Here is a 144,179-nt window from a genome sequence, read left to right as displayed (position 1 = left end):
GGAGGGAGTGTGAGTGAGTGAGGGAGTGAGTGTGTGAGGGTGAGGGATCTTGGAGGTGAAGCCCTCCACCATCTCCTCTCTTCTTCTTCTCCTCTTCTCTTCTCTCATCTCGCGTATGGCTATGGAGGATGAAGCTTGAAGGAAGAGGCTTGAGGATGCTTGAACATGCATCACAAATCATGGAGCTATGAGAGTGCTTGAGAGAGGAAGCAACTCAATAGAGTAAACTCAGTACGCTCATAGAGAGGGATAGCGCGTTGGCTATGTGAGAGGTATCCATTAGTGCTCGCTTGAAACACTTGACCAATAAGTGGTCCCTGGGTCTTGGCAGTTAAGCTTGAGCTTGCCTCTACATTTTGGTTCCATCAGTGAAGGAACATCAATTCTTGTATTCTTCATTAGAACCATCCTCCTAGGTCCATCGTCACACTTAAGTTCGTCTAAGAGAACTTGAAGAGGTTTAAGGTTAGCAACTAGATTGCCTTCTAGCTTACTTGTCAGATATTCTAGGATCTCTAGGAGTTCTCGCTTGTTACTTAGGATGTGGAGTTCGATGGGGTTGGATCGTCTGTTCGAGCTTTTGGCCATCATGAAGATTGGCACTGAGGGTGGGTTTCTGGGGTTATTAGCTATCCTAGTAGCTTTCTCATACTCCTCACTGTCAAAGAATTGCAAATCGATCATGGCTAGCACATGCATCCAATCTCGTTCATCCTCAAGTCAAGGGATGTACTAGGTGAGTGGCCCGTATTATTTCCTAATTTGTGCATCACCCTTTAGTATGGTGGAGATGGCATCTAGGTCAACTAGTGTGGTCTTTCATGTATCCATCTCTACTTTTACTACCTCCATTAGAATGCCTAACAAGATCATACCGTTATCCCAGTCTTCTATGACATGTGCGTTATGCATCTCTAGAGCCGACCTAACAGGATGTCATAGTCCACTCCCTTCATGACTATGAAGGCAACAGAGAATTGGATCCTTGCGATCTTCAATAGCTATTTCTTTAAACTCTAAATGACCACACTTTCATTCCATTGGCTAGGGTGACATTGAACCTAGCATTCTCAACAGGTGGGTTACCTCAGTCCTGGAGAACTGCGTGGCTCAGCACACTAACTCCTACTCCCGTGTCTACAATTCCCTTTGTCGTGGCGTCTCCTAGAGCTAGGGCTGGTAAAACTGCATGCATTTTGGTGCCTTCTCAAAAAACATTGACGTGCAAGGACTTGGGTACCGAGTGCAGCATTAGACTAGGTATCTGAGTTACTACGTCATGATTGCATAGATCAGCTATCCCTTGCTCCGTTGGTCCTTCAAACCATTGCTTTAATTCTTGCCATAGTGTCAGATGCTACTTAAGTAGGTCTCCTAGGCTTAGAGTCACCGAGGTGTTCACTAGCATGTTGAGGAGGTTGTTAGCTACTTGCCTCTCTCCTAACTCTATCTTTCTTGGCCAATGGCTCCGACTGGTTTGCTGGCACGTAGCATGTAGGCTCTGTTTAAGCGGCACTGCTTGTGGTACAACTGCGTCCCTCAACTTTGGTCGTGGAGGTGAGGCTGGTGTGCTTACACTTGAGAGATCATCGATCTCATCTTCCAATATGGGCTCAACATCCTTCAGATGCTCCTATGCTTCTTTTACCCACTCCTTCACCTTTTTGATGGCCTCCAGTTGGCACTTCAGGTTGGGTTATGACTTGACCTTTTTGCACTCCCCCTCTCGGTCGTCTTTGGAGCTGACATTTCTGTTGTTGCATTCGTCACCTTTTTTTGGCAAGTAGCATCGTGGCACTTTGGTTTTTAGCATGACCTTAGCATCAACTTACTTTCTCCTTCGCCTATGGTTCTTCTTTTCGATTGAGATTGCATCTAAGTTGCTCGGTCCAGGTAGTGATATGCCACCTTGCTTTGTCTGAGTGTGTGTCATGACATGCAACGAGATGGGTGTGTCCTCTCTGTTAAATGTCATGACTCCAAACAGTCCTAATGGTACAGATGGATCTTTTGTCGCACTAGAGGGTGGCCTTCATCTAGCGCATTTGACAAATAGATGAGTGATTCTACACTTTGGGTATCTAAGATCGGGTCTTTTCCCGATTAGCATGCTCCCGTTTGGGGCAACATGAGGAGATGTGTCCTGAGTGATCACAATTCCAATAATAAATTGATTCTTGGGTTTGCCCTTCTAGGCCTTTGCATCTACCCCTTCCTAACTCCATCATCGGTATAGGTTGATAATCCATAAGGATTGCATTGCCCTCTTTGTCATACGATACATAGGGTTGCACATAAGGCTCTTCATTGTTTGGCTCCTCCACGTAGTGGACTGGAGTCGGTGGATGGGTTACGTAGGGTCCAAGTGGTCTAGATATGCCTATGGGGTTTATTTCCATTGTACGAATGGCTAGTTTGGCATCATTAAGTGCTGGGAGAGCCAATGGGGCTCCCCTTTTGAAGAAGTTTTGTGGCCTATTCGCTATAGGTAAGGTTGTTCGTATGGTTGTGAGTACGGGAGTCTCCTTGGTAGCCTGCAATGCAGGGTATCATGATCGAATCTATTGCAATTGGCACAAGGTCGAGACCTCAGGTCTTGACATGCGGGTGGCAAGTGGTTTTCACCACAATACACACATTGGACATGAGGACGTGTTGGCCGTCTCATCATTTCTTGTAATTTGGCTAGCTCCAACTTCATCTCCGTTAGCTCCTGACTTGGATTTGTGCCCTTTTCTTTATCCTGAGTACTTGGGCCTAGTTTTTCCCTTGATGTTGAAACTCTCAAAGTTTCTAGCATTAGTCTCCTCTTGTGTAAAGCTCTTGGAGATTCTCTCTTTTAACTGATTGTCCACTCTGATTGCCTCGTCAAAGACCCTAGCTAGTGCATCTCGCTGCAAGCTTGAATTGCTTGACAAGACCTTGAAGAGTTCCTCGCTTCGTATCCTGTTGATGAAGACTATGGAGACTGCTCTTTTGGTGGGTCACTCACTAGTTGGGATTCTCTTGAAGAGACTCCGCACATGGGTGACGTAGTCTATGATGTCCTCCTTGTCTTTGTGCTTGATGTTCATTAGTCGTACTAGAAGGTTATTGAAGTACCTAGACTCAGAGAATCTCTTAATGAAGAGACTCTTGAGGTTGTTAAAGTCAATCCACGCAGTAGAGTCTAGACTTGCATATCAGGTCCTACTCTTATCTCCTAAGCATAGATCAAAAGCTTGCAAGCGTAGAGTAAGATCGGTGAGGCCATTGGCCTCGCAGACTTTCTTGAACTTCTCTACAAAGCTATTGTAAAAATTACACGGAGCAGCGAACAGAATCTGAGAAAGAGATAGAGATAGAGAGTACACAATAGATAAGAGGAGAATTAGAAAATTTCTTTAGCTCCAGTACACAATAGATAAGAGGAGAATTAGAAATTTTCTTTAGCTCCAAACAACTGATACAAAGATGGCTCTATCCACCTGTGCACTTCCACTGTGAAGCTTAGATGGTGATCTAGACAAAAGATAGGTGAAGAGCTTAAGGCTAGCTGGAAGAACTTTGACTGGGTGAAAGATAGATGATTGATGGTTGTGAAGGGGTTTAGCTTTTATAGTGCATGAAGGCGGTTAGGTTGGCATGATCGACCTACCATATGAGCCTCCACTAGTCGGTTAGGGAATATTCTAGGGAATATTCCCTTTACCGTCGGGTCGGGGGTGCTGCTCTCGGACGCCCACAACCAGGGGCCACTTCCACGGCCCCCAGACCCCAAAATAGAGGCCCCTTTTAACTCCCTTACCCCGCAACTTGATGCAATGTGCCTCGAGTTGCTACCAGCTTAACTACTCAGTCCAACCCAAAGATTAGATCCACAATGGTCACCTTTTTGCCATCCGATCACATAGACCTCATCTGATATACAAATCAAGACTCAACCAATGCCTGGGCTCAAATTTGGCTTCTCCTCATAATGGGGGTCTTACAACTTTAAGCACCATGGATCATTAGTGGCACCTTATGAGGGTGGGGCATTGAGAATATCTAACACCCCCCCTCGATGTCCACCCATGGGTGAACTATCTCCTCGGCCCAATGTCGAGTCTCTAAAGATGAACTTGAAGCAGATCCTTCGTAAGTGCTTTGGTGAATATATCTGCTTCATTCTCCTCTATTGGACAACAGACCAGTTCCACTATCCCATCCTCCATCAAATCACGCACATAGTGATACTGGATCTCTATATATTTGGTGCATGCATGAAACACTGGATTTTTGGCAATGGTGATGCAACTCTAATTGTCACATCTCAGCATAATTGGTTCTTCATCATGCACTCCCATATGCTATAGGATCCTTCTCAACCATACTACTTCACATGCAACAAAACAAGCTGCCTTGTACTCTACTTCAGTAGAAGACAATGCCACTGTTGGCTACTTCTTACTAATCCAAGATAAAATTCCTAAATCCAAAGAGAAATAATAACCAGAAACTGACTTCCTAGAATCAATGTCTTCTGCCCAATTTGGGTCACAATTCCCCACAAGAAGTTCCGGAACTGTATGTAATACCATAGTCAAGAGTTTCCTTCAAGTATCTGAGCACCCGCATCCCAGCCTTCCAATGACTCTCATGAGGTTTTTTTGAGAACCTGCTCAAAATACCAACATCAAAATTGATATTTGGTCTGGTATTACACAAGTAGATTAGACTACCGACCATCCTCCTGTACCTCCCAATGTCTACTAGTGCTAATGTATCCTCAACGGATAACTTTGCATTCACCTCGTGTAGCTATCTCCTTGCACTCGGTCATGCCAAATGCCTTCAAGATCTCCCATGCATACTTCTTTTGAGAGATTAAGATTTTTCCTAGCTCTTGCTAGACTTCAATTCCCAAACAATAGTGCAGCAAACTATCATTTCAAACTCAAAACTCAAAGCCTTTCAAGTTTGGTTGATCATATCTTCATAGTCACCTATAATAAGAAGGTCGTCCACATATAGGACAATCACTACAGACTTTCCACCATCCCTGTAAACATACAAGTTAGTATCTGAGGCACATCTTTTGAAGTTTAAGCTTAAAAGAACTTATCTATCTATTGGCACCATGCTCTAGGGGCTTGTTTCAACCCATACAATGCCTTCATCAGCTTACACACTTTGTTCTTAGAATGGGGGGCCCTCAAACCCTGGTGGCTGAGCCACGTACACCTCCTCCTTGAGGTCACCATTTAAGAATGCTGACTTAACATCCATTTGGTAAACTGGCCACTGCTTGTGGGTGGCCACTGCAAGTACTGTGTGAATAGTGGTCATTTTGGCAGTTGGGGCAAATGACTCTTGAAAATCAAACCCTTCAACCTGTGAAAATCCTTGTGCAACCAATCTAGCTTTGTACTTTTCTAAAGTACCATTAGCCTTGTACTTTACCTTCCAGATCCACTTGGTGCCAATAACCTTCCGCTTTATTGGCCGATCCACTAGCTCCCAAGTGTCATTCTTCATTATGCTATCATACTCGGCTTGCATAGCTGACTTCCATGCTAGATCTGCAAGTGCTTCTTCTAAGTCAGTTGGCTCCTTTACTTCTCTCATAATCTCAGCCATCAAGGCCATATTGACTATGTGAGCAGAAGCCCTCCTTTGCTCCTCTATTCTCTGAGACCTCCTTAGTCAGTCTGCCTTCTCCTCAATAGATGTGGGCATAGGATTATTGTGGCCATAGAGCTGCTTCACCCAACATGGCAATGGCTTTTCTGGTGGGGTGATGTCAAGTTGGTGAACTTTTTCCTCATCATCTGAAGATGATGCTTCCTCCTCCTTAAGGATATGGATAGCTCTCGGGACAAGTTCATAGTGGACTACTTCTTCGCCTTCTCCTCCTCCACTATATGTAGCTACTCCTTGAACACCACATCACGGCTCGGGATGATCTTCTTTGCCTCTTGTAATTTGTAAGCCTTCTGCTCATCATTGTAACCCAAGAAGATACATTTACTTTTTGGCTGTAACTTGTTTCTCTTCTCATCTGGAATATGTACATAACATTCACATCCAAAAATTTTGAAGTGTAAGATAGATGGTTTTGTACCAATGTAAGCCTCATGAGGTGTTTTTCCCTTAAGAGCCTTTATGTAGCTCCGATTTAAAATATAGACTGCAGTATTAATAGCTTCAGTCCAAAAATGGTTAGGCAATCCCTTGCCTTTTAGCATGCATCTGGCCATCTCCACAATGGTGCGATTCTTGCGTTCCACAATACTGTTCTGTTGAGGTGTGTGAGGCGTCTTCAATTGACGCTTGATCCCTTTGCTCTTGCAAAAGTCTTCAAAATCCTTTGAGTTGAACTCACCACCACCATCTGTTCTAAATTTCTTCACACTTTTCCCTATTTCATTCTCAACAAGTGTTAGCCATTCTTTAAACTTACTAAATTGAGCCTTATCACGAAGGAAGTACACCCACATCTTTCTACTATAGTCGCTGACAATCAACATAAAATAAGAAGATTCCCCCCAAGGCCCGTGTAGGCATCTTTCCGCACAAGACAGCATGCACCAACTCTAGAGAAGCTTGTGCTCTATTCTTGCTTTCTTGTGGAAATGCCTTTCTTTGTTGCTTGCCTATCATACAAGCTTCACATGGTTCCTTCAATTCAGTCATTGCAAGTAGGTGAGAAACCATACCTTGCTTGTGTATCTCCTTCAACACTGCAAATCCAATGTGTCCAAACCTTTCATGCCAAAGCTTACTTGTGCCCACTCCAACGGTGGCTGTAAGAGCACTTAGCTCATATAGGTTGTTCCTTCTTTCTCCTTTGCCAACAACTTTACCATCACTATCAAGAATTTCTGCACAACTTTGAGCACCATGGATCATTGGTGGCACCTTATGAGGGTGGGGCATTGAGCATATCTAACATCTATATGGGTTATTGTTTGGCTGGTACTTGTCTAGTTGCTTAGCCACGATAGGGATTCTTGATTGGCTCTGAAAGCCCTGGTTGACTCCTAAACCTACAAATAACAAGGTTGACATTGTAGCAACGCTTTGCTCTACTAATGATGAGTTGTCAAGTGGTCACTTCATAGGAAGCTCACTCAACGTGAGATCACCTTCTAGTGCTCTTTTCCTCTCTACGTCTGGCCTTGTCCTATTTCTGCTTCCTAGGGGTAGCACTTGTTGAATCTCCTACATTTCTATGTTATATCACAAGCTTTTGGCTTGCTATTCTTGATTGTAGGCCACTATGCCTTGCAAAGCTTCTCGTACTAGTCTCCTCTCCTCTTCGAGGTCTATTATGATATCCTTGAACGTCCTACCATGGTAGTCTATATGGGTCTATAGATCGTAATTGGCGAATAGACACTAGATTTCTATCGGAAAACTGCCTAGGTCAAGCTCTTCATCACGTCCGTGGTTACTGCATGACTCTGCATGTTTGTGGCCTCGTGCTCCACTAGGTTGTCAATGAGATTGATCAAGTTGGGTAGATCCACTCCTCCAATGGTGTTGGTCCTATGCTTGAGGTTCTCAATCACCCGACTACGTTTCAAGGTCTTCTCATGTTTGTGGGTTCATTATGATTGTTAGGTCTGAGCGAGTTCCTTATTATTTATAAACAATCCTCAATTTATGCTCACTTGGTGTGTGAGTATGTGCATACTCTCTTCTATGCAAGTGCAAAATCAGGCTTTTAGCTTTTCTTAAGTGCACTTCAAGTGATGGAAAACAATGTGGGTGAGAATATAAAATGACAATTGCAACTCTCGCACTCTCGTCTACACACTCAGCCTAATGGGGCTCTATGCTCGATTCCTAACTGGTTCCTTTGGTCTCTAGGGTCCGTGCTTAGTCATTCACTTGCTTAGGGTCGAATGGGGTCTGTTGGTTAGCCTACGGCTCTAAGTGTGTCGAATATGCTGATGTGAGTGTCAACACTGTGCTTGGCCATTCGACTGCAGTTTCTAGGGTTAGATTTGCTTGTAAGGCTTGCGGTGAATTATCTTGTTGCAATTGTACTCTTTCTCATTTCGAAAATGCTAAATTTGTCAATTTTGATTTGTCAAAATCTAGTCTGATTCTACAGTGTCCAATTCCAAGAATCGGACGTTCGATTTGACAGGTGTTCCATTCTAAATGGTTCTATTATGGGATGTCCGATTCTCGAAATTGGACAGGGTATGTCCAATCGGATAGGATGGGTTGGTTCGATTTGAGTGTGTCTGATTGCCAAAATCGGACAAGGTGGTCCAAGAGTTAGATTTTCAAAATTGAACAAGGTCAGGTTTGAGTGTGCGATCCTCATGATCGGACACATGGTAGTGGTCTGATTATTGGGATGTCTAAGTCTAGTGTGTCTGAGTCTGATTTTTGTGATCAAGTTGGGGTCAAGTGTTGGCCATCTGATTCTTAGAATCAGACGGGTGTAGGACATCCAAGCGTTCGATTATGCATATCGAATGCCTACAGATTGTGTCCGATTCCATCGGCACCTAAACAATAGCAAGATTCTCTAAGATCCAAGGTTAGATGTACAAAAAGGTTTCTACACTCCTCATCCAAGCCAAAAACTCTTGTGGCCTTTGATTAATTTGCTGGAAGCACCAAGTCTTACACAAGCTCTCTCTCTCTCTCTCTCTCTCTCTCTCTCTCTCTCTCTCTCTCTCTCTCTCTCTCTCTCTCTCTCTCTCTCTCTCTCTCTCTCTCTCTCTCTCTCTCTCTCTCTCTCTCTCTCTCTCTCTCTCTCTCTCTCTCTATTGCAGAACCTGAAAATGAGGTCTCTCTTTGCCTCTCCTAGGATCTTAAACCCTTGATGGACTTAGCCTTAATCTACCCGATGACTCCTCGTGCGATTCTAACACCTCGAAGCACTCTTTTTTTCCATTTTTCTCCCTGTTTATGCCCTATTTAGGCTTGTTTAACAACAGAAACCCTAAAGTTTTTTCCTTCAATTTCTTGGTCCTAACCTACTCTAATTGCAAAAGCAAATTACTAAAATGCTTCCTTCTACTTGCCTAATCATCGAAAAATTAAAATACTTACTTGTTGCCAAGATTAAAAACCCAAAACCTCCTACTTATCTCAAGCTTCGGTTCGGGGATGAAACCCTTACCTTGTCACTTGATTTGAGGCATGCAAGTGTTCAAGCTTGAATCTGTTGGTCATCCTAACAATGGAACCAAAATGTAGAGGCCAAGCTCACGCTCAACCGCTAAGACCCACATATCGCTTATTGTTCAAGTGTTTCAAGAGAACACCTATGGCTATCTCTCACCTTAGCCGATGCACCTTCGATCCTATCGGCGTGTAGTGAGTTTACCTTGATGCCCAAACAAGTTGCCTCCTCCTTCCTGCTAGTATAATGATACTAGTACTATTGGTTTTTGTCATTCTTATTATTGTGTGTTATTATGAAACTAATATTTCATAACTAATTTTTTATTATTTATATTTATTTTGAAAGGTTGATAATTAATATTTTTTATTTTTCCTTCACTTTTCTTTTGTTTTTAGAAAATATTTTTATACTCTCTCACCTTACATTTGTGATTTGCTTTAAATACCATTACTACTCTTTTACATTTGCATCAATTCATTAGCTTCATCTATGTGGATTTATGCTTTTGCATCTCCCTTTTGATATTAAGAACATATGATTTTAGTATTTCTTTCTCATTTATTACTTTGAAGCTCATTTGTCTGTGTTTAATGCCATTCTCGAATGTCAAATTCAATTAACATAATTAGTTCAGTTATGTTTAATATTATCATTGACTATAGAATTGACTTAACCTTATTATTTTGGTTATTTTTAATGTTAATATTTTAGTTAAATTTTATATTTTTAATTATAAAATATTTACAAATCTAATCTTTTTTTATAAATCGGTTAATGATAATGTTTATGTTAACACACACACACACACACACACTCTCTCTCTCTCTCTCTCTCTCTCTCTCTCTCTCATGCTGCCATGCCCCCCACTACTTTTTTTTGAGTATTATATAAATATCATGTGTTATTATTATTATTATTTTATACTTTTCTTAATATATCATGTGTTTGATTATTATCATTTAACATTTTTCAATTGGAATTTTTGTTTTTCTATTGTGTTTAGTGCATAGATCAGTTGTTGTACGCGTGCATAGTGAATGCGGGAAGGTGCCCAAGAACAAAGAACTCTATAAACCTTCATAATTTAAAGTACAAAGCAAAAGCAATTTTGCACAACAATATGCCTCCTAGCATCAATGTTAAATTTTCACCATATATACCTATATTTTCTTCAACCTTTTATTTTTTACTATCTTATTATTATCTTTTATCTATGTCTTATTGTAAATTTAGTTAGCATCTAATATCTTATTGATGTGTTAGACATTTATTTATGTTTTCTTATTTATTTATTTTTGTTATTTTTATTTTTTATAATTAAGTTTATGTGTTTATTTTTCTTTGTTAAAAAATGTAGCATTAAATGGTTGAATATTGTTAGAATGTGTATACAAATATCAATTATTGTTTATGCCTCTAGGGTTTGAGTCCCTATAAAAATAGACCTCCCTCTTGCATCAACCCCTTTCTCCACAAACTAAGCATAGTTTCTTAGGTGTGTTATGACTTATGAAAGGGATGTATTTTCAATCTATTTTGTTATACATCCTCCTTTGGCCCTCACATTGGATACTCTACCTAAAGTGCACATGCTCTCTCTCTCTCTCTCTCTCTCTCTCTCTCTCTCTCTCTCTCTCTCTCTCTCTCTCTCTCTCTCTCTCTCTCTCTCTCTCTCTCTCTCTCTCTCTCTCTCTCTCTCTCTCTCTCTCTCTTTGTGAAGGAATTTTGATTAGATAGTTTTTGAAGCATTAATATGTCAACTCATTACTTGGTCTTTTTCTTTTGCTTGCAAATACACACCCTATGTCTTCCTATGTATGCATTTAGTGTGTTGTATCTCTACCATGTTTTAGTGGTTCTAGTCATCTCTTTACTTTGTTTAGTAGAGCATTTAGTTTTAAGTTGACCTACTAAAAAAAGCAGATAGCTTGATTGTGTAGGTATCGCACAAATGTCTTCAATGTATTTTCTTCGTCTCCTCACTCTTTCAAGGTGTGCTCTCAACTTTCTTATATGTTAATAATTATATAAATAATAATCTTTATATACCTTGAAAATTATTTTGCATTGGGCATTAGTTTGCAAATAAGTGTATGGGCATTACAAGCGATTTATTTCTTTTTAGTAGTTAAATAGGCTCATGTTGCAAGGGCTACATGGTTTGTCTCACTTACCCCCCCCACCTTGCATTATATACACAATGAATTTGCTTGCCATATACTAGAAAAATAGGGTGTTACAAGCTAGTTCTTTTTTTTCTAAGTAGTTAAATAGGCTTATATTCCAATGGCTATATGGTTGGCCTCACTTACCCCCCATCCCCAACATATGCACAATATCAACCATCGCCATATTTTGGATATATTTTGATTATGTTTTCAATCAGAGTTGTCATTTTTTAATCAGATTCTAAAAATCTTAAAAGTTAATTACATATTTTCATTATCATTTTTCATTTTCATGAGATTTATTGAGTTCAATTAAATTATTTTCATTATACTAAATGGTTTACCAGTTCGTTCCCTTCAAGCACAAAATTAACAAGTTTAAAAGGCTTACTTTTATCATTATAGGGCCTTCATTCCAATTGGTACATAAAGTGTGTAGATGCATGTTCTCTCTCTCTCCCTCTCTCTCTCTCTCTCTCTCTCTCTCTCTCTCTCTCTCTCTCTCTCTCTCTCTCTCTCTCTCTCTCTCTCTCTCTCTCTCTCTCTCTCTCTCTCTCTCTCTCTCTCTCTCTCTCTCTCTCTCTCTCTCTCTCTCTCTCTCTCTCTCTCTCTCTCAAATTCAAGGTGATTGAGTAACACTTAGAAGGACTTTTGATTAGATAGTCCTCTAGAGCATTAATATTTCAACTTTTTTTCTTAGTCTTTTTCTTTTTCTTGCAAATACACATGGTACATCTCTCTAGTAAGCATTTAGTATGCTATATATCTGCCATATTTCTATGGCCATGCTAATATATTTACTTTGTTTAGTAGACAATTTAGTTTTTTTAGTTGCCCATAGAAATAACCAATGTAAATCATTGTAACTTTCTTCTATGAATATTGACCATGTTTATAAGTGTTCCGATATTAATGTTGCAAATGAAAAACTTAGAACCAAGCCTAATAGAAGCTAAGTATTATTTGGATAGTGCATGTGGCAAATTATCTATCATTTTTTTAATTGCGCAACAGAGAACATGGTGAGCCATTCGATGTCAGGGACCATGCATTTAATCATGATATTATACTCTACACTCCTAATGCTTGAATGACTATGCGTAGAATGAAGAATATGGCAAGGAAGACATCAAGTAGTTGTACCCTTAAATGTGTTTAAGAATATCACGATAACATTGGATCCTTGAGGATCTTATGCTGCTTGGATGCCATTGAGAAAGGAGTAAAGATTTTGTCCAAAAATCAAAGTGACTTAATCTCTTTCCCTAAAAAATTTAATCATCCTTGATGGCAAGTTAATTGATGTAACATGTTTACAAAGTGAGATGGAAGAAATAAGGGGATACACAGGAGAAATATGTGAGCACATTTAAAAAATGTGGCCAACAAAAACCTCTAGAGATCATGAGGAGAAGTTGTTTTAGCTAGCTAAAAGTAGTAGCCATATCGAGGATGGAGTACATGAGTTGCTTGCTTGCACATATGTTAACTTACATGGGCCAGAGAGTGTTTCCCTCGATGCACAAGTTGCCTTATTTAAAGTTTATCTCAACATATTTTCACCCATGTTAGCCCAAATGAATCATAACATGGCTTCATCCTCAAAGCCATAGTTCCATGACCGTTTTTATTCATCCTCTTCATTTTGATGAACAATCAAGTAAAAGGATTTGAAACTTTAATTGAGTTTCCAAAATTGCTAATATGTTCAACTTCTTTTATCTTTGGAAATATCTTCATATATTGTGAGATTAATATCATATATATATATATTCTTTGTGTTTTCTCTTGGATTTGTTGTAATATATGATGCTCCCAGTATGCTATGTTTTACTTTATATATTTCCTTAGGCCTCTGTTCATATATGCTTTTATATTTAAGTCATATTTTTGGTTTGTAAATTCATACCTAGATCAATTATAACATGGCTGCCATTTATACAATCTCATATTATTTAGATCATATTTATTGTTTGCACTTTCTTTGGTTTTTTATTAAGGTGAGGTAATAATGATCACATTAATTTGATTTGCACTATATTTTCTCTTAGGTTTCCTTTCACAATGGTGCTCCCGGTACATGCTTTACATAGAGATCATACCTTCAATGCATGTAGACATATTTTTATTGTTACCAGATGTAAAGATAGAAAGAATGCAAGATTTAGAACAAAATTGTGCTACCTCATGTAGCTAGTTCTTAAGTGCAAAATATATACATATATATGTCTGCAAGTGATAGACATGAATATAATGTCATTCCTAAGCAACAAGGTCATTTTGTGTCTTTATTTCCTTTGGATATGAGCATGCCCTTGGTTGATGATCAAGGGCATGGTAGTTGCACAAGAAATTTCCTTTGGATATGAGCATGCCCTTGGTTAATGGTCAAGGGCATGGTAGTTGCACAAGCAATTTCAACTTGCAAGTTGCAATTAGGACTATGAATCAAACTTATGAGTATGATGCAAATTATCATATATTGTAGCTAGTTCTTATGTACAGAATATATACATATCTATGTCTGCAAGTGATAGACATGCATACAATGTCATTCTTAAGCAACAAGGTCATTTTGTGTCTTTATTTCCTTTGGATATGAGTGGAATATAAGCATGCCCTTGGTTGATGGTCAAGGGCATGGTAGTTGCACAAGCAATTTCAACTTGCAAGTCGCGATTAGGACTATGAATTAAACTTATGAGTATGATGCAAATTATCATGGATTGTCAACTATCAATGGTGAAATGCAATCTTTAGAAGCACACCTGATTGTCAATGAACACAACCCACTTGACATTGGTCAAAGGACTAATATGCATATAAGTAATACTAATGTTGTGGTGGATGGGTAATGCAGGAATAACCACCCTACATTTCTTCTTGAAAATGGTGGACTTTGTTTTATTCTTCACAAAATGCCAACCTTGGATGTTCATCCATCAACAACCATTCTTCTATATCAAGAACCACTTATATACAATGTTGAAACATTATGCAAGGTTTGTGAGCTTTGCATGGCCAAGTTATGGTGTTTTGAAACAAAGAGTATGCACTCTGATTGGATAGAGAAACATTGTTGTAGGGGTGGAAATTTGGTTTTACCATCTTTACAGCTACCACTAGAACCTCTATGTAATTTGTTAGGTGGATCAAAACCACATAGTAGAGAATTAAAAAAGAACATATATGCTTACAATAATGCTCTCACATTTGTTTCAATGGGTGCAAGAATAGATATGCTTTTATCTTAGTATGGAATTGATTATGTTTTTCGAGTTCATGGATCAATATATAATCACATTGGTTCTCTCTTAGCAAATGTGAATAAAAATCAGAGGTCAAATTTTGCATATATTTATAGTTACAATATTGAACATGAGCTATCAAATCATGTAGGGATTATGTTTGGGCTTCTACCTAATTTGTTGGAGGAGCTTCAATGTATGATGCATGATCACAATGTTTATGCAAGAGTATTTAGATCAGTGGGTGCATGCTGCAAGCCAATCCATCTGTGGATGTAAGAATGACTATTTTTTAGAGTCGGCAGACCACTTCCAAATAATATTTTGTTCTAACTATAAGTGATTTCGCTACAATCATACATGGGCAAGGTGATGAGAACACAATTGATCATTGTAATATTCATGTTTACACTTTCCAAGGATGTTGTTGTTGAGATTTATGCAATCACACTCCTAAGACAACCTCTTTATATGGAGCAACAAGGCAAGGGACATGCAATAGCAAGCTAGGAGAAGCTGCCTAAATCCCACTAAGCACAATTAGAAAAGGGAACTATCCTACAACTATAAAAGCATGTACTTGACATAGAGTTAAATTATGAATGTTATTGTACTTTGTGGTTTCAAAATTGTCACTCTACTCAAGATTGTGTTTATGAGGTCCAAACTAATCTATCTTGGAACCTAATTCACTTGAGTAATAGTCAGTGTTTAGTCTCAATCATCATGCTTCTTATCAATGACTTCTATCCTCCATAGCTAGACCTTGCTTAAGGATTTGTGTTTCTCAACATAGTATCAAGGCCATGGTGAGCTTGATTTAGCTCAACTCACTACTCCTCCATCTCCCCACAACCTCTAGTCAGGTCAGCTCTAGCTCATGACTACATCTCCTCACTCCATCATCACTATACTCTCTTGACTACCATAGCCATCAATACCTACCTTTGTTGGAGCTCCTAGATCTCTCCATCTAGGGAATATTTTCACAAGCTTTCATTTCCAAATCTTTCCTCTACTTAGGACACAACTGCCCAACACCCTAACCCATCATATTGAGCCATCCTTGCTTTGGCATTGCATAAATTCATTGTCACTGGCCCTGATCCACATTGTCAGCCTATCATATGTTTAATACACAAGTAGTCCACGGTTCATCCTATGACCATAAGACAACCAAAGCCAACTATGTACGCTACCTTCCACTTAAATCTCATGCCGAATGATCCACTCCTTGAGATGCTGTGAAGAAAAAACTAGTCACCTATCCAGAAACCCTAAAGTGGCCATAATCATTTTCAGTCAAGCTCATTTTTCACTTCACTTACTCATTCCCATGGGCTCAAGCAAGTCATTGATTCTTTGATCTACTGAACCATTCAGTTTCCAGCAAAGTCTCCACTTCAAATCAGCAAGGACTTTGAAGATTCAACATCAAGCTCAGCATCAAACTCAACAAGCATAGTATATTTTCATACTACAAAGTGTTATCTAACACAGCTATGTCTTGTGTCCTTTGACACAATTGCTTTCAACTCTTTTTCAGGTTAAAAATCAAATATTTGAGGTTGATCCTTAGTCATGGGAATGAAGTTTTTCATATGGATTTTCTATGAAGAGTAACACAACTACTCTTTCTCACTTGTGCTACATAGAAGATGTTTTTACTCTACTTGTAGGAAGAAATGGAGGTGCTTGTATTCAAGTTCTACTAAGGAGTTTATCAAAAGAATATGAATATGTTTCAGCCACCTTGATCATCATGCAAAACCCGAAGCTTGTGACCTCTTTTCTTGAGGGAGACCAAAAAATCAAAGCTTGAAAAGTGGAGAAGAAGAACAATGGAAAGAATATCAAAGTAGTCAAAGGAAAAAAAGACCATGAAAAAGAAAACCAAAAGATCAAAGTCAAAAAAGATTCAAGCAAAGCATTGAGCATTAAAGTAAAGAAGGACAAGGAAAAGAAGATCTCTTGCTGAAAGAAAATCACAAAAAGCTTGCAATGTTATATTTGAAGATAAATACCTTGTAATCCTCATGTAACAAGTGCACTATAGCCTTTGCATACTTAGTGAGGCTTATGATAGCATCTGTCTTTATGGTTGGTTTTTCCATGTCTACACTTAGCACAGTTCTACTCATGATAGCCTCTATATGCTCAGTGATTTTTATGGTTGTGATTGAGGAGGGGTGTTGAGATTTATGTAATCACACTCCTAAGATAGTCTCTTTGTATGGAGCAATAGGGAAATGGACATGTAATAGCCTAGGAGAAGCTACCTAAATCCCATAGACACAGTGAGAAAAGGGGAACCATCCTACAACTATAAAAGCATGTACTTGACATTAAGTTAAATTATGAATGCTATTGTACTTTGCACTTTCAATCTTGTCTCTCTACTCAAGATTGTGTATATGAGTCCAAGCTAATCTATATTGGAACCTAAGTCAGTTGAGTAACAGTCAGTGTCTAGTCTTAGTCGTCGTGCTTCTTATCATTGATTTACATCCTCCATAGCTAGACCTTACTCAAGGATCTGCATTTCTCAACACTTGTGTTACCATATCTAACTTACTTTAAGCATATATACCATATATTATATGTTCTTCTCTTTCCAAATGGAGATTATCAATGGCATATTAGAATTCCTTATAGAGATGTAGGTTCACATATATATTCCATTGTCCTTCATAACAAGGATTGTGTTAATTACAATTCTACACTTTTTGACTTAAAGTATGTGATGATAATAATGCATGCCTCTTGCGTGGTGGTCTTTTCCTACAACAATACATTGTTGATGCTTATTGTAGAATCACCTGAGGATGTCAATCATAAATATATGTATGTACCATGTGGGTTCAACATAAGGGATTTTTAAAATACCATTTTTACACATTTTTTTACTTACAAAAGGGTCCCATATAAAGGGGTTACTTATAGATTGAATAGAAAAGGGTTATATTTTATTAAGGAAAATTTCACAAATAAGGATATTTATAAATAGGCCTTGATGAACGCACGTGATATAGAGGGTATACATATAGTGAACTAGCCGACTAGCGTCAAGTAATGTAGATTAGCCTGGTATCATCATAATAAAGCGGCTTTGAGAACAAAAGTATACAAAGGATTGAAAAATATGGTCAATCCAATGGATGCAACTGAGAATCATGTTAGTGGATCTGTTGTAGGCAAAATAAAAGTATTGCTATCTTTCTTTACACATGGATCAAGGTTCATGCACTAGTTATATCAAGCTTTTATAGCCATTGTATGGAGCAAGGGAAAATTAGATCTATTTATAACCATGACATGTAATCCTAAGTGGATAGAAATCACAAATGCTTTGTTGCTTAGCAAGACTGCATATGATCACCTAGATCTTACTACTCAAGTTTTTCATAAGAATCATAAGGATGTGATACAATCAATCATTTAAAAATAACTCTTTGATCAAGTTGCTAGATTTGTTTTTGTGATAGAATTCTAAAAGAGAGAATTACCTCGTTCTCACACACTATTGATATTAGAGTCACGGTTTAAACCCATTGAACCAAAACACTATGATAGATTAGTGTATGCTGAACTTTCAGATAAATATAACTTCTCATTTTTACATCAAAGTATCACGAAATGCAATGTACATGGTCTGTGTGGGATGTTAAATGAAAAAATTCATTGCATGAGGGATGGTCAATGTTCAAAGGGATAAACAAAAAAATACGTCCATTCAAGTACAATTGATAATACTGGTTATCCTATGTACAAACAATGAGATGATGGAAATAAGCTTAATGTGAAAGGTTATATCCTCGATAATCAATAGATTGTACCATACAATCCTCACTTGAGTCCAAAATACTACACGTAAATGTAGAGTTATGCTCCATAATTGCTACAGTTAAATATTTGTACAATCATATTTATAAGGGCCATGATCATGCGATCATTAGATTGACAACTACACACGGTTCCATATCAAATGAAATGGGCAGGCAAGATATAAATGAAATTGAGAGCTACTTGGATACACTGTATATTTTGCTTCTAAACCATATTGGTGAATATTTGAGTATCAACTTCACAATGAGAAGCCAAATATTCAACGCTTGCAAGTGCACTTACTTGGTGAAAATAGTGTTGCTTTTTGTGACTTAAATAATATTCATGAGGTGATAAAAAGTGAAAATTCTTGAAAAATAACTCTCACAAAGTAGTTTACTTGCAATTGTATGCATCCTAAGGCTAACACACTTCTGTATCAAGAGTTTTCGATATGTTTGGTTTGGAATGCATAAAGAAAAATATGGACAAAGAGAAAGTAGGAAAATACATGTGGTTGGATCTATTTTGTTGCTCTTACATGTAGGGAGAGGTACTGCTTGCATCTACTCCTTATTGTTTGTAAGGGGTGCACTTCATTTGAGGCACTATGTACAATTGATAATGTCATATATTCTAGTTTTAAGGAAGTTTGCATAGCAAAAGATATGTTGAAAACTCTTGAAGAATGGCATATGTGCTTGCAAGAATGCAAACCAGTATGCAATTGAGACTTGTATTTGTCTCTATTTTGATATTTTGTGAGTTGACATGACCTGGTCAACTTTGGGAAGACTTTTTAGTACCACTCACTGAGGCACTCACTGAGGATATAGTGCATCAATTATCTTTGCAAAATAGACCAAATGTTTCTTTGCAAGATGAGGCTACTAATGAAGCATTGTTGCATATGCAAGAACTTTTGCATCAACATGGTCGCACCTTAGCTGAGTATCCAAGATTACTTGAGGTGAGGATGTATCACTATGCAAACCCTTTCCTACAAGATGAATTGATTTACGACAGAATTGAAGAAGTGAAATTTTTCTTTGCTTTGGAAGCTATGCTTAACCGATGGACAAAGGAATGCTTTTCTAGATGATCCACGTGATTTAGGAAAAATATTTCTCTATAAATGCTTACTAGCAAAGTTGTGTGGTCAAGGTTACATTGCCTTGACCACACCATCTTTTGCTATTTTCACATTACTTTTGCCAAATGGCCATAAAACCCTTCAAAATACCCTTACAATTGAATAACCATTCTACTTACAATATACCTATTCAAAGTAATCTTGCCGGATTGTTGAAAGAAACTAGTCCTATTTTATGGGATGAAGCTCCCATGATGCATTGATACACTTTTGAGGTGCTTGATAGGACTCTAAAGGACATAACTGGTGCACAGATCGCGTGCTATATGTGCATGTAGTGAATGTCGGAAGGTCCCCAAGAACAAAGAACTCTACAAAAGCTTCATAAAGGCAAAAAGAGATTTTGCAAGACAAGACACAAGAAAACCAATTGGTGGTGCAATCTCCCCCCATGCCTTGTGTAAGCGCTTCACAATGTTGAGATGACAAGCTCAACACATGCGGACATTGATGATGGACCGCCTGGTTAGATGGGTCCACACATCTACATTTAGCACGTCGGTGGTCATTATGACTCTCACATGGCCACTGACTCATTACTTATTATATTCAGGTTGTTACACCTATTTACAGCTAGCATAGTTATAGCGCTAGTCGACTAGTGTAGTCGGTTATGCATTGTTTGACTTAGTAGGCCACTTTCCTTTATGTTGTATTTTATCTATACTTTGTGTACATTGTAAAGTGTGTGGAAGAAGAAGAAGAAATCAGCAAGAAAACGTTTTGGCTTCCATCTCTCTTCTTGTCTCTTGAGTGAGCTTCTCCTTGTGCATTCTGTGTGTGTTCGGTGCAGCATCTTGAGCAAGTCCCCCCACCACGCGATTCTTGACATGGTATCAGAGCCGTGCCACTGAGAGAGGCTGATTTCGAAGGCTAAAGTGAAGGAGAAGAAGCAAGGTTCAAGCAAGCAAGCCACGGGTAAGAAGCTCTCCCATTCTTCCACTCTCTCTCTTGGATAGTGCCTGTGGAGGCACCGGAAGCAGGGTCGAGCAAAAATCTCAGATTGCAATGAGATTTGGTGTGCGCGAAGAGCGCTCTGTGAGATTTGGGCATCTGAGGCCGTTTCAGGCCCCGTTTTAGAGTCACAAGGTTGCGGGCAGCAGTTTCAAGGTACATTGTGACTTTGGCTGTTTTGACCAAAAGTGGGTGCACAGGTTACAGATTGCGAATTTGTAATTCTTGAGATGTTTGCAAGAAACAAACATAAGGTTTATCTACAAACAGGTTGCAGATTGCATGTATTGTTGAGCAGACAGTGAAAAAGACTGTCTGGTGTATTGCTGTGCACTACAGGTCGAGGGTTGCAGAAGATTTGCTTGCTGTTTAGTATTAGTTTTGTGATAATTGCAGAGAACTGTGGAAGCCCCATCATTGAGAAGCTCGACAAGAACAACTATCCATCATGAAAGTTCCATGTCACGAACTTCCTTATTGAAAAATGCCTCTATGAGTTTGTTTCAGGTGAAGAAAAGGAGCCGAAGGTGAGTGATCCTCCAACTGCAGAAGAGACAAAAGCACGGAAGGAATGGAATGCAAAAGATAAAAAGGTCATGTATTGGTTGTCTGTAGTAATTGACAATAATATGCTGGGACATATTAGAAATGTACAGAATTTATATGCAGCTTGGACCATACTTGAAAGTATGTTTTCCGTAAATACAAAGGCACGAAAGATTCAACTCAAGCAAGAGTTGAATACATTGAAGAAAGGAAAGATGTCTATCAATGAGTATGCACTGAAGGTAAGGAGCATTGTAGATGCCTTGGCAGCGATTGATGCAATGCCCAATGATGATGATTTGGTATCGTCTACCTTGGGTGGACTTAACAATGAAAAGGCTTGGAAGTCATTTGTAACTTCTGTATATATTAGAAAGCCATTTCCAGATTTCAATGAGTTGGTTTCTCTTATGATCACTGAAGAGATCAACATGCAGAGTGAGACATCTAAAAAAAGTGGTGAACAGGTCCAAGCTTTCTACTCCAATTTAGGAAGAGGACGTGGCAGTTTCTCTTCAAGAGGCCGTGGTACAGGACGTGGTAGTGACAACCAGCAAAATAGATTGAATCAGCAATTTGGCGATATGCAGGTTTCAGGATGTCGTGGTAACTTTAGAGGCAGGGGGAGCTTTAGAGGAAGAGGTGGATGGCAGAACAGAGGTTCTAACAACTCTGGTATTGTGTGTCACTACTGTGGCAAAACAGATCATATTGCAACCCAATGTTATGCTAAGAAAGATGATATCCACAGTGGTAAGTTGTAGCAAGGAAACTATGCATCGTCTTCATGACAGAATGAAGATAAAAATGAACGTCTGTTTGTTATGCAGCATATGCTGAATGCTGTTACAGGAAAGGGAACACATGATGATGTTTGGTATGTTGATTCAGGTGCATCCAATCATATGACCAGCCATGCAAAATGGTTTGGATAGATGCAAGATTTGCAAAATGCAGATTATGTGCAGACGGGTGATAATTCATGCCACCCAATTTCACACATTGGAAAAGTTTCCTTGTCCTTGCATGATGGTAAGACAAAGAGTCTTTCAGATGTATTACATGTGCCATCTATTACAAAGAACTTGGTGTCAGTCGGTCAAATGGTAGAGCAAGGGCTGCAAGTCAGATTTAATGCAAAGGGCTGCTTTGTAGAAGACTTCAATGACAAGTGCAGGTTAGTTGCAAAGGAAGGTAGAGTTGGACGTATGTTTACTCTGGATGCTGGAATTCCTACTATGAATGCTGCTATTATGCTAAAGGAAAAGGTGTTGTTGCAAATATTGAAATTTGGCACAAACGCATTGGACATGCAAATGTACAAAGGTTGAAATTAATGCAGTCCAAAGGGTTGATTACAGGTTTGCCTACATTTAGAGTTGTAGAATTTCATAAGGTATACGAAGCATGTCAGTTTGGTAAGCAGGCAAGACAACCCTTTTCACATGACAGAGATGTAAGTAGAAATATCCTTGATGTTGTGCATATAGACATTTGGGGGCCTACACAAAATGTATCTCTTGGAGGCAGTTCATACTTTGTCACATTCATTGATGATTGTTTTAGAAAGCCGTGGGTATATTTTATGAAGGAAAAGAGTGAAGCTTTTGAGCACTTTAGAACTTTCAAGGCTGCAGTTGAAAGAGAAACAAGCTTGAAAGTAAAGTGCTTGAGGTCAGATGGAGGGGGAGAGTACCTCTCAAATGAGTTCAATGATTTTTTGAGGTCTCATGGGATAAAGAGACAGTTCACATGCAGGTATACAAAAAAAGGCATATTGCAGAAGTTGCACGTGCCTTGATGGCTAAAAAGAATATGCCTAAGCATTTTTTATCTGAGGCTGTTCATACTGCTGTTTATATTATGAACAGAACTCCCATAGCTGCAGTTCATGGTATGACCCCCGAAGAATGTTTTACAGGTAAGAAGCCTAATGTCTCACACTTGAAAGTGTTTGGATGCATTGCGTATGTTCATGTGCCAAATGAGTTGAGGAAGAAACTGGATCCAAAGGCTGAAAAGTGTGTCTTTATTGGATACTCTTTAGAGCAGAAAGGGTATCGTTGTTATAACCCTGTCACATGTAAGTTCAAAGTGAGCAGGGATGTCAACTTTGATTAAATGAGCAGTTGGTATGTATCTAGTGGTGATACATTGGATGATGATGATGATCATGACACTTGTGTGCAGGCTGAAAAGCAAGAATCACCGGACTCTTAGTGGACCAGAGACATCATCTGGTAGTCCTTGGTTTGGGAGACTAAGGAGTACCTCTACATCTTCAGGTGCATCTAGTAGCACTACAGGTAAAGACAAAGGAAAGAATAAAGTGTCGGATGGCATTGATGCAGTTCTTGATGGAGACTCCAGTGGCTCAGAGAGCTTAGATGATGAGCTTGGTATTCCTTCTGTCAAGATACCAGGTGTACAGAGAGTTCATAATAATGTAAAGGCTCCATTGAGTGATCCGGTGATACGCAAATCTAGCAGGGTCAGATACCCTATTAAAAGATTTGGTTTTGAAGGTTATGCAGCTCACCATTATGCTTATATGGTGAAACTAGTTGAGGATGTTGAGCCCACATGTTTTGAGGAGGCTGTTGGTCATGCTCATTGGGATGCAGCAATGGATGAGGAGATGGCTGCATTAGAGGCCAATAAGACTTGGGATCTAGTATCATTGCCGAAGGGAAAGAAAGCTATTGGATGTAAATGGGTTTATAAGATTAAGCACAATGCAGATGGTTCTATTAGTAGGTATAAAGCTAGGCTGGTTGCAAAAGGCTATGCCCAGACATATGGCATATATTATGATGAAACCTTCAGTCCAGTTGCTAGGATGGCAACTGTCAGATGTGTGATTGCTTTGGCAACAACCAAAGGTTGGAGGTTGCAGCAAATGGATGTGAATAATTCCTTCTTGCATGGTGATTTGCAGGAAGAAGTGTATATGGATCAACCAGCAGGTTATGAAGCTTTAGAGCATCCCACGTATGTGTGTAGGTTGAAGAAGGCGCTTTATGGACTCAAGGAAGCACCTAGAGCATGGTCTAACAAGATCAAAGAGTATCTTGTCAATATTGGCTTTTATGTTTCTGATGCTGATCACTCACTTTATGTGAGAAAGAGAGATGCAGGTTTGGTCATCATAGTCATCTATGAGGATGACTTGATTATTACAGGTGATAGTGATAGTGGGATTGCTGAAGTCAAGGATTTTTTGAAGAAGAAGTTTGAGATGAAGGATTTAGGTGAGCTAAGGTACTTCCTTGGCATTGAGGTGATCAGATGTGATGATGGTATATGGCTGTCCCAAAGACAGTATGGCTTGGATATGTTGTCCAAGTATGGTATGACAGCATGCAAACCACTTTCAATCCCATTGGAGCAGAATGTAAAGTTGAGTGCTGATGTTGGGGATGAGATAGAAGACCCTCCTATGTTTAGGAGGATAGTGGGGAGTTTGATCTACAAGGCCAGACTTGAGCTACGATGTTGGTCTTGTGAGTCAGTTAATGCAAGTACCTAGAGAGCCACATTTGGATGCAGTCAGACGCATATTGAGATATGTGAAGTCCACATTACATTATGGACTTTTCTATGAGGCAGGTACAGATGTACAGGTGTTTGGATACATAGATGCAGATTGGGCTGGTAGTATGTCTGATAGAAGATCTACTAGCGGATACATGTTCTCTCTTGGTAGTGCAGCAGTTGCTTGGAGCAACAAAAAGCAATCTACAGTTGCTTTGTCGAGTACAGAGGCTGAGTATAGAGGTGCTGTTGTTGCAGCATGTGAGGTAGTATGGCTACAAAAGTTAATGGATGATTTGGATGTGCAGGTGGAAGGTCTAGTTGTCATTTATTGTGACAACATGAGCAGTATACAGTTGGCTAGGAACCTTGTGTTCTATGCCAGGACAAAACATATTGAGGTACACTAGCAACTTTGTGAGAGAGAAGGTACTAACAGGTGAGATTGACTTGGCGTATGTCAGCACACAGGATCAGATAGCTGACATCTTCACGAAGGCATTGGATACAGAGAAGCTTCAAAAGTTTCAAAGCTTACTTGGAGTTGCAGAGATGCAGTTAAGCTTGAGGGGGAGCGTTGAGATGACAAGCTCAACACATGCAGACATTGATGATGGACCGTCTGGTTAGATGGGTCCACACGTCTACACTTAGCACGTCGGTGGTCATTATGACTCTCACATGGCCACTGACTCATTACTTATTATATTCAGGTTGTTATACCTATTTACAGCTGACATAGTTATAGCGCCAGTCGACTAGTGTAGTCGGTTATGCATTGTTTGACTTAGTAGGCCACTTTTCTTTATGTTGTATTTTATCTATACTTTGTGTACAATGTAAAGTGTGTGGAATAAGAAGAAGAAATCAGCAAGAAAACGTTTTGGCCTCCATCTCTCTTCTTGTCTCTTGAGTGAGCTTCTCCTTGTGCATTCTGTGTGTGTTCGGCGCAGCATCTTGAGCAAGTCCCCCCACCACGCGATTCTTGACACACAAGGCATGTATTTATAAATTTATTAATATACAAGCTCAAAAATAGCCCACTTTACAATTAGCATGCTTTTGGCTTTTGTGTTTGCTTTTGCCCAAATAAAGAGTAAAGTATTTGGGCGTCCAAAAATCGGGATGTGTCCAAATACAATGTCTAATAATGGAATATTAAACCGAGCACCTATGCGTATACAAAAATAATAAATATTTATCAAGTGCTTTAATAAATAAGCGTACCTAAATAAATATTGACACGATGCCTTTAGTGATAAGACACGCGCCCGCCAGAAATAAGAATTTTTCTAGGTAATCTAAATGCACGCCATCGCCTAGTGCTTCCCAACGCCACCGCTACCTGCTCTACACATCAACTGAAGCATTCACAATTGTTAAAAAATAATAAAATAAAACCCACAAAAGTGAATACCTAGCAATCTTCAACTACAAAATAATTAAATAGGTTGGAACTCTATCCTAACCTTAATTTAATTTGAGTGCACTCTAAACTCATAAATATCCATTAATTTAATATGTATTCTGCAAAATCACCCATGTGCACATTTAATTAACTTGACGCTTGAAAAGGACAAGTGTTCACGTTAACTTCTCACACAAGGAATCCACCTTGTGTAAGAGCCCCGACAAATAAATATAGTTTTACAAAACCCATAAAAAAACCTCACGGAATCCACCGTGGAATAAAAATCTCATGGAATTCACTGTGGAATATGCCTCATGGCATCATACCCCATGGGTGTGATAGCAAATGTTCTCAATTTCTATTAGCTCAATGTGGAGTGAGCAGTGAGGGGTAAGCACTTAAGTCGCGGGCCTGCATCCATTGGGCCTCTTCAACATGATGATTCTTAAACTTAACCAAATATCTAGAGTATCTATGGCCAAATATAGTGGTCATAAAGTCTGTGTCTAGAATAGTTTCAAGTTCAAGGATTTCAGTTTCTTCTTCTAACAAAGGAGGGTTTTCATAGACAGGGTGGACATGTAATTGGCCTCTAAAAGGTCGTAACAAACTGATATGAAAAGTATTATGTATCTTCCAGTGCTGGGTTAGTTCTAATTTAAATGCATTGCCATTGATCTTGTGAATTATTTTGAAAGATCCATAAAATCTATGTACTAACTTAACAACAGGGTCCTTCTCAGCACTTTGCAATCTTCTCTTTTCAATGTGTAACCAAACATAATCATCAACATTGAAACTTGTGGCTTTTATTTTCTTATTAGCTTGTTTAGTGTATGATTATTGGGCTTTTGCAATCATGTCTTTAACTTGACAAAAAATAGTAGCATGTGTATTGACAATATCATCAATAGCTTTACCTTTGTTCAACAATGATGTAGCAGGTGTAGGTAATCTATGTCCATAAATGATTTCAAAATGTGCTTTATGAGTAGTTGTGTGCGGTGTATTATTATATGCAAATTGAAGTAGACGTAAATGTGTATCCCATGTTTGTGGTTTTGAAATTGTGTATGTACGCAAAAGATCTAGAATTGTACTATTAGTAGCTTATATTTGCCCATTGGTTTCAGGATGGAATGCAGATGAGAAATCAATCTTAGTACCTAAATTAGCAAACAAATTAGTCCAAAAATTGTTACAAAATCTAGAATCACGATCAGAAGTAATAACTTTTGGCAAACCACGATTAGTGAAAACAGTCTTCAAAAACAATTATGCAACTTGACATCTAGTTAATGTTTTCTTGCATGGTAGGAAATATGCTTGTTTCCTAAATCGATCTACTATAGTCAAAATCATATCATGATTAGCTTGTAAGTTAGGCAAACCAATTATAAAATCCATTGAAATATGTTCCCATGGATGTTCAGGAATTGGTAAAGGTATTAACAAACCATATTGCTTACCATGGTGTCGCTTGACTCTTTGAAAAATAAAACACTCAGAAACAAAGTTAGAAACATCATATTCAATTTGTGGCCAATAAAAATCTTCAACCAATGTTCTTAAAGTGAAATTAATGCCTCTATGGCCTTGATATGGAGGACAATGAATTTTGTGCAACACAAATTATCTAAATTGAATAGTGACACACAATATTTTCTCATAAAACATAAATCCATCAAAATAAGACAAAGAATCAATTGGAATCTAGTTATTAGTAACTAATTTTTTCTCATCAGCTTGAAAACTGGGGTCATGGTCATAGGTATCCTTCATAGGAATAAGGGAATCAAAAGATAGAACGAAAATATTATGGATACTTGGTCTTCTACTCAATGCATCAGCAATAACATTCTCTCTTCTGGGTTAATATTGGATAAGTGGATGAAAACTTTGAATGAAAGCAACCCATTTAATATGACAGTCAGAAATTTGTGGCTGACTCAAGAGATGTTTGGTACCTTGCTGGGTAGTTTTGATCATAAATTCGGATTCCATTAGATAATGTTTTCATTGACATAAGGCTTGAACTACGCTTACAATTCTTTATCATAGGTGAAATACTTCAATTCAGAGGGTTTAAGTTTCCAACCAGAATATGCTATGGGATGTGAATCTTGCATGAGGACAGCTCCTATTCTTGATCCGCTAGCATCACTGATGACTACTAGAAAGAATGGTCGATTAAAATTAGGTAATTGCAAAACAGGTGCATGTGTTAAAGCATGTTTCCATAAATCAAAAGGCTTTTGCTGATTGTTAGACCAATGATACACAACACCTTTCTTTAACAATTTCATCAAAAGGCAATGCAGGTAATGAAAAATTTCTCAAATTTTTTTTATAAAAGTTGGCAAGACCTAAGAAAGAACATAGCTCATGCACATTTTTAGGGATTGGCCAATTCAAAATTGCATCTATCTTTTTAGGATCAACACGAATACCATCAGAAGAAACAATGTGACCTAAGTATTAAATTTGGGTTTGAAAATGTTCACTCTTGTCAAGGTTAGCATATAATTGATTCTCTTTCAACAATTTAAAAATCAAAGATAGATGTTCACAATGCCCATTCTCATTCTTACTGAAAACCAATATATCATCAAAGAAAACAATCACACAATTTTGATACTTCAAAAATATACGATTCATCATACGACTGAATATAGCTGGTGCATTGGTCAAATCGAAAGGCATAACAAGAAATTCATAATGACCAAACTGAGTTCTAAATGTAGTCTTGAAAATGTCAAGTGTGTCCAATCGTACTTGATGATATCTAGATTTGAGATCTATCTTGCTAAAAATAGTGGCCCCTTGTAGTTTATCCATAAGGTCGTCTATCCTAGGGATCAGATATCTATTCTTAACAATGATCTTGTTTAGGGCACGATAGTCAATGCACATCCTATAGGTATTATTTTTCTTCTTAACTAATAGGACATATACACCAAAAGGAAAACTACTAGACTTAATGAGTCCTCGGTTCAACAATTTTTCAACTTATGCTTGATTTCTTTTTGTTCAATCTAATTGTGTCTATAAGGTGCTTTACATGGTGATTGAGAACCCGCAATTAAGTCTATTTTATGATCTTCAGGATGTGTAGATGGTAAACTAGGTGGTAGATCAATAGCAAAACAATCTTTAAATTGTGAAAGAAATTGTGCATGCCTAGGATACATTTGATTTTTTTTTAGCTTCAATTTCATTCACCCATACTAAGTATGATTTGTTACATTTTCTTAATGCACATTTAGCTTGTGTGTGACTAAGAAGGGAAAAATTATCAAAGGTATGCGATCCATGTAATGTGATTTGTTTTTCGTTAGAATGAATTTTCATGGAATGTGTGGAATAATCTATGCCGGGATTATATTTATGACCCCAAGGCATTCCTAAAATAATATCACTAGCTTGCAAAGGCACAAGCAATAAATTTTTGCGCTCGATATAATCACCAATTTTAATCTCTAAATCATGAACTTATTGTGTACCATTGTATCTAGTACTTAAGAATGCAGGTTTTATGGCATAATGAGTTGGAACAGTAGGTAAATTTAATTCTTTTACCAACTTTGCAAAAATAAAATCATATGTGCTTCCATCATCATGCAAAACAATCTTTTCTTAACCATGCACAAAACATTTCATTGTTAATAATGAATGAGGATTTGGTATACTTGGTAAAATATCTGAAGCATCGTCGATATAATCATCATCTTCAGTGAAGTCTAGCATATCTTCATGGTCTTCGTCTTCAGTCACTCCCAAGTGATTGATTTTAACATCTTGCTTCTTAGATTGGCAGTTCACTGTTAAGTGTCCAAGTTGATGACATTTGTAGAAAACTATAGGCTTTGGTTTGGAGACATTATTGGTAATGGCTAAAAATTTGGGTATGTTGGGATTTGGCTGAAGAGAAGGCTTAGGGTTTGAATTTGTGTTTGATGGTAAAGCAGGAGGTCGAGTCCAAGGTTTACGGAAAGAAAAAGGAACAAAGCAATTTTGATTGAATTTTCGGAAGTTAGAATTGAATTGGTTTGTACCAAAGTTACCATTATAACTGAAGATTGTTACGGTCACTTTTCTCGTCTACGAATTTTATCCTCTGCATCATGCGCTAAAGAAATCACATCCCCCAAAGTCTTTGGCTTGAAACATATTCACTTCCGCATAGAAGTGACCAAGCAAATTGGACATGTACTTGCGCTTGTGGGTCACCTTAGAAACATCTTCAAGCTGTTTACCGCAGCACAGAGGAGTGGGAAAATGGAGTAGAGGAGCGGGAAAATGGAAAAATGAGATAACCGAAAGGGCACAGGACAAAGGAAGGAAAAGGTGCCCTGGATGGAAGTCAGACCCTGAAAATTTTGAATGACAACCTCTCCAGAAGGCCTCAATATCTCCTCGAGAAAAGAAAAGAGTAAAAGCGCACCATTAATTGTGAAAGCGCTCCCAAATCCTTGTAAAAGAGTGCCAAGCTCACTCCTGTGCAAATTATATGCACTATTTGGGAATGTGACAAGTTAGAATAGTGGGAAATAGAAAAAGAGGGCCTAGGCTAATGGTCGGCCATGTAAAAAGTGGGATTGCCCAAAAAGTAGGGCATGCATATAAAGTTCAAAAGTAAATGAGAAGATCATTCTTGTGTGTGGCCAAAGCTTCTTCTTCTTCTTCTCTTGTTTCTTGCCTTCTTGCTTGTGCTTGAGTGAGGGATTGAGGGAGTGTGAGGGAGTGACTGTGTGAGAGTGAGGAATCATGGAGAAGAAGCTCCCCATCTTATCTCTTCATCTTCTCTTCTTCTCCTCTTCTCTTTTCTCGCGCGGCTATGGAGGATGGAGCTTGACGGAGAGGGCTTGAGGTTGCTTGATCTTGCCGCAAGGATCGTGGAGCTACTGGAGTGCAATAGAGAGGAGGGAACTCGATCGAGCATCAAGGTAAGCTCACTACACCTGTAAGGTAGGCATTGCGCATCAGCTATGTGAGAGGTAGCCATGGCCGCTCGACTTCAAACGCTTGATCAATAGCGGTCTGTAGGTCTCGGGGTAGAGCTCCGTAGCTCCCCTTCATTTTGGTTCCATTGCCGGGACCGACGGAATCGAGCCTCGAGTGCCGTGCACATCGAATCGAGCATAGAAGTAGGGTTTGCAGCCCGAACCGATGCTCGAGATAGTTAGGAGATTTAGGAGGTTTTAATCCTTAAAGCAAGTAAGTATTTTGATTTGTTGTTGAATATTAGAGTAGAACCATCCATCTCCATCTCTGTTTTTTATTTTTGTTGCATTAGATTAAGATTAGGATAGGAAAAAGAAGAAAAACAAAAAGGGTTCTGCTACTGCTGCTGGAAATAAGGAAATAGGGACACAAATTCAAATTTCTAGTTGGAAGAGTGTGAGAGATTAGCTTCTAAGGTTACAACAGGCTAGGATGGGGCAATAAGAGGCCAAAGGAACTAGGAAAGACCACATTTGACATTATGCTTTGCGAGAGAGAGAGATTCGAGCACCACAGTGATTCTAGGTATGTCTGGCATTTCCTTGTAGTGTTTTGCACCTATATGGAAGGCACTGGATGATTCCATGAGTAAGCGCTGAGCTTGAGTCATCGCGAGCAACCTGCAGGCTGTCGTCTGCGCAATTGGACCAGCCCGGTCCGATTCCCAAAATCGGACCACCCGATTTCTGGAGTCGGACCGTCCGACTGTGAGAATTGGACTGTCCAACTGCGAGAATCGGACCATTTTTCCTAGTGTGAGAATCAAACCATTGGTCCTAGCATCACTATCGGACCACCCTATCCGATTTTCACAATCGAACCACCCTGTCCGAGTCTCAAAATCCCACCAGCCCGTCCGATTTTCAGAATCGGACGATACCACTTCACTAGAATAGAGGGTTTTTGAACCTGCCTGACAGTCCTGGCCACCCTGTTTACATCTCTGACCCCCCTGGAAACCCAATTTAGCCCTTAGAATCCAGAGATTAGACAAGATAACCGAGGATTCACCCCAAATAACTAGACATTGAGCGGACCGAATTTAGAACTTGACTTGACTTTCGGTAACCAACCAACCAACCCTAAAGCAGAATAGAGAACGCAGCATGGACTTCCAGTAAGAACTTAGATCAGCTAGAACTGCAGTTAGATCCATATCAGGTTACGAACATGAGGGGAAGAGTGGAGTTTGCATTGAGCATTTCCTACATTCGCACCTCACTTTTGATTTTATCACCAAAGGTGCACTACAAGAAAAGAAAATACCTATTTTCGCACTGAGCACTAGAAAGCACGAAGCACAACTTGTGAATAAGATTGACAACTGCTTTCAATAACAAGGAACTCATCAGGAGATATAATAACATCAAGGAATCCACTATTAGGAGAAGATCCCAAAACATAGTTGGGTGCATGAGAGCCCCATCAGTAGGACCTTAAGAGGACACGAAGATCCAGAAGGCGACAACATAGAGGATCGGACGCTGCTAGAGCTACTCAAATTGATCGACGACCTTGTGGAGCTAGAAATGGGAGCAATGTCAGGATCACAAGGCAGACAAGGAGAGGACCGATTGGACTTGGGAGAATTCCCAGTCTTAGTGCAGGAGTTAGTCAATGAGTACGACTTGTTGACTAGGACAGTAGTTCAGGGTAGACCAATAGAGGAAGTGGTAGCAAGCCTAGAAGAGGAAAGAAATGCGATTAGAAAGGTGCTAGAGAGCATAATTGCCTATAACCATGAGTAGAAGGCTAGGAAACTTCAACAAGATGTAGACATGTACGAGGCCCAGCTGGTGCAGCCAAAGTAGGGCCAAATATAGAGAGAGAATGAGTAGCAGAGGTTGACTTATCGTTGAGTGAACTCGTAGCCAAGCGGCTCATGGACAATACGTCCAGTGAGGAGAGTGCAACAGCCTTAGCCACCATATTACTCTCGGGATTAGGGGTCACACAAGGGGCAATCTAGAATCCCTATTGTAGAAAAGCAACTAGACAAGTATGAACCTAGCAATGACCCATATAGCTTTGTGCAGTAATTTGAACAAGTTTGCGAAGCAAACAGTCTCATAGACCTTGCACAACGCTCTCAAGCTTTCGGTATGTGCTTAGGTGATAAGGGGAGAATTTGGTACACTAGTCTAGATGCAGCAGCTAAGCACACGAACTTTGCCCATCTTAAGGATCTATTTATCAAGAGATTCTCTGAGGCATGGTACTCTGAAAATCTCATTGTCCAGTTGACGAATGTCAGTCAGAGGGAAAAGAAAGACGTAAGGGACTATGTCACTCACGTGCATAGCCTCTTCAAGAGGATCTTTGCAAATGAGCGACTTAACGAGAAGGCTGTGTCCACCATATTTATAAATGAAATTCAAAGCGAAGAGCTCTACAAGGCTTTGGCTAGTAACTCCACTCTACACCAAGACGTGTTAGCTAGAGTCTTTGAAGAGGCAATAAGGGTGGATGATTAGCTTAGGGAGTGAAGCATGAGGAACACCAGTCGGGATAGTACAAGTCAGAGAGCTCTAGAGCAGTCAATAGTTTCAGGAGAGAGAGAGAACTCTAGCATACAAGATAAGGGAAAGAGTGTTGACCAAGGCCAGGAGCTAGCTGAGGTGAGAATGGAGCTTGTACGATTGCAATACCAAATGAGGAAACCTGTGCGATTGCATGTGCAGTGTATACACTGTGGTGGTAACCATCTCCCAGTTGAGTGCCAAGATCCTAGATCTAGGCCGTGCTCGAACTGCGGTAGGTTCGATCATGATGCATTACATTGCAGACTGCCAAGGAGATTCCCATATGCGCAGTAATACAACCCTCCATACTTAGGCAACAGGCCACCTAACCTCTTTGACAAGGGAGCCCAGTTGGCGCTTCTAGCACCAAATGATGCAAGACCGGCCATTCCTAGGCTAGAGATAAACCCAACAGGCATACCCAGACCACCAGGGCCCTATGTAACCCATCCACCAAGTGACGCTCGTGTTCACTATGTGGAAGAATCTAGTGAAGAATAGACCTACGTGAACCCGTACATATCCTATGATGAGGAAGGCAATCCAGTCCTGATGGACTATTGACCAGTACTGGTGATGGCACTAGGTAGAGGAAGAGGCAGAGGCTTTGGAGGACCAAGCCAAGATCCAATCTCATGTTGGGCTTGCGGTCATCCAATCTCATATTCTTGGGGAATCGAACAGAAGTGGTAAGGTTGAGATGGATACCTGGAAGACTACCCCAGCCGACCTTGATGCTATCTCAACTATGCTAAAAGGTGATGCACATGCAAGCAAACCCTATGGGTCATTGACCAAGTACATCCCTTGCCCTGAGGACGAGCGGGATTGGATGCACGTCTTGGCAACCATTGACCTACCGTTCTCAGATGAGGAAGAGCTATATAAGCAAGCTACTAAATCCCCAAGCATGCCAGCAAGGGAGCCCATCGTGCCACTCTGCATGATGGCAGGAAGCTCACGTAACCCAGGGAAACTGGTCTTGTTCCATATCCCCACCAACAAGCTCGAGCTTTAGGAAATCATAGAGTACCTGACCGATAAACTGAAGGGCAACATGGCTGCCAATCTAAAATCCCTAAGTGATCTTTTGGCTAAGCCTGAGTGGAAATGGACCAAAATTCATGATCTTAACCTATTATACAATTGGGCTTTAGTCCTTGATGAAAAGGAGATTGGAGAGGAAAGTCTGGGGGATGACGAGCAGTCAGAGGGGCAAGACTCTGATGATGAGGAGTACGAGGATTGCCGCTCTATTGGAGACGAGAGTGAAGAAGAGTTAGACACGATAGAATATGACACTGAAGGGAGAACGATCAAACAGAACAAGGCAAACTCTAGGCCTAGAAGGGAAAGGGCAGGCTGGAATGAAAGAGAAGTCATGCAAATGGAGTGCAATAGATCGTAGTTGGAGCGCATAGGAGCCATGGATTACGAGCAAGCAAGAGTGGCGCAACCATTGGTAGTTCCAGTGCTTAAGAGGGATACATCTACTGAATTACAACCCCCTGGCGAAACTCCTTCCTCAAGTGAGGGATGTGAGTTTAACTCGGAGTCAGAAGTCAATACGAAGAGTGATCCCGAAATACCCCAACCCTCTAAGATCAGACGCACCAAAGGGGGCTTGCCAGTCCACCTAAGGTGCAGATGGCTAAAGGAGGAGGCCAAGAAGCGAACTAAGCACTCAGAAGCAGAGAGGCAAAAGAAGCCGCACGATCTCCCCAAACGCTTCACAAAGTTTAAGAAGGGTGATAGAGTGGTGATTTTGCTATGAGCAAAGAGGCAAGGGTAAACCAGTGAGCCAATTGAGGGACCCACCAAGGTCAAGGAAGTCAACTTGGCAAGGGAAGGCGAGAAGCCTTGACCTGTGTTCATTGCTGAAGACTTGACCAAGGATGAGGAGGCTAAACTTGTTGCTCTCCTACGAGAGTATATCGACGTGTTTGCCTGGTCCTTGGAGGAACTTAAAGGACTCGATCCTAGGGTTGTGACCCATAATATCCCAATGGTTCCAGATGCGGTGCCAACAAAGCAACGACCTTACCCTATGAATCCCAAACACGCCTATACAGTGAAGGAGGAAATCAATAAGCTCATGAAGGCAGGATTTATATATGAGATTGAGTACACAGATTGGGTATCACCTATAGTGATCGTTATAAAAAAGAATGGTAAAATTCGAGTGTGTGTGAATTACACTTAGAAAAGTTGAGAGCTGTCTTTGAACGGTGTCGGTTATACAATCTCTCGTTGAACCCCTTAAAGTGCCAGTTCTGGGTGAAACACAAATGTATCCTAGGGCACGTAGTGTTAAGGAACGGAATTGTCGACCTACCACCACCCATTAACTACAAGGGCGTTCAGTGTTTCTTAGGCCATACGGGATACTATCGTCAACGCTTTGTACTAAATTACACACTAATTGCTAGACCGTTGTACAAGATGCTGATCGTATTCGAGTGGACTGAGGAATGCCATCGTGCATATGAAGAGTTGAAGAAGACTCTCACCACTGCACCAATTTTACGAGCCCCAGATTGGAGCATAACGTTTCATGTACACATAGATGCCTCTAAGTTTGCTATTGGAGCTGTTTTATGCTAGCCTGGTGAGCATAACCTAGATTACCCTGTGAGTTTTGCCAACAGGAAGCTCACTGAAACGGAGATGAACTATTCCACTACAGAAAGGGAAGGGTTAGCCATGGTGTTTGCTGTAAAGAAATTTAGGCATTATCTGTTGGCCACCCCCTTCGTCTTTTTTGTTGACCACATCAAGCCTTGCTTTATCTCGTGAACAAGCCATGCGCTACAGGTCGCATAGCTAGATGGTTACTTCTCTTGTTGGAATTCGATTTCTCTGTGGTTGTACGTAAGGGAAAGCAGCACTACATGGCTGATCACATGTCCCGCATACCCATAGGAGAAGCTGTTGGACAAGGCAAACCTAATGACCTACCGGACGCTCATCTCTTTGGCCTGTCTAGCGAAAGAGACTTGTTTAGAGCCGATTTGATGTCATATTGGGCCAATAATGTAGTTCAAGTGCTAGAGAACGGTCTACCTGAGAGACCTATTGAGAAAGACAAGCCAAGGAGACTTATCTTAAAGATCTAGCCATACCAACTGATCGTCGCCGACCAACTCTATAGGCTAGGACAAGACAGTTTGTTGAGTAGATGTGTGTGTGAGCATGAGATGCACAATGTATTGAGAGAAGCGCATGGTAGAATAGCTGGAGGACACTTTAGTGGGGATACAATAGCCCGTAAGGTGCTACAATCCCAACTATGGTGGCCCACCCTATTCCGTGATGTTGCTAAATTTGTAAAACACTGCGATGAGTGCCAGAGGACTAAGGTGCATGTGCACAAGGATAAGATGGAGTTGACCCCCGTAATAGCACGACAGCCCTTCGAAAAACAGGGCATTGACTTCATTGGACCTATCAGTCCTGCGGCACAATACTCCTAGGCACGCTACATCATTGTGGGCACGCTACATCAATGGGGCATTACCTGACAAAGTGGGCAGAGGCAAGAGCCACTAGGAAGAACAACGCTAGTACCACTGCGAAGTTCTTGTGGGAGCAAGTCCTTTCACGTTTTGGTTGTCCAATTGAACTAATAAGTGATCAGGGCACGCACTTTATTAATGAAGTGATATCCCACCTACTCTCGACCTTCCTAATCATTCATAGAAGGTCCTTGCCCTATTACCCTAAAGCAAATGACCAAGCAGAATCCACAAATAAAATCCTAGTCAACGTGCTTACGAAGCTGGTATCCACATCACGAAGTGACTGGGATGACAAATTAATGGTGGTCTTGTGGGCCTCTCGTACAGCTTATAAGACGGCTGTAGGACAGACGCCCTTTAGGCTGACTTCTGGAATGGAGGCCATTCTATTATTAGAGTTCTTTGTCCCTAGCTTAAGGATAGCAGCCCAAGAGAATTGGGAGGGAAGAGAGGCTTGGACCAACCGCTTAGTGGAGTTAGAGCGTCTCACGAAGACTCGACCCTTAGCCACCCACGCTCTAATTTGTTAGAAGGCACAAAGAAAGATGTGGTTTGACAAGCATGTCAAACAGCGCAACTTTGATCAAGGGGTTCTACTATACTCTGTGAAGGGTCACAAACAGAAAATGAAATTTCAAGGACTAGGACCTTTCCGAGTACGTACAATTAGTAGAACAGGCAATGTTGAATTGGAGATGCTCGAAGGTGAAGGAATAGGCTTTTTCAATGGCAATTGCATGAAAAAGTACTATCATCCTTCCCATCCGTTGCACGAGCCACCTATGCTTGAAGCCCCTATCAACGTTTGCGTGGCCACTATTACTGAACTGACAGATCAAGATGAAGAAGCAGTGGCACCCGCCTACCTACGAATCACGGTCACTGCAAAATGGATGTATTCTTTTGATGCCTTGATCGACGAAGGTGCCGACTATAATATCTTGACGCATGACCATTGGACATGCATTGATCAACCTAAATTACAGCCCACAAATGCTAAACTCAACCCATTTGGGGGCAACACTTACTCACTCTTAGAAAAATGCAAAGTGGCTGTCTCTATCAAGTCTGAAAGTATACCAGTCTTCTTTTATGTGTTGCCAAACAATAAAGAGGCCGGTAATAAGTCACTACTAGGTCGCACTTTTAAAAGGAAAACGAACTGTAATGTTGACTATAACCTAGATTGCATCCATTTTGCTATAGGCAATGTGCGCATAGTGGCTACTTTCAGCAAGGGTTATCTTGATCCTTCTACAATTGCAAAGCCACCGATAGAGACCCCTACGACCACGCCTATGACCAAGCCTAGGGAGAAGGGTTGTGATATCTCACCCCATGCTCAAACTACTAGAACCAAGCCCACCAAGGCCATTCACAAGGCCAAGGAGTCCACGCTCATATGGGTGCCAAAACGACAAGGGCCACCTCCTTGTAAACCGTAGAAACGTGCTTCTAAATGCAAAAACTATTAGTCACAGCCTAAGAGGCAACTCATACGCTATCAACGTAGGCGCACGACCATACTGCGATGGATCCCCAAAGATCTCTTGCGAGCATAAGGATACTATGAGGGCAACCCCTGGATATGGGTGCCTAAGAGTGGACATTCAAGAGGCTCAACTCTAAGCAACCTCACTCCAACTAGAGAGGCTTGCACATACGGAGCCGAGGCTACAAAGCAAGCTGGACCAGGACCGGTTGTGATTAATGAATCCCAACACATTTATTGTGCAAAGCTAGATGCCCCAGAATTATCCAAGTCAGAGGAGTTGAGCACCCCCATGCCGGCTCAGATAGAATGCAGCACATCCCCTATGCCACTAGAGCCCCCTGCAACATCTCAAAGTGCTTCTGAGTGCAAAGTCCCATCTGTGACGCCATCAATGGAGTCACCAATGTCTAGCCCAATTACACCATCACCACCAGCAGGTCTTAGTCCTTCGTATGAAAGACGATCTTTCCTTTCAGTGGCCAAGGATCTTGCTGAGACCTCGGGAGATAATGTAGTGACATGCATCAAGGCGTTAGATAACACCTTCACCACATTTGCTAGGAGCTATGAGAGGCTTGACCTAGGGCTTCTCGATGAACCCCTTGCTTCTGATGTTCGTGCGTTGCCATGCACTTGGGAAGACTACGAATTTATGACCGTCAAATTCCCCAAAATTGCCGCCGAATTAATCGCTAATGGAGAAATCTTAAAGGAGCAAGCCATTCTTAGAAGACTAATTACCTCGTACCACAAGCCTGCTCGCTCTGCACACACCTGAACAAGAACTGGAGGAGCTCACACAGCTTGCCAGCTTTGATTCTTCATTCTTACAACTGTGGTATGCCTTGCGACTCCAATGGGAGAAAAAAGGCTGCCGCATCATGACCAATGCCGAGCAAAGAAGGGCAATCAAAACAATTGAGCATGACTCTACTTATGTGGCACCTCTTTAGTTTAGGATTTTGGCCATTACACGCAATATACACTTAGATGAGCCCACCCTTGCATTGAGCAATTCCTTACGGAAGAGGAACTGCACGTTGCTAGCCGCCTCAACTCCGGGGACATCTTTCATGATGTCTTGACCTATATCACCCAAGCTTCCATACGACCATGTGAACTTGATCATCATGCCCAGCTTGAATATAACCCTAACCTCTATACTTGGTTGTTGGCCAAGTAACTGGCCCCACAAAGTCCATGTGAGTCCTCCTTCTTCCCTTGCTAATCCTAGGAAGGATTCCTTTAAAACTTAAGGAAGGGGGAGGGGAGCGGAGCAAAGTGAGAGCCAAGTGATGTAGCAAGGTGTAGTGATGGATCAAAATGATCAACTGAATTTAAATAGGAAAGAATGCAAGGAGGAAATAGATGATGTTTTTAAATTATTTCCAAGTTTCATACCTCTGAAGCAGCACGGAAAATTGTCACGCGTATTCTTTCTTGGGTTTTTGTTAGTGATGAGTCAATTCATAACGTTAATATTGGCATGGTGTAATGACAGGCACCTACCATGGCAGGACAAGAAAAGGGGGGTAAACTTCCATTCACTGAAGAGGAGCTGACAAAGTATGGGATCAGTGTTGAGACATGTGGATTTAGCCACCAGTTCATGTTCAAACATACCCTGAATTTAGACAATGCCATCCTGGAAGAGCCGGCAGTGAAGGAGTTGGTGGATAAATGCAACCTCCAAAAGTATGTGGAAATGGTCAGACAGGTTGTATATTACAGCATGTGCGCTGACTTTTTAAAGAGCTTTGATGAAGGTAGAAGCCATGGCATGGTCACAATAAGGACTAGTGACTAGGAAAGAAGGGTGCAAGTGCCCCTTAATGCAGCTATCGTCATGAAAGCCCTAGGGCTTGTGTCCAAGAAGGAGAGGCGCCCAAGAAGAGATGTATATACCATGATGGGAGTCAAAAAAGATGGCGTGCACACATTGGATGGAATCAGTTTGGCTGATATTCTAGACCCCACAACAAAGATGCAAGCTCAAATGGTCCACGCCCTTTTCTCAGGACAGAGATACAACGCTTTAATGAACAGAATCGGGGTGCCATTACTAGAGAGCATCGCTGCAGGAGTTCCAGAGGAGGTGGATTGGAACGGTTTTGTGCAGAAAAAAATCAAGAGTTCAACCGCGCTCCTGGCTCCAGCCGAAGCACTAGCTGGTGGGGAGTCTCCTGCTTCTACTGCACGATCCGCAAGGAAAAAGCCTGCTTGAAAGCCTCCATAATCAAATATGGCGGTGTCTTGATGGAAATCATCCATGAGGCTATCAAGGATGTAGTGTAGATGAAGAGCAAGCTGTGCATCAAAGCTCACCTCACCGCGAGGAAGAAGGCTCGAGTGAAAGGATAATAAGCGACAAAGGAGAGCCAGAGGTACCACCTACTCAAGCGGCTAAACCACGAGAGCAAAAGAAGAGTAACAAGAGCTAGAAGGAGAAGAAAGAAAGACTAAGCAAAGAAGAGTGAGCCGAGATGAAGAGGGCTCAAAGAGAGTCAAGAAGGGTGGAGGAGAAACGAAGGAAAAAAGAAGAGGAATAACTCAAAAAAATTAGAGAACAATCAAATAGGGTAGAAGAAGAGAGGCAAAGAAGGGCAGAGGAGGAAGCCGAAGAACTAAGAATGAAAGAACTTGCTGAGTTGGCAGAGGCCACTCATAGATTTGTCGAAGAAACCCATGGGGGAGGAGAGATCGATCCTTTGAGTCCCCACCATGAAGCTGAAGCAAGTGGCAGTGTGAAAACGGCCCCAGTAGTTGTAGGCAAGGGCAAGTCCCTGCTGCACCCCTTGCCTTCCTCCTTTGTGCCAGCACCAACCGACACCACAACCACAACCACCCTGCAACCCACGCCCTCTCTAGACACGACCCAATTGATGAACATGATGCAGCTACTTGTCAGTAAAGTGGCTGAAATTGTACTAGAAGCCGGAGCAAAAAGGCCCGCCTGCCGCGCAGATACCGAGTCTAGGCAAGATCCAAAATGGCAGAAGCTAGAGGCATCAACCACTACAGCCCCTACTCCCATGCCATTTGGTGCCGACTATGACACTTATGTGGCTGAGCTTCTAGCACTACAGCCCCTACTCCCATGCCATCTGGTGCCGACTATGACGCTTATGTGGTTGAGCTTCTAGCACAATTGGACAAGGCAAAAGAAGAAAAGAAGATACCCCTGGTGGAGTTAGAGAAAGAAAAGGAAACTTTGGCAGCCTTAAGGCTAGAAGTTTCAAAGCAAGGAGCCGACCGAAGAAGGGAAGTGAAAACTCTACAAGATCAGCTGGAAGCAAAGACCAAGGAAGCCTAGGACAATGAGAGCTGCCTAAGACAAAAGGCTAGAAGATGAAGAGCAAAACCTGGTGGCAGAACAACGAAGCTTGAGGTTACTAGTGCAGCAGTATGCTGACTTGCAACAGAGAACTGCCGAACTGGAAAGGTACAGACAGATAGAAGCTCAGGAGGGCGAGCCAAGTGAGCAACAAGAAGATGCCATAGCTTTTCGGCTATGGTATGAACTTGAAGAACAAGACAGATTGGAGAGGGAAATAGAGTTCCTAGAACAGGAAAGCCTGGGATTTCCCGCAACAGAAGTGCAAAGGCTGCAGAATGAGGCACAACGACTGCAAGATGCATTGGAGATTACCAAGGGAGACATAGAGGGCCTCATGGCCATGGCCTTCAACCAAGGAAGATTGCACTTCGCAGAGATCCAAAGTCACGAGCAGCTTGTGCAAGAAAAGTCAGAGCTATTTGTTGAGGCAGAAAAAATATTCACCATTGTAAATCAGGCAAAAGAAATTGCTGAAGAACAGCTAGCTCGAAAATCTAGGGAAAGGAACTAACTCTGGTTCTTAACAAATGAGCAGTAATAGGTTGTGACAACCTTGGCAAGTGAGCTAGAGGGAAGTAAGAAGATGGACAAGAGAGCCAGTGAGTGGAAAAGAAACAATTTTGAAAGAGTTAGGGATTTAACAGAACGCTTGGCGATGGCTGAGTGCGAGAGAGTGCTTGCGGAGCCTAGGGCAGAAGTTGCTGATGTATGTGCCAACACACAAAGGCAAGCCTTCCTCAGCACAGTACTACATGTCATCCATGCAGAGGGCAATGATTCAGTGAAGAAGGTAAGAAGGAAGCTAGAACTGACCACTCGAGCACTAAAGTATGGCCTTCAAGAACGGGAGCTTCCAACAGGCACAGGAATCACAAAAGAGCAGTAATTTCACTACCTACGCCGTGCCGGCCTCTCCACTCTTGAGCTTAAGGAACTTGGGTTTGAAGAGCATGAGCAGCCACCACCACCACCACAACCTGTTCCATCAGTTGTCGAGCAGAATGTCGAAGAGGGCCCGAACTTTGAGCAGGATGCTGAAGAAGAGCAACAAAGAATTCCCAATCCGCCTCTACCAAACCTCCCGCCTGAAGAGCCCGAAGATGCCCATATGCCCGAGCACATTGTGGCAGCCAGAAGAAGAAGACAAGAACTAGCAGAGGAAGCCCAACGCAGAGCACAATCACTGCCAAGACAATTCCCTGAAGAGCCTGTGCCACTACGAGGGGATCCCCATCCTATCAATTGGCCTCACGAATTGGTCATATGGCATCAACAGGAGTTCCAAATGAGGCCGTTTGAACTTTCATTTTCTTATCCACGCTCTCTGGACAGTGCTTTGCCTCTAGGTATTCTGGCCAAGATCAAGGATCTGGCTAATGATCTTGCAAACAGGTGGATAGAGGAAAGAAGTCTCATAATAACCAAATGGAGGCAAGAGCCTGAAGACTACTGGCAAGACAAGGTAAACAGGGTTCCCAAAACCCTCCAAGGCTACGAGGCATAGTCGAAGTGGCGGAGGAGGATTTGGGATACCAATTTTGATGCCTAGACCGCCTTCTGTAGCTCACTCCCTTAAGAACGCAACCCCATCTACATGCCCTACCCCCGTAGGCATGGAGTTAACTATGATCGAAATATTCATGGGGATTTTGACTTTTCTAAGATATATAATGTTAATTCTTGGAGCCCCGAGGAATGCCTGGTCTTTAGGTTAGAGAATCTCCTCCCATCTATCAACCGCTTCCTCGCAAATTTTTCTTCTTGCCCAAATCCAACCTTCTTAACTACATGTAATTATCTTAGGCTTATCAATTTTCTACTAATGTAGAGACCCATAGCCGAGGAAGCCCACCTCCCTCCACTCTTTTTTGACATCAACCTAGGGATAGATAGTAGAGCCATGACTAAATAATGATGAGGGCAACCCTGCTTCCCTCCTTTTGCCTAGAAATCTTAGAGGATATATGTGATACCCACTTCACAAGGTGCAATCATCCTTTCTTGTCATCCACACCTCTGAAGGCCCGGGACGGTATTAAAGAATATCTACAAAGTCACGCATTCCTATCCCAATGCTTGCGACCGCCTCGTAATCCAGCTGAAGGTGATAGGCATTAGCCAAGACATATTCCTTGTATGCAATTCTTCCAAAAAAAAAGAGAAGAAAAAGAAAAAAAAGAAAAGGAAAAAGCACGAGAGCTCACTTCGCTCACTACACCTAGGGTTTACACCTAGCCCCTCCCCCACTTCACACTTAGGGCACATCAAGGGCAAGACTTCCAGACCTGTCACCCTAAGTTTTGCATTGCACCTCCAACAACACACGAACTGGGTCCTCAAGTGTGGGACATTACCAAGGGCTTACCCAAGGTTAGACCCATCTCCCAGTTCCACTACACATGCACTTATACCACACCGTGAGACAGACACACCCCTTAGGGAGTGCACAACTTTCTCTTGCAGGCTATGATCGTGACTCAGTGAATGGCTACCCAGCTAAAGAAGACCATCCACGACGTCTGCCAATGACCAAGAATTTATCCATGAGTCGGATAGGACACCACTACAACAGCTTCAGGAGCTTTTGCATACTCCGATGGTTGGATGGACCAACATGCTTGATGTAGCCGACCATCTGCCTATTGATGGCTACCATGACTGAACCAAATCAAGCAAAAGGAAAACTCAGTGATGGACCCACCATTGGTATAGATTTTGCAACCTCATATTCTCCAAATGTATATTTAAACCCCTAGACTTGCGGATTGCTTATTGATTAAGTGCTTTCGGATCAGCATGGGATGCATGGCTACATCGTTCTCAATAGCCACCTGGCAATGAATAGGATTAGAGATGCCCATGCAAAACCTTTATCAGCCCATCACAGAATGGGAGCTACAACTGTGTGAGAAATGCCGAGCATCTTCATGAAGTCTAAAGCACGCCAAAATCTCTCCCGATCATCGTTAATCAAACTCCATCACCTCTCATTCACAACAGCACCTTTTGATTGTGCTCATCTACCCACCAGTTCCACTTAGCAACAACCCCAACTACCCCACTACTCCCCACCACAGCGCCATGGGACTGATACTCAGCTAGAAGGGGGTAATGTTTACCACAGCACAGAGGAGCGAGAAAATTTAAAAAGGAGATAACCAAAAGGGCACATGACAAAGGAAGGAAAAGGTGCCTCAGTTAGAAGTCAGACCCTGAAAATTTTGAATGACGACCTCTCCAGAAGGCCTCAATGTCGCCTCGAGAAAAGAAAAGAGTAAAAGCGCACCATTAATTGTGAAAGCGCTCCCGAATCCTTATGAAAGAGTGCCAGGCTCACTCCTGTGCAAATTATATGTACTAGTTGGGAATGGGATAAGTTAGAATGGTGGGAAATAGGAAAAGAGGGCCTAGGCTGATGGCCGGCTATGTAAAAAGTGGGGATGACCGCCCAAAAAGTAGGGCATGTATATAAAGTTCAAAAGTGAATGAGAAGATCATTCTTGTGTGTGGCCAAAGCTTCTTCTTCTTCTTCTCTTATTTCTTGCCTTCTTGCTTGTGCTTGAGTGAGGGATTGAGGGAGTGTGAGTGAGTGAGGGAGTGAGTGTGTGAGAGTGAGGGATCATGGAGAAGAAGCTCCCCATCTTCTCTCTTCATCTTCTCTTCTCTTCTCTTTTCTCATGTGGCTATGGAGGATGAAGCTTAACGAAGAGGGATTGAGGTTGCTTGATCTTGCCGCAATATGGAGCTACCGAAGTGCAAGAGAGAGGAGGGAACTCGATCGAGCATCAAGGTAAGCTCACTACATCCCTAAGGTAGGCATTGCGCGTCGCTATGTGAGAGGTAGCCATGGCTGCTCGGCTTGAAATGCTTGATCAATAAGCGGTCCGTAGGTCTCGGAGTAGAGCTTTGTAGCTCCCCTTCACAAGCATTCAAAGTTGAAGTAAGGCACTCCAGAAATGCTCAGTGTATTGCAAGATGGATTCACGATCTCTTTGTTTTAGGAAATCCCACTGTTTGATGGCTTTCCCATGGAATTGAGATGGAAGGAAATTCTGCAATAATTTCTTTTGAAAGGCTCCCAGGTAGAAGGACAATCAACACCCTTGTGGATAATAATCCACCATAATGATGCTTTGTCTACTAGATGGTTAGTGATGCCTTTAAGTTTATCTTTTTTAGCATATTACTCTTCATGAAAATAGTCGTCAAACTGGCTAATGAAAACAAGAAAATTTTTTCTATCACGTTGCCCATTAAAAGTACCGAATTTAATTTCTTTTACTTATCTTAGCCTCTTTTCTAAGAGTCTGTGCATCGAGTGTCGCATCAATAGTACGTCGAATGACATCTTTAGGTTGCGCTTCGTCTTGATCAATAGTGGCTCATTGAAGTATAGCCAATTGTGCTTGCAAATTTTGACGTGCTTTTTGCTCTTCTTGAAGTTGCATCATGATTAGGTCCAATTTTTGCTCCAAAGTCGACTCTGGCAAATCACCTTCGCCCATAAAATCTTCCATGTTTTGATCGAACATCTTGTAAAAATCTCAAACAACCTCACACACTCGAAATCTCATTAGAAGGATGAGCATAGCTCAAATTTGGGTTTACAAGGCTTGCTTTTTTTTTTCCGATACGACAATTGATGACGGTCTTCTTCCAAGGGAAAATTTCTTCCGCATAGACTATGTGTGACAGCTTGCTTGCTGTGAATCAACTCTACCAAATTGCAGGTGTGAACAGAGGCTTGTTGGAGTTTCGAAACTGGTTTGGGAATAACACAATGCGAACACCCGCTACGGAGGAGATTTAAAATTGAATTTGAAGTCTTAGTAAAGCTTAAAACTTTAAGATTTAAAGAAAAAGATTAATAATTTTAAGCTGGTATTGGCGGTTCGCCACGAAACAGCGTGAGATAGTCTATAGAGCCCGTTTGTTCCAAGAGCTTTGCCTTCGCACAAGATGATAAGCGATTGGAAGCCCTTGATCTTAGCTTCGCTTTGATACCATTTGTGTGCTATCGTGATACTATACGGACAATGTGAAAAAGTATGAAATGCATCATCATTCGACTTTCTTATTAATTAAGAGAGTCAATGTGATCTAAGTCATTAATGCTAGAGTCTATGGCATAGATGGTCCAAAAATACTAGATTTTTGGACAATTTTAGCCTATTTTAGATATTTTGGATATTATTTATTTTTAAAAAATCTAAAGAGTCAGAAAATATTTTAGATTAGGATGGCATGCAAAAAGCAAGTTGCTTTTTTAGCTAGTTATGGGATTTTTCATAAAAAAGAGAGATTGATGAAATTGCAGGCGTCGCGATCGCTATTGATAGACTGAAAACTGCACTTGGAACTGGAGGAAGAAGAAGAAGAAGTGATCTGGGAGATCCCTGACTAGGTGTCTTGCGGTTTTACCCCCCTTCTGAAGCCAACAAACCCATCAAATTTGGGTTCTGAGTAGTAGAGAAGGAGTTGTTATTTTGATCCACGTTTTTTGTCTACGAAGGAGCTCCAGGAGATCTAATGCCTGGAGATTACTTCTGAGTAGTACCAGACAAAGGATTTCAAGTTCAATCAATACATATTGATTCAATTCATTGTGCTTTGTCTTTGTCATATTTATCTCTTGTCTATTCTTTTTCATATCTTCCATCTCCTATCTTCCACTTCCTTCTACCTCGGATCCCCGGTGGATACAACCTTTCAACAAAAACCCCTCCGACAGTGCAGATCAGGTGATGTATACACATATAGTGAACGTCAAAAGGTCTCCAAGAACAAAGAACTCTACAAAATCTTCATAAAGGAAAGAGAAAGGAAAAAAGAGATTTTGCACAACAAGAGACAAGAATACCAATTGGTGGTGCAATCTCCCCCCATGTCTTGTGTAAGCACTTCACAAGGCATGTCTTTATAAATTTATTAATTTTCAAGCTCAAAAATAGTCCACTTTACAATTAGCATGCTTTTGGCTTTTGTGTTTGCTTTTACCCAAATAAAGAGTAAAGCATTTGGACGTCCAAAAATCAGGTTGTGTCCAAATGCAATGTCTAATAATGAAATATTAAGCCGAGTACCTATGTGTATACAAAAATAATTAATATTTATCAAGTGTTTTGATAAATAAGTGCATCTAAATAAACATTGACACCACACCTTTAGTGATAAGACGCGCGTCCATCAAAAATAATAATTCTTCTAGGTAATCTAAATACATGTCATCGCTCGCTGCTTCCCAACGCCACCGCTGTTTGCTCTACACATCAATTGAAGCATTCACAATTGTTAGAAAATAATAAAATAAAATCCACAAAAGTGAATACCTAACAGTATTCAGCTACAAAATAATTAAATAGGTTGAAACTCTATTTTAACCTTAATTCAATTGGAGTGCACTCTAAACTCATAAACGTCCATTAATTTAATATGTATTTTATGGAATCACGCACACACACATTAAATTAACCTGACGCCTGAAAAGGCCAGGCGTCCCCATCAACTTCTCGCACAAGGAATCCACCTTATGTACAAGCCCTGCCAAATAAATGTAGTTTTACGGAATCCATCGAAAAACCTCACAGAATCCACCGTGGAATATGCTTCCTGGCATCAATAATGCATAGTGATAAGCCATTTGGTGGTAAGGTTGTTTTTCTTCGTGGAGATTTTAGGCAAATCTTACATACTATACCAAAGGGTAGTTGTGAGGAATTGCGAGTGCAACTCTTTGTTGTTCCAATTTGTGGTAGCACATCAAGGTTTTGAAACTAACACAGAGCATGCGAGTAACAGTGAATAGGCATCAGTTTATTGAATGGCTATAAAACATTGGAGATTGAAAATGTTTTTCAAATAATGATGGTATGCTATAAATTCTAGCCATAATGGTATTGAATGGGGATCAATGCAGGACTTGGTTAAATGTATCTATCAAGATGTGGATAGCATAAACGATCATAGGTCATTTTTTAGTGAGTGTTGTCATGCCGCTACGCACACACCGTGTAAAAAAAATTAGAGTGTGGCTTTCTTATTGATTTAGAGAGCCAATGCCATTTTAGACATTAGTGTTAATGTCCATGGTTCAAAAATATTAGATTTTTGGATAAGTTTTAGCCAATTTTTGATATTTTAAATATTATCTGTTGTAAAAAATCCATAAAAATTGTAGACAACTTCTATATTATGATAACATGTAAAAGAAAGCATGTAGTTTCAGCTAATTTGAGAGGATTTTATGTAAAAAGAGAGATTTGCAAAAGTGCGCAACGGGCGATCGCTGTTTTCAAACATTGAATAGCACTCCAAAGTGGGAGATGGAGTGATCTGGCAGAATTCTAGCCAGGTATCCTGGTATTTTACCCCCCCTTTCGGAGCCAATGGAAGCATCAGATTGGTGATCTGAGCAGCGTAGAGGAAGATATTATTTTATACATATTTTTTCCTATTAGAGTTTTATCTTCTCATAATGCAGGAATAAACTGACAAGCTTCATCTCTGTTAGTATGCTTCTACATTTTCTAATTCTTTTTGGGAGTATTCTTCTACCTCTTCAATTTCTTCAAACTCCTTCTCTTCCGTCTACTCCTCTCCCTAAATCTACATTCACCCTGCTGTCTCTTACCCCCATGGTGGACTCGACACCAAATGCACCAACACCGTGTTAGGGAAAGTTTATGTTATCATCATAGGTGAATTCCAGAAGATATTTGGGCTGATATCTTCAGCCATATTCAGAGAATTATCTATAGCATTGTTCTTTTAATTCATTTCTTACTCTACAGAATACATCTTGTCAAAATATGCAAGTATTATGTGCCCCTATGGTAGGCCAATGCTTGTAGATCGTTCATAGATGCTTTGAGTTGAATTAAGAGGAGCTTTTTCTCTTATTTCTTGGTTGTGGTACCTTATCCTTATCAGGAACTCAATTTGAAGCTTTCTTGAAGCAAGTCTCTTTGCCCTATAAGCCTTGCAATTGACTCCTAAGCTTTTGTCCCTAACAGTCTACATTGAATGTAATCATGCAAAGTTGGTTCATGCTATGGCATCATGTATGAATGATGGGATGCAAAGTTGTTTATGATACATGACAGCATATTGTACTTAATTTTATAATTTGTGATTGCTCTTACAATCAAAAAAATAAGCTTGATTTGAGTTAGAACTTATGAGATAATACTCTTGTGATCTTTGCTAAGAACATGCAGTTGGAAGCGCTATTAACATCTTCAAGAACTTGGCTTGAAACCTTCAACCCTTCGTTTATCTCTCCCATCTTTGGAGACTGCTCTTAAATCCCAATACATTCTTCCCTCTCAAACCCTTGTGATTGACCATGAAGTACCTCTTGAACCTTCAAACATTCATTTTAATGTACTTATCTCTTGAAGACACATCTCCATCTATCTTGTCCTATTTTCTTGCCAAACCCCTGCGGTGACCTTCAACCCTATACGCTTTGACAGCGTACCATTCTTGCATGTTGAAATAGTGGGGTGAAAATGCTAAATAATCATGCATTGCACTTGTTGCCAAGAGAGGTCGAACAATATTATAGTGTTGATTCTATTGTGGGGATTGATGAGAACTCCTTCCTGTACTCTATGGAATTTCTTAATTCTCCTAACCTTGGCGGAGGTATTCCTCCTCATGTCCTTCTATAAAAGATAAATGCTCCAATAATGTTGCTTAGAAATAGAAATCCTATGAAAGGTCTATGCAATTGCACTAGACTTATATGTAAGGCAATTAACAAAAATGACATTGAGGCTAAGATAATAACATGAACCAATGTTGGGAAAAGAGTATTTATCCCAGCTACATTGCAACTCCCTTTCTCAATGAAACATATGCAATTTCCTATCCATTTAGCATTTGTAACAACAAATAATAATTTCAAGGATAGACACTATCATATTTGGAGCTATATTTAAAGACTCCAAACTTTACTCATGGGAAACTTTGTGTTGCATTCTCTTGAGTAAAATCACCACATGGATTGAAGGTCTTGCTTAGTGAAAATGAGAATATGGTAATTAGCACCATCAATATTGTATTTAAGAAAGTTCTACAAATAGTATCATAGTGTCTCATTTCCTCATTTGACAATTTTTCAATATTGATGTTCAAGCGTAACATATTTTGTTGCCTACTTTAAGACTTTAGTTCTTATTAGCTTCTTTAGAACATATTCATATATAGTTTCTCTCAAGTAAAATCACCACATGGATTGAAGGTCTTGTTTAGTGATAAAGAGTATATGATAAATACTATCATCCCCATTGTATACAAGGAAGTTCTACAAATATCTATCATTTCCTATTTTAACAATCTATCAATATTTGGTTTGGTTTGTATAAAGTATTTCATTGTCTACTTAAAGTATTTAGTTCTTATGACATTCAAAACATGCTCATATATAATTTCAAATGGTGCTTCATTGAAATTAGTTTTATTTGTTAAGTACTTATTTGTCTCTAATTTTATTCACATTTAAGTATTAATTTTGCCATTGACAAACTCGAAAGATTTAAACAATTAAAAATGACAATGTTTAATATTTTCTTTGATTTTGTATTTTTATCTTAAAAGTTATTTGAATTTAAATTCTCCACATCAAGTGTTATTTCAATTTCACTATCATTAAAGTTATTATCTTTGGTGTCTTTGCTTATTTGTTTTTATTTTATTCTTTCATCTTCAAGATAGTTTCCTTTTGAAATGCTTAAAGCGACTCAAAAATAATAATCGATACTTATAACACATTCTGAGAGAGGACATGGCACATTACCCTTGCATGTTGTTCAACCCACTTTAACTTTCAATAATTCAAGGAGAAAGAGGAAGTTATCTTTCCAATGATTAATATAAAGTGATTTAGAACGATGGATATATAGGTCAAATTTATGTACGTAATGGACAATGTTATTCATTTCTTTCTAGATATTGAAGTTTTCAACAAGTAAAACTACACTTTGAAAAATGATGTTATATTTTCTATTTGATGTGAGACAATGAATCTATGTTACTAGAAAAATGTATGTAACTTTACTCGTTGAGATACATAAATTTATATTATGCACTAATCCTTTCTTTGCACTTTGATATTGCTTTAAGTAGGGATATTGCTTGCATTTTCGTATACAAGTAAGAATTTGAATAGCATTCTTAGTTTAATTTTAGATGCACCCTAAAATTACATTTAAAAAATATTTAAATATATTGCTACATTTATAGAGGAGTGCTAAATTGAGCTTCACTGCAAATCACCAAGATAACAATAGTGGTACTTCAATACAAAGCATTAGGAGGAGACCAAGCAGAGCACTTAGTACTAATGTAAATGCTCATTTGCCCTCAAAATTAGCCCCAATAATACAACAATTTCAATCTGCTTCATCGCATTTTGAAAACCTTGTCAATAAACAAGTGTTTCTAGATGCATACACCCCTAAATTAAATTCACAACATCATACTTCAAATTTTTACAATAGTTTATTATGTAAGTTTCCCCATGAGACCCATGGTTGAAATAAAATAATTGCTTTAAAATAGTGACCTAGATCCTAATGGCTTAAGTGCTCAATAAGCTTGTGACTTTAAGTATTTAATAAGTAGATACCTTCACTTGTTTCATCCAAATTTCTACTTCATCTCCTTGGCAATATACATTCTAAACACTTGGTAATCTATTTGCAATATTCTAGCTTTCAACTAGAGGTCAATCAATAAACAATTCAACATGCACTCAAAACACTTGGTAATCTATTTTCAATATTCTTGTTGCCTAGTATTAAATAAGCATGTGACTTAAGTTTAGCATTGGCATTTATGTTTTAACTTTTGTGTGCATTTATTTTTTAACAACTTACTAGTCAATTATTGTAGCATTCAATAACACTGGAAACAAGTAAATCATGTTGCACAACTATATGAAAATTTCATTCCTCACTATGTACATCCACTTCACATCCATCTTGCCATGTACACACATTGGTGGTTGTAGTCACTCAAACATTGCGTTAACATTTGTGAACCATGGCAATTTCATTCCTTACTATGTACATGCACTTCACATCCATCTTACCATGTACGCACATTGGTGGTTTTAGTCACTCAAAACATTATGTCACTCAAACATTATGTTAACATTCATGAACCATGGCATGAACCCCTCATGAGGGGGGACTAGGAAGTGTAAGTCTTTCATGAGTTCTACCAATGAAACGGAACATCCCATGCTTTCCATGGGTTTGTTCTATCAACAAGATAGAACATCTTGTACAAATCATGCATGAGGTGGGGATTATGTCTCGATGTGTTCCGTGGGTTCTATTGTACGTCCCTTCCGTTTACAAATCATGAAAACAAATTTGAATCATTCCCATGCAAACCATGATTGTGACACAAATTTGAATCATTCCGATGCAAACCATGAGTGTGACAAGGAAATGTTCATGTACTCCATGGAATATCACTCATGGTTTCATCCATGAGTTCTACCAATCATGCTAACCAAATTTAGGGACCAATGTCACGTACATTAGCATGCATTTATGAATCATCACACAAGAATATCCCATGCAAACCATGTGTGACTAGAAAGTGTTCATGTGTTCCATTGAATATCCCATGGAAACCATGGGTTCAAACAATCATGTTGGATGACACTTTCCACAAAGATTTATCACAAAGAATCAATATTACTTCAAATGTATGGTCTCATTGCAAAAATTATTCATGACAAGAGGATTTCTTGCAAACATTATCATTAAACAATACAACATTGCTCCATACATCAAACAATCAACATCACTCCATGTGTAACATCTCACTCCATGTATATGAACGACGTTACGTTAAATGCATGGTCCACTACTAAAACCATTTGTGAGTACAAGATTTCCTACAAAGTGATCATAAGAAATATTATTCATAACAACAACATTTCCTACATCAGTATATGGTCATTGTCATGACCAATGGGTCCATTCTCACCTAGGTGCTTTATAAATCTAGAGTGAGACTTTTTTGCACATGTTATTTCCGACTCTTGTCAAAACCTTTTTTACTTCAAATAAATAGAATTTGAGGATTTTTACCATCCCAAGTTATATAGTATCCCAAATGAATGTTTCAAGATATATATTACTAGAAATTTCCGCACTCATTTGAACATATCTTACGAAAAATGGGTGGTGGTATCATATATTCCGATCTTCCTCTTGTACTTTTAGAGGAGTATTCGAATTGCAAAATTAAAATGTTAGAGATATTGGGTGGTTAAAGATTTTTTTGGACATGTTATGATGTCCGATTTATTATTATAAATTTTAGTAGTAACACGTTACTTCAAAAAAAAAAAAGATTGTCATTCTCATCAAATATTGGGTGGTTAAGACTTTTTTGGGCATGTTAATGTCCGATTTATTATTATAAAATTTAGTAGTAACACGTTACTTCAAAAAAAAAAAAAAGATCTGTTTAGATAAGAACGATGCTATAAATCTTTCAAATGTGAGGATTTGAAACAAATTAATTTAGTAGTACCCACGTTACTTCAAATTAAAAAAAAGATTATTTGGATAAGAACGATGCTATAAATCTTTCAAACGTAAGGATTTGAAACAAATTGATTTTACTACACTCTTCATTGAAGGACAAAAAGGAGCATTTTTCAAAATCGAATTAAATAGTTCAAAGGACGGGATTTGATAGGAAACTTGGAACCAACAAAAAATGAAAAAGCAGTCGCCGCTACATAAAAATCGATGGGGAATACTTCTCTCTCTCTCTCTCTCTCTCTCTCTCTAAACAGTCTCCACATCTTTCAATACTTTCAAATCAAATTGATGGAGAATGCACATCCTCTCTGAAAAGGAATTGATCAGCACCCTTTGAAATCGGAGCTGATGAAGCGCATTCTGGGAAGAAATGTCGATGCTGTAATTAACAGAGATTGCCAATAAATCAGAACCATTATCTATAGATAAATGCAATTGGATGGGAACCTTATTTATAAATGACTGTAGCATCTTTGAAACATTAAACATCGATGGGAGAACATCTTGCTACTGTTGTGGCATCGCAACTTCGATGTTACAACCTTCTGAACTTCAGGAAAGTTTAATCCAATTTAAGATATCTTTAAAGTACTTAATATTCCAAGGTTCATTTCCATGTTACAAATTCCAACAGTTCGAAAAGATCGTTCCATCTATTTTCATGACTATTCAAGTTGGATTGCTATCATAATTTTTCAATGTATATTCTAAAGGCTCAGTAGTAATCTCGGTTGTATTTTCACAATTGGTTCTTGAAGATCACCAACTGCTCAATTTATCTACCGGTGCCATTACGAATGTATTTTCACAATCGGTTATTAAAGATCACCAACCGGTCAATGTCGCTACTGGTGGTTCCTTCGACGTCATAATATTACCTTCCAGATAATTATGAGACATTCTAGGGATGGTTCCATTCCAAAAGGGCACGACACAAGAAGCACATGGACTACCCAGCAAAGGCTGATCTCATAGCAGCAGCAGCATCAAAAACTGGTGAAATGATCATTAACAGATGATGGGGTTTGCTGTGTCAGGTGAAATGGTGATGGATGATGGGATTTCGGCAAAACCCTCAAAATGTATATAGTTTTATTCTCAGAAGGACAAGTACATGCAGAGTGTTACAGACTACAGAAACAGTAGGCACATCAATTAACAAACAAACAGAAGGCCATAGCAGCATTAAAGCTGAAGCTGGTTAATGATAATGATGATGATGGTGTGGGGGGGAGAAGCACCCGTCCCATGTACAAAGGAAAGGTCGGTCCCTTTTATGTATGGTAAAAAGTAAATAAAATTTCATGGAAGGATGTGGAAAATGTATTTCAAGGCTTGTGGTGGAGGTACAGCTCAGCGTAGTAGCCGCGTCCCCCCTTGGGGTAGAATCCGCCTGGGACGGATGGGTTGCCGGTGCCGTAGACAATGCCCAAGATCTGTTCGGGGGTCCGGGCATAGCCAAGGGAATACTTATCGCCCGACAGCGCATTGCCGTGTGTCCTTCCTGCGGCACCTAAGCACAAGGGCACCACCAACCCTTCATCCACTACCAGCGTGTGGCCCAGCTCGTTCCTCAGTTGTGACAGTTTGTCCGTGATTTCAGCCACCGTGTAGCCGTACGCGCTCTCGTTCTTCCTCTCGTAAAGCAGGGCTCGGATCTGGGCATCCTGGCCAGACTCCACCGCCAACAGCCCAGCCACCAACTGCCGCCAACCCACACATATTATTATTATTATTATTATTATTATTTTTATTTAAAAAAACCAACCAACCACCTACCATCCTAATTTGCCTCCCATTATTGTTTCAAATTTTTGCCAATCCGTTACATTTCATGATTGTTTCAAACGTACGTGTTCATGCTCGTATTTTTTTTTTTCTAGTGAATATTTTATCATTCTGCAGCATGCTCGTGGGCAGCACATGGAAAGCAGCATGCATGTAAACATATCTAGATGAGCATGATTTTCTTTTTGTTAAATTCAGCTGTTTCCATGCTCATAATTTTCATATCTAAGAGTAGCGCAAGTCTTTCAGCAGAATTAACTCCTGTCATCACAGTGCTTACCCGCTTCCCGGTCGCCGTGGTGAGCATGGGATTTGCTCCGACATAGCCTGTCAGGCCCACATATGGTACTAAGTAGCTGGCCAAGAGGAAGCTCAGGCTGTCTGCGTATGCGTCGAAAGGCTTCGACATTTTCGAGCCCATAGCCTTCTCAAAAATCTGTGCGAACACAGCTTTGCTTATATCCAACTGCACCCTTGGGAAGGCATTTGGAATCGTTGCCTTTATTACTCTGCCAAAAGGAAGTGAAATTTAGTCTTCTGCACCATAACATCGTTTAAAATATCCATAGGTATTCAAGCAACCAAACTTAACCAATGCTACGCTTTGGACACCATTTTTTTAACATATCATAGCCCTCTGATTTAAGATATCATAACTTTGCCTGTATAAATCAACCCATGATCATGCACTGGCAAGATGAATGCTAGCAGACAATACATATCATAACTTTGCCTGTATAAATCAACCCATGATCATGCACTGGCAATATGAATGCTAGCAGACAATACATATGTTAATTATTTGTATCACTGAAATACTATATTTGCATTCCAAAGTATACTATTTTAGCCATTATTTTGGTTTTCAAAATATATTAGACTATTTGCATAAACAGATGTTAGTAATGCAATATGCCATTGCTAAGTATCCTGCAAGTTACATGACAACTCTTAATTACTGTAAAAAATTCAACTTTGTCTAATACAGTCTTCAAGGGCCTGTGGATGCTACAGCTGACGTTTTAAACTTTGCATGTTATACGTTATTAGGTTTGGAGAATTGACAAGAATATTGTCACAATAGTGCTTGTTATATGTTTTGAACAATGAACCGATTATAATGTATTTTTTCTGCACAAAAACAGCCGGAACCATGGACCTTGTGCTGTAAGATATAATTATGTTTCAATAACAAGTCATAATTACTATTACTATCATGTCCTGATAAAGATTTTAGTAATAAAAATACTATCACGGGATACTAATATGGATTAATCTATCATTCATAAATTTGTAGGAGAGGCGTACGTAGTCGAGTTTCGTGGTGTTCATTTTACCTCAAAACTTTAGAGTATTTCAAAACCTACATAAAATAGGTAGGCACCTTATATGATCAACTTCTTGGAGTCCCCATTGCTGGACAAAGTCCCGGGTGACAGGATCCAGCTTAGCCTCCTGGGCGCCGATGGGAGGAGGTCCGCCGGCCGCGAGCTCAGGAGCTATGCGGTCGAGGCCATAGCCGAAGCTGGCCCAGAGGAAGAGCTCGGCCTCAAGGTACTCGAGGTTGAGGGCGAAGAGGACGAGGTTGGCGTCGTCAGGGGTGAGGTCCTGCTTGGGTTCAAAGGATCCCGGGGGGGGCTGGAGGCGGCATGCGGGCTCTTGGGAGGGGGCGGGGGGAGTCTTGGCGGCGGAGGCCGGGAAGGGAGAGAGTAGGAAGGGGGGCAGGAGTAAGAGGAGGAGGTAGGGGAGGGAGAGCGGGGGGGTTCTCATGGCTGAGTTATGCTTGTGGCAGACAGAGACAGGCAGACAGACGGACAGACAGACAGACAGACAAACAGAGAAGAATGAATCGGTGGTATAAGTGGCAGCAACTACTTATAGAAAGCTTGCAGGCTCGAGTGTCTATCACTCAGTGTGGAAATCCATGCAGTTATATAGCCGAGAGAGAGAGTCCCCCCCGGCCCCCGCTGACGTGTCGCCTCCTGTGCATTCAATCGTGGGGGGAGGGGGTTTCCCTGTCCAGCGTTCCACCACGTCGTCCTCCCTCGGGCCCTCCCACGTGTCACCCCTGCGGCTCGTTTTTCCCGCACGTTAGCGGATCCAGTCCACAGTTTCCTTTTCCGTCCCTCTCTTTCTCTTTTGGACGGTTGACCCAACCATCCGTCCGTCCTTCCACAGAATCCTCTTATCTAACGTTAAACGACCCCTCACCAGTCCTCCAAAATACCTTTCTTCCCCAAACAAACACCTTCCAATGAAATTTTCCAGAGGTAAAAGCACTTATATTCCTAACTTATACGGCCATTTCGATATATTTATATATAAAGTGCAGCGGTTGTTGGATTTGAGACAAGAGTCTCGTGACATCAAGCATGACAAGATATCCTAGATATCCTAAGGGCCTGGTTGCACCCAAGGGGAGTGGGGGTAGTGAGACCTCGCCCCCCCCCCACCTCCCCCGGTGCTCAACCATACCTAGTGTGGAGAATGGGAGTTGGGTTTTCTTACCCCTCACTTCCCCTGACAAAACCAGTCGAAAAGGCCCGTGCTACCTCAAGGCGAATGGGGTTAACGCCTCGCATTTGTCCATGAAGGGCATGCAACATCCAATCAAACAAAACACTCTTACAACTTTCTAATAATCATTTTTCTTGTTTTATACAAAAAGCTTATATTGAGCAAGGAGGTGTGACCACAATGAAACTCATGTCATGTAAGGGTGCCATTAACCCCATTAACGCTAGCACAACACAGCTCTAAAATCCCACAAATTGTGAAGGTGCCCACACCTCTTAATTTTAGTTTCAAATGTATATTTCAAATTCAAAGGTGGGAGTACACTAAACCTAGGTTTAATGCACAATAAAGCAAAAAAGCCTTGAAATTTACAAAAGAACATCTAAAACCTTGAATTTTACAAAAATTTTAGTTATAAAAATGATAGTTGTATGGTATTCACTTCAAAAGTCCATCTAAAATTGCGAGTTAAAGGTCGTTGTACCTATTACTAAAAATGGTTTTCATAAATACTACCTAACAAAAAATACTTGGGTACGTTATATCTACCTTGGTAGTCAAACACATTTTTTGTAGCCTATAGAAAATGCTTTATGTCAAAAATTTCTAGGTATTTCTCAAGCAAATTCCATGTAATTGTCATTTTCAAATTCATTTTACTTTCAACCTTAGTTTTCCATGAACAAGGATATTGACACCAACTTGAACTCCATCAAAAGTAGATAGGGTACTCCATTCATTATCCCAACTATCAATAACATGGCAACTAGGTTAGGCTCCTCATCTTGCACTGGGAGCCATAACACATGTAGGAAAATTTACACGTACAAATCAATAAAATCAAGTAAAGAGACATGTGGATGGATCAACACTAGTCAAGCCCACATAAACTTTTACTAAGCCTAAGACTTGAACAAGTCAAACAAGTGCTCTCAAAAATGGGGTAATTCCCTTTACTTGGAGAAGTTTGTTGTTGTGCTGCTACAGGGTTGGTGATCTCTCTCTCTCTCTCTCTCTCTCTCTCTCTCTCTCTCTCTCTCTCTCTCTCTCTCTCTCTCTCACATCATTTTAGCTCCATTTTAGTGGTTTTTTTTAATTTGATAAATTTTAATATATTTTTTATTTGATGTTCAAGAGTTGAGTAGATTGAGTAATTATGATTTTTCAATTCTAAATTCAGACATATTTCTATGGTACAAGAAGGTTGCCATGTTTCTTTTTGCCACTCACAAGAGGAAAATCTCTAGATTGACTTTACTCTAATATATATAAGATTTAAGATAGATTTGAAGAGCCACATTATCTAGTAGTTAATGTTAATATAAATTATTAGTTAATTGTGTGAGTAGAAACATTCAAACACTTCTAAACAAGGTCGCATCAAATGTTAACATAGATATTGCTCTATCAATAGAAAGGTAACTACTATATCTATTGATAAAAAGTAAGAGTAGTGTAAAGTTCTTATAGTGAGCACTTTCAAAGTAAGAACTCAAATTTGAGCACATCTATAAACAATGTAAGCCATTGTCGCACTCTAGTTGGTCGATACATTATCCATGTATTTTCCTTGCAAGAAAGTTTCATTTCAAAAACATTTCATCTCACTTTTTAAAGTCTAAAATCAAACTTTCATCACATATTCTATAAGATAAAATTCTATGTAGGTTCTTAAAGTTATCCTTGCAACTCTCTCTCTCTCTCTCTCTCTCTCTCTCTCTCTCTCTCTCTCTCTCTATATATATATATATATATATATATATATATATATATATATATATATATATATAATTTCTCACCTAACAAGCTTATGGGGCCTCCCTCCATCAACTTTCACATGACATCTGAATGTCAACTTGCTAGACTAGCAATCACTAGTCCATCGACTTGCATGTAGTGCTACTTAGAATCTCTCTCCTCAAATCGTCATGCAAATGGGTGGGTCCACAGTAACATGAGTGTGCATGTGGATCGTTAATCATTTCATTCATTAACCCTCCACCACAAGTCAATAAACTTGTGTAAAATGGTTATTTATAATTACAAACATGTTACTAAGAATGTTGCCACTTATATTCACTTCCAATTGTCATTCTTCATATAAATCACTTTTTCCATTTCTTTCCCATGGTTATACTTGTTTGGAAATGATATTCTTTACTTGCAATTGCCATACGAATCACTTTGACATCACTTCGATGTTGTACACTTCAATTGTTATCCTTTACTTAGATTATCCATAACACATTACGTTGCATAGTTACCTTTCACTTGTGATTACCTTTATAGTTACTTCTACCAATGATTATTCTCTTGTTACTTCATCAAATTACTTTTACAGTTACTTGCCTTTAATAATGTTGCCTCAATCACAATTGATTCAACCCTAACATTTTTGTTTCCATGTTAGTAATCTTAAAGACGTTACTAGAGCTTAACTACTTGTCACAAGGATAGAAAGACTTTGATTTCTTGATATATGGAATTTATGCATTAAAAATAATTGTTGTACTAGTTACTAGAATAATCATTCTAGTAGCCATGATTTTATATGCTTTATATTACATTGTAGAATGTAAAACCGATCAAACCACTCATTAAGATATCATGAATATTACAACCTCATAGAAACTTCTTGTATAATTAAGTTACTACCCTAACAAAAAGCAAACTTACCAATTATGATATTCAATAATGAGAATAATGTATAATTCATTAACCTTATTGTAGTCAATAACAAGATCCATGTATAAAAATACTTTCAATATAACTAGTATCCACCTCCATTAAGAAAGCCCATTGAAACATTGTTTAACTTCTATGCACCAATATCTCTTCGTGTTTGCACCACACCTAGACACGTGATCTCCTACACAATCCACATGCTTTCCAATGAATTGGTCTCTTTGAATATATGACAATGAGTTGGCTCTGATGCTAACAGACAAGCACTTGCCTCTTATTACAACCTTACCATCTAAGGAGATTAAATGTTGGCTCTTTCAAGAGAAGAAATTGTCTCAAACATACCAAATTTATTTTGCATAAAGAAACTTAAAATGATACTTTCATAAAGTGATAGTAATGTATAGTTCTCCTTCTAGAGAACTAAGGAACGTGTTGTCAAGATGGTGGGTCAATATTGCCAGTCAATCTTAGAGCAATCTTCCTCCAAGTCTCCTCCATATTGAAAAGAAGCTTCCAAGCAAATAGGGCGATGACCTGAATGGTTTCAATGTTGGTTGAGTTTAGTTGTTGGGTTCAAACCTTGATAGCACATCCACAAAATCATTGTGTCTAATCGAGTTTTGAGGGTTAATTGTTCAACGTGGAAAATTTTCAATGTAGCCTACTTACTAATACACAAATGCAACACTATAACTTTAAGAAAAGTGTAGTGTTAATAAACATATATTTGACTTACTAACCTTGCTCTCCCTAATAAAAATCTTACAACCTAAATGTTCAATGTTAAAGCATTTAGTGTCTAACAAACTTTTGAAACTTAAGCATTCAATGTGCATAACTCCATTAGAGCATACTTACCACTACACAAGTGCAACATTTGTATTTTAAGATAATTGTATTTATATGATACATATATTTGTCTCACTAACATTACTTCCATAACAAAAATATTGACTAGTAAAATGTGTACTTCCAATGAATTGAATACATATGACTTAGTATTATGACTCTTTCTTTCTAATTTCTTGGAAATATTCACTATCATGGCATCATCAATCTTGACTAAAATTGTGGCCTCCTAACTCACTTGAAATTTTTTCATTACTAAAAGTCAATTGTAATTTGTGGATGTAGTATGAATCATACAAATAAGGTTAAAATATTCCATTTCATTTCTCTTTACCAAAAAGATCTTGTAGATGTCTATTCCATTTATTTGTCCAATATTAACAATTATTCATATCTACTTCAATGTAGCAAAATATTCAATGTTCAAAGAACTAATGTTTACAATAAATTAGTTTTTAATTAGCCATATTTAATTGCAACATGTAATAAATAAACATTACATCTTTGAAAAAATTTCATTACCCAATTTTTTAATTAATCTAGTCTTCCTCTTGCACGATTTGCTTGAAATCCACTTCTACTTTCAAGCACCTCAATGCAAGGCCTTCTATAAATGTCACCCTCCCATTTTTTACTAATTGTAAGGTGTAAAAACTAGGAATCGTCCTATAGCTTGGTCTCATAACACTTATGACCTGTCACTTTGATGTGCTTCTCTTTGGGCTTCTATTTCCCTCTAGCAAAATTATTGATGATTTGATGACTAGTCAATCTTTTAGTGCCTATAGTCCAAAATATAGAGGCTTGATTAGCTCTAATAATCCATCTAAATTTACAACCATTATTGAGGTCACACAAGTTACTTCAAATTCTACTCTTAAGAAGAATTGCATGAGCTTTTGATGCATAGGTAGATCAACCTTGTAGTCAATGAAGACACCTCTTTTAAGTATTAGAAAATATGATAGCTTGCCAATAACTATAGTATAACCTCCTTTTGGACTGTGGCCACACATATCTAGCCTATACCTACCCATTGATGTGTAGATTCTTGTTCATATGATTGTCCTAGAGAGGCATCCTTGAACCCAACCTGTGCCTTTTGGAGTAGGCCTATTTCAGTGTGCAAGTACATGTCCATTAGTGCCCATACTTACGTGACTAGTGAAAGAATTTTTTGGGATGATCCTTCCACTTTGCTAAAAATTCATTGAATGAGGACGCCTAGTTTTCTATAGTCATAATAGTATACAAAGATTCTAGCTCATGTAGAAGTTCTGGTTTTCAAAAGATTTATAAAGGTATTAACTCTTCATGACCAACCAAATTGATTTCATATCCCAATTTTCACAGCATTAGTCATGTGAAAAATTGGTTTTCCCTTGTGGTTTGAACACTTCAACTTATAAGTCATAGTCCAATCTTTTTAAGCATCATGAAGAAGATTTAATCACCCTCAAATATTGTACTCTCTTGGAGAAAAGTCTAGCATACCATGTTAGGGGTTTTATACGATGATAAGTTTCCTTTGATGAAATAACGATTGGAAATATGCAAGATATGACTCATGGTTTGTTGAGACCTAACACCAAGTATATGGTGTATCCCTACAAGAACATGATCCAAATCTATAGATCCTAGAAGCACAAACTAATTGCCTTTCTAATATAAAATGTAGTAATGTCAAAAACCTAGAAAAATGCAATCTACGATTTGCTTGTTTTCACAATCATACTGTGCCTCAATACAAGCCATATTCCTAGTAATAACCTTTTCTTTTCATAAAATATTTTTCATCTACACATATTAATTGTCTTTCCAAAAAAATGTACTATGATTCAAAGATTATAAGGCCTCTCTCTCTCTCTCTCTCTCTCTCTCTCTCTCTCTCTCTCTCTCTCTCTCTCTCTCTCTCTCTCTCTCTCTCTCTCTCTCTCTCTCTCTCTCTCTCTCTCTCTCTCTCTCTCTCTCTCTCTCTCTCTCTCTCTCTCTCTCTCTCTCTCTCTCTCTCTCTCTGTGTGTGTGTGTGTGTGTGTGTGTGTGTGTGTGTGTGTGTGTGTGTGTGTGTGTGTGTGTGTGTGTGTGTGTGTGTGTGTGTGTGTGTGTGTGTGTGTGTGTGTGTGTGTGTGTGTGTGTGTGTGTGTGTGTGTGTGTGTGTGTGTGTGTGTGTGTGTGTGTGTGTGTGTGTGTGTGTGTGTGTGTGTGTGTGTGTGTGTGTGTGTGTGTGTGTGTGTGTGTGTGTGTGTGTGTGTGTGTGTGTGTGTGTGTGTGTGTGTGCGTGCACGTGCGCGCACGTGCGTGCTTGGGATATGCCTAATTCTTAGAAAATGGAAGTTATCGAATTGTTACCTTAGCTACTCTCACCTACGTCTCGAAAATGTTGGCATCCTATTTTCTTTATGGGTGGTAGATATAAGATTTTTCCTAAGGTGCTTGCTAATCAATTCCATCAACGTATCCCAAAGATAGTGTAGCTTGCCTTATAAGGGTTCATCAAAGGACAAAATACTTTGCATAATATTATCAATTTACAAATGGCAATAAACTATGTTCAATATACCAATCAAGAGATAATGATAGTGAAATTGGTCACGGAGAAAGTTTTTGATCATTTAGATTGGTCTTTTATGGCCCAACTCATGCAAAAGATAATTTTTGGACCCAAAAAACTCAAACTTTCTCTACACTATCAATTAGGGATCGTCCATAGGAGTGATGCCATGTTATCCCATCTAACAGGAAATGGTGATATGAATGGTTTGTCTCTCCCTTTGCAACAACAATTAGTTGGCCAAGCCTTGACACATCACACCTTCATATTCTTGAGGCTAACAAGGATAATATTTGTAGAATGATGGACATATGAGAAATTTTTTACTGTAGCTTCATGGTTGCACATTAATATGCACAAATAACCTCTCATAAATCTTACCCAAGAAACTACTTGATTGCATTTCAACTCATATTTCATGATCTTTCATGTGCACCTTGAGTTCCCCAAACGATTACGTTTCCCATGACCTCATACTACATATCCATTACTACCCTAGTCAAAGATTGCTTGTAAGAATCCATGAGATTAATATGCTTAATGTTGTGGAAAAAATACTTTATGCATTGTGGCATTACTTGAATTTCTTGGGATCATATATGTACAACTAAACAAATGGGGGAAGGTATGATTTTGGATGTGGAGACACCCATGATAGCCTTCCAATGCACCTTATTTAGTGGCATATGTTTTGGGCAACATCCATAGGTTTCCATTGCTAGATTTTTTTTCTAAAATATATGGGTATTTTGCATGGCAACATAATATTTTAAGCCTTCTAGTGACATATGGCTAATGTTGGTCAACCCATAGGACTAGAGTACTCCCCTCTTGATCATCTTATTTGCTCTTGGTAAGTGGCTCTTAGGAAGTCCTCTTGGCATCCCATAAAAATTTAATTGCCACCTAATGCTTTTCTAGCTTACATTTTGACTATTTCTAGAATTGTTGAATAAAATGGCTAGACTTGGCCTAGTCTCTATTTTTAATCCATTTGAACCCTCAAGCATAACTTTGTGATCATTTTGTTTCATGTGAGAAGGAACTTCAATGTGTTTAGATGCCACCATGATTTACAAGCAATAATTTTGGATTCTTTCTTGCTTGGCAACCCTTCCCTTCCCTTGAGTTGAAATACCTCTGGCACAATTGCAAAATTAACAATCAACTAATCTTAGAGTGACCATATGCAAATCAAATATATCAATTCCTCATCAAAGATCATGCAATTCCAATAAGGGAAATTCTTTATGGGATCTCCGCAAGGGTAGAAGTTGGTACATGGCGATTGTGGCTTAGCTCAATGATAAATTGAAAGTATTTCGAATCCATTGAGATAGACATTTTAATTCAAATAAAACATATTAGCCAATTTCTCAATCCAAAAAGGAAACAAAAAATGAGAAAATGATTTTATTTGGCAATGTTAAATTCTCTCTCTCTCTCTCTCTCTCTCTCTCTCTCTCTCTCTCTCTCTCTCTCAACCTTGAAGCTTAGAAACATAAAAGATAAAGCTATAGTTTAAAAGCAATCAAAATGTTTCAAGGGATGCAAAATGTGGATCACATACTCATAGCATGACCAAATGAAATTGCCAAGATGAAGCAACCAAAAAAAGGGTGAATAGGCAATTTATCAAAGTGGCAAATCTGTCATATTGGAGTTACTAAACCTAAGTATCAAGTTTTCTTAGAGTCATAATATATTTAAATACTTTTACACCTTCAACAATTGGTTTTGTTTTTGGTACCATGAGGTGGATTGCAACTAAAACCTTGATGTGTATCTTTGTCCTATATGCTTCTAAGGCATCTTTAAGGACTTTAACACACACACACACACACACACTCTCTCTCTCTCTCTCTCTCTCTCTCTCTCTCTCTCTCTCTCTCTCTCTCTCTCTCTCTCTCTACATTTTCAATCCATAATATAACAAACAACCTCAGGGAAGTTCTTATATGTATATCCTCTACATCACGTGCGTTCAAGGCCTATTTATAAATATCCTTATTTGTGAATTTTTCTTGAATAAAACATATCCATTTTCTATTAAATCTGTAAATAACCCCTTTATATTACACCCTTTTGTTTGTATATATATATATATATATATATATATATATATATATATATATATATATATGGTATTTTAAAAATACATTATTTTGAACCCATGTGATGCACACATATATTCATGAGTAACTTACCCAAGCAAATAACCTTAAATCACGTGCAAATATTTATATTTTTTTATATGTAATTCAACTTGTGCTATTTCAAGATGCTATTTTTGTTATCTCATTTTACTAATATTTTAAAAATTCATATTTGGTTTGAGTAGCTTTATATATTTTCAAATATCTAGAATTAGGAGCCTTGGGAGTACTATATAAGTGTCATTTAGGTTCGGTTTCACATTTGGAAGTTTTGTGAATTATGATATAGTAAAGATAGTTGTTTTTACCTATAGGTAAAATGAGGTGGTTCTTAAAAAGTCTTGAAAATAATAGTTTTTTTAATAATGTGGATACTTGTATTGACTTGAAGAAATAAAAGTAAATATTTACAACATCATTGTGATGCGAGTAAACCTTAAGCCTAAGAGCTTAGCTTTTACCAAAAAAGCTCAAAGATTTGATAAGCCCACCTAAGAAGCTTCAAAACCACAAGAATGTCATATAGCAAGGAATCTAGGCATTCATTTAGGGATTCATGAGGCCCCATGGTGCGCAAACCGGATGTTGTATGTGTACGTAGCGAATGCCAGAAGGTCCCCAAGAACAAAGAACTCTACAAACCTTCATAATTGCAAGTAAAAAGTAAAAGGAAATTTTCACGACATGAGACAAAAAGACAAATTGGATGCAATCTCCCCCCCATGCCTTATGTGAGCACTTCACAAGGCGTGTATTTATCGATTTATTTATCTTTAAGCTCAAAAATAACCCACTTTACAATTAATAGCATGCTTTTGCTTTTGTGTTTGCTTTTGCCCAAATATAGAGTAAGATATTTGAGCATCCACGGGCTATGTCCAAATACAAATATCAAATAATGAAATATTCAACTTGACGCCTATGCGCATACAAGATAATAAATGTTTTGTCAAGCGCTTTTTTAAAAAATACGCTTAAATAAATATTGGCGCCACGCCTTTAGTGATAAGACGCGCACCCATCAAAAATAGTAATTCTTCTAGGCATTTAGATTCATGCTATCGCCCTCGGTGCTACCCAACGCCATCATTGCCTGCTCTACATATGAATTGAAGCATTCACAATTGTTAGAAAATAATTAAATAGAACCAAATAAAAGTGAATATCTAGCAGTCTTCAGGTAGAAAATAATTAAATAGGTTATAACTCTGCCTTGAACTTAATTTAATTCAAGTACGCACTCTAAATTTGTAAACCTCCATTAATTTAATGTGTGTTTTACGGAATCAGCCACGTACATATTAAATTAATCTGACGCCTGAAAAGGACAGGCATCCCTGTCAGCTTCTCGCACAAGGAATCCACCTTCTTATGTACGAGCCTTGACAAATAAATATAATCACGAAATCCATCGTGGAATATGCCTCTTGGTATCATACCCCCGAGGCGGGATAGCAATTTTTCTCAATTGCTATAAGCTCAATATGGAGCGAGCACTCAGGGGTAAGCACTTAGGTCGCAAGCGTGCATCTATTGGGCCTCTTCAACATGATGATTTTTAAACTTAACCAAATATCTATAATATCTACGGCAAATTCTACTGATCATAAAGTCAATGTCTAGAATAGTTTCAGGTTAAAGGATTTCAGATTTTTCTTCTAACAAAGGAGGATTTTCATAAATAGGGCGGATAGGTAATTGGCCTCTAAAAGGTCATAGCAAACTGATATGAAAAGTATTATGGATCGTCCAATGTTTGCGTAAATCTAATTTAAATGCATTGTCATTGATCTTGTGAATTATTTTGAAATGTCCATAAAACCTAGGTGCTAATTTAACAACATGGTGTTTCTCAACACTTTGCAATCTTCTCTTTTCAATACGTAACCAAACATAATCACCAATATTGAAACTCACGGCTTGTCTTTTCTTATTAGGTTGTTTATTGTATTATTATTGGCTTTCACAATCATGCCTTTAATTTGAGAAAAAATAGTAGCATGCATATTAGCAATATCATCAGTAGCTTTAACTTTATTCGACAATGATGTAACATGTGTAGGCAATCTATGTCCATAAATGATTTCAAAATATTCTTTATGAGTAGCTGTGTGTGGTGTATTATTGTATGCAAATTGAAGTAGATATAAATGTATGTCCCACGTTTGTGATTTTGAGATTGTGTATACATGTAAAATATCTAGAATTGTGCTATTAGTAGCTTCTATTTGCCCATTGGTTTCTGGATGGAATATAGATGAGAAATCAATCTTAGTATCCAAGTTAGCAAACAAAGTAGTTCAAAAATTATTACAAAATCTAGAATTACGATCAAAAATAATAACTTTTGACAAACCATGATTAGTAAAAGCAATCTTCAAAAACAATTGTGCAGCTTGAGACATAGTTAATATTTTCTTGCATGGTAGAAAATATGCTTGTTTACTAAATCAATCTACTATAGTCCAAATCATATCATAATTAGCTTGTGTATTAGGCAAACCAGTTATAAAATCCATTGAAATATGTTCCCATGGATGATCAAGAATTGATAAAGACATTAACAAATTATATTGCTTACCATGGTGTCACTTGACTCTTTGGTAAATTAAACACTTAAAAATAAAGTTAAAAATATCAGATTTTATTTGCAGCCAATAAAAATCTTCAACCAATGTTCTTAAAGTGAAAATAATGTCTCTATGACCTTGATATGGAGGATTATGAATTTCATGCAACACAAATGATCTAAATTGAACAGTGACACACAATATTTTCTCATAAAATATAAATCCATCAAAATAAGATAAAGAATCAATTGAAATCTAGTTATTAAAGCAATTGATTTGTTTCAATCAGCTTGAAAACTGAGGCCATGATCATAGGTATCATTCATAGGAGTAAGAGAATCAAAAGATAGAATGGAAATATTATGAATACTTGGTCTTCTACTCAATGCATTGGCAATAACATTTTCTCTTCATGGCTGATATTGAATAAATGGATGAAAACTTTGAAAAAAAACAGTCCATTTAATGTGACGGTCAAAAATTTGTGGCTGACTAAGGAGATGTTTGATACTTTGCTGATCAATTTTAATCATAAATTTGGATCCCATTAGATAGTGTTTCCATTGATATAAGGCTTAAACTACAGCTAACAATTATTTATCATATGTGGAATATTTCAACTCAGAAGGTTTAAGTTTGCAACTAGAATAGGCTATGGGATGTGAATCTTACATAAGGACAGCTCCTATTCCTGATCCGCTATCATCAGTAACTACTAGAAAGAATGGTGATTAATATCAGGTAATTATAAGATAAGTGCATGTGTTAAAGCGTGTTTCAACAAATCAAAAGACTTTTGCTGGTTGTCAAACCATTGATACACAAAACCTTTCTTTAACAATTTCGTCAAAGGCAATGCAAGCAATGAAAAATTTCTCGCGAATTTTTTATAAAAGCTGGCAAAGCCTAATAAAGAACATAACTCATGTACAGTTTTAGGGATTTGCCAATTCAAAATTGCCTCTATCTTTTTAGGATCAACGCGGATACCATCAAAAGAAACAATGTGACCTAAGTGTTTAATCTAGGTTTGAAAATTTTCACTCTTGTCAGGATTAGCATATAATTGATTCTCTTTCAATAATTTTAAAACTAAGGATAGATGTTCACAATACTCATTCTCATCCTTACTGAAAACCAATATATTATCAAAGAAAACAATCACAATTCTAATACTTCAAAAACATATGATTCATCATACGATTGAATGTAGCTAGGGTATTGGTTAAACCGAAATGCATAACAATAAATTCATAATGATCAAACTGAGTTCTAAATGCAGTCTTAAAAATGTTAGGTGTATCCAAACGTACTTGATGATATCTAGATTTGAGATTTACCTTGCTAAAAACAGTGGTCCCTTGTAGTTTATCCATGAGATCATCTACCCTAGGGATCGGATATCTATTCTTAATAGTGATTTTGTTTAGGACACGATAGTCAATGCATATCATATAGGTATTATTTTTCTTCTTAACTAGTAGGACAGGTGTACCAAAAGGAGAACTACTCGGCCTAATGAGTCCTCGATGCAACAATTCCTCAACTTGTGCTTGGATTTCTTTTTGTTCAATTTGATTGTGTCTATAAGGTGCTTTACATGGTAGTTGAGAACCTGGAATTAAATCTATTTTATAGTCTTCACGACGTGTAGGTGATAAATCAGCAGCAAAACAATCTTTAAATTGTGAAAGAAATTGTACATGCCTGTGATGTATCTGATTTTCCTTAGCTTCAATTTCATTCACCCATACTAAATATGATTTACTACATTTTCTCAATGCACATTTAGTTTGTATGTGACTAAGCAAGGAAAATTTATCAAAAGTGTGTAATCCATGTAATGTGATTTGTGTTCCATTAAAATGAATTTTCATGGAATGTGTGGAATAATCTATGTCAGGGTTATATTTGTGACGCCAAGGCATTCCTAAAATAATATCACTAGCTTGCAAAGGTACAATCAAGAAATTTCTACGCTCAATATAATCACCGATTTTAATCTCTAAATCGTGTACTTCTTGTGTACCATTGTATCTAGTGCTTAAGAATGCAGCCTTTATGTGATAATGAGTTGAAACAGTAGGTAAATTCAATTTTTTTATCAACTTTGCAGAAATAAAATCATGTGTGCTTCTATCATTATGCAAAACAATCTTTTCTTGACCATGCACAAAATATTTAATTGTTAATAATGAATGAGGATTTGGCATACTTGGTAAAGTATCTGAAGCATCACCGATATCATCATCTTCAGTGAAGTCTAGCATATCTTCATGGTCCTCATCTTCAATTGCTCCCAAGTAATTGATTTGAACAGCTCGCTTCTTGCTAACAGTTCACTGCTAAGTGTCCAGCTGATGACACTTATAGCAAACCATAAGCTTTGCTTTGGAGACATTATTGGTAAGGGCTAAAAGTTTGGGTATATTGGGATTTGGCTAGAGGGAAGGCTTAGGGTTTGAATTTTCAGTTTATGGTAAAGCAGGAGGTCGAGTCCAAGGTTTACAAAAAGAAGAATGAGCAAAGTGATTTTGATTGAATCTTTGGAAGTTAGAATTAAATTGCTTTGTACCAAAGTTACCATTAACCAAAAATTATTGTAGACAACTTTTCTCGTCCATGAATTGTATCCTTCATATCACGTGCTAAAGAAATCGTATCCTCCAAGGTCTTTGACTTAAACATATTCACTTCCGCATAGAAGTGACCAAGCAAACACGGACATGTACTTGCACTTGTGAGTCGTCTCAAGAACATCTTCAAGCATTCGAAGTTAAAGTAAGATACTCCAAAAATGCTCAATGTATTACGGGATAGATTCATGATCTCTTTGTTGCAAGAGATCCCACTGTTTGATAGCTTTCTCATGGAATCGAGGTGGAAGGAAATTCTACAAAATTTTCTTTTGAAAGGCTTCCCAAGTAGAGAGACAATCAACACTCTTATGAACAATAATCCGCCATAATAATGCTCTATCTACTAGATGGTTAGTGACGTATTTAAGTTTATCTTTTTTAGCATATTGCTCTTCATGAAAATAGTCATCAAACTAACTAATAAAAGCAAGAACAATTTTTCCATCACGTTCCCCATTAAAAGTATGAAATTTAAAATTTCTTTTACTTATCTTTGTCTCTTTCCTAAGAGCATATGCATCTAGTGTCGCATCAATAATACGTCGAATAATATCTTTAGGTTGTGCTCCGTCTTGATCGACAGTGGATTGTTGAAGTGTAGTCAATTGTGCTTACAAGTTTTAACATGCCCTTCACTCTTCTTGAAGCTACATCATGATTAGATCTAATTTCTGCTCCATATTCGGCTCTGGCAAACCGGTTCGAGAATACTACAGTATGAACATGGAAGAGATTGATAATTAAATATTTAAGCTTTAATAGCTTTAAGCTTTTTAAAAAAAGCTTAAGCAATTCGTTTATTCAACGCAAGACGGCGGCACGTTGTTGATTGAATCAATGCCTATGAGTACATTCTTCCACCATAGATCATGAATTTTGGAGAACTTAAGCTCTCTTTAAGCTTCTCAAGCTTATAAACTCAAACTTCATAAAACTCTTGTCTACTTCTCTATGAATAAAAACGACTTGTAAATGATTTTCATAAGTAGTCATCTGCCTCCTGTGAGAGGTCATTTGCGATCAGAGGGTTCAACAGGGGGTTCTTCACCGCCAAGAACACACATGTCTTGTCAGTTCGTCGCGAGAGAGCTTGTAGAGCCCGTTCATTCCAAGAGCTTCGCCTTCGCGCGAGATGGTAAGCGATTGAAAGCTCTTGATCTCAGCTTCACTCTGATATTACTTGTGCATAGATCAAATGTTGTATGCTTGCATAGCGAATACCAGAAGGCCCCCAAGAACAAAGAACTCTACAAACCTTCATAATTACAAGTAAAAAGCAAAATAAAATTTACATGACATGAGACAAAAAGACAAATTGGGTGCAATCTCCCCCCATGCCTTACGTGAGCGCTTCACAAGGCATGTATTTATAGATTTATTTATCTTTAAGCTCAAAAATAGTCCATTTTACAAATAATATGCATTTGCTTTTGCCTAAATATAAAGTAAGGCATTTGGGCGTTCAAAAGTCGGGTTGTGTCCAAATACAAATATCAAATAATGAAATATTTAACCAAGCGCCTATACATATACAAGATAATAAATATTTTGTCAAGTGCTTGAATAAATATTGATGCCATACCTTTAGTAATAAGGCACGCGTCCATAAAGAATAATAATTATTCTACGCATTTGAATTCACGTTATTGCTCGGTGCTACCCAACGCCATCGTCGCCTGCTCTATACATCACAACTGAAGCATTCACAATTGTTAAAAAATAATTAAATAAAACCCAACAAAAGTGAATACCTAGCAATCTTTAGCTACAAAGTAATTAAATAGATTAGAACTCTATCGTCTTGACCTTAATTTAATTCGAATACGCGCTCTAAACTTATAAACGTCCATTAATTTAATATGTATTTTATAAAATCACCCACATGTACATTAAATTAATCTTACGCCCGAAAAGGACAAGCATCCCTATCAGCTTCTCGCACAAGGAATCCACCTTGTGTACGAGTCCTAGTAAATAAATATAATCACAAAATCCACCGTGGAATATATCTCCTGCATCACCCCATCTCAAAGACTACATCATTTTCTTTTAGCCAAATAAATTTCAAAGCTATTCCAATTACTAGGCAAACAAGCTTTTGGTTGGCTTCATCTAAACTAGCTTTGTCATAAAAGAAGACAATAGTGAATCCAAAGTCCTTCTAGTTGGCATCATATAACCATTTTCTAGGATAGTCCTAGAATAGATGCTTCTCATTTTCCTCAAATCTCTTGCATAAAGAAGACAAGGGAGACATAGCAATGTGTTTAGAAATAATCCCTCTTAATAGGAGCTTCTTTAACATTAGGGGCCACATGAATGCATTTAGCCTCTTAATAGGAGCTTCTTCAACATTAGGGGCCACATGAATGCATTTAGCCTAAAGAGGGGAGTTGCTTTTCATGCCCCCTGGAGTCTATTCTTCCATATGCCTGATCAAGTTGCCGAGAACACTTTGCTCTGTCTTCTATGTACCCCCATGAGGACTATAGGACTTGGCCCCTTAAAATCCCTTCTACTCTTATAGAGCCATACAAACTTACTAGAAGGGGCTTGAGACAAGTACAACATTAGTTTCAAGTGAGCGTAGGACATTTGCCACATTTGCAACTAGGGATGTGGACCAATCCTCCCTTACGTTTGCAAGGTCTTAAGGATCCACCAAAAAAGAAAGGTGATAGTTACTACAATGGAAGGGGCCTTTTTATAAAAGTATGGAACATTTCAAGGGCATACACATTTATTTACATCAACATATCTTTTGTAGTTCTCTGCCCATGTAAAGAGGCATATACATGTACAAAGAGATAGAGAGTCATCTAAGAAGAAAGACAATTGTATCATAATGGTTCTTGAAAGGAGGACATGCTAATGCTTAGATGCTTTTTCATGCTTGAATGGAAAATCAATGTCCTTTTTGTCAAATTATGACAATATTAGGGACATGATCCATGTTTGATAACCATGTTCATCATGTGATGTGATGTTTCTTTTTGGCATGGCTTTAATTTCCAATTTTTGAGAATTAGAATATGTTTTGGTCATTTACAAGTTAAAAATGTATTAGACCAATTAAATATTATAACACAAGGTTGTTTTATTAATGAAGAGTCTGTTTACTATCACGCCTTTGTACTCGTGGATTGCGAGCACCATGTGCCCAATCTCCTTCACATCCTAAAATGGTAGCAACCTAGCTAGCACTAAGTGGCCATCAACCACGTCTTCCACATGTTCATGCCATTCCTTACAAGATCATTCTTCTTGTGTTAATTGATTGCCTTATCATTTATAAAATGAACTTGCCACGCCTTCCAAGAAACTTCTCTCTTTGATCAATCCATGCAAATTAGCCAGTACTCTATTCAACATTCTACCCAATAAAACTCCAATAGAGCAAGAATTAATAGTGCTACTCAAAGAGAGCATTGGCTAACCAGCCATCCATCAAGTCACTATTTCTACCAACGATTACGATTTGCAAGGGGGTACGTTTGCCCAAAAATTTTGATTCTCTCCCAAATCACACCAGCAAGCATGTGAAGCTGATCGGACCCTCAATTATTATTGTCGCCCTGTTTAAGGTGGGCGCAATCATTTATGCAATTTGCTGCATCGTTTTGAAGCTACAGACCAACCAAGGTGATTTGTTCTGAGCAAATGCGCTGAAGTCTGTACGATCATTAACGGGGGTACTCCCTTTCTGAAAGGAAGCCCTGCATAATCTCAACTGTGCCCATACCCTAGTGCACAAGTTGATGTGTATTGTGGTGGTCTTTCTGAGAGAGAGAGAGAGAGAGAGAGAGAGAGAGAGAGAGAGAGAGAGAATCCTTGATTCAGTAAATGTGTCCAACACATGCACCCGACAGCAGAGCTGGTTACGCCGCTTCTCTGTATGAAGACTCAGGAATGATTGCCATCATAATGACTAGTATGAAAGTGTGTTTGGTGGTAAAAAAGAGGACTATCAGGCTGTTGCTGGAGAAAGCATGAACATCCTAGAGAAGACGATCCTACAAAGGAAGCAGCAGGACTGTAATGATGCTGCCTCCATAAAGTAAGAAGGCATTTTGATAAGGTTTACATTTTTACAACAAGAACTAAAACAGTGAGAAGCTCATTGTTATTCATGGTCTAGTAGACCACAAAGGGTTGACACGACACACGAGGAAATGGTTGGATGCTTAGTCAAAATGACAAGTCTCGAGCTCATACATGTTTCAAGTCTCAAGCTCATGCATGTCTGTCAATATAAGTTTTGTTAAGAAACACATCCTTTACAGTTCAGTTTCATTCAAGGCCATGGAGGATCATAGATGCAAGTCGCAACTCATGTTGGGGTAATCAAACAAGTTGATTTTCAATTTTCACTTATCAATTGTGCCTGTAGATTTCTCTTCATTCAGGAAGACAAGAACCTCTTAAAACTTTTTGCTATATAGGTCGGTGCCTAGCAGGTTAAAGAAATGTGGCTGGAAATTTTGAAAATCAGAATTAAAATATTAGTCAAAAGGCAATAGATTCAAAGTGACATAATAACGAGACGTGTTTCATGCTTGCAAGAAAGCACACAGAGATGGTCTCCTCACTGACGATGGATTCGAAGAGTTGGAACTGGAGAACAGTCCAACCTTAGCCACCGCTAGGAGCAGAATCTGCCAAAAAATATCCCCTTCACGATGATCTTCATATAGTTTAATACCTCCTCATGTAGCATAGACAGCCTCCTCAAGAAAGCATGATTCCTTACATAGATGTTACCATGTCCAACAGTCTACTACTCTCTTTTATGAGCTAGCTCCCGTGTTTAGTCTCTAGGAGTAACCAAATGTAGTTTGTACCCACTATCTATTAAATCTTGTAGAGGTTTGAAAATAGGTTGCTGTACATTAGGCCATTGAACCCATTCCCACCCATCACACTTTGTGGGTTCACAGTTTTGAGGTTCTTGATTCTCATCTGAGAGCTCTGCTCGCATGAATATGGTGATATAATGTGATGGGCACTTGTCATTTAGCATGATACTATTGGTAACAGATGCAAAACGAATGTTTTGAATAGCCAGACCTGTCTCCTCCTCAACCTCCCGTGCAGCACATTCCTCCCAAGATTCTCCTGCATTTTGACAAATAAGCTAGTTTCTTCAATAATAAGCCTCCAAATTTGAGCATACATACAGATCAAGCACCCACGAGAAAAACAGATTGCTTGCAGCTTCAAGAGTAGCTCTTTTCCGTGTGTGTGTGTGTGTGTGTGTGTGTGTGAGCCTAGTTTTTTAGGAAACCACCAACTTCTGTCTTTTCTCTTAGAATGAAGTTTCTTGAACGACTCATCTTCCTAATTATAGAACAAAGTGTTTGCACCATTACTGGGAAATGGAACAAAATGTTGCAGTGAGAAAGAAATGTGCCATAACTCCATGGGCACAATAGTTAAGTTTAGACTTAAGTTCCCTGAAATTCCAATTTTAAGTCAATAAACAATGATACAATATACAGCCCACATGGGTTTTCCTGCAAACACAACAACAGACTGTCTTGTGAATGTATTAGGGTTTTTTGTGTATGGAATGGGGACCAAGGTATGTTTTTCCCTCATTTTGGACATCTAGCAATTATCTTTGTGCCTGAAGGGTTGCTCGGAGAAGAAGAAAGTTGTTGTCTACCGATGTTGGTTGGCTGTTTTCCTCTTCCTCCCAAGAGCACAAGTTGTCTTGTGAATGTATTAGGGTTTATTGTGTATGGATTACAAACCAAGGTATGTTTTTCCCTCATTTTGGACATCTAGAAATTATATTTGTGCCTGAAGGGTTGTCAAAGAAGAAGAGAGTTGTTTTCTACCAATTTTGATTGGCTGTTTTCCTCTTCCTTCCACTGTTTTCTGATCTCCGGACTCCTGTTGTATCAATCTGACATTGTCTTTTGCAATCTCATGAAATATGTGTGTAACCCTCAGACATGCACTCAAACTTTGTCCATAGGTGGACTGTTTGTTTAGGGTTTTCAGGTTGGCTATGAATCTGTTAGCAGCTTGGTCAGCTCATGAGTCTGGACTCTGGATGTGCTTTAGTAGGCTGGGCACAGCATTTTATTTCTGCATTTTTTGGTGCTAAATTTATGAGGTTTTAGCCATTATTGAACTGGGCAACTTGATTATTTTATTCATTTATTACTGGCCAACTTTTTACCAATTGTGGCCTATTTATTGGCCACTACTGCCTCCTCCTCAATCATTTCTCAACATACTCAATTACTTGCAGGTCCTATTGGAGAGAGGGAGCTAGTGCCAGTGCTCACTATTGTATTCGATTGTTTCATGTCTTGGTATATGGATTCCATTTCCTAATAATATCTCTGAGTTTTCCCTTTGCAATATTCTTTTGTTTCTCTTTTCTCATGTTGTGCAATCTATAACAGCAGTCTTCTACACTTCCATTGCTACACCCACCTCTAACATGGCAACAAACATCCCTGTTTTAGCTCCTGGACTGCTGTTTGTTGTTGGTATAGGACTGCGAACTGCTGCTGCTGATCATCTATGTTTGTTGCGACCATTTTTCAGCCTGGTTGATACCAGTTCCTATTGCCCCATAACCCTGTGTTTTTTGTTCCATCAATACCTACATTTTGCTGTTGCGATCAGATTTCAACCTGCGTTGACTGCATTTAATGCTGCTGCCTCCTGCATTTTGATTCCCAGTGTCTGTTTTCAAGCTTTCCATCTTTCTACAAGATGGGCAACGATATTTTTAGGCTGTTTTTGCTGTCTTTGGTTTGTTTCTAGCTAGTTTTGGTTGATTTCATATTGTCTTATCCGGTTTTCCTTGGTTTCAGCAATTGTTTCTGTGATCAGCTGTCTTTACACTACATGTGAACTTATGCCAAGTGCAGTCTATGTTGAATTCTAGCTATAATCTCTCTCTAATTTCTCTTCTTTTCTTTCTCTTCTCCTCCTATCCTCTCCCAAATGGCACCTCCCTGTATCATTGTATCACTATATTGTATCAAATCACCCATGATTTGAGAGAGAGTGCTAGCAGATTAGTCAGCTCATGAGTAAGTTTGGGTGTGTTTTAGTGGGCTAGGCACAACATTTCATTTATGCATTTTTTTGTGCCAGATTTATGAGATCTTAGCTTCCTTTGTCAAGAATATGCAACTACCTTCACCAAAATGGTCTCCAATGGCTGAGAAATGGCCCCAAAAGCAAAGAAATAGCCCAATTTCTCTTCCCAATAGCTCCAAAATGCAAAAACGAGATTTTTTTTCTCCCTTCAACCCCAATTCAACCTTGCCAAACTTGCATGGGCAAGCTTTGCCAAGTGGCAACCTTCTAAACTGAATTTCTAGTATTATCCAAACCATTTTACTAATTTTCAGAATATACAATTTGACAACTTTATTAATTATTTTCTATGTCCAAAAAAATAATCTAACCAACCAACAATTAAATTAGCTAGGCCAATTCATCACCCAAGTGATCCTAAGCGCTTATTAGCTCGAAACTGGTATTAATTGGTTAATTAATGCAAATTTCCTAGCGTCACCACTGGCACTAATGACTAATTAAATGTTCTAGGCCGAATTCTGACACCCAGTACCACCTAGTACCTACTAGGCATATCTAACTTAAAAGCCTCAAGGTAAAACCACAACCACCGAGGATGGTCCGCTAAGTCATCCTCTCCATCCACTTGTGAATAGTATTGAAACTTCACCAAATGCCTTCTAGGAACTTTAGCTCTAATCTTCCTCTCTTTATGTGCCAAAATTTTCTCAAATACCAAAATCTCATCTACTACCTCAACCTCTAGCTGAATTTTAGCAGATACATCCACATCCTCAAGCATGTCACTATGAAAAGGCTTCAACAAGCTCACATGAAAGGCATTGTATATCCGCTAGTGTGGAGACAATTTCAGCCTACAAGCAACATCATTGATCCTCTCCAATACTTGAAAGGACCCATAATATCACATACTTAGCTTTGGATACAAATTTTGACACCCGGTACCACCTAGTACCTATCAAGCATATCTAACTAAAAAGCCTCAAGGTAAAGCTACAACAACCGAGGATGGTCTGTCAAATCATTCTCTCCATCCACTTAGCATTCACTTGTGAATAGCTTTGAAACTTCACCAAATGCCTTCTAGAAACTTTATCTCTAATCTCTCTCTTTATGTGCCAAAATCTGCTCGAATACCAAAAACTCATCTAGCTCCTCAATCTCTGGCTGAATTTCAACAGATGCATCCTCAAGCACATCACTATGAAAAGACCTCAACAAGCTCATATGAAAGGCATTGTGTATTTACTAATATGAAGACAATTTCGGCCTATAAGCAACATCATTGATCCTCTCCAATACTTGAAAGGACCCATAATATCTCATAATCAACTTTGGATACAACCTCTCTTTACCTTTCATTTTTTCAGTCTTACCTTTTCAAAATGCAACAATACAAAATCACCCTCTGCAAACTGCAAAGCACATCTGTGGCAATCAACTCTCTTCCTTTGTTTCTCTTGAGGCCTTTGAAGAGCATACTTAACCTTTGCATAGACTGCATCACCCTTTGCTAACGGAAAGACCTCTCGCGGCGGGTTCGGTCCACGTTCCCGGCGCGGTCAACAACCCCTTGGTTAGGGTTAGGCAAGCAGTCGGGGGTAACTGAAGCTGCCTCTCCCTTCAGGCCTTTAACCTGAAGTATAGGTACTTTTTTTAATTTGTAATTCATAATTCAAACAGAGCCCTAAAATCTCTAGCAAGCACAAACATTTCCATTAATCAACCCAGTTGTATGGCAAACTGCTAAGGAAGTGTTGTACATACCAATCAGCCTCAAAGATCTTGTCCTTTGTGTGCAAAATAGGGGGCATTTTCTTGCCACCTTCCAAAACCTCACATGGAGCTTTGCCAATGGAACTATGAGGGCTTTGATCACTGATAATCGACTCTAGCATGCCATGATACTGAAATACATGTTGCAAAAATAAGCATGCCATATGATCGACCTTTATCTTCTTCCTTACTGGAATGAAATGGACCTACTTACTGAATCTACAAATAATGATTCATATCCCAACATTCACTACAAGTATCCTAGAAAGCTCAAAGATAAAGTCCATAGCAATACTCTACCAAGGCTTATATAGAATAGACAAGGATTGCGATAAACCTGGCATATTTTGCCTATCATACTTCACTTTCTAACATGCGAGCATATCCTGATAAATTACTTGACATCACTTCTCAAAGAAGGCCAATAAAGGAAATGCTCCACTACTCTAACTGTAGCATCAATCCCTCTATGTCCTACCTAAGGAGGAGCATGACTCTCGATAATTACTTTAGATCTCAATTGCTTTGTGACATACAATAGTCCATGCATCATCAAAAAAATATCTCTAAGCACAAAGTGGTCATGCCTCTTGCCATTGCAAATCAACAACATACTGATCTTCATGGAATCTAACACAGTAATATATATCATCGTGACAATCAAATCAATCTTTGCAAGATTCATATAAATACCATCAGCACATGCACTGTCCCCCAAAAAGTTAATCTCGTCCGAGAAAATTTCACTCTTCCTGTCATTAATGTCCAGCCTATGCTTACCCAGCTTATTGAACAAGATGTCCAAATGCTTTCTCTACTGTGTCTCATTCTTTGAGTAGACAATCATGTCATCAAAAAATGCCCTTCATTATGTGCAGTTTCAAAAGGAGATACATCATCACTGCTTGCTCCCATCTCACTGTAAGATGACATACTTCTTGTAAATACTCAATTGAACACAATTTCAGCACTAGCACAAAACTTCTAGCCTTCAATTAGGTGCCTCATGTCCGCCAAGTCAAGGATCTTATGATGTCCCAACAACAAAACCATGAAACCACTCTTCCTTCTCCAATAGGGTAGTAAATAACCTATTTTAACACTAATTACAATAAGTATAAAATTCATAAACTAAATATGCAAATGTTACCACTTAATCTTGAACATTGGATGGCCTATTGGCCCCAAAACTTGGTGCCCCTTGTAATATTTCTTCAACTTGTATTGCAAATGAATGAAGTACAACTGAGATTCTTCAATCTCCTCCACTAATCCAAGCCCTCTTACTATCATAAATAACCAATAAGCCTTCAAATCAATTTACTCCTTGATTTGTAGGGAATTGACCTTCACCCTCTTGAAATACACCGATTTCAGCTCTAAAAATTCAAGTTTGAAGCCTTCAAATTTGGCCACACTTCATGAGGTGGCTATCAAACTCTAATTTCTACTATCAATTAGGGTTTACAACAAAGATTCACCAAAATCTCCACCTCCAATTGCTAGATTGGTGTAAAACTTGAGCAAAGTTAGAAAATGATTGGAGAAAGAGAGAGAATATTGTACAAAGAGAAAATTCAAAGAAGCTGCCTTCACAAAAACTGTTTCCAATGGCAAAGAAATGGCCCCAAAAGCAAGTAGCAGCAACTCAACCTCTCTTCCCAACAACTCGACAACGCAAAAATTAGAGTTTTTCAGCCTTCAACTGTTGGGAATAAAGAGTCACCGTGCCTTTTATTGTGTCCGGATGTAAACGCACCCTTACACTTTACTTTATATATATTTAAAACCTAAAATGTGGTACACAAGTCATTATACCGAACATCAAGTATCGTGCTCACTCTCTCTCTCACTCTACTGTTCTCAACTCCCTGCACTCTCAGCTCAGCTCACGACCATACCTTCACAACAAACTGGTATCAAAGCACACAGGTTGTGCACACTTCCCGAAGTTGGACAAGCTAGTTAGTCGACCTCAAGTGAGAGGTGTTGATAGCAATAATCAACGTTTAGCAGGTGCAAGAGAGGCAATCGGGGACCAACGGGCGGTGTTGCAGGTGTCGCAAGAGTTGCACACAGGCTTGACGGGTAGCATTTAATAGGTCATACGTTGTAGGCGACCAAGCTGCAGGCGATCACGCTGTTGTAGGCGACACGCTACAAGCAACTAGGCCCAGGTGACACATAACCGGACTCAGCGCAGACATGACCGACAGACACCATGACAAGGCTGCAGACATAACGGGCAGGACGCAACAACCAAACAGGCTAACTCACATGGCTGGCGACGATCTGTTGAACAGGTCACGCGTGATCGGACAGGTCACGAACTTGACCTGTTAGTCATCAATAATTTTTTTTTCCTGAACTTCTGCAGTTACTGGGCGTTCACACGCAAAGGGAAAAAGTCAAATTTTGCCCAAGAAAATTGGGGTTTTCTCGGATCTGAGGATTTTAATGCAGAAATGGACAATCTAACTCAAAAATTGCAAAATAAGTACACAAATGACCATGAAATTTTGAGATTTTTTCACATTTCGGTGAAATTTCTTCAATTTCAATGAAATTTGTGCACATTGGACCCGAAAAAATTGGGACTTTTGCAAAATTTCATCAATTTGTGCAAGAATTGCTTGATGCAATTTTGAACAGATTATCCTCAAAAAGTTGGGGCTTTTGACCCAAATTTTCAAATTTGTGCTCGGTAATGCTTTTGGAGCAAAAATTACAGTGAAATTTTGGGGATTTCACATGTAATTGTTGGCTTGATCCCTGATTGTGTCAGAAATTGCTTGAGGAGTGCAGCAAACAACATTTTTAATTCTGAAAATTCATATGCAGAACTGAACATTTCTGCAATCTTGGGATTTTCATTGCTGGTAGGTACTCTTGTGCATTGTGGTCACTTATGTCATATTTGGGCTTGTCTTTGGTGACTGGTTAGTCAATTTGGGACTCCAAATTATGGCTGGAAACAAGCTTGAGGGTGCCCATAATTTTGCAATCTGGCAAAAATAATGCTACAATATCTTGGTGCAAAAGAAACATGTAAAGCCCATCAAAACAAAGGGAATCGAACCAGCAGACATGGATGAGTGGGATGACTTGGACGAGCTTGCTCGCTCTACCATTGAGCTCTCAATGTTAGACAACTTGCTCTTCAACATTGAGAAGCTGAATTCAACATATGCAATGTGGCAAAGGCTTGAAGAATTGTATGCTCAAAAAAGTGCAGCCAGCAAGGTTTATTGGCTGAAAATTTTGATGGACTTTCGCATGAAAAAGGGTATAGCCATCTATACATTTGAATGAGTTTAACTCAATTTTCAATCAACTGATTGCTTTGGATTTTCATATTGATGAAGAGTTCAAAGATACCTTCTTGCTACCTGAAAGTTAGGATACTTTCACGATAGCCTTGAGTAATTCGAATGCTCAGTTGTTATACTCTCATGTGGAGAGTTCTTTGTTTACGGAAGAACTCAATAGGCAAAATAACTTAGCAAACAAGTCTTCAAATGCATTATACACTAGAGGCAGATTTCAGCATAATAGCAGTTCTAAAAATTGAGCATGCAGCAAATCTCATGGAAAGAATGTAGAGTGTCATCATCGTGGCAAAAAGGGGCACTACAAAAGGGATTACTTTTAGCTGAAGAAAGAGAAGGGTAAAAACAAAAACAATGAAACCAACAAGGCTGAAAACAAGGACAACCAGCATGCCAAAAAGAGTAATGTAAAAATAGAATAAGTTAATGTAGTCACTCATGATAATACCCAAGTCTTTGGAGATTGAGGCAAGAGGTCACTCCTTTAGGCAGCAGATCACTATGACCAGGCAACCACAGTAGTGCCTGCGCTGCCATGACTTTGGGCATCAAGCAGCAGACTGTACGCGCTTCGAAGCCAAGGCGGCTTCGCCGACAGGCCCATAGGTGGATGCTGACGACTTCACATGGGTCCAGAGACGACAGAGAGGGAGACGGCAAGGGGGGCCGCAGCCAGCACCTCCAACGCAGCCTCAACAACAGGGAGCAAGAGGGCAAGTGACGCCCCCTCGATAGAGCACTCCACAGCCCCCCTACCCGCCCCACCCGACAGGACCGCACCCTCCCCCCCCACATCCACCACCCGCGCCACAGGCTACCCCACCTGAGATCCCACACCCACCCACCCCCCACTGACCCAGGCCCACGGCCCCCCCTATGAAGGCCACCAGTCCCCCCCCCCCACACCCACCATGCATCTCCGACTCCCCCACCATCCCTCGATCTTCTTCCCTCCCACCACCTCCCCCGCCGCGCATCCCCCCCTCCCCAATCCGCCCCCCAGTTCAGGTGATCCCCCCTAGACCCACCTCTCCTCCTCCCATACAAGGTAATGAGCCACTCACGCCCACATCCTCCTCGCACCAACAGTTCTTCCGCCCGTCACACTTTACTGAGGCAGGCACAATTGTTGCCACAAGAGTTCTTCCGCAGTGGCCCATGGTCCTATCTGAGAGTCGCGGAGCGTTCCTACTACCTCTAGAGGTGGGGATCTTCATGGTTCGTAAGTCCAGGAGGGACAAGGTCCATCTACTAGCACCACTAGATGGACCAAACTACACTTTCTTCTTTCAGTCCGCGCACTCAAGAGATTGGATGATGACACAGATAGAGAAGGGTTTGAAAAGTCAAGTGGAGGACCACATCTCCCAATGGATAGGAGAAGAAGGACTAGCACTGTTTGCACAGCAATGGCTTGGCTGCATGATGGACATTAACTAGTGGGCTGGTGCCGAGGTCCCACACTTGAGCATTGTCTTTCGAGCACCTCCACAGTGGAGAGCTTCGCGGGATGTGATCGAGTGGCCCCTGGCACAGGCGGCCCACTTCTACCAGTGTACAGAGTCACGACTCTCAGCATGGCCAATAGATGCATTGATAGTACCACCTAGAGCATCTATCACCCCTATGGTCCGGCCGAGGGCTACCATGAGGGATTGGAGTTCACCGTCTAGACCTACGGCAAAGCGTACTTGCATGCCCCATAGTTTCTCCTCCTCATCGGCAGCCTCCACACCGAACAGATGCCTATTCGGTCAGTCACAAGTTTCCCCATGAGCCTACACCTTGCATCCTGGAATGTGAACAATCTCCACTACAGTGGGGCACGTGGTTCCAGGAAGTTGATTGTTCGGCAGGAGTTGCAACCGGCCCTTGCCGGACGGATCGACATCTTGCTTCTACAGGAGCACAAGCTCAACCCCACCCAGGCCCAGCGGGTTGGGAAGGTATTTCCAAGCAGCTCGCACACTTACTAGAAGCACGCCATAGGTGCCCACGAAAGGAGTGGAGGCGTATGCACCTCTATTGGCCCGAGTCTCACCGCCTGTGTACGAGACCACGGGACGATAGTAGCAAGAAGGGCTCTATGGATCAGATTGGATATTGGGGACTCGTGTATTGAGGTCCTCAATGTCTATGCCCCTACAGAGGTTAGGACATGTAGCAGGTTTTGGGTGGAGATCGAAGATGGACTCCTGGATTGTTGGAGGAGATTTCAACAACCTGGAAGCCTTGGAGGACCAGCAGGGCAAAGGCACAAACTATCAGGGTATGGCTGGGGAGGAGCAGGAGGCATGGGAGGTCTTTTTACTCGCAATCGGAGCACGTGATGCCTGGAAAGACCCTGCCTTCCACAGGAGGGAGAGGTCATTGGACTTCTCTTGGGGATACAAACGGCTAGGTGAAGTCCTGCTAGAGTGGTTGGACACGTTTTATGTGGGAGAGTGGGGAGGCTCTCGTGGAGGCCAGATTGAGCAGTTGGCAGGCACCACTTTGTCCGATCATTGCCCGTTCTCTTGACACTTGACCCCCCAGCATCTACCCTAGACACACGATCCTGTCGGATCCCTGACTCGATCTATAGGAGGGAGGAGATGACGAGACAGACAGAGCAAATTTGAACCAGAGAGTGGGACAGGAGGGACTGGATAGCAAAGGAGGTTGCAGAGGTCCTAGTTGAGTCGAGCAGAATCTGCCAAGAGGCAGCCATACAAGCCAAGCAGCAGTGTTGGGAGGAGGAGAGAGCACACCGGCGGGACCTTGCAGCCACGCAGAGATTATTGCAAGAGGCACCAGGGGATCCCACCCTCCATGCACAGGAGGTGCGCGCGCGAGCAGCCATTGCTAGCCTAGAGGACAGGCGCTCGGAGTTCTCTTTCCGCATCTCAGTAGCATTCTAGGCACGGAAGGGGACATGATGTGTAGGAAGTTCTTCCAGGCGCACCAGCCCCGCACCACAGAAGAGCAAATACGCAACCTTCGGGATCAGTATGGGAGGACCCGTTCTAGCCCAAATGAGGTGATGGAGATTGACACCAACTATTACACGCGCCTTTTACAGCTCCAACTAGAGAACAGAGATGTAGACAACGGGTATGGGATCACATCTCGTCCCTCGTCACAGAGAAGATGGGACACTCCCTCCTAGCCCCCTTCACAGAGAAGGAACTAGGGGAGACTTTCCATACACAAGATGGGCAAAAATGCCTGGGGGAGGATGGCCTCTCTAAGGCCTTCTTCACTGCCTACTGGGAAGTGGTGAAGGACCCCCTACTAATGGCTTTCCAGGAAATTTTCACTTCAGGACACATGCCAAGAAGTCTCTCGGCAGGCCTTATCAGTCTTCTTCCCAAAGGGGGAGACCACTTGGAGCTCTCCCAGTGGAGACTGATCACCTTATTGTCAGTGGCCTATAAGGCATTGGCAAAGATTATCGGTAGGCGACTATGCCCCATGCTTCCAGATATCATCTGTGACACACAGACAGGCTTTGTCTAGGATAGGAGCATCCTAGACAATGTATTTACCTTCTTTGAGGTGACAGAGTGGGCTCAGTACAATGGGCACAGACTGGCAGTACTACTCTTGGATTTTGAGAAAGCTTATGACAAGGTTGATTGGGATTTCCTAGAAGGCACCATGGTGAGGTTGGAATTCCCCCAAGCCTTCATTCCTGGGATCTCCGGCCTGTACAAGTCGGCCACCAGTAGGGTTCTCATAGGTGAAAGGCAAGGGGAGGAGTTTCGGCTGGAGAGATTGGTTCGACAGGGCTGCCCCCTGGCCCCATACCTGTTCCTACTCTTCGCAAAGACGATGTCTCACTTCCTCAAGTCACCTGTGAGCGGATTATGTGGCCTCCAACTTCCACTGAGAAAGGAGATTGAGTTGTTAGACTCAGAGTACGCAGATGATACAGTCCTCTACATAGAGGACGAAGAGTTGATGTTGGAGAGAGTGAGGCTGGTTCTTGATGTGTTCTGCTTTGCAGCGGGAGTAAAAATCAACTGGCGAAAGTCAGTTGGTTTCCTCATAGACCCAGACTCCAACACGGAGTGGAGCATCCACTTGGGATTTAGATGGGTGAGCAAAGGGCAGACCGTCCGATACCTAGGGTTCCAGGTGGGACTCGACATCACTCCTGCCCAACAATTTCTTCCTATCCTTGATTCTGTTCGGAGGAAACTGATCTATTGGAGCACGGTTCGCCTCTCACTAGCCGGACGAGCCCTGGTGGTTAACCAGGTTCTCCTAGCGACAGCCTGGTACATCACCTCGTGTTGGTGCTTCTCCTCATCGTGCATAGTGCAGCTTCGTCGCCTAGTGCGGAATTTCCTTTGGTCAGGGTTTTATGGCTCCAGGGATTCCAGGGCCAAGGTGGTGTGGGCGACCATCATACGACATAGGTCAGAGGGAGGGCTTGGGATCATAGACCCAAAGTATCAGAGTATGGCCCTCTTAGGCAAGCTAGTTATCCACGGTCTCACACCAGACGGGCAGACCTGGAAGATCTTATTGCAGGAGAGCCTTCGAGAATTGTAGACCGAGGCTTGGAGATGAGTGGAGGCCGTCCCTGAGATGGATCTTCACGACAGCCCAGATCAGTCCCCCCAGATCACCTTTCCTTCGCAGCTTACTCCACGTGTGGCAGGGCCTCCACAAGGCCCTAATCTAGAGCCCCCAAGGCTTCCAGGAGGAAATAGACCGTCATCCGGTTATCTAGAACCCCCAGGTCAAAGATCGAGAAGGGGCACAAATAGGTGAGCGCCTCCACATCCAATGGGCTGGATGGGAGGCCAGCCCAACTCGTACTATCAAGACATAGCAGGAGGTGTACAGGATGGAGGACGAGGTGTTGCAATGAGTATCAAGTTGCCAGAGAGGAGTGGAGTTGAGGAGAAGAGAGATAGATGCAACAATACCTCGGGAGTGGCTTGCTCCCCCAATATGAGAGCCAATAGAGCCCAGGGAGATATGGGCAGCTAGGTTTTCACCAGCACGCATCCCCCTTCAGGTGGCAGGTAGAGTGGGTGGCGCTCCGCAGGGGACTTTCTTCGCTGTTCAAGAGGGGGGACGTCTAGCCCTTGACAAAGGACAGCAGGATGAGGAGATTGCTACCCTTTCGTAGAGGAGGATTCGGGTGGTGGGCCTTCAGGGGAAGACATGGCGACTGGACCCCTATATTTTTTGGAAGGAGCTCAGGGAGTGGCGCCTTTGGATCTGGGAGGGCAGACCACTTGATGAAATGGAGTGGAATCCAGGAGAGTGGCTATGGCCGGCCTCTACGATCGCCAAGAAGCCACCCAAGTTCCTAGAGTACACTGCCAGGATTGGCAGACATGTATTAATACAGGGGGATATGAACTGGGCGCCGTCACGCAACAAGCACTAGGCAGAGCACAGCATCACGGAGCCCTTCTGACGGACCTTTTGGCGCCGTCTATGGGATAGCTGGAGGCCGAGGAGAGTGTCCTACTTTTTATGGTTGGTGGCTTATGAACACTTGGCGGTGGGAAGTTTGCTTGCCCAGATGCAGGAGGGAGGTTGTAAGCACTACACACAGCAGCCTTTGGAAACCCCAAAGCACTACCTTTGGTCATGTGAGGAGGCGCAGCTTGTGTGGAGAGGAGCATGCCGCATCCTTCGCCGTATAGTACCCAGCCTTGGGTGTATCTCATGGGAAGCCTTCTGTTGACAGGCAGTCAACCAGGGCCGTTACCTTTTGTATGAGGCCGAGATGTAGGACACGATATTCATGATCGAGGCAGGGTCGTGCGCAGTGGCCGATCTGGAGAGACTACCCATCCGCCAGGTACTAGAGCCCAGAGCAGACCGCTGGGAGGTATGGGAGATCATAGGGAGTCTTACTGGATAGCATATATGGAAGGCGCGGTATCAAGAGGCTTTCGGCGGAGAGAAACTTTCAGCATATGCGACCTTAGCAGAGCTCTGAACCTCCATTACCCACTTCCTCTGTGGCTGATGGGATCAGGTGCAAGGCGAGTCCAGGGCTTATCAGGAGCTCCGTGGTCACTGCATGTGTACTTGGGGCGGCCAGGGTCTATTCTTCGTGATGCAAGCAAGCAGCCCTGGTTGGCGATATGCCCCCCCCCCCAATGGCTTCTTGCCCCCATTTCCCCCCCAAACCGCCTTGAGAGGCTTGTATATATGATGTATTTGTGACTTTACATCAGCTCCAGCTAGTCTATTGAGCATGAGCACTCTATTGTAATCAGTTTTTCTGAGTAATATAATTAGCCACATTTTACTTGCAAAAAAAAAGTCACTCATTTTAATGCAGTGACGGTGATGTACTTCTAGCTTCTTCTTTGGATGCGCATGCATTGATTGTAGATTCTAAGGATGACATTCACACTTGGATACTTGATTCAGGTGCGTCCTTTCATGTCACACCACATCATGAGTATTTCTCTAACTACAAAGGTGTTGTACGTGGTGTTGTCCAGTTGGGGAATAACTATGCATGTAAAATTGCAGATATTGGCAGTGTGAAACTTGAATTTCAGCATGGCTCCATGTTTGTTTTGCATAATGTGAGACATGTATCTCAGCTTAAGAAAAGCTTGATCAGCACAGGGCAACTAGATGATAAAGGCTATCACACCACCTTTGGAGATAGCAAATGAAAAATATGTAAGGGCTTCTGCATTCTTGCCGAGGGGTCCAAAAGTGATACTCTTTATCCTTTGCATGTATCTAGTGTGCGTGACCATAGTGCTCTCTCGTTTGGGTTATTTACCGTGTTTGAGGTATGTTGATTTTGAACAATGTGATCATTGGATTTATGGTAAACATGCTCAAACGTCACACAAAAAATCTCTTTCTCTAAAGTCTTCACCCTTAGAGTTAGTACATTCAAATGTATATCAAATGCAAGGGTTATCTTTAGGGGGAAAAAAGTATTTTATTACCTTTGTTGATGATGCCACACACAAAGTTTGGGTTTATCCAATCCGTCCCAAAGACAAGGCCTTGGATAAATTTAAAAAATTACTGGCACTTCCTGAAAATCTAACCAGCAAGACATTAAAATGCCTTCGCTCTGACAATGGTGGAGAATATGTGTCCAAAGCCTTTCAAGACTTTTGTGACAGCAAAGGGATTAAGAGGAAGCTTACTGCTCCTCATGATCCGCCCCAAAATGGTATTGCAGAGCGTATGAATCCGACCATTCAAGACAAGGTCCGTACAATGTTGTCACATGCTGCTTTACCCCATGGTTTCTGGGTAGAGGCTATTATGACAACCGTACACTTGATTAATCGGTCACCAAACAGGTCTTTTGGGGGGGGGGGGGGAAGGAGTTCCCCAAGAAGCGTGGTCGGGTAAGCCACCTTCGTATGCACACTTGGAAGTGTTTGGTTGCAAGGCATTTGTGCACATACGCAAGGAAGAACGCAGCAAACTTGAGCCAAAGTCCTATAAATGTATTTTCCCAGGATATGGTGATGAAGGTGAAATGGGGTATAGATTATGGGGTCCCAAGAAAAGAAAATTAGTATGTAGCAATGATGTCATCGTCCGGGAAGATCGCATGCACAAACAACCCAAAAGAACAGAGGAATTCAGAAGGGTTGTATTCCGGGAGGATGTATCAATTGGACAGTAAAGAATACCCATTAGACAGCAATAAATACCTGCTGAAAATGTCCCTGAAAATGCACGGAATGATGTTGTAAATGATCAGCAAGATCTTGCCCATGATGTCCCACAAATTCAGCAAGAACATGTGCACTTGGAACAACCTGAACCAGTTATACAACAATCTATACCTGCAGAACAGCAAGCTGTTAATGCAGATTTACAAGCTAAACAGCCAGCAAATATTGGCCACTGCGTCCGTAGGTTGACCAAAGTGCAAAAACAGCCAAATAGATTTGTTCCTGGAGTCAACTATGTGGCTAACTATGTCATGTTAACAAATTGTGGTGAACCATCATGCTTCTAGGAAGCAATGGATAGACAAGATAGTAAGAAATGGCAAAAAGCAATGCTATCAGAGATGGAATCTCTCATGAAGAATGGCACTTGGGATTTGGTACTTTTACGAAAAGGACAAAAAGTGCTACTCTCCAAATGGGTTTACAAAATGAAAGTCGCTTCTAGTTCCTTGCCCAAGTACAAAGCACGCTTGGTTGCTAAAGGGTACAAGCAAGAACATGGAATTGATTTTGATGAAATCTTTTCTCCTATAGTCAAAATGACTACTTTGCGAACCATCTTGGGCTTGGTTGCATCTGAGGACATGGAACTCATACAGATGGATGTAAAAACTACCTTCTTACATGGTGATCTGCATGAGGAAATCTATATGCAACAGCCTGATGGTTTTGTTGCCAAGGAAAAAGAGCACATGGTATGTAAACTCAACAAAAGTCTGTATGGGCTGAAGCAGGCACCACGTGAATGGTATCACAAATTTGATGCATTTATGCAATCTCAGGGATTTCATCATTCTCAAGTTGATCACTGCTTATATACCAAAATGGCAGCAGATAGCAACCTAATTCTCTTGGTATTGTATGTAGATGACATGCTAATTGCAAGCAACGATGTTCATGTCTTGGACTCCTTGAATCAGAGTCTACACAATAGCTTTGATATGAAAGATCTCGGTGAGGCAAATCACATTCTTGGCATGCGTATACTCAAAGACAAATCAAAGGGCCTTCTTTATCTGTCATAGCAAGAGTATATTACCAAAGTTTTGCAACATTTCAATATGGAGGGGGGGAAAGCTATTAGGGTACCATTGCCTCCATATGTGAAACTTAGTGCAGATGACAATCCTACATCAGATCATGGTAAGGCTGAAATGGCCAAGATACCTTATGCTTCAGCTGTTGGTAGCTTGATGTATGCTATGGTTGCTACACGTCCTAATATTGCATTTGTGGTGGGAGTAGTTAACAGACACATGGCATATCCTGGCAAAAAGCATTGGGAAGCAGTGAAGGGTATCACGAGATACCTTAAGGGCACAAAGGATTTGTGTATCTGCTTTGGTAAGCAAAATTCATATGTTGTTGGTTTCACGGATGCAGACTATGCTGACCATCTTGACTACAGGAAGTCTACTTCAGGATATGTGTTTATGTTTATAGGAGGAGCAATCTCTTGAATATCTAGGCTGCAAAAGTGTGTTACACTGTCTGCTACAAAGGCAAAATATGTGGCTGCCACACAGACATGCAAAGAGGCTTTATGGCTTTCACATCTAGTGAGAGAGATTGGGATTACAGAGGTTCCTATCCTCCACTATGACAATCAGAGTGCTATCATGCTAGCACGGAATCCTGTCTTTCATGCAAAGACAAAGCACATATAAGTGAAGTATCACTTCATCAGGGATGTACTTAACAACAAAGGCATCGAGCTTGTCAAGGTACATACAGATAATAATCATACAGACCTTCTTACGAAAGATCTACCAGCCGAGCAGTTTGCACGTTGCCGCCAGATGATGGGGGTTGGATAGTATATGTCTTTTAGCTTTGTACATACATAGACTTAGCTGATTCTTTCCTCTACCTTCAGGCACGTTGCCTTTAGGTGGCAGGTTATTGGAAATAAAGGGTCACCGTACCTTTTATTGTGTTCGGTGTGAATGCACCCTTACACTTTATATTCAAAACCTAAATGTGGTACACAAGTCATTGTACCGAACATCAAGTGTCGTGCTCACTCTCTCTCTCACTCTACTGCTCTCAACTCCCTGCACTCTCAGCTCACCTTACGACCATACCTTCACAACATCAACCCCAATTCAGCTTTCCCAAACTTGCATAGGCAAGTTTTGCCAAGTTGCAGCCTTCTAAATTGAATTTCCAAATAATCTAACCAACCAACAATTATATTGGCAAGGCCAGTTTATCACCCTGATCTTGGGCACTCATTAGCACAAAACTGACATTAATTAATAAACTAATACAAATAATCTAACCAGCCAACAATTAAATTGGCCAGGTCAATTTATCATCCAAGTGATCCTAGGCACTCATTGGCCCAAAACTAACATTAATTAATAAACAAATGCAAATCCCCTAGCGTCACCGCTAACACTAATGGCTAATTAAATGTTTTAGGCCAAGTTCTGATACCCAATACCACCTAGTACCTATTAGACATAATTTATTACAACTTTTGCCTTTGTTACCAACCGATATCCCCAGGTCTTGAGTCCCACATTGTGAAATAATTGACATGCACCTCACATATTTAAGTCACATTTGCACATTTGATTAGCTTTTAATCAAATGCTAAGCAAAGCAATAAAGTTTCACATCCTTCTGACAATCTCACTAGCCAACAATTAAATTGGATAGGCCAATCCATCAACCAAGTGATCCTGAGCACTCATCAGTCGGTTTTAGACCAAGTTTTGACACCGAGCTACCACCTAGTACCTGTTAAGCATAACTTATTATAACATTCGCCAATCTCCCCCTCCCCCATTGATCATCACTTAACTAACATTCATTTTATATGTGTATTTCACATATGCACAACTTAATAATGTCAAAGCTAAGCATTAAAAATACACATCCTCATGACATACCACCCCCTTGAAATCCTTGCAATCGTCATCAATTGCACTGCCAAGTGAAAACAGCAAACTAACACTGAACTAAGAAAAGCATAGGCATCATAGTCAAAGAGCATCCGCCACTATTGTTCTACTATGCTACTATCCAACTCATGCTGAAATTTCCAACCCTCATAACTAAGTCATAACTAACCAAAAAGAAGCTCTAACTACTGTCAAAACCACTGTGAATGCATCCATTAACTTTGTCTCAAAAGTGTCCTCATAAAACAACCATAGTAAAGCATAGACTAACATAAATCATGGCCATACTATCAATGCATTACTTCACATGCTACTATCCAACTCATGCTGAAATTTCCAACCCTCATAACTAAGTCATAACTAACCAAAAAGAAGCTCTAACTACTGTCAAAACCACTGTGAATGCATCCATTAACTTTGTCTCAAAAGTGTCCTCATAAAACAACCATAGTAAATCATAGACTAACATAAACCATGGCCATACTATCAATGCATTACTTCACATGCAACCAACTGAATATCACTAAAAACTAATGACCATATACTAAAGCTAGCAACTAATAATCAGCCTCTAATGATCATCCAATGATCAGACACTAATGCAAATGTACAGTTTCAAAGCTGCAATGAAAACCAGTTGAGATATGCATGTCCTATGGTCTCATGTAATACTTATGCTCCTTACTTGTGGTTTTGGTTTGGAACTAGACCCTCCAAGCTCTATCCTTTTGATGAAAGAGAGCAAAGACCTATATGGTTAAGCTCTCCCATCTTGATTTCCCTCTTTGGTTGGGCTTTCCACTAGGGACCAACATGGAGGATGCTTCTCCTAAAGCCAAGTTACAACCTTCCTTGTAGCTACCATGGAAGCCATTCATTTCCTAAGATTTTGGCTAGACATGCCTATCATTCTTATTCTTTGGATGCTTTCTTTGGGTGCTTCTCGTCCTTATATAATTCTCCTAAGGCCAAGTTACAATCTTCCTTACATCTACCATGGAGGCTATTTATTTCGTAAGTTTGCAATTGGACGTGCCCATCATTCTTGTTCTTAGGGTGGTTCTCCTCCTCATATAACTAGACTTCAAATCTCACTTATTAGGAATCACCAAGCCTGCAAGCTGATCCAAAAGCTCATCTATCCACGAGAAGGAAACCTTGTTTTTTATGGTGAGCTTATTGAGTGCCCTATAATCCAAACAAGCGCAAGGCCTTATCCTTCTTTTAACCAATAAGATTAGAGCATTGAACAAGCTAGAGTTGACCTAAATCAATCTTCACTCTAAAAGGTCCTGAATTTGTGTTTGGAGCTCCTCAAATTCCTTCGTGCTCATGTGGTAGGGTGCCTTTAAGAGAGATTCTATTCCTAGAACTAACTTGATCTTGAAATCCTAGGATCGTGAGGGGGGCAACTCCTAAGATAACTTATCAAAGAAAAGAGAATAAAACTCTTGCAACAAAGATCTTAGGCACCTCCCAAGTCCCATCCTAAATGAGAATGGAGTGTGAGTAATGATCCACCACGTCCATGTGGTCAAAGATCCATGGCTGCCCTAAAATCACATCAACATTGAGAAGGGGAGCCACCTTCATAGAATCTTGAATCTCAAAATCTTCTATTTGGATAGCTGCATCCTCCACTTGCTTTCTTAAGTGATATTTCTTAGCTTTGATCTTTCTCTTAAGCCAAACAGCCTCCTCCACAAGTTGTGCCACACTAGTGAGTATTATGTGAAGATGATATTTCTCTCTAACTTTTCTTGGATCAAATTCTCAAATGCTTTGGCATCCACTAAGCAAAATGCACAATAGCTTGAGATCCTTGTCATAAGGACATGAAATTTTGCTTGCTTTGCTTAACATTCGAATTAATTTTTTATCAAATCTTTAAGTATATGTTCCACATGTAAAGTGCAACTAAGATTATTTCATATTTACAACCCAAGGACCCAAGGAAATGAATGGATGTCAAAGGCAAAAGTTGTCTAAAGTAATGTTGCATAGATATTAGGTGGTATCTAGTGTCAGAAATTGGCCTAAGACATTTAATTAGCCATAAGTATCAGTTTGGTGACACAAGGAATTTGACATTTAATGGTACTTAATGCCAATCCGAGGGCTAAAGCAAACTCAGAACACTTGGGAGATAAATTGGCCTAGCCATTTAATTGCTGGCTAGACATACTAATTTTCTAGGCACTAAAATAACTATTAAATTAATTTTTAAAATGTAAAGTTGACAATTAATAATAATGCTGAAAAATGAAATTACAAGGCTACCACTTGGTAAAACTTGAGACTAGGGGGGTAGCGAGAGAGAGAAAGAGAGAGGGTCATTTCCAGCCTTGTGCAAGCTAAGACAGACAAAGAGAAGACAGCCATTGCTACTACAACAGTTGACTGGCCATTTCTAGCCAGCAAGAGACACTCATGGAGCTGGTGACATGCCTTGACATCGTATTCGGTGTGTTTCATCAATGGAGACAACTTTCATGGCTATCTAGACAAGACAGCACAGCAGCTGATTTCTTTCATTTTCTCACGATGGAAGTCTGAATTTTCTCTCTATACAGCATTCTCTCTCATTCTCCAATCATTTTCCAACTCACTTCGAAGATCTGAGCATTCTATTCCCTTGAGGCTAAGAAATTGCATTTTTCTCAGCTGTAAACCCTAATTTACAACAAAAATTAGGGTTTGACAACAACCTCGAGAAGCATGCCAAAAGATTAAAGCCTTAAGACTTAAATTTTCAAGGCTGAGAATTGTAATAAATGAAGCTGAAAGGAGAGAGGAGAATGAGCAAAAGAGAGAGAGAGAGAGAGAGAGAGAGAGAGAGAGAGAGAGAGAGAAAGAGAGAGAATAAGAAGGAGAAAGACTACAAGAGGAGAGAGAAAGACAAGAAAAGAGGAAAAGAAAGGGCAAAATCCATGGAAGCTTGAGAGGAAGGTGAAGAGTCAGTTCCTGATTATATCTAGATGCCCTAAACTGGGTCTCTTACACCTTATATACCTAGATCAATGTAACTAGGTGTCTAACCTATTGAGCTAAAAATGCATTAGCTTCACTTAAACAGCCCCAAAACATGCTTAATTAAGGAAGAAACCTTGTTTATTTAAAAAGAAATGCGTTCCTAGAGTGTCTATATCCCATAAGCACAAACCCACTTGGGAGGGCCCAAACTTTCTATAAATAGGTATGCTGCCCTCCATTTAGCCTTAATCTCGTTTTTACATATTTCAAGTATTTCAGCTTGCTGTCCACACCCCGAACGTAGAGGACATCACAATCCAAGCTGGCCATTGCTGTCTACAACAATTTGGTGCATATTTCCAATCTACCACACACTATTCGGAGCTGATTTTAGCATGTTGACTGCTACTGCTAGTTTTTCCTGCGTTTTTAGTTCTCTCTCCTGCAGCCTATGTTTGTTGTTTTCTCTCCTGCAACCAGCATTTTGTCTCTCTCCCCTCATCTACGTTTTTAGTCTTTCTCTCTCTTACACACTGTAGTCCGCATCAAATTCAGCCTTCCATGGCTGCATTTACTGGTGTTCAACATCCAGAAGTTGCCTTCCTGCGATTCAGCATCCGTTCGGAGTACGACATACTCCCCACCTCATTACCCCTGCCCTGATTCTTGAGATACAAGAGTTCAAGGTACAGTGTTCATTCACGGCATAGTGTGTTTGCTACATAAGCATTATATATTCAATAGTCATATCACTTCATTCATTCTCTGTATTCATTGTCTCCGAGTTACCCTTAACCCTCATTGTGTTCTTCTATCAGTCTGTGCTTTGTTCTACGGTGTTATTTGTACTTCTGTGTTAGGGTATTTCTTCACATGGTATCAGAGCCTAGTTCTCTGAGAGAAACCTAGACCTTGATCTGAAAGCTCTACACAAGAAGCAAGAACAACAGAAGGGCAGATGACTTTGAACACTACTTTTGCACCACTTCTCACATCGGAGCTAAATCCATCGAGGAACGAGTCGAAGTGGACCTCACAACTTGTTTCACAAGCTCCTAACATGGCCGGACAAACATTGGACTACCATGGAGTTCCACAACCATACGAGATCACTACAACTAAGTACGATCTCATTTTAATGCATAAAGCCGAGCAACAGATAGAAGGTCAATCTAAATTTCACCCTTTAGGTTTGGTGCACTAATCTAGTGACCATGCAAGAAGGGCGGAACATCCACTTAGGACTAGCCATCCGCAAGTGGAAACTGGCATAGAGTACACTACATTGCCTTCATACTTATTCTCTCCAGTGTCAGGTATATCCACCATTTCAGATTCTATTAATGATGATTCCCCTTCTCCTATTGGTATGGATGATTTTCATCATGGACGTATGCAAAATAATTTCTGGTTTATGAGTAATGAGAAAGACACATATTTCTTTATAAACTCAAGACTAAGTACACAATTGAAACAAGAAACTGTAAGTACTCCTTCCTCTTCTTTTCCTTCAAACAATTTTGTTTTCAAAGGTCAAAATGAAGTAGGTGCATCTTCATTATCCTTTTTTCAATTTAATGCATTTAACGAACAAAAGAAACCCACATTATTTCCCACATCTACATCTATCACAAATCTATCTAATCTCCCTCCCATCCCACCCTCTTATTCCGCTGCCATATCCTTTCAACCTCCATTAAGTACACCGCATGTTGCCTCTCATGTAGGATTACATGTGTTTTCATTCACCACACCGGGGGATCCTTCAAACTTAGGCACAGCTATTAAGACCTTATCTCTTCCTTAGCCAAGTGATGTTCCACCTTTTCCTTACACTTTTGGGATCATTGCAGCCTGGGTATTCCTCCCAGTCTCTCCCGAGTGTGGATCAATTGGTACCACAGTTTGCCTCCATGGCATTACCTAGTGGACCCTCTTATCATTATCATGTGTTCCAGCTAACATTTGGAAAAGGCTTACGTGTCCCAGTGCCTCCACCTCCACCAGCACCTTTTGGAACCATTCATGTTCATGTATCTCCATATCAATTGGCACTCATTGGACACTCACATCCTATTTCTACCTATCCATCTCTTCCCTCTCCTCCTCCTCATTAGACATCACCACCACCACCACCACCAAGCTTAATCCACATTCCCGACACCTCATGATTCTATCTCATCTTCCACCCAACATGCATTCAATGACAAGACTTATTTTAACACGCCAATTTCTACAACTTGGTCCAACTTGATGAGACATGTCTTAACTCAAAACCTATGGAATCTTGTCTAGGGATTGAAACCCCAACCCAATCCCGCACTTGTTCCATACGAGGTCATCCGCTCATGGAAGGCTAGGAATGTCTCTACTATTGCCAAGCCAATACGAGGCTTATTGCCTAAGTTTCGTTCTCAACTTTAGCATTTTGACTTAGCGTCAAAGTGATGGGCACACTTGACTGACCACTATGCAACTCGAGATAGGACCCGTCTAATAAATCTTGACCATGAGGTTCAGAACTTCAAAATCTCTGACTGGGATGACTTTAAAGTCAGGTTGGCTGAGTATCGGTGTCTCCTTGCCAAATTCTCCAGTACAGGAACTCCTAAGCCCTCTCACGATCAAGTCACATTGTTTCTTAACAAGCTGCGGTGTAAATACTTCAATTTAGTGCAGCAAGTGGTTTCTTTGCCCAATTTACCCACATTCTATGAATTTGAATGTCAACTATTGCCTTATGCACTACTATTCGATCAATTTCATATGAATAATCCCTCAAAGGGGCCTCTTATTGCTCATCCTCAGAAGGGGCAGCAAGGGAAGGGTAAACCAAATCAAACTTCAAATCAAAATCAAAATCAAGCAACGAAATCACAAGGAAACTCCTAGTCTCAACTCAAACCCGGGTGGCCAAATGTACCTAAGAAGAATAGGTATTATCAACATTGTCAAAAGACCGGCCATTTTACAAGGAGCGTCGATCAAAGGCAAAAGACACAGCACCAAAACCCAAGTCACAAACCCCCGGTCCTCAGTCGGACAACCCCTATCAAAGGAGGCACAGTGATGGCAAGGGACAATGGAAAGGTCAGACTCACACTACCACCGGTCAGCCATCTCAATCGACAACGTTCTCAACTTCAGAGAGCTTGTCTGACTAGTCTGTAGAGGCCCACATCGTTTCCGTAGAGACATCTGATACAAGTCTTGTCCACATCTCTGAGTTGCCTCTCGACGAGGTTACCACAAAGGCCCACTCGTTATAGCTAAGCACACCATCACATGTTTGAATTGTGGATAGTGGAGCTACATATCACATGACTCCTATAGAGGACATCTTCTGTACCCGAGCCCTTGCAATCGAGCAGGTCCGCATAGGAAACAACTCCTAAAGATCCAGGCTCAAGGTTGCACTAGTGTTACCACTAACAAGGGTCCCGAATCTGGCTTTGCTAGACAATGTATACCATGTCCCTCAACTTGAGGAAAACTTGTTATCTATTCAGCAACTCTGCCAATTGGAGCGAGAAATTTTCTTTAAAACGACCATAGTCAAGGTCCTTGACTCTCAGACAGGTTTAGTGATTGCTCACAGTGAGCCGCAGCCTAATGGCCTATACCACATGACTCCTTTTCTTACCGAGCTGATAGCCAAGGACTCCATGTTCCATAGCTTCTGTGGCCTCTAAACTTCATAAGGCAACCACATTTTTTAAGGGAAATATACTATAGTAGTGGTCTGCACTTCTAATTTAGGGAAAAGCAACTTCTACTTAGTTTAAGTTCAAGAAAATGTTTGCTGCAAACTAGTTGACGAGCACATTTGAAGTGGGCATAATGACAGCATGGAGCTAGTTAGATGCAAAAGATTGTAAGAACTCGAATTAATACAATATGAAGTTTTGGGATGCTTTGCTACCTATTACTTCTTATCGGTCAGCTCCCGTTCATGAGCAAGTGGAGAAGTATGTATGTGGTTTGCCGAAGGGAATTCAGAAACTTTTGCATTAAATCCATTGTTCCAATATGTCATAGCTATAGAAACTGCTATTACAACTAATACATTGCTGCATGGAAAGGATGCAGGATTCCTAGATAGTGATGTCAAGTCAAATGCCAAAGTGATAAAGGTTGAGAAAAGGGAAGATTTGAAAATAAGGGCTGAGAAAAATGACAAATCCGAAAATGAAGGCTTAAAAAGATGAAGGGCAAAGAGAGATTGTGCCCAAAGCTGAGTATGAGATCCTATGGGCCGTTCCAATTGTTGGAGAGGATCAATGATGTATGTTATCGGCTGAAATTGCCTCCATACTAACGGATACACAATGCCTTTCATATGAACTTACTGAGGCCTTTTCATGGTGATGTGCCAAAGGATGTATCTGCTAAAATTCAGCCCAAGGTTGAGGAGCTAGATCTGATATTGGTAACTAAGCAAATATTGGCACACAGAGAGCAAAAGATCAAGGGTAGGGTTTGTAGATGGTATTTGGTGAAGTTTCAGAACTATTCACCAAAAGTTTCAAAACTATTCGCCAATAGATGCCAAATGAATGGAGGAGGATGACTTGACAAACCATTATGAGTTATTGCGGCTTTACCTTGATGCTTTTCGGTTAGAGCTAGCTTGGCTCAGTCACATTCACAAAGCAAGGGTCCAAAGTATTACCTGATGCTCGTGATTGAGCTAGCACCTCCACTCCTCAATGATGGACGGCTCTAGATGTAGTGGATCTCGGATGTATTCAGCATACATTCAAGGTATTACAACTGACAATATGTCTGCCATAAGATCACTATTCAATGTACTAGTCACTATGTTTGGTATGTATATGGTATGGTTTAATAATTTTCAGCTCTGGAACTATACATTTGCACCACTTTATGCTCAGTGTAGTATTAGTTATGATCAGCATTGGATCATTGGCTTTTATTATTACAAATTGTTTATCTTATATTAATTTGTGATAAAATGGTCATCAAATTTTAGTGGTATTCAGCTGATTGTATGGACAACAGCATGTGTTGTGATGCCATTGATGTTTCAGCCATGGTTTATGCCATACTATGGTTTGATTTTGCCAAATAAGTTAAGCTCATGAGTAATAGATGCATCTTATGATATTCTAGCAATGCTTTTGAGATTCTTGGTGAGTCTTATGCTAGGTTATGCTCATTGGCAATTTTCAACATGTGTTCGACAACAGCATGGTTTGGTAGCAATGGCCAATGATGTCTTTACTATGATGCCTTATAGAAATTCCAGTACAGTGCTTTGCTTTTGATGCATTCGACAATGCAATCGAGGACAATTGCAAGGATTTCAAGAGGGAGGGCTATCATGAGGACATGAAATTTTGATTGCTTTACTTAATATCAGGATTAATTTTTAATCAAACATTTAAGTATATGTTGCACTTGTAAAGTGGAATTGAGATTATTTCATATTTACGAGCCAAACAAGGACCCAAGGAAATCACCGATGTCAAAGGCAAAAGTTATCTAGAGTAATTTTGCACACATACTAGGTGATATATAATGCCAGAAATTGGCCTAAGAGATTTTATTAGCCAAAAGTATCAATTGGTGACACTAATATGGTGGCCTATGCACAATGAAGGTTCAATATTCAGCAATGGCAATGGTGGAGAGAGAGAGAGAGAGAGAGAGAGAGAAAGAGTGAGCATCAGTAGAGAGTGAGAGAGAGTGGGATGCACGACGTGTGGGTACAAAGAGTTGTATCTCTCTTAGGTTTTTGTAATCGTTATATGCAAAGTACTAAAGTACAAGTGCTAAGGGTGTGTTCACATCCAAGCACGCATAAAAGGCACAGTGGCTCTTTATTTCCAACAACATCCCACCTAAAGACAACATGCCTTAAGGTTGAGAAAAGAATCAACTAAGTCTAAATATGTACAAAGCTGAAATACATATACTATCCAACTCCCATCACATGTTGGCAATGGACAAACTGTTCTGCTAGAAAACCCTTCATTAGAAGATCTGCAAGATCATCATCTGTACGTACCTTGACAAGCTCAATGCTTTTGTTATCAAGTACACCCCCGATAAAGTGATACTTCACCTGTATGTGCTTCTTCTTTGCATTAAAGACAGGATTCCGTGCTAGCATGATAGCACTCTAACTATCACAATGGAGGATAGGAGTCTCAGTAATACCAAGCTCTCCCACCAAACATGAAAGCCATAAAGCCTCCTTGCATGCCTCAGTGGCAGCCACATACTTTGCCTCTGTAGTAGATAAAGCAACACACTTCTATACCCTAGAGATCTGAGAAACTACTCCCCCTGTGAGGGTGAATAGATGTCTAAAGTAGACTTCCTGCAATCAGCATGGCTAGCATAGTCTGCATCTGTAAAGCTAACAATAGATACCTTCTGCTTTCCAAAGCAGATGCATAAATTCTTTGTGCCCTTAAGATATCTCATGATACCTTTCACTGCTTTTGAAGGCTTTTTATCAAGATGTGTCATGTACCTGCTAACCACTCCCACTGTAAATGCTACGTCAAGACGTATAGAAACCATAGCATACAACAAGCTACCCACAACTGAAGCATATGAAATCTTGGCCATTTCAACCTTTTCATCATCAAATGTAGGGTGTCCTTTGCACTAAGTTTCACATATGGAGACGATGGTACACCAATTGCTTTCTCCCCCTCCATATTGAAATGCTACAAAATCTTGGATACATATTCCTATTGTGATAGATAAAGAAGACCTTTTGATTTATCCCTGAGTATACACAAGCCATGAATATGATTTGCATTGCCAAAATTCTTCATATCAAAACTACTATGTAGATTCTGCTTCAATATATCTAGTGCATGAACATCCCTACCACCAATCAACATGTCATTCACATACAAAATCAGTATAATAAGGCTGCCATCTACTGTCTTCTTGCTATAAAAGCAATGAGTAACTTGACTTCTTTTAAATCCTTGATACTATCTTTTCTTGCCCCTTAGTCACAAAACCTTCTGTTTGTTGCATATATATATCCTCATGCAGATCAACATGTAAGAAAGCAATCTTTACATCTATCTGTATGAGTCCCATATCTTCACATGCAACCAAGCCCAATATGGTTCGCAAAGTAATCATTTTGACTACAGGAGAAAAGATCTTGTCAAAATCAATCCCATGTTCCTACTTGTACCCTTTTGCAACAAGTTGTGCTTCGTACTTTGGCGAGGAATCAGAAGTGACCTTCATCTTGTAAAGTCATTTGCACGGCAGAATTTTTTGCCCCTTAGGCAAACACACCAAATCTCAAGTACCATTTTTCTTTAGAGATTCCATCTCTAACAACATAGCCTTATGTCATTTCTTGTTGTCTTCTCTGTCGATTGCTTCCTTGAAGCACGATGGTTTGCCACAATCTGTGAACATGACATAATCAACAATGTAATTCGCACCAAGAACAAACCTATCTGGTTGTTTGGTATTTTTGGTCAACCTACAGACCTAATGGTCAGTGTTTGCTAATTGTTCAGCCTGCAAATCTACATTGAGTTCAAAGGGTTCGGCATGCTGTCCTATTGTTCTGGTTGTTCCAATGGCACATTTTGTTGCTGAAACTACAGTATATCATGGGCAACTTCTTGCTAATCAGTTTCCGCATCATTCCCTACATTTATAGGGTCATTTACAACAAGTATTTGCTGATGTACAACGAACACTCTTTGCTATCCGACACATATTTCTTCTTAGAACACAAACCTTCTCACTTCTTATATCATTTCGGGCTATTTATACATGCAACCTTCTCGGAAGATAACATCATTGCTGCGTACAATTTTCCCTTCCTCAAGATCCCATAATTTATACCCCATTTCACCCTTGTCACCATATCCTAGAAAAATGTATTTACAGGATTTTGGCTCCAATTTGTTGCATTGTTCCTTGCATATGTGCACAAGTGCCTCGCAACCAAACTCTCTCAAGTGTGTATATGCCCAACCACACTTCTCGAGGGACTCTCCCCTCTAAAGACTTGTTTGGTGACCAATTTACCAAGTATATAGCTGTCATAACAGCCTCTGCCCAAAATCCATGAGATAATGTAACATGAGACAGCATGGTACAGACCTTCTCCTGAATGGTCTTATTCATATGCTCTGTGACACCATTTTGGAGCAGATTATACAAAAGCAATAAAATATTTATTTTCCCCTAGAGACAACCCTAGCATCTCACTTACATCTGCATGTATCAACTCAAAGGATAAAGATTTTGATGAAAAAAACTTTTTATGTGTACAATGATCACACTAGTCAAAATCAACATACCTCAAACATGGAAAATAACCCAAACGAGAAAGCACTTTCATTCCGGTTTAACTCATGTACCCCAATCGGCTATGCCACACTTGGGTGCTCGGTTATGCCAACAACAAGATCATGCACACTAGATACATGTAATGGATACAAAGTATCACTTTTAGAGCATTTAGCAACAATCCTAGAGCCCTTACATATCTTCCATTTGCTATCCCCAAAAGCGGTGTGATAGCCTTCATCATCTAGTTGCCTTGTGCTTATCAAGCTCTTCTTGAGCTGGAATACATGCCTCCCATTATGCAAAGTGAACATTAAACCATGCTGAAATGCCAACTAAACACTGTCAGTTTCTACAATGTCACATGCATAGTTGTCTCCCAAGTGTACAACACCATATCTACCACCAGTATAGTCAGAGAGCCGCTCACGGTGTGGTGTTACATGGAATAAAGCACCTGAATCAAGAATCCAAGTGTGCATGTCATCATCAGAATCTACAATCAATGACTATGCACTAAAAGAAGAAGCAAAGAGTACATCGCTACCACTCTTACTCTCATGACTCACTACACTGACTTCCTCTCTTTTCATTGGCTATCCTTTTTCTCATCTTTGTTATCATCAGTGTTTTTGCCTTTGCCCTTTTCTTTTTTCCACTTAAAGAAATCGTGCCTAAAGTGCCCTTTCTTGCCACAATGATGGCACTCCACATTTTTACCACAAGACTTGTTGCATGCTTAGTTGTCAGAGTTGCCATTCTGCTCGGATCTACCTCTAGTATGTAGTGCATTGGAAGACTTGTTTGCTGAAATATTTTGCCTATTGAGCTCCTCCATGAGTAAAGAGCACTCCACATCTGAATATAGCAACATAGCATTAGAATTACTCATTGCTGTCCTAACTTTCAAGTAAAGTGCATAGCAAAAAAGTTGCCTTGAACTCCTCGTCAACGTGAAACTCCAAAGCAATCAGCTGGCTGAAAATAAAGTTAAACTCATTCAAATGTACAGACATGGCCGTACGTTCCTTTGTAAAAAGGTCCATCAATTTTTTCAACCAATAAATCTTGTTGCCTGCAATTTTCTGAGCATTTAACTCCTCAAGTTGTTGCCAATATCATAAGCAAATTTCAATTTCTCTATGTTGAAGAGCAAAGTGTTTGACACCAAAAGCTCTATGGTAGAGCATGCAAGCTCATCTAACTCATCCCACTCGTCTGGATCCATGGTTGCTCGTTTTACCCCCTTTGTCTTTATGGGCTTCACCTGTTTCTTCTACACACCGGCATTATAGCACTGGTTCTACCATATAGCAAAGTTGTGTGCACCCTCAAGCTTCTTAATGTGCAAAAAATTGCTGCCAGCCATGATTTAAAGCTAAAAAATGACTCAAAAGACAACAAATGTGAGCCCAACTATCACACAAATGACCAAGGTACTAAGCAAGTACCAACCAGCAACGAAAAGTTAAGTAATTACAGAAATTTCAGATCTGCAAATCAATTTTCAGAGGTGTAAAATGTGTGCTACAGCACACCACAAGCAATTGCAGCTGTGTCATGGGCTAATACATCAATTTCATGAGAAAGCCCCAAATTTTAGCTGCAATTTCTGCTCCAAACGCATCCATCAGCACAAATTTGACTCCCACGGTCAAAAGCCCCAAAATTTCTCTGCTCGAACTGCTCAAATTACATCAAACATAACTCTCGAATGGATTGCACAAGCCAATTTTGGCAAAATCTCACAAATTTTGCAAAAGCCCCAAATGTGTCCAAGTCCAATGTGCTCAATTCGCATAGAAATTGCATTGCAAGTACATACCAAGACCAATTTTGATCCAAAATTTGTAATTTTGCAAAAGCCCCAAATTGTACGGGGTCCAATGTGTCAAATTTTCAAGAAATTGTATCTATCCCATTGCAATTTCTGCAATTACATGAAAAGGCCCACTTTTTGAGACTCGAGAGAGTGAAAAATTCCACAAATTTTACTCAGCCAAGTAAAATCTTCAAGGATACGCCAAAATCCCTTGTAAATGCGTGCCAAATCTCTGATATTTGTTAAGTTGTGCTTATGCACACGTGACAGCCCACAAAGCACCAAAAAAATAATAATAATTTCTTTTCTTTTAAACACATGTCGGCAAGTCATGCAACATGCAACCTGCATTGACTTGTTGCAACTGCCCATCAACTGTCTACCAGTCAGTCACTTCCTACCTACATGTCGCCTGCCTGCGTCGCTTGCCACCTACGTTGACGTTGCTTCCCCAGGAATTGCATGTCACCTGCTGAAGCCTAACATGAAGATGGTTGCGACCTACTCCTGTCTTCAACCTGCCACTTACACCTGCACCTGCACTTGCACCTGTGTGGCTTGCAGCCTGCACGTAACTCGAGAGATGAGCAACCTTCAGCTCTACACGGAACTCGAGAGGCGAGCAACCTTCAGCTCTGATAGTAGTTTGTGGTAGCCTACGCACAATGAAGGTTCAATATTCAACAATGGCAATGGTGAAGAGAGAGAGAAAGAGAGAGAGAGAGAGAGAGAGAGAGAGTGAGAGTGAGTGAGATGCACGATGTGTGGGTACAAAGAGTTGTACCTCTTAGGTTTTTATGATAGTTGTAAAGTACTAAAGTACAAAAGCTAAGGGTCTGTTCACACCCGAGCACATACAAAAGGCATGGCGGCCCTTTATTCCCAATAACTAGGGATTTGGCATTTAACGGTACTTAATGTCAATCCGAGGGCTAAAGCAAACTCATGAACACTTGGGAGATGAATTGGCCTAGCCAATTCACTTGTTGGTTGGTCATTCTAGTTTTCTAGGCACTAAAATAACTATTAAATTAATTTTCAGAATTTTAAAGCTGAAAATTAATTTAATAATGCAAACAATGCTACAAAATTGGATTACAAAGCTGCCACTTGGTAAAACTTGCCCATGCAAGTGGGAAAGACATTTTTGAGACTTTGGGGAGAGAGAGAGAGAGAGAGAGAGAGAGAGAGAGAGAGAGAGAGAGTCATTTCCATACATTCACGAAAAAAAAAAGAGAGAGAGTCATTTCTAGCCTTGTGCAAGCTGAGACAGAGATTGAGAGAAGACTACCATAGCTACTACAACAGTTGACATGCCACTTCCAGCCAACAAGAGACCCTCTGGGAGCTAGAGACATGCCTTGATATCATATTCGGTGTGTTCCATCAATGGAGAACGCTTTCATGGCTCTATCTAAATAGGGCAGCAACTAATTTCTTCCATTTTCTCCCCATGGAAGTCTGAATTTTCCTTCTATTCAGCATTCTCTCTCATTCTCCAACCATTTCCCTGCCTTGCTTCGATGATCTCAACATTCTGATCCCTAGAGGCTAAGAAATTGTATTTTTCTCTGCTGTAAACCCTAATTTACAGCAAAAATCAAGGCTTCACAACAACCTCGAGAAGCATGACAAAGATTGAAGCCTTGAGACTTGAATTTTCAAGGCTGAGAATTAATTCTCCACAAGATTCAAGTAAGGGACTAGCCAACATTCGAATTTGGGGCAAATTTAATTTACCAAGGAGTCGGTGAATGCCAATTGCCCAAGCAAATCAAGGGGCAAATCAATTTGAAGTCAATTTGAAGACTTATTGGTCATTATTGACAGCAAGGGGCTTTTGGATTGTGAAGGGGATTGAAGAAATCCCATTGTATTCGAATTTAATTGCAACTAAAGATAAATAAATACCAAAAAAGGCACTAGTTTTGAGGCCAACAAGGTATCCAATTTCCAAGATTGATTGGTAAACGTTTGTGTTTAGCATTTCATTAATTATTGCTTGTTGTAATTGAGTTATAATTAAGTTATTACCACCCCTCTACAGAAGGAAGGCTGGTTTCAACCATCATTTGCACAAGCATAAGATTATGATGCCCCGAGAAAGAAGAGTCCATATCTCCCAAGGGTGCTATCTTAAGGGTCAAGGCCATGATAATAGATGTGGTTGCTGTTAGAGTGAAGCAATGCAAAAGCGAATGACCAAGACAAGTGAACAGTGAAAGAAGAGAGAGAGAGAGAGAGAGAGAGAGAGTAAAACGCAGAAAATCTACAGTGAAGAATGCTATATAAGGATGCAGAAATATACACGGGTGCAGAGAGAATACCTGCGTATGTCTCCACCTTGAAGATCTCATTCTCCGTCAACCCCGAGGGCAGTCTCCACAGTCCACAACCTGCTATGAAAACAACTGAGGAAGACTGCTGAAATCAGGGCCAATAAATAGGCCAGCAGAAAATGCCAAAAATACTAGGTCAGCTGCATTAAATGCAGCCAATTGAACAGCAAATCGGACCAGCTGTCCAACTGCACTCTGCTGACACCTCACATGTGGCAGCTGCCATGTGGCACTCCTGCACCAATCACTGCCTGGGAAACCTGTTGTACCTGCTGCCTGTCCACAGGGAATGACAAGCTAACCAGCTCTAACACCCCCTTGCAGATCCTGGACACGACAAAGGCTAAGGGATATGGAATGCTGTCAAAGTAAAGCCTGGGGGAGCGCCTTGGTAAACAAATCGGCAAGATTGTCCTCTATTTGGCAATAGACCAAGGAAATGGTCTCAACCAATCTTCTCCTGAATGAAATGGTACTGGATCTCAATATGCTTCGTCCAAGCATGAAACACAGGATTTCTAGCCAAAACAATGCAACTCTCATTGTCACATTGATAGAACAGTAGGACCTGTCTGCGGGCAGCCAAGCTCATCCAAGAGCCTGCGAAGTCACATTGTCTCACATGTAGTAAAAGAGGCCGCCCGATACTCTACCTCAATCAAAGAGAGGGCAACCGTGGGTTGCTTCTTGTTGCTCCATGAAACAGCACCAGCACCCAAGGTAAAACAATAACCTATCGTGGACCTCCGATGATCCACATCACCAGCCCAATAATCTGAATCACTCCAACATGTAAGTGTTAGCAGAGTATTTGTCAGCTCATGTGTGAGTCTGAGCTTGATCTGGGCTGGGCATATTTTTATTAGGTATTTTAGGTATTTTTCTGGTGTGGCATTTTATGCCATTGGGGCATTTATATGCACCAGTCGGCCAGCATTAATGCTGTCCGACCAGCATTATTGCTCCCCACTTTTTCAAACTATTTATACTCAGTGGCTCCTCCTCAGACAGTCACTTCATTTTCACCATTTGCAGACTCTGTGGAGAGAGGAACCAGTGCCAGTGCCCACGCAGCCAGTGACTCACTGTTGTATGCGACTGTCTCGTGTTCAGATATATGGATTCCATTTCCCGTGCATACATCTGAGTTCTCATCTGTATCGTGTTCTTTTCTTTTCTCTTTTTGTCTTGTGTTTCAGCAGTTTATTTCAGCACATGTTTATGCTTCCACCACTGCTCCACTTCTGACATGGTATCAGTTTTTAGGATTTGTGTTTTTGCTGTGTTTTCTTGCTGATTTCAGGACTGTTTTGTACCCCTGCTGATCAGACGACTGCTGTCGCAGCCAAGCGACCTGTTTTGGGGCTGTTTTCAGCCTGCGTTTTTTGCAATTTTGCCATTGCCTGCTGCCTCCGCACCCTCTGCTGCCTACGCACCCTCTGCTGCCTGCGTTTTTCATCTGCAGCTGCTGGCGACAGTTTTCTACCTGTTTTTCTCCAGTTTACAGCCTGCATTTTGTTGCTTCAGCATCTCTTGTGGCTGGGTGACTGTTACTTCAGGCCGTTTTTGCTGTTTTTGGCAGTTTTTGACTGATTTTTTGACTTTCTGCAGCAGATTTTGTCTTCTATTGATCAGATTTTGGGTTATATTGCATGCGAACTCTCATTTTCTGCAGTCTGTGCTTGTGTTTTGGCTGTGTTTCCTCTCTCAATTCTATCTCTTCTCTACTTCTCTTCTTATCCTCTCCATATGGCTCCTCCGTGCACTTCCACTGATGATAAGTTACATATGACCTCGATGCTTCTTGAGCATGAGGCATCCTTGAGATTACAGGGGCGGCTTCCGGCACATTATGGAGGTGAGGCTTATGTAGCTTCAGAGAGGGGTGACGGGAAGAAGAAGTCGAAGGCCCAGTGTTACCACTGTGGCAAGAAGGGACATTTGCGGAAGGACTGCAAGAAGTTAGCGGCTTCCAGGAAGAAGGAGCAGAAGACGAAGCGGGATGCTGACTCTACTGATGAGTCCTCTCCTTCATCAGACTCCGACTCCGATCCTTCGACCAACGTGAAGTCCAAGGCGCGGAAGGGATCCTCTTCTTCGGATCGCGGGAAGGGCTTGGTGGCCCCTTCCTCGGCTGCTTTCTAGTGGTGGTGATGAGGTCATCCCTCACGACTCTCTTGTGCCAGAGAGGGAGTGTGAGCGGGTGTTCAGATGGGGCAGCCGTGCCTCATCTATACTTTTATACAAGTGCACAGGTTCCAGAGAGGGACGTCCCTGACGCATCGACTTCAGTCTGGCGGAATCAAATCCTGGAGGTGGGATTGACATCCAGGTTCATGCTGAGCTGGTTATCTGACAGAGAGCGGGAGGCTTTCGTCTGGAGCTCACATGAGGGGACACTTTGGCGGTCTGGGCCAAAAGGCAGGGAATCCATGGTCACCTATGTCCAGGGGCATTTTTGACAGGATGGTCTTGTATGCTACTACGAGACATTGGTGATGGACACAGATACATGCTATGATCTTCTCTATTTTCAGGTGTTTGGTTCGATCGACATCGACATCAGGTTCTCTCCGAGGCACCTTGGTGGTGGCTTGATCACCCACTGCTTGGGTATCCATGGTTCTACTTGGTGGTTCTATGTTGTATAGTTTCTGATCCCTTTTCATTGTACTATTGTATTGTATCAGATCACTCATGATTTGAGAGAGGGTGTTAGCAGAGTATTTGTCAGCTCATGTGTGAGTCTGAGCTTGATCTGGGCTGGGCATTTTTTTATTAGGTATTTTAGGTATTTTTCTGGTGTGGCATTTTATGCCATTGGGGCATTTATATGCACCAGTCGGCCAGCATTAATGCTGTCCGACCAGCATTATTGCTCCCCACTTTTTCAGCCTATTTATACTCAGTGGCTCCTCCTCAGTCAGTCACTTCATTTTCACCATTTGCAGACTCTGTGGAGAGAGGAACCAGTGCCAGTGCCCACGCAGCCAGTGACTCACTGTTGTATGCGACTGTCTCGTGTTCAGATATATGGATTCCATTTCCCGTGCATACATCTGAGTTCTCATCTGTATCGTGTTCTTTTCTTTCCTCTTTTTGTCTTGTGTTTCAGCAGTTTATTTCAGCACATGTTTATGCTTCCACCACTGCTCCACTTCTGACAGTAAGGACCAAGTCCGTAGCACCTGTACCAGTGGGATAATAGATCCAAAGATCAAGAGTCCCCCATAGAAACTACAAAATCCTCTGAGTAGCTTGCCAACGCACCATCTAGGGTTCACTCATGAACCTGGCCAGCACCCCTACTGCCAAAGGAGAATCGGAATGAGCTATAGCCTTCCAATTCGGGTCCATAGGAGTTGAAAGAGACTTACATCCCTCCATCTCACACGTAGTCAAGAGCTCCTATACATACCCCTACTAGGAAATAAAGATCCCCCTCAGAGTCTGATAGATCTCGTGACCTAGAAAGAAGTGAAGAAGTCCCATATCCGTCATCTCAAACTTCTCAAGAAGTGCTGCCTTTCTCTGCTCGACCATTTGAGTATGGTCACCTATCACAATCAAGTCGTTAACATAAAGGACAAACAACACAACCTCCACCTAAGGTGTATACATACAACTGGGGGTCAGCTTTGGAACGTTGATACCCTAATTTCTCCCAGAGGAACGAGTCGATCTCCTCATTCCAAGTACGAGGAGCCTGCTTAAGGCCATAGAGCCTTCTGCAACTTGTACGCCTTACGATCAGAAGAACCAAAGCCTGAAGCCTATTCAACATAGATCTCCTCCTTCAACTCCCCATATAGGGAAGACTGACTTCACATCCAACTCATAGACCGGCCATCTCCTATGGCTAGCCAAGGCAAGAACTACGCGAACAGTGGCCATCCGAGCTGTAGGGGCAAAAGTATCATGGAAATCAATACCTGGGCATTGTGCAAAACCTTTAGCAACAAGGCGGGCCTTGTGCTTGTCCAATGTGCCATCATTGCGGTACTTGGTCTTGAAGACCCATTTGACTCCAATGATCTTATGAGGAGGCTTTGGCACGAGATACCAAGTGCCATTTCCCTCAATCGACTCCAACTCCTACTCTATCACTTTCCACCAATGATCATGTTGTAAAGCCTCCTTCACGGAAGTGGGCTCCCGATCCTGCATGACACAAGTCATCAAACAATAATTAGTGTAAACAAGCACAATATGGTGTGCTTGGTTCCTCCAAGAACGCCGCGGGCCATCCCGCAGCTACCACTCCGTAAGGACCCCCTCAATCCCTGCATCACAAAGAGTGTCACAAACCCAACGAGGAGGAGGCCGGATCTTGCCTCATCGCTCTTCATCTGCTGAAGTTTTTGGAAGGTCCACCAATGGCGGGGGAGCAATTAATGAATCTGATGGCTTAGAACGAAGCTCCTCATCCAAAAAAGAGTCCTCAAAAGGCACAAACTCCATAGGAACAGGCGCTAGTGCCCAACTATCACCAGGATCTCCAAGAACAAGGTGTTCCTCACCCCCCCTTTGAAGCTGGAACTTTCACGAACCGAACATCACGGCTTCCGTAAACATCCCGCTTAATAGGATCATACAATCGATAGCCTTGAGACTATGAGCTATAGCCCACAAACACCTATCGTTTGCAAGTCACTTCAAATTTGTCACACTGTGTCTTCGGGATGTGAACATAGGCATCACATCCAAAAAACCTAAAATAAGAAACATCTAGCTTTGACCCAAAGTACGCCTCATATGGTGTCATATCAACAACAGTGGAAGTAGGGGAATAATTAAGGATACAGACTGCGGTAGCCATAGCCTCATCCAATAGACATTAAGGTGTCTGACAATGCTCCATCATGGTACGGGCCATCTTGATCACACTACGATTTTTCCGCTCCAAGATACCATTCTCCTAAGGGGTGTTTGTATTTGCAAACTCCTGGCGAACACCACGATCTGCACAAAAACGAGCAAGCTCATTAGAAACAAATTCTCCACCCTTATCCAATCGTAAGGTCTTCAACTTCTCCTCAAAGAGCAACCAATCCTCAAATTTGGAGAAAGCCTCTGACTTCAGCTTCAAGAAATGAGCCCATATCATCGTGCTGTAATCATCCACAATTAGCATGAAATACAAGCTCTATTGAAGGAACTTCGTCCTCATTAGTCCACAAAGATCGGTAGAAACAAGCTCCAAGGGTGCTGAAGACCGCCTCGAAACCTTGCTAGGAACAGCATCATGAGTTTGCTCCCATGGATAAAAGATACACAAGGTAGCTGGCTCACCACAATATTCGGCAAATCTCGAACAAGTTGTCCCTTGGATGTCGTCTAAAAGTAACCATAATTGAGGTGGCCAAACCGAGCATGCCAAAGCTCAAACTGAGTTTGGGAGGTAAGAAGAAGAGAAGTCAAGGCAAAAGAAGACTGCAACTTGTAGACTCCATTCTCCTCGTAACCTAAAGAAAGAACCTATCTCAATCCACAATCGAGAATCTAAAAAGAATCCTCATCAAATTCGACCAAGAGGCCGAGGACACAAATCTTGTGCACTGAAAGAAGATGATACCCCAAGGCCGGCACATAAAGTACATCGGATGTATGGGCACCGCTGCATCCATCTGGAATAATATGCATGTTTCCCCGCCCCTATATAGGAATAGAAGAACTGTCACCAATGAGAATTTGGCCATGTGAAGGCTACAAATGAGCAACACCTGCAAAAGGAGTCATGTACCGGGAGACACCACTGTCAACAATCCACTCCCGAGTGTATGGGACCATGAATGCAGCATCAAAAGCCATCAGGGTCGAATCCTCAACCACCTCCAAGTAGAAAAAAGTAGCTAATGAGGGAGCAGCTACTGCTCTAAAATCCTTTGAAGATTTCTTCTTCTCCTTCTCCTTCTTCTCCTCGTCAAGGCAATCCTTCTTCCAGTGACCAGTTTTGCCACAGATATGACAAGTAGACTCCTTTTCTTTGTCCTTCTTAGATTTGTCCTCCTTCTTTCTTTAGGTCCTTTCCCTTCTTCTGATAGGACTGACTAACCAAGGCCTTAGATTTAGAAGCATTGGTCCCTTTTAGTTGCTTCTCTTGGTCCAAGACCATAGAAACCAACTCTTCCCACCAAAGAGTCTCAAACAACCCTAAAACAATCAAGGCGGAATAAAAACCATTGAAGCGGGGTGGTAACTGTGAAAGAAGAGTTATCGCCATGTCTTTAGAAGTGATCATCTTCACTGCATTTTGAACCTGCATCTGAAGCTGCCTCAACTTGTTGATATGCTCCCGCAAAGAATATGACTTATCGACACTCATGGTCTGCATCTGCACTTCCAAAGAAACTCGTTTCATGACGATCATCCAATTGTACATCTAATCAAGCTCTAGCCATATCTCCTCGACCACCGTCAAATGCTCAATATGAGAGATAACAACTATGGTACATGAGAGAGAAAAACGAGCGAATGCAAGCGTTGAGTTTTGTTGGGTTTGACTCACACCTATGCTCACAGAGCAGTGTCGGCGATTTTCAGTAGGACATAGGAGCACTTTTTACTCTCCGTACAAGAGGTTTTTTCCCTAGATTTATTCCCTTTATTTTATGTACCTATGTTACATAGTTTTGGGCCCTTATCGTGTTTTACACACTTCGGGTGTGAACACCCTCTTACAACCCTAAGGTTTAACGATTGTACTTTGTACTTGCATCTTACACTTCAGATTATTGTATTGGGTGTCGCGCTCTCACACTCTACACTATCTACTCCACTCTCAGCTAAGCTTCAATCTCTTCCTGTTCTCACAGTTGGTATCAGAGTTGAGTTCAACTCCGTCTTCTCTCTCTTTGCTCTACAACCAACAACATTGGGTCCAGCTCTGCTCTACAACCAACAGCATTGGGTCCAGCTCTGGTTTTAATCTAGTCAGCTGCTCACTAGCACCACCAGCTGACACTTGCTTCAGAGGTCGCCGCCTGCTCCAGGAGTCCCCACCAACTGACCTATTGATCTACAACGCCTCAGTGCTACTTCGCCCACACTGCCTACGCTAGCACAGGCGCCCGACAGCTGCCAACACGCCTGCCACTGACACCACCTAGCTCTAGTCCAGTTAACCCCCTATGCCTGCCTCCGACCTGCACACCTGCAACTTGCGACCTGTGACCTGCGCCTGCGACTTGCCCATCGGCCCTCTGTCCTCACCACCCCTGCAACCTACGATGCCTAGTTTGCTAGTCACCGCTTGGCCTATCCCACCAACCAGCTCCCTAGCGCGCCACCTGCACATGCCGCCAAACTCCAGCTTGAGCGCTAGTGCTCAACGAAAAGTTTGGATTAGCGTAGGTTTTTTTTTAAATTCAATTTTTCAATTAAATTTTATTCCTCGAGGAGGTGCTTTTGCCCGAGATTTCTTAGCAAGTGGGTAAAGAAATTTTGGATATTGATCAAACACTGGCACATGTAGTACAGCTTCAGTCTGAAGTAGACTGATTCTGAGCATTTTGGGGCAAGAAATTTTGGGGCTTTTGCATCTATAGTACTGCTGAGCATTTATTGCACCTTGGACTGCATGCATTTCAAACAATTTTGATAGAGTGTGCTTTAATTTGCTGATTACAGCAAGGTACTTGCTGTAATTTCTAGAAATTCTGAGATTTCTAGGTTGGTCCAGCTTGAGACGTTGCTCTTTTGCTCTCTGATTAGCATTGTTTATCATGGCAAATCAGGGAGGTGATGTATTCACTTACATATCCAAGGAGGATAGGTTGGATAGTAACAACTATTCACTCTGGTTCTTCATGATGAAGAATGTGCTAATTGCGAAGAATCTTTGGGATTATGTCAGTATTGAAGAAATTAGGCCCGAAGTTGTGGCTCCTGCTACTCCTCCTCCAAGAGGACGTGGACAAATATCAGTAGTGAAGAAATTAGGCCCGAAGTTGTGGCTCTTGCTACTCCTCCTCCAAGAGGACATGGACAATGGGTAGCTTAGCCTGTTCAGCTTGCTCCATCTCAACAATTTCCCTAGAGATCAACAGCACTAAAGGCATGGGATACACGGGATGTACAAGCTTTGCCGTTGATTGCATTGGCAGTTCAACAGTCTATTATCCCTCACATTCAGTTTGCAGCTTCTTCACAAGAAGCTTGGCTGACCTTGGAGCAAATTTTTGCTAGAAAGAATGAGACTCGCATCTCTTTCTTGAAGAAAGAGCTTGAGACAATGAAGATGGATGAGGATGATTCTATGCAAGATCACCTAAATAAAATTCAAGACTTGCATGAGCAGCTTATGAATGTTGATGAGTATTACTCAAACGCACACATGATATCTACCACCTTGAATTCATTGCCACCCTCGTACTTGGCCTTTCATACGGCCTTGAACGTCACCATGAGGATTTCCCCACAGCCACTTACTTTCCTTGAGTAGACACGAAAGAACAGTGGTGTGAATGTTATAGCCTCTAAGCAAGCTTTTATAGCATGGCAAAAGAACAAGGGCAACCAATCAAGGAATGCTCTGTAGAGCTCTAGGACTTCAGGCACTTCACAAGGCAATACGAAACAAGGGGACATGCAAGCCAAGAAGGGCAAGTGCCACTATTACAACAAGCCAAGCCACTACATAACTGAGTGTAGAAAGCGTAGAGCCAAGGAGAAGGAGTCAAAGATGTCTATTTCTGATGCACCTTCCACTACTACTGAGTCATCGTGCTTTGTTGCAGACAGAGACTATTGTTTTTACACATGCAGTTATGACTCTTCTTGGGCTGATAGAGCATTTAGCTCTATTGAGGATGCACTCACATGGTTTTTTGACAGTGGTGCATCTAGGCACATCACATCTCGCGAATATTTGTTTGCTTCTGTTATTGCAGCCCCGGTTGGCAAGTCTGTACAATGTGCCAACAATGCATCATACCCTATTAGAGGTATTGGGGAGATTGTGCTGACAACCATTGATAGCTCTATTCTCTACTTACAGGATACCTTGTTTATGCCAAGTATAAAGAAGAATTTCTTCTTTGGCACGGTGTGGTTTACATATCACCTTTGATAATGTCAAATGCATGGTGAGAGATAAGGAACACATGACTTTGGTTTTGACTGGCACTCTATGTCACGGAGTATATGAGTTGGATGCTCTTTCAATTGATCAGTCAACCTATTTATCGTCCACTCTTACTCCCGCTATGTTACAGGCGGAGTTATGGCATGCTCGCATGGGGCACGTAAACTATGGTAGCTTGATGCTTTTGCAATATACACAAATGCTTAATGGCTTACCTCTCTTGGAGAAACCTCCTGAGCACTTACACAGTATTTTGAAAAAAATGCATCAATTTTCGTTCCCCCGTGATGTTGCTTTTAGAGTCACTTCCACGTTACAAATTGTGCATTCAAATGTATGTGACTCTATGCAGACAAAGTCATTGGATGGTTGTTACTACTTCGTCACTTTTATTGATGACTTCACTCGCTTTTGTTGGGTCTACTCTTTAGTGAAAAAGTTAAAATTGTATTATGCATTTTTTGCCTTTCTAGCACTTTTTGAAAACCAATCTGGCAGCAGGGTGAAGACTCTCCATTTGAACCTAGGGGGGAATAAATGTCCTCTATGGTGAATTCTTTTTTGAAGCGGCAGGGCATTGTTCATCAGTACACTACTGCTTATACTCCACAGCAGAATGGGGTTGCAAAGAGGAAGAATCGGTCACTCATGGAGATGGCCAGATATATACTGAAAGCAAAGAGCTTGTCACAGTTTTTGGATGGAAGCACTTATGTGTGCTTGCCATGTCTTGAATAGATGCCCCACCAAGGCATTAAAGAATATCACGCCTTTTGAGGCTTGAAACAGTCGAAAATCTTATGTTGGGCATTTTCGTGCTTTTGGGTGTCTTGCATATGCACACATTCCCAAGGTACTCAAGAAGAAGTTGGATAACAAGGCTATCAAATGCATTTTTGTGGGGTACAGCAATGAGAACAAAGGATATAGATCATATGATCTTGTCTCTAACAAGGTATTTGTCAGTAAGGATGTGGTCTTTGATGAAAAATCAAAATTATCTCTTGTTGGTTTTGACACATATCAGGCTGCCAATGATGTATTTGAAGGGCTGCTACCCATTTCATTTGGTGATATATCTAGAGCTTCAGCAAGTGAACTTAATGTTCAGCTAGCTACTCCATTGGGTAATGCAGAAAATCAGCCCATGGCTGATCTGAATATTTAGCAAGGTGATGAATCTGAAATTCAACAAGAGCTTGTACACAATCAAGAGGCTAGACAAATGCCTACATGGTATTTATAGACTGAAAGATAGTCATTTTGGATGCTCCTATTAGGATGCACAACATAGTGTGCATTGGATGGCAGCAATGCAAGCTGAGTTTGATTCCATCATAAAGAATCAAACCTAGGATTTAGTGTCTTTGCCTATTGGGAAGAAAGCCATTGGAACAAAATGGGCCTATAAGCTGAAAAGGAATGCAAATGGATCCATTGACAAATATAAAGCCAACTTGTGGCCAAGGGCTATGCACAAAAGAAAGACATTGACTATGAGGAGACATTTGCTCCTACCTCCCGCATGACTACCATTAGGTCTATAGTTGCTTTGGCTACCCATTATGGATGGACTGTGCATCAGCTAGATATAAAGACTGCATTTTTACATGGGGAACTTCAAGAAGAAATGTATGTACATCAGCCCATTGGTTTTGCAAATGAGGGATCCAAACACTTGGTCTGTAAGCTGAAAAAGGCTTTATATGACTTAAAACAAGCTCCTTGAGCTTGGTATGCAAAGATTGATGCCTTTTTACTCAGCCAAGGGTTCATAAACAGCTCATTAGAGTCTACCCTTTACGTATGTAAAGAGGGGGGATCCTTGCTGGTCATATGTCTATCTATTGATGATCTTTTGCTTACAGGGACACATGTTGATCAAATTTCAGCATTTAAACAAAATTTACAGTAAACTTTTGAGATGTCAAATTTGAGACCTTTGCACTATTACTTGGACATTCTGTTCATTCATGATGCTAGAGACATTGGTTTATCACAGTTGAGATACATTTGTATACTTCTTAAGAGGTTTCACTTACAGGATTGCAAGCCAATCTGTATACCAATGGAACCTCGACTAAAGTTGTCATTGCATGATGACAGTGACTTGTTTGATATCCACACATATGCTCCAGCAATTGGATGCCTTATCTACCTATGCAACACTAGGCCAGACATATAGTTTGCAGTTTCAGCCCTGAGCAAATATATGCATCAGTCACACATGTTACATTGGCAAGCTGTCAAGTGTGTTTTCCATTACTTGTAGGGTACCAAGACTCTTGGATTGCTTTATGCCAAGGGAGGACCATTGCACTTACATGCTTACAATGATTCCGATTGGGTTGGTGATCATGATTCTCGTCACTCCACTAATGGCAATTGTTTCTTTCTTGGCTCATCTTACATCTCTTGGCTTAGCAAGAAACAATCCACTGTTGCCACATCATGTGAAGCTGAATACAAGATAACTTTCACTACCACAATTGAATGTGTATGGTTTAGATACTTGCTAGCCGATCTGGATGTATCTATCACAGAGCCTACTCCTTTGTTCACTGACAGTCAAAGTACCATTGCAGTGGCATGGTGTGAAAGTTGCGGATCTAGAGCATGGCTATGATGGATGGAAGATGAAGATTAAGTTTATGATGGCATAGATTGAAGACTTGACCAATTGTTACTCAATTGAATTAGGTTCCAAGATGAAAGCTTGGACTCATAAACACAATCTTGAGTTGAGACTGACAATGACCAAGACACTAACTGAGATGGAAAAGCATCATGATATTGTATTCATCATATATGAAAAAGTGAGTCAAGTACAATGCTTTATAGTTGTTGGATGGGTAGCAGTTTTTCCTCTTTTGCATATGGGATTCCTACAACCTACATGTCTTCATCCCAAACTACCTCATACAAAGAGGCCACAGTGGGTGTAATTGCAAATATCTCAACACCCCTCCTCAATCACAACCAGAAAGTACAAAGTGTGTAGAGGCTTTAGTGAGAGCAACACCTACAAAGTGTGGGCACACCATAAACATGGCAAAACACCAGAGGCTGTCGCAGAAGAGACTAAGTGTGGATACCACAAACATGGTGGACATCCAAAGGCTGTAACACGGGCCTCACAAAGTGTACAAAGGCTGCAGTACAAGGCTACATGAGGAGTTTACAAGCTTATGACAGGAGTATTTTGGGCTACGCAATACAAGGCTAAAAAAGTCAGTAAAAATTCATTGTTGGGAATAAAGGCCCTTGTGCCTTTAAATGTACTCGAGTATGAACACACCCTTAGCACTTATACTTACACATATATATCTATCTAAAAAACCTAAAGTGGTACACTCGTCATTGTACCTAAAAACGTGCTCACTCTCTACTCTGCTCTCTCTCTCGCTCTCTTTGTCTCTCCGTGCCTAAGGAACTCCTGCTGTCTCGATCTTCGTGCCTAACCCGCCACTACAAATTGGTATCAGAGCGGTGGTTACAAGGTTCGCGTTTCCAAGGAGTGTCAGGTCGTAGGACTGACAAAAGTCCACTCGACAAGTGAGGCAGAGTGGTCACATGCAAACGACATGTGTAGCATAGGTCGTGCAGAAGACCAGCGAGCAGGTCGAGTAGAAGACCAACGGTGCCAGCAACAGTCGACGACCAGCACGCAGGTCCAACGCGTGACGGAGGCAGTAGCCAGCGCATGACGGGGGCAGCAGTCGATGCATGATGGTCCAGCGCGGTCGAACGGGGTCAATAGACCCCATCACATCCTTTTTTTTCTTTTCAAATTTTGAGTTTGCTTTTACCTCCTCTCCTCCGGGTGTTCACACGCACAAGCAAAGTGTGGAAATCTATGCAGGTTTAGGCCCAGAAATTTAAGGCTTTCCCCGAATTTAGGGATCTTAACACAGAATTGGACAATCTGACTCAGAAATTACAAAGTCGGTGCACATTTGCCTAGCAATTTTGGACCTTTTCACATTTTAGTAAAATTCTTTCAATTTCACTAAAATTAGAGCATGCAAGACTTGGAAAATTTGGGGATTTGTCCAGATTTGATGTGAGCAAGATGCAACAATGTTATCTATCTCAAAAATTGCAGGAATTTGTGACATTTTGTCCCCAACATTTGGGGCTTTTCATGTACATGCACAAATTGGGCTGAAATTTACCCAATTTCTCGACATTGATGCACATTGGACCCCGTGCAATTTGGGCTTTTGCTGTTTGGGCAAAACCTGTGCAGCATTTGGTCATTTTATGTACATACAGGTTGAATTCCACGCAATTTGAACATCAAAACTTGGTAAAATTTGAGGGTTTTGCTGAAATTGCTCTATTTTGGTAAAATTGGCTTGTTATATACATGACAAAGAAAATGCAGATGTGTGGTTGATGCTTTGAGCACAAAAATTTTAGGACCTTTGACCGTGCGTGTCAAATTTTATGCCCGTGGGTACAGTACAATAGAAATTGCAGCTAAATTTTGGGATTTCTCATGTAATGCCATGAATATGCCCTCGAAACAGCTGTAATCAATTGTGAAATGCTGTAGCACATGGTTTGGTGCTTCTGATTCTTTGCAGTTTGGCAAAAGCAGTGCTACAATATCCTGTTGCAAAAGAAGCACGCAAAGCCAATCAAAACACAAGGGGCAAAGCCTGTAAATATGGAACAGGACAATTGGAATGAGTTAAATGAGCTTGCACACTCAACCATCTCATGCACTTGAAGGAGCACATAACTTTGCAATTTGGCAAAAGCAGTGCTACAATATCCTATTGCAAAAGAAGCAGGCAAAGCCGATCAAAACACAAGGGGCAAAGCCTGCAGATATAGAACACGACAATTAGGATGAGTTAAATGGGCTTGCACGCTCAACCATCGAGCTATCGATTTCTAATGCTTTGCTATTTAACATTGAAGGTTTGGATTCTGCATATGCTATATGGACTCAACTGGAAGAACTATATGCACAAAAGAGTGCTGCAAGCAAAGTGTATTGGCTGAAAAAGCTTATGGATTTGCGTATGAAAGAAGGTACAGCAATGTCTACTTACTTGAGTAAGTTTAACTCCATTTTCAGCCAACTGGTTGCCTTGAAGTTCATGATTGATGAGGAATTTAAGGCTACTTTCTTGCTTTGCACTCTACCAAAGAGTTGGGATACATTCAGGACTGCTATGAGCAATTCTAATGTGATCCTTTTGTATGCTGATGTGGAGAGTGCTCTACTCATGGAAGAAATGAATCGGCAAAACAATGCATTCAGTAAGTCTTCCAGTGCTTTTCATACTAGGGGCAGATCACAGCAGAAAGGCAAATATGATAGCAAGGGACGCAGTAAATCACATGGCAAAGATGTTGAATGCCATCATTGTGGCAAGAAGGGTCACTATAAATGTGACTGCTACAAATGGAAAAAAGAGAAAGGAAAGGGCAAGAAGATAGATGATAGCAAGGAAGAGAAGAAAGACACTCAACCTAAGAAAAGCAGTGTCAAAATTGAAGAGGTGAATGTAGTCACTCATGACAGTGATAGTGGGAGTGACGTACTCTTTGTCTCTTCACACTTTGATCCACATGCTTTACTTGCAGGTACAAATGATGACATGCATACCTGGATTCTCGATTCAAGTGCTTCCTTTCATGTCACCCCTCATCGTGAGTGGTTCTCTGCCTATACAGGGGGTCGACATGGTGTTGTCCATCTTGGGGACAACTATGCATGTGAGATTGCAGGTATTGGCAGTGTGCAGTTACAGTTTCAGCATGGCTCTGTCTTCACACTTCAGCATGTATAGCATGTACCTCAGCTCAAGAAGAGCTTGATTAGCACAGGGCAGCTAGATACCATCTTTGGTGATGGAAAATTGAAGATCTATAAGGGATCTAGAGTGATTGCCAAAGGGTGTGAAACCAGTCTTCCTTCTTGGAATGGGTGGTGATAACCTGATTTAAGAGTTAATTACAGCAATAAATAAATGCACATAAAATGAAACACACACTTTACCATAACATTCTTGGACAATAGACTCCCTATTGGCCCCAAAATTGCCGCCCCTTGCGGTATTTCTTTAGCTTTCATTCAATTGGAAGAAGTACAACTTGAGATTCTTCAATCTCCTCCTGCTAACCAATTGCTATTGCTGTCATAAGTGAAACCAGTCTTCCTTCTTGGAATGGGTGGTGATAACCTGATTTAAGAGTTAATTACAGCAATAAATAAATGCACATAAAATGAAACACACACTTTACCATAACATTCTTGGACAATAGACTCCCTATTGGCTCCAAAATTGCCGCCCCTTGCGGTATTTCTTTAGCTTTCATTCAATTGGAAGGAGTACAACTTGAGATTCTTCAATCTCCTCCTACTAACCAATTGCTATTGCTGTCATAAGTGACCAGCAAGCCTTTTGGGTCATTTGCCCCTTGATTCACCCAGGACTTCTTCTCCAATTTGACTCTTGGCTGGCCAAATGCTGCCCCAAATCAATTCGGGATGGACTGGCTCCTGAAATCCCTTGATAATCTTCAATTATCAACTGCTGATTTCAGTCCCTTGAGCCTTCAATCTCTGGCACGGATCCCAAGGTGGCTACTAAACCCTAATTTCTGCTGTAGATTAGGGTTTACTGCAGAAATTACAGAACAACCCACCAAAAATGGCTGAAATCTCCTCCGAATGGCTGAGAACGGCTGAGCGTAGGCTGAAGGAGATGAGAAAATGTTGTAGAGAGAGAAAATTCTGAGATTTGTCACGAAGAACTGATCAAAATCAGCTGCTGCCCTGCTGTACCAACCCCAAACGGAAGCACCAACAACAATAGGAGCATCAAAGATTGTGATCTTCAAGAGAAAGGGCATTAGCAGCAATTGCCAGCTTCCCAAGGTCAAGAATATGCAATCTCCATCACCAAAATGTTCTCCAATGGCTGGGAATTGGCCCCAAAAGTTGGCAGCAACAGTCCAACACCTCTTTCCGACAGCTCCAAAATGAAAAAAAACCAGATTTCCCTCTCCCTTCAGCCCTATTTAGCCTTTCCCCCACTTGCATGGGAAAGTTTTGCCAAGTGGCAGCTTTCTTAATCCATTTTCAGCAATTTCCAGTCATTTAATTAATTTTCAGAATTAATTAATTAAAAAAACGAGATTTTCCTCTCCCTTCAGCCCTATTTAGCCTTTCCCCCACTTACATGGGAAAGTTTTGCCAAGTGGCAGCTTTCTTAATCCATTTTCAGCAATTTCCAGCCATTTATAGGCTAAATAGGGCTAAAGGGAGAGGGAAATCTCGTTTTTTTTCATTTTGGAGCTGTTGGAAAGAGGTGTTGGAAATTCCCAGCCATTGGAGACCATTTAGGTGATGGAGATTGCGTATTCTTGACCTTGGGAAGCTGGCAATTGCTGCTGATGCACTTTCTCCTGAAGATCACAATCTCTGATGCTCCTATTGTTGTTGGTGCATCCGTTTGGGGCTGGTACAACAAGGCAGCAGCTGATTTTGATCAGTTTTTCGCGACAAATCTCAGAATTTTCTCTCTTTACAACATTCTCTCATCTCCATCAGCCTACGGTCAACCATTCTCAGCAATTCTCAGCCATTCGGAGGAGATTTCAGCCATTTTTGGTGGGCTGATATGTAATTTCTGCAGTAAACCCTAATTTACAGCAGAAATTAGGGTTTAGTCGCCACCTTGGGATCCGTGTCACAGATTGAAGGCTCAAGGGACTGAAATCAACAGCTAATAATTGAAGATTATCAAGGGATTTCAGGAGCCAGCCCATCCCGAATTGATTTAGGACAACATTTGGCCAGCCAAGGGTGAAATTGGAGAAGTCGTCCTGGGTGAATCAAGGGGCAAATGACCCAAAAGGCTTGCTAGTCATTTATGACAGCAATAGCAATTGGTTAGCAGGAGGAGATTGAAGAATCTCAAGTTGTACTCCTTCCAATTGAATGAAAGCTAAAGAAATACCGCAAGGGGCACCAATTTTGGGGCCAACAGGGAGCCTACTATCCAAGAATGTTATGGTAAAGTGTGTGTTTCATTTTATATGCATTTATTTATTGTTGTAATTAACTCTTAAATCAGGTTATCACCACCCATTCCAAGAAGGAAGGCTGGTTTCAAGGTTCCGTTGCCGGGATACATCAAATCTCTTGATTTGGTGGGCCCAAGGCACCTGATTGCAAGCCAAAGCTTTGTGCTTGTGTTGATCTTTGTGCTCAGCTGAGAAATTACAGCAAGATGTCTTCATACAGTGGGATGCAATCAAGCAGTAATGATGCCTCTCATGATGCACATTCACATGGGGAAGAAGGAAATGCAATGCCTGATCTTGGACAAGGCACGAATCATGGACAGCATGCTGAAAATGTGCTTGACGGCCAAGATGTTGGACCCTCAATGCAAAAAGAGGATGATGATCAACAAGGGGAAATAGAATTCAATGATGCATTTAAGAATTGAATGAGGGCAACAGCCAATATCTTTGTTGAATTGGCAAAAGATCCTTAGTTTACTCGGTTTTTGAACACTCCTACGAATGACAACAAGGGCAAGAAGAGAAAATCCTATTCTAGAACTTCGGGATAGCAAGATGCACCGAAGAACAAGCCAAAGCCTTCTCAAGATGCTCATGGTGAAAAGCAGTTGGTGCCAATTGGGAAAGAAATGCAAATGCAAGTTCATGATTAAATGCTAATCCTATGGTTTTTGGACAGCAAGGTTTGCATGAGAATTTGGGGCAGCCAGCTTACTTTGGTGGTAGCACAATTTTTCATGCTATGGTGGGTGAGCGACTGAATGTGGGAATGTATGACACACCTCCCCATAACTTTCAGCAACCAATGCATAGCTTGCATAACCCAATGTACTCGGGTATGACTCATGGAATGCATAATCCGATGTATGGCGGCATTGGTATGATGCCTGGTGTGCAAAATCACGTATAGGGGCAAGCATCGGTACCCCGTCGTGCTTTTGGGGCTCGAGGAATAAGTGCTGGTCATGCAAATGCTCCGTTTAATGCTGGCTATCATGGAAATTGCCTCTACACTAGCGGATACACTATGCCTTTCATGTGAGCTTGTTAAGGCCTTTTTATGCTGATGTGCCTAAGGATGTATCTGCTGAAATTCTGTCCAATGTAGAGGAGCTGAATGAGATATTGGTATCCGAGCAGATTTTGGCACATAAAGAGAAAAGGTCAAAGGTAAAACTTCCATAAGCTATTGGGTAAAGTTTCACAATTGTTCACCAATGGATGCTAAATGGATGGAAGAGGATGATTTGGCAGACCATCCTCAGTTGTTGCAGCTTTACCTTGATGCCTTTCAGTTAGAGCCGACTTTGGATCGGGCTCTTTCAAGTTCAGCAGGGCAAGGGTCCAAAGTACCACCTGATACTCAAGGGGGAGGTAGCACTTCCACTCCTCCGGGAATGGACTGCTCTCGTGTATAGTGGATCTCAGTTGCATCCAAGGTACTGTGCTGACAATATGTCTATCATGAGGTCACTATTCAATGTACTAGTCACTGTGGTATGTATGCAGATGGGTATGGTTTTCACTGCAACTCTGAAACTGTACATTTGCATCAAGTTATGATCATGAGAGACTGATTACCAACTATTGGTTTTCAGTGTATAATCATTAGTTTCAGTGGTATTCAGCTTGTTCTATGGACAGCAGCATGTGTATTGAATGCCATTGACAATTCAGCCATAGTTTCGGCTCGGTTTATGCTTTACTATGGTTGTGTAGTCAGCACTATTGAGAAACAAGAGTTTGGGATGCATCCGATGAGCTTTTGGCAACAGTTCTGGACTATTGTTGAGCTTTATGCTATGTTTATGTTGGCTGGAAATTTTCAGCAAATGGTCGGCATATGAGATAGTTAGCCAACAGTGGCCAATGTTGTGTTGACTATGATGTCTTGTGAAAATTCCAATGCAATGTTGTTTGCTTTGACACATTACAGTGCAATCGAGGACGATTGCAAGGATTTCAAGTGGGTGGTCTGTCACGAGGACGTGAAAATTTGATGCTTTGCTTATGTTTAATTGACATTTGATTAAAGGATTAATCAAATGTGCAATTAAAAGATGCACATGTGGGGTGCAAGCTACTTTTTCACAATTGAAGGCCGAAGGACCCTGTGAAAAAGATGAGTGTCAAAGGTAAAAGTTGTAACAAGTTATAGTTGTTAGATTCTAGATGAATTTTGGTATCAATTTGCCCCTAGGACCATTAATCGGCCATAAGTGTCAGTGGTGATACTAGGGACTAGGCATTAATTAATGGATTAATGCTTGTCCAAGGGCCAATTAATGCATGGGACCACTTTGGGTTGCAAATGGCCTAGCCAATTAATTTTTGGATGGGCAAGGTCAATTTTCTAGGCATGGATTAAGGGCTGAATTAATTTTCAATTTTCTAGACATGGATTAAGGGCTGAAAATTATTAAGGACTAAATTAATTTTCAATTTTCTAAGCATGGATTAAGGGCTGAATTAATTTTCAAAAATTGACCTTGCCCATCCAAAAATTAATTGGCTGAGCCATTTGCAACCCAAAGTGATCCCATGCATTAATTGACCCTTGGACAAGCATTAATCCGTTAATTAATGCCTAGTCCCTAGTGTCACCATTGACACTTAATGGCCAATTAATGGTCCTAGGGGCAAACTGACACCAAAATTCACCTAGAATCTAACAATTGTAACTTGTTACACTTTTTGCCTTTGACACCCATCCTTTCACAAGGTCCTTCGGCCTTCAAACTGTGAAAAAATAGCTTGCACCCCACATGTGCAACACGTGCATCTTTTAATTGCACATTTGATTAATCCTTTAATCAAATGTCAATTAAACATAAGCAAAGCATCAGATTTTCACGTCCTCGTGACAGGATGTAAGAGTGATACTTTGTATCCACTTCATGTATCTAGTGTGCGTGACCATGTTGTCGCCGTGACCGAGCAACCAAGTGTTTTTTTGTGGCATGGCTAGTTGGGACACATGAGTCAAACAGAATGAAAGTGCTAGTGCTTTCTCGTTTGGGTTACTTGCCTTGTCTTCGTTATGCTGATTTTGAGCATTATGATCATTATATTTACGATAAACATGCACAAACATCTCACAAAAAGTCTCTTTCTTTAAAATCTTATCCTCTAGAGTTAATACATTCAAATGTATGTCAGATACCAGGATTATCTTTAGGGGAAAAGAAATATTTTGTCACCTTTGTTGATGATGCTACACGGAAGGTATGGGTTTACCCTATTCGTAGCAAGGATGAAGTGCTTGACAAATTTTAAAAATTCTTGGCATTGGCTAAAAATCAAACAGATAAGATACTCAAGTGTCTTCGCTCTAATAAGAGGGAGCTCATTGCCCCTCATAATCCACCCCAAAATGGAGTTGCAGAGCGTATGAATCGGACCATATAGGATAAGGTCCGTACGATGTTGTCTCATACTACATTACCCCATGGTTTTTGGACAGAGGCTGTTATGACCACCATTCACTTAATTAATTGGTCACCAAACAGATCTTTGGGGAGGGGAGTTCCCCAAGAAGCGTGGTCGAACAAGCCACCTTCATATGCTCATCTGAAAGTGTTTGGCTGCGAGGCTTTTGTGCACATTCATAAAGAAAAACACAACAAACTTGAGCCAAAGTACTGTAAATGCATTTTCCTAGGATATGGTGACGAGGGTGAAATGGAATATAGATTGTGGGATCTCGAGAAAAGAAAAATAGTACGCAGCAATGATGTTATCTTTTAGGAAGATCGCATGCATAAACAGCCCGAAAAGACTAAGGAGATCCGTAGGGTTATATTCCGGGAAGAAATACCTTTTGGACAGCAAAATGTGCCCGTTGTACAGCAACAAATACCTACTGTAAATGAACCTGTAAATGCAAAAAGTGATACTGTAAATTATTAGCCAGCTATTGCCCATGATAATGAGCCACTACATGTGCAGGAACTGTTAGTAGATTAGTCAAGAGTCTGGACTTGTGATTCAGCAAGCTGAGCACATAGATTATTTAGGCATTTTATTTATCATTATTTATTATGGTTTGGGCATTATTTGCAGCCAGTCGGCCAACATTTAATGCTGGCCAACCAATCATATTTTGGGCATTTATTTGTCCTATATATGGTCTGGCTCCCTCCTCCATCCATCCATTCATTCATTCATCACTGGACAGTTCTTGGAGAGAGGGAGCAGGTGCCAGTGCCTCCACAGCCGGTGACTCACATTGTATCTGTACTGTCTCATGTCTTGGTATATGGATTCCATTTCCCGAGTATACATCTGAGTTCTCATCTGTATTGTGTTCTCTCTTTCTTTTCTTTTGTCTTGTGTTTAGCTGTTTATTTCAGCACATGTTTATGCTTCCATTGCTGCACCACTTCTGACATGGTATCAGATGTTAGGATTTGTGTTTCTGTTGTGTTTTATTGCTGATTTCAGGACTCTTTTCCCCCTTGCTAATCAGGTGGCTGCAGCTCTAAACAGGAGACCTGTTTGACCTGCGTTTTCTGCAGATTTGCAATCGCCTGCTGTCCAACACCTCCTGTTGCTTATGTTTTCATCATCAGGCTACTAGCAACAGTACCCTACACATGTTTATGCAGTGTGCAGCCTGCGTTTTGCTGTTTTCAACACTATTTTGGCCTGGGCGACTAGCAACACAGGCCGTTTTTGCTGTTTCTAGCAGTTTTGAGCTGATTTTTTGACTTTGTGCTGCAGATTTTGGCTTCTTTCGATCAGATTTTGGGTTATACTGTGTGAACTCTTGTTTTTTGTAGTCTGTGCTCGTGGTTTGGCTGTGTTCCCTCTCCAAATCCTTTCTTTTCTCTACTTATTTCTAAATCCCCTACAGATGGATCCTTTGTGCACCTTCACTGATGATATGCTATATGGAGATTCCAATGATACTTTTGCAGCTTCAAAGAGGGTTTTAAAAATAAAGAAGTCGAAGGCCCAGTGTTACCACTGTGGCAAGAAAGGTCATTTACAAAAGGACTGCACTGAGTTAGCACCTTCCAGGAAGAAAAAGGAGCAGAAGACGAAGCAGGATGTGGACTCCTCCGACAAGTTATTATCTGTCTCAAATTCCGATTCCGATCCTCCGACCAAGGCGAAGTCCAAGGTGCGACAGGGATCCTCTTCTTCAGACCGTGGGAAGGGCTTAGTAGCCCCGCCCCTTCCTCAGCTAGTTTCTAGTGGTGGTGATGCGGACATCCCTCACGACTCTCCAGTGCCAGAGAGGGAGTGTGAGAGGGTGGTGAGATGGGGCAGCCGTTCCTCATCTATATGTCTATACAAATGCACAGGATCTAGAGAGGGACATCCTTGACACATCAACCAAAGTCTAGCAGGTACAAATCCTCGAGTTAGGATTGATATACAGGTTCATGATGGGCTGGTTATTTGACAGAGAGCGGGTGGCTTTCGTCTTGAGCTCACATGAGAGGACACTTTGGCGGTCTGGCTAAAGAAGGGGAATCCATGGTCATTTTTGCACTGCGGCATTGGTGACAAGATGGTCACGTATGCTACATCAAGGGCATTGTTGATAGACATTGAGAGCTACTATGATCTTCTCTATCTTTAGGAGCTGGTACGATCGACATCGACATCAGGTTCTCTCCGAGGCACCTTGGTGGTGGCTTGCGCACCCACTACTTGGACATCCATGGTTCTACTCTGGTAGCCATTGTTGTATGTACTATGATGCAACATTATCATTGTATATTGTATTGTATCAAATCACCTATGATCTGAGAGAGGGTGTTAGCAAATTAGTCACTTCATGGTTGAGTCTGGACTTGTGGTTCAACAAGCTGGGCACATAGATTATTTAGGCATTTTATTTGTCATTATTTATTATGGTTTGGGCATTATTTGCAACTAGCCGGCCAGCATTTAATGTTGGCTGACCCGTCATATTTTGCGCATTTATTTGTCCTATATATAGTCTGGCTCCCTCCTCCATCCATTCATTCATTCATTCATCACTGGACAGTTCTTGCAGAGAGGGAGCAGGTGCCAGTGCCTCCACAGCCGATGACTCACATTGTATCTGTATTGTCTCATGTCTTAGTACATGGATTCCATTTCCTGAGCATACATCTGAGTTCTCATCTGTATTGTGTTATCTCTTTCCTTTCTTTTGTCTTGTGATCAGCAGTTTATTTCAGCACATGTTTATGCTTCCATTGTTGCACCACTTTTGACAGGAACAGCCAGGATAACAAGCTATTAATGCTGATTTGTAGGCTGAAATGCCAAGACAACATGCTGAAAATGAAAATTTGCATGAACAACCAACAAACAATGATCATTGGGTTAGGAGATCGTCTAGGGCTACTAGACAACCTGACAAATTTGTTCCTGGTGCAAACAATGTGGCTGATTATGTCATATTAACCGACTGTGGTGAACCATCTTGCTTCAAGGAAGCAACGGACAGACAAGATAGCAAGAAATGGTACAAAGCCACGTTGTCAAAAATTGAATCTCTTGAGAAAAATGGCACAAGGGACTTAATGCAGTTGCCTAAAGGGAAAAAAACACTTCCATGCAAATGGGTTTACAAGATAAAGGTCACTTCTGGTTCCTCACCAAAGTACAAAGCAAGATTGGTTGCAAAGGGGTACAAGCAAGAGCATGGAATTGGCTTTGATGAGATTTTCTCTCCTATAGTCAAGATGACTACATTGAGAACCATTTTGGGCTTGGTTGCAGCTAAAGATATGGAACTTATACAGATGGATGTAAAGACTGCATTTTTACATGGTGATCTGCATGATGGCATATATATGCGACAGCCTGAAGGGTTTGTTGAACAAGGGAAAGAAAAGATGGTATATAAACTCAAAAGGAGTTTGTATGGGCTGCAACAAGCACCAAGAGAATGGTATCATAAGTTTGATACATTAATGCAGTCTCAAGGTTTCCATAGAAGTCAAGTGGATCACTGCTTGTACACTAAGAAGGCAGCAAATGTCAGCCTAATTATCTTGGTTTTGTATGTAGATGGCATACCGATTGCTGGCAAGGATACTCATGCCTTGAACTCACTGAAGCAAAGTCTTCATGGCAGCTTTGACATGAAGGATCTTGGTGATACAAATCACATTCTTGGCATGCGAATACTCAGAGATAGGTCGAAAGGATTACTCTATCTATCTTAGCAAGAGTATATCTGCAAGGTTTTGCAACGTTTCAATATGGAGGGGGGGACAACAATTGGGGTTCCATTGCCTCCATATGTAAAACTCATTGCAAAGGACAGCCCTACATCTAATGATGAGAAGGCTGAAATGGCCAAGATACCATATGCTTCAGCTATTGGCAGTTTGATGTATGCTATGGTTGCTACACATCTTGCTATTGCCTTTGCAGTGGGAGTGGTTAGCAAATACATGGCAACCCCTGGCAAGAAGCATTGGGATGCAGTGAAAGGTATTATGAGATACCTCAAAGGCACAAAGGAGTTGTGCATCTGCTTTGGGAAGCAGAAGCCATCTATTGTTGCCTTTACGGATGCAAGCTATGCTGGTCATGCGGATTGCAGGAAGTCCACTTCTGGATATGTGTTTACTTTCACAGGAGGAGCAATCTCTTGGATCTCCAGGCTAAAAAGTGTGTTGCATTGTCTACTACAGAGACAGAGTATGTGGCTGCCACTGAGGCATGCAAGGAGGCTTTATGGCTTTCACATCTAGTGGGAGAGCTTGGCATTACAAAGTTACCTATTCTCCATTGTGATAGTCAGAGTGCTATCATGCTAGCACGGAATCCTGTCTTTCATGCAAAGACAAAGCACACACAAGTAAAGTATCACTCCATTAGAGATGTACTTGACAGCAAGAGCATTGAGCTTGTCAAAGTGCATACAGATGATAATCTTGCAGACCTTCTCACGAAGGGTCTTCCAGCAGAGTGGTTTGCTCATTGCCGGCAGATGATAGGAGTTGGATAGATATATGTATTTCAGCTTTGTACATACCTAGACTTAGCTGATTCTTTTCTCCTCTTAAGGCGCATTGCCTTTAGGTGGGAGGTTGTTGGGAATAAAGGCCCTTGTGCCTTTAAATGTGCTCGGGTGTAAACACACCCTTAGCACTTGTACTTACACATATATATCTATCTAAAAAACCTAAAGTGGTACACTCATCATTGTACCTAAAAACATGCTCACTCTCTGCTCTGCTCTCTCTCACTCTCAGTCTCTCCGCACCTAACGAACACCTACTGTCTCAATCTTCGTGCCTATCCCGGTCACTACAATTGGGTCAGGAAACGTGAGGTCCTTACGATTTTCAGCATTTCTTTTTACATAGATCTTCAATTCATTGTATATCTTCTTGTCAGGGTGGTCAAGCTTGCTCTTTTTGATCTTGTACTTATTCTTCACTTTGCTTGCAGCTTCACTGTCCACCACTTTGATCTTTTGGTCCTCTTCTTCTTTAGATTCTCCTGGTCTTCTTCTTTATTGACTTTGCTTGCATTAGTTGCATTAGTCTTTATGTCCATGTCCCCCTCAAGCAAAGGTGTCATCTTTGAAGTTTGCATGATGACCAAGGTAGCTAAAGTGTCTTCAAAATCTTTAGATGGAATCATTGATTACACTTGAGTGTAAGCAACTCCATTTCCTCTTGCAGGTAGACTAAAAACATCTTCTATGTAATTGAAATGAGCAACAAGAGTAGTGCTACTCTTCATGAGAAGCATCCACTTAAAGACCATGTTTGGCATGAGTATGACTAGGAATCAGCTTCTAATAACTGAAAATAACCAGCAATCCAGATGACCTTGAATGTGTTAAAAAAACACAATTGCCAAGAAGCACTACACTAGTATCAAGAGATACTATGTAATTCAAGCACTTGATGTTGATTCTTGAGCTTTGATTTCTCACTTCCCTTACTGATTTGAATGAGACACTGAGTAGATCAAAGTTGCAAATTATTGGTTGAGCCCAAAGGAATGAGAAATTGAATAGACTTATGAGCTTTGAGCTCAAGGGCTATGGCTGCCCTTTAGGGTTTGCAAAAAGCAGCTTGGTTTTTCAGCTCGTGCAATTCATGGACATAACCATTTTGCACAAGACTTGATGGGAAGGAAGCTTGGGTAATGAACTTTAGTTGCCCTATGGACACAGACCAAATCACAGCACGCAAAGGAAGCGCGAACTGTTCAACCAAAATATGGCGCAAAATGGACAGCAACTTTCAATTTGTGCAATGCTGGAGCTAGGATTTACCAATGTCGAGCTCTGATGTACCAGGGAGCTACTCCAGGAGTAGAGGAAAGTTTGAAGAAAGAGTGGGAAAATATGGGCTGTAGGAGTAGATCAAGAAGCTCCAAGTAAGCTGGGTATCGTTTGGCTATGGCAGACAAGAGGACAAAGTGAGGATGAACTTGGAAATGGAGTCATACACCGATCATGAGCTGTCCAGAGATGAAGAGGAGTTGAAAGAGCAAAGAGGAGACCTAAGGTATGCTAAGCCATACTCAGTTGCGCTCTGATACCATGCGAAAGATGCAGATCTAGAGCATAGCTATGGTGGATGAAAGATGAAGATTAAGTTCATGATGACATAGACTGAAGATTGACCAACTGTTACTCAAATGAATCAGGTTCCAAGATGAAAGCTTGGACTCATAAACACAATCTTGAGTTGAGATTGACAATGACCAAGACACTAATTGAGATGGAAAAGCATCATGATATTGTATTCATCATATATGAAAAAGTGGTAGTCAAGTACAATGCTTTATAGTTGCTAGATAAATAGCAGTTTTTCCTCTCTGTGCATATGGGATTCCTGCAACCTGCATATCTTTAGTCCAAACCGCCTCATACAAAGAGACCACATGGGTGTGATTGCAAATATCTCAACACATGGAACCCAACGTTTCATGCACACACGAAGCACATTGAGATTCATTATCACTTTATCATACAGAGGCTACATACAGGAGATATCAGCCTTATCTACTATCCTACCACTAGTAATGCGACAAACATCTTCACCAAAGCTCTTCCTCGTGACAAATTTGAAGCCTTTTGCGAGGCTTTAAATTTGATCTCCTTTGGTGGATGACCCTTATATTTTGATCACTCTTTACTCCAGGGAGATTTGTTGGGTTTAACTCACACCTACACTCACAAAGGAGTATCGATAATCTTCAATAGGACACTAGGGCACTTTTTACTCTCCGTACAATAGATTTTTTTCCCCAGATTTATTCCTTTTATTTTATGTGCCTATGTTACACAGTTTTGGATACTTATCATATTTCACGCACTTCAAATGTGAACACCCTCTTACAACCCTAATGTTTAAGGGTTGTACTTTGTCTTCTTGTTCTCACAAGTTTATCCCAATGTGCCTAAGCCTTTACCAACTCCACCTTATCACTAGCAGAGAGTCTAGACTCGTCTTGCAAAGAAAAACAACGAATAGCCTCCGTAACAAGCTCCGCCAAATCATATAACTCTAGAATGGCAAGCATCATGACCCGCCAAATGCGGTAATTCTTGCCATCGAGCTTTTGATCTGATAGAAGAGTCGGTATGACGGACACCATTCGGTCCATGATCACCTGAAACTCCGTCTCAATCTCAGAAGACATCTTCACCTGCAATGCTTGCACAAAAAGTAGCCCCTTCTGACTGTGAAAATACAGTCTGCTAGGGCTCCTGTTCACTCATGAAAAGGTAAAATCTGCACTTGAGGGCCCAAAACACAGCCTTCTTCCTTCTCTAACAGCAAAAACCAACAGCAACTTCAGCATATCTTCTCCTTTCTCGCACACCCACACTCGTCTCAGTCTTGTTCTGATGCACAGCCCTCCTACTCGCACTTGAACGCTTAAAACGCAGCCTTGTGTCACGCTAAAATCTCCTTTTCAGGTGGGTCCACCCTAGGTCAATCCTTCAATGCTCTGATACCATATCAGAGTGAAGCAATGCGGAAGCAAATAACCAAGATAAAGACTGAACAGAGAGAGAAGAGAAAGAGAAAAAGAGATTGAAACACAAAAATATCTGCAGTTAAGAAAGCTGTATAAGGATGCAGAAATATGTGCGGGTGCAGAGAGAATATTTGCATATGTCTCCACTCGAAGATGTCAGTCTCCGTCAGCGCCAAAGGCAATCTCCATGGTCTGGACTCTGCAGCCTGAAATCAAGGCTAGAAAAATGTCCAACAAAAAAAGCCATCTAACTTTGGAGAATAATGAAGCAGGTTCCTTGGAGTAAGACAAAGCCGTGCAACGTCGAGCCAGAACCTGACGTCGTGAATCACAATCTTGAGCAGGCCAAGGGTGGAAGAAAGCAGTGAGTCGTACTACTCCTTAGAAGCGAAGGAAACAAGATTGACATGATTACTGAGTCTCTGCATTCCCAATGTAGTGGACAACGTAATCCCCTTTTTTGCTGCTAATGAAGCAAACCCGCACTTGTGCCACGATGGCTACAAAGAGAGCTCATCTGCCATAGAAGGTGTGGTGCTGGCTAAAGAAAAGAAGATGTGTGACTGAGAGAGAGAAACAGACATACCGAATTCCAGATGACCGCCAGGGAGAGCGAACTGGCCGTCTCCGAGAGAGGAACGGCGACGGCCCACCAGCACCAGTGAGCCTGCCTTGACGATGAGAACCCCCACGCCAACGCCCACCCGCGGGGTCAACGCCGCATCGAAAGAACCAGCAGGCACAGGCTGCAAGGAAGCTCCTTGCTCGACGGCCATAGCCTCGGCTCGCCTCGCAGTAAAATTATTGATCTGAGACAACGACAGTGGACTGTGGGTCAACAAATGCGAACCTTTCTATCACTTTATAACCTTAGGAAGATCCCGGACATTGGAATTTCCCTCGTGTCTAAATATCATTCCAATGAAAATATCATTCCCCTTTTGGTGGAAGATGTAAACTTTTTCTTTTGGATTAATTCAATATAACACCGCATTATAAAAAAATAGAAAATGGAACAACAATTCAAAACCAGATTGAATAAATGCTCTTTTTACAACCTTAGGAAGATGCCACACATCCGAATTTCCCTCATGTCTAAATGTCATTCCCAAGAAAATGGAACACAACTCAAAACCAGATTGAATAAATGCTCTTTATATAACCTTTTAAAAATCCAAACATCGAAATTTCCCTCATCTCTAAATGTCATTCCCAAGAAAATGGAACAACAATTCAAAACCAGATTGAATAAATGCTCTTTTTATAACCTTAGGAAGATGCCACACATCGGAACAACATTTCAAAGCCAGATTGAATAAATGCTCTTGCAAGTTTTTTTTTATGCACCAATTTTTGAACCATTCCGTGATTGGGCTTAATACCAAGCTCTCCAAACTCCATCCTCGATGGTAAGGCACCACAAAGCCAGGGTGAAGGGACCAATTAGTAAACAATTGCTAGTAATGGCACAAATCCTTGCAAGTGTCAAGGCCCAATGATGGCACCCTTTCAAACTACTTTAAAAAAGAAAATCACATTTTATTCGGCACACTCTTTTTATATTGTGGAATGTTCTTTTGTTGGTCCACTTGCATACCTTTAGTGAACGCGATACACTCAACAAACACCCAAGGCTCCTTCTTGCTTGATCACTAAATGGTGTGTTACCTTAAACAAAAAAACTTCATTTCCTTTCTAATTGCCCACTTTGTTTTTCTTCTCTTGCTATTACTCTATTGGTCCCCACAGCAAGCAGCATGAATGCTTCTCACCTGCAAAAACGAGAAAGGTCTTCATATCAATACACAGCCGCCATGTTTTGCAACCAATACATAGCATCATCATAATAACACTCTCATTATTTCTTACTTTTCAAATGACTCAGATTTAAACACTAATCAATTCAAATTCAACTAAATCCCACATCCAAGGCACTCAATTCATTTTGGACAATCACATGAGATGCCATGGATCAACACTAGGCCTTCCCCAACAAAAGGAGGATGGTCATAGCAACACAGTACTAGCATGCTTGCCTTCAATCTCATCCTGCCCTCCCCCTCTATTGTACCTCACTATTATGGTTCACTCCAATCTCTACCATACAACACAACAAAAGCAACTCTACTCTCTCTCTCTAGTATACTTTGCTCTTTACAAGGCAACCCCCATTCTTTACCATACTCCATAGCAAAAGCCATCTCTACTCTGATCTACCATACTCTCTACCATGCTCCACAATCAGCAAGTCTACTCTTCTTGTGTGCCACGGTTCACTATTCTCCATATTCTTGAAGGCAACTTCCTACCCTCTACAATATTTCACTGCTATTCTCCATATGCTTGAAGGCAACTTGTTATCCTCTTCCCAAATCTCTCCTTGTCTCAAATAATTCATTGATGTTCTCCGTACTCTTGAAGATGGCTTACTATCCTCTTAGCAAATCCCCATCCACCTGCAAGCATCATACTCCCTTGCTTTTCCACTAAAGAAATGTGGCAATCATAAACAAGTATAGCAACTACAATTTTAGTTTCATCCATCAAATCTTTATCATTTTCATACCTTGCTCTAGACAACATATCAGCAACACTCGGTTATCATTCCTGATCATGTATGAAAATTTAGGATCCATAGAGTTAATATAGGCAATCCACATCAACATATCAATGTCAAGAGTAGAATAGCTCATAATTATCCCAAAAGAGGTAAACAATCAATCTCCACAATCACTATGCTCTAACAAAATATTCCTTATTGCATTTCAGAGTTGAAACAACCCCCACAATTGTCTCTTAAACTATAAATACCTTCTATGTCTCTCTATCAATACTTTTGCCCCAAATCTATATATATATATATATATATAGTCCTCATCATCATCCTATTCTAGTAGCCCAACTATAGGTCTCATATTCACAGTGATGACAATGAGTCTTCCACCAACATAATTAGCTTTCCTCAAAGTAGGTGCAATCTTCAACAATCTCTTTAACTTACTCATAGCCTTCAATCCTATCCCATTGGAATTTCTACCCCTTTCTTAATAGTAGAGCTGATAAAGAGTATCTACAATAGGTGAAAAGTGAGGTATCTAGATAAGATAAAACGCACAGGCTCCCAAAAACCTCCTCACCTCTGATGTTGAAGAGCAAGTCTCTTCGATCCTGCCAATAGCATCCACTTTTGCTAGTGATGGCCATCTACCATATGGACCATATATATGTCCTACAATCAAAATCTCATTCACCCTAAAGATTGAATTCTAACTTAAAGGAGTAAGATTCACCTCTTTTAGTCTAGCCATAATCTTTCCACAATCAACAATATGATTAGCAATGTATCTTGTGCATCCCTATTCATTCAATTCCTCTCATATGCATCCTTTTATCAACACATCATTTAGAAAAGGCATAGTTAGATGAGATATGTAATCCCTCAATACATTATTCATTGCATTCATCATGTGCACAATAGAATCCATTGTGGTAGAGTACACATGTGCACTAATCCCAATGGTGTTTTCATGGTAGTAAGATCCATGCTTTCAATTTCTAGCTAGATTTGATCATAACTAGAGTATAAGTATCTCAATAAATATATCACTCTCCCAACAAAAGCCTCTACAAACTCATCAATAACAAGACATGCTCCTACATTCCTATGTCTAACTGAATCTAATGTCTTCCACCAACCCTCCTTGTGAATGCAAAAGATGTGTGTCTAAGATAATACATCTCATTACCCAATTCTTATGCACTAATAATCTACCGCGGAGAAATGGTGAGTGAGTTTGTTGTTGTGGTGGCATTCATGTCAAGCCCATTGCATTCTACAAGGCTCTAAAACACCTATACAAGCAGTACCTTCAACCCTATTTCTCCTCGTACACTCCATTCGGCATCCTCCAACCTATTTCAAAGCCTCTTTCTACTATGAAGAGGCACGCTTTGTTTGTAGATAGCAATTCACAGTCACCCAATAATAAAATCTCTGTAAAGGATTATTCATCTCTACTAGAGGATGCATAGTAGCTCGTAGTCTCTACCTTCCAAGGTACATATTCCATCTACTTATCCCTTATACAACACTGCTTTCTCTAATGCAAGTATGGAAAGATTTGTCTATAGTTTTAGATTGAATCCATACTAGAATGCAGGTACTAATGTGTCTTGCCTTAACATCTTTGATGTAGATGACACGGTCCACTAGTTGAAGTAGTAGGCACTTGAAGGAGAGGTTCAATCCCACCCGATGATGCCAACCCTCTTCTCCACAAGTTCAATGCAAGAAACCTCACTCTAAAGGAACTCCACTTAAAGCCCCCTCATTAGCACTACCCGAACCAAACCACCAACTGAGGCATTCAAAAAGAAACTTGTCAAGCAATGACTATTAAAGACATGGCTCAAGTAATTGTTGATCATGAAGCAAGAGTTTCTCTTAAGAAGTGCGCTAACAAATATGGGATGAGTTCCACAACATTTCTGATTTGGCAAGAGGGGAGGACAAGCAATAAGGCAAAAGAACCAGCCATGATGCTAAATGTAGAAGAGGGGAGAGCTCTTCCAGAGTGGTGCTTTAAAAAATGTGTCTCTCCTCGATGTAAAGATGAAAGTTGCCAAAATATGTCAGACTAGACATATTGTTTTCATTGAAGGCATTCCCGAGAAGAGTTGGTGGGATTGCTTTTGCAAGTGGCATCCAGAATTGGTGTTTCAAGTGAGTGAATCCTTGGAGCAATCATGAGCCATTAATTTTCGATCTGAAATTGTATTGACCTTCCATGAGGGTTTGAAAACATTATATGAGCTAAACAACTACCCTCCAAGCAACATATGGAATGCTAATGAGAGGAGATTCCAAGGCTCTAGAGATGAAGGCATAAGAGTACTTACATGGAAAGGAACAAGAGTTGTGTATGGAATGGTGGCAAACTCTTGGGAATGGATGACTATTTTATGTTATGTTAATGTTGACGTTCTCAAAGGCCAAAGGATCCGTGGAAGTTATATCCAAGATTGTGAAGAAGGAGTTGTTATGGCTATGCAAAGGAAAGCATGGATGACTGGGGAGGTATTCCATGCATGGTTGGATCATTTCCATATATTAATCTTGGAGCTCTACAGCTCCATGGGATGCGATCCTAGCACATGAATGTTGAATGTTAAAATGACTTGGTTTTTTGGTTGATTTTTGTTGTTTTTTAGGGCTGAATGGTTGATTTTTTATGGATTTTGAATGATGTTTGATTGTTTTGAAAGTGTTTGAGAGTGTTTTGGATGAGGTTGATTATGTTTTGGAAGCTCATGAAGATTTTTAGTAAAGATAGGAGGCTCTGTGATGTTCTAATAGGTTTTGATGCTTTATGATAGCTTCTGTTTTGATTTGATTTTCTTCTAAATAAAGGATGGAGTAATGTATTAAAAACACAGATCTAGAGCTAGTTAGCTATGGTGGACGCAAATCAAACACACAATACATTATCAAAATGAGAGATTGTAACTCAAGTGAATTAGGTTCCAAGATAGATTAACTTGGACTCATAAACATAGTCTTGAGTAACTTAAACTGATAGTTCCATTACCTCATATTGAGTGTCAACCAAGTACATGCCTTTATAGCTTTTTCGATAGTACCATTGTACTCACTATGCATATGGGATGTTGGATATCTCTTCCTAGAGCTTCTAGAGCGTACATCTTTGTTAT

At 40.6% G+C, this 144,179-nt stretch overlaps 2 protein-coding genes across 3 annotated transcripts; both read right to left on the bottom strand.

Annotated features, from left to right (window-relative positions):
* Positions 1–55,463: 55,463 nt before the first annotated feature.
* LOC148009319 (ferritin-like catalase Nec2) lies at positions 55,464–58,108 on the bottom strand. The gene is made up of 3 exons (XM_087673572.1): positions 57,575–58,108; positions 56,471–56,699; positions 55,464–56,105 (listed from the first exon to the last, which is right to left on the bottom strand). The coding sequence occupies exons 1-3, from the start codon at positions 57,958–57,960 to the stop codon at positions 55,731–55,733; spliced, it is 990 nt and encodes a 329-aa protein (XP_087529698.1). The 5' UTR covers positions 57,961–58,108; the 3' UTR covers positions 55,464–55,730.
* Positions 58,109–76,639: 18,531 nt separating this feature from the next.
* Positions 76,640–139,323, bottom strand: LOC148009318 (nudix hydrolase 1-like). 2 transcript variants are annotated; one of them, XM_087673555.1, is made up of 2 exons: positions 139,054–139,312; positions 76,640–77,275 (listed from the first exon to the last, which is right to left on the bottom strand). In XM_087673555.1, the coding sequence occupies exons 1-2, from the start codon at positions 139,241–139,243 to the stop codon at positions 76,968–76,970; spliced, it is 498 nt and encodes a 165-aa protein (XP_087529681.1). In that variant the 5' UTR covers positions 139,244–139,312; the 3' UTR covers positions 76,640–76,967. The 2 variants fall into 2 exon arrangements, with proteins under 2 accessions (XP_087529681.1, XP_087529682.1); XM_087673556.1 differs by lacking the exon at positions 76,640–77,275 and adding an exon at positions 94,510–94,757 and having other exon boundaries at positions 139,054–139,323.
* Between the last annotated feature and the right edge of the window lie 4,856 nt (positions 139,324–144,179).

This window comes from Lygodium microphyllum, unplaced genomic scaffold, assembly GCF_053477565.2.
Source record: "Lygodium microphyllum isolate KBCC unplaced genomic scaffold, Lygodium_microphyllum_v1.1.10 scaffold_31, whole genome shotgun sequence".
Lineage (NCBI taxonomy): Eukaryota > Viridiplantae > Streptophyta > Polypodiopsida > Schizaeales > Lygodiaceae > Lygodium > Lygodium microphyllum.
This window is presented reverse-complemented; position numbering and strand designations above follow the sequence as displayed.

Excerpts from the sequence above, each read along its gene's own strand:
- LOC148009318 (XM_087673555.1), bottom strand. The coding sequence starts at position 139,243 with ATGGCCGTCGAGCAAGGAGCTTCCTTGCAGCCTGTGCCTGCTGGTTCT. Across the intron at positions 77,276-139,053 it reads TGGCGGTCATCTGGAATTCG|GAGAATCTTGGGAGGAATGT; the intron begins GTATGTCTGTTT and ends GTCAAAATGCAG.
- LOC148009319 (XM_087673572.1), bottom strand. The coding sequence starts at position 57,960 with ATGAGAACCCCCCCGCTCTCCCTCCCCTACCTCCTCCTCTTACTCCTG. Across the intron at positions 56,700-57,574 it reads CAAGAAGTTGATCATATAAG|AGTAATAAAGGCAACGATTC; the intron begins GTGCCTACCTAT and ends TCCTTTTGGCAG. Across the intron at positions 56,106-56,470 it reads CCACGGCGACCGGGAAGCGG|TTGGTGGCTGGGCTGTTGGC; the intron begins GTAAGCACTGTG and ends GGTTGGCGGCAG.